Raw genomic sequence first — 144,179 nt, 5'->3', positions numbered from 1 at the left:
TTTATTTCAGGCAACTAAGGCCCATAAAAATTCAATACAAAAATATAAAAAATACTTATAAACTAATACATATGCTTACTTATAACAATAAATACAATACTATATTATAAATAATGCAATCATATAAATTATTGTATTGACATTATTACTAGATATCTTTTAGATTTTATCCGCATCCCGATGGAACGTCTCACACCAGGATAAACAGTAGTAGATTATCTAGCTCCTGGATACCAGCGGATTCAACGGTACGACCATGCCTTGTTGTCAATTGGTTCAGCCGTTTAAGAGAGTGAGTGATTCACTCTCGCATTTTCAATATTAGAAAGGATGGAATAAATTTTTGTTTAGGTAAAAACTTGCCCAGGATTGCTAGTTTATACGGAAAATCGTTCAAAATGGTAACTTTAGCTCACACATCAATACATTAATAAAGAAAAAACATAATCTAATTTATATCCATAAGCCACTTCTCATGCTACAAGAAACTTTGTTCTCGCAATAAAAACAAAAAAGCTCTGATCATTATTTAACTTACCAATATCGATAATAATCAATCATTTTGACGAATAACATCTCAAGACGAGGCTGTTTTTATAAACATTTAACAAGAATAAACTTTACTTTTTATATTGATAAGGAAATAATGTGATCAGGTATTTTTTCTTGTTTTTGCAAGGAGAGTAAAATATTCTTTTAAATATTATAAATTACACATTTCCTGTGTTTTATTAAGTTTCTGTTTTCTGCAGTTTCTAACGTTCCGAGCGAAATATTCCTGACACAGATAAATCTTGTCACTTATCAACATTTCAACCACTTCAGTAGTTTTTTGTTTGATGATTGAAAGCGCTTCTTGAAATTAAAATATTTTTCAGTGTCATAAAGCCCATTCATTAACAAAGCCTTCTGGATTCTTTTAACTGGTGATACGCGAAAATTTTCCATAAAACCCTGACAAACACGCCCTTTATAATATTAGTTAAGTTATCTAGCTATAAATGGACTGTCCACCAAAGAAAATATTATGTTCAATAACTAAGTTTTTCTTTCATTTCTAGTATAACCCTTAGCTGCCCTTATAAACACTACGGGGGTTATGTGGGTCAAGAAAAAGGTACCGTTAACACGCAAGTGTGTAGTCCTTGAAAATACTTAGGTTTTACTCAAGAGACCCTTGACACGATACACTGAAAAATATAACTGAGAAAAAAACAATTTGTTCGATAAGCTTACAGGAATTTTACATCTACATATTAATTTTTCCTTGACTTACAAATACATTCAGGAATATAAACAATATACCTACTTTTTTTTTATGTACAAATATGTCAAACTGGGACCGTATTTATTTACAAATAACTTTTTACAATAACTTAATAATAAATATATATACAACATACAACTAACTTATTACCTAATATATACACTTACTATAAATAAAAATATTTAAAAAATTGCATCAAAAAACTCCTCATCGCTGCCCACCGGGAGTGTACCCAAGAGGCTGGCAGCATTGCCACGTTGTATGGCAATGCTTACTTTTTGGCCAAAATAAAAACCAGCCCTTGGGTCACCTGAAGTGTCAGCAAGTCGCTTAGCGATATCCTTATATAGGAGATGAGCACTTGGACCCCACGGCCCGAGGGTTTCAACCCCAAACGGCTCAAAGGTATAGTTACCCACCAGGGTACTATATTTGCGCCGTTTGAGGTCCTCTGCAGCCGCAGCAGCGGAACCAGCACATCGCACCGAGCTAGGAAGGTGAGATGGTGCAAGAGTATCGACACAGGTCGCGTCCCATACTAAAGACCTACCCATCTTCCACGGGAACAACGACATACCGTCTGGTCTCTTGCCATCGTCGCGTACCAGACCACTGGGTTCTAATATGGCTGGAACGCCGACGGCAACAAGAGCGCGACGGATTATGTCATTGATATTCGCATGCCGTGCAAAACGGCCGGCGCTGCGGCTACATGACAAGCCGTGGTGTCCAAGGCTGCTGACAGCTTCACCACATGGGCAGCGGTGAGGAGAGCAGCACGGAGCACCCAAACGCAAGCAAATAGCTAGCCGGAAAGTGGTGTCATCAAACAAGGTGCCTATGTTTGACGACGGAAGTGCCAGAAGCCATAAACCCGACTCCCATTCGCCCACAGCCAGAAGGCGCGCTCGCTCTGCAGAAGAAATTGACGTATTAATCAGATTATTCCGTGTAGCTCTGCAGAGCGGCTCATCCCACTGTCTCTGAGAGGATGGGTTGACGGGTAGATCAATATATATATCAATAGGGAAAAGGTGCACGTCCCTGGTGCGCAGGGTGCGAGGCAGCCGCAATAGTATTCTGAGAGCTTTTTCTGACCGATTTGACTGTCAGTACGTGAACCATTGCTGTATGGTTCATCTGCTGAATAATGTAGAAATATTATTTTAATAAATGTGTGAAATTTAATTATTGTAATGCAACCTATTGAGATGAATTATTAGTGATTTTTATTATGATAAGTTTAATTTATTTGTATTGTTTGTAATTTATATGGGTGTAAAGGCCTGAAATAAATGATTTATTATTATTATTTTTTTATCATTTATTTATTTTCTAACATATGATTTACATTTTTAAATATTAAATATAAAAATAAAAAACATTTAAAAATATAAAAAATAGGTTGCCACCGATATCGGGCACAGGGTCCAAGGTACCGGTGGTTAGGGTCCCAGAGACAGAAACCTCCTCACAATACGTGCCGTATCAAGGAGTACTGCCTTCTGAATCAGTCCCTTGATCCAGCCGCCCAACGAGAGCCTCCTGAGGTGTTCGTCGAGGCTCTTGGCTATTAAACCATTGGCCGTAACGACAATCGGCACAACAACAGCCGTGTCGACACTCCACATGGCGACAACCTCGTGCGCTAAGTCGAGATACTTTATTTGTTTCTCTTTCTCAGCTTTCACAAGGTTCTCGTCATGCGGAACGGCGACATCGACTATCATCGCGCGGCGCGCTAATCGATCTATCACCACAATATCAGGCTTATTGGCTACAATAGTCCTGTCAGTGATGATAGATCGATCCCAGTACAACGTGATATGGTCCTTTTCGAGAACTGGGTCGGGCGCATACCTGTAGTACGGTACCTCAAGGTCTACAAGGTTGTATTGCAGAGCAAGCTGCTGGTGGATAATCTTGGCCACTTGGTTATGTCTGTGCAAATATTCACCATTAGCCAAACGAGAACAACCAGATATAATATGTCTGATAGACTCACCCGGATGGTGACATGCCCGACATATGTCAACCGTCCCGTCTTTCACGATATATCTCCGGTAGTTATTCGTAAGGATAACTTCGTCCATAATTGCACATACAAACCCTTCGGTTTCTCCAAACAAGTCACCGAAGCGTAGCCAAGATACGGACGCATTGAAGTCTACATCGGGGCCATGAAGAGCCCCGAAGAAGCGTCCGTGTAGCTGTTTGCTCTGCCATACTTCCTTGCGATCATGGGTAGTTAGTACCACAGGTCTGCGCCAGTTCTCATTTGCCAACGATAGCGGGTGAGTCCTTTGTCCACTGCTACCATATCACGATGCATACCCACGTCGCTTTTGAGAAGATATTCTCTGAGACTGCACACCTCGCGGTTGTGGAGCGTCTTTGCATTTAAAAGCCTCGGCCTCCACATTTCCGTGGATGTACAGTCTCATCACCGACGATCGTGGGTGATGCATTCGTTCTGCGGTCAGCAGTGTGCGGACTCTCCTATCCAAGGTATCCAATTCAGTTTGAGTCCATTTGAGTATGCCGAAGGAGTACATCAGGACTGGCATGACCCAACCATTATAGGCGCGAACCTTGTTGCCGCCTGATAAGGAACTTTTTAGGACCTTATTCAGGCGGCCAAAGAAACGCTCCCGCAATGACTGTTTCATGACAGCCACATTGATGCCTAACCCTCCGCCATACCCAAGTATTTATATGTATCGTTTGCGGAGAGTGATTCAGATTTATGGAATCTGAGAGTTGTACTCCCTCAGATTCCACAATTCCCCCTCGCTTTACATGCATGACTGCACATTTGTCCACACCGAACTCCATCCTGATGCAACTACTGAAATTTTCAGTGATCTTCAGTAGCTTCATCAGCTGCAGTTCTGTAGTGGCAAACAGTTTCAGATCATCCATATAAAGCAAATGGGATATAACCTGACCCTCTCCGCAAAGGATAGCCCAGCCCCGAACCCTCTAGCAATGTGCTCAAAGGGTTCAAGGCCAGGCAAAACCAAAGTGGACTCAAACTGTCACCCTGGAATATTCCCCGCTCGATCTTAATAGGATCGCCGGTCCCTTCAATTTGTCTACATCCTGGATAGTGAAGAACCGTTCTCCATTGCTCCATACATGACGCAAGAAAGGCGCGTAGAGTTGTATTTATTTTATACAACTCCAGTACCCTCCTAAGCCATGTATGGGGGACCGAGTCGTAGGCCTTCTTATAGTCTATCCAACATGTCGACAAATTCTTTCGGGATCGTCGAACCTGTTGGCTGATGACCATATCAGTGAGGAGTAGCTCCTTAGTAGCATCGGGACCTTCTTACATCCATTTTGAGAAACTGACATAATTGAATATTTTTCAATATGTTGGTTTATTTTTAATCTCAAAATAGATGTAAGAAGTTTATAGACCGTCGGTAAACAAGTGATCGGTCTATAATTTTTAGGTTCCGCGGTACTGCCTGATTTATGGAGCAGATGGGTAACTCCTGTTGTTAGAAACTGTGGGAGCGACCCGGCTTCTAAGGATGACTGAAACTGTGATGCTAAACAGGGTGTGAACTTTGCAGCCACTTTAACCAGAAATTGTGCAGTCCATCCGGTCCTGGTGATTTCCAGTTTTGCATCGGACGAACTGCACAGGCTATGTCGGAGGAGGTAATATTGACCTCCTCCATTTCTGGTATTTGTTCACACTCCCGTTCAACATCACGTGTCCAGTCACCCTCCTCGTGAAATACGGGCGTCGACCAGAGGTTGCGCCAAAACATGTTTGTGGCACCATCATCCGGCCGGTTCCCGTCCATCACGTATTGCTCAGGTCGCTCCCAAGTTCTATATACCCATCTTTGATCACTCTGGAACATACGATTCTGGGTGTAACGTTCTACCCGTCGTTTATACCTTCGAATACGGCTAGCCCATGCACAGACTTTTTGCTTCAGGAAGTCGATGCGCTCCGCGATACGCGGCATATATTCATGAGGACTGAGTCCAGTCCCCATGAATGCACGTCTCACAAAGCGCATCACCCGTGGTCGGGTATTACCCTCCCCGAAGCAATATTATATTATTATTATAATATTCGGGCAGGTGATTTTCCAAGCCTCTACAGCCTCAGCCAGGCATGGTACCTCGCAATTGACCAGTGTGGAAGGGAGAATTTTCCTGGTCAATTTCTCAGTACCACGGACGGAGGATATAAAGGCCGGTAAACTTATACTAGAAATTTTGCGGACGCCAAGCCCTCCCATGCGAATGGGAAGAGTAGCCTGAACCCAGGCTCGGTCGTCTAGGGCCACATTTAAAATTGATGATAATGTGTGTCTGATAATTTTGTCAAGTTGTTCCAAAAGGTTTGTGTGCTTCCATAGAGTGGAAGCGCGCAAATAGTATGTTAATTTTGGGCCAAAACAACAATATCTAATGATTGTAATGGCTGAGTGCATGTTAATTTGGAGCAGCCTTTCCGAAATATGATTGAAATTTTGTATTTTGTCCTGTATAAAATTCGAAAATGAATTTTCATATATTGGGGAACCAAGGAGACAAAGAGAGTCCTTATCAATTAATTTAATATCCGGGGCTATTGCATTGAATTTTGAAAGTGTGTCTTGTCTGTCAGTATTGTCCGGTACAAAAGTTCGCATTTGGAGTAATTTAGATTTAGACCTATTTCTTGAAATTTGTTTTGGAGAAAAGAAAAATCACCAAGTACTGTATCTACTTTGCCCCCCAAGGTTCCGTCATCAAGGTACCAAACGTTGAATTCCGAATTTAACTGCCGAATTATTGGGTTTATGGCTAAACTGAAAATCACGGGCCCGAGTGGGTCACCCTGCTGACAGCCAACAGAAGATTCCAGAAGGTTGTCCTGATATAGTAATTTAGATGGATGTCTGTAGCATTGCCAAATAAAACTGTAAATTTGGGGTAACTCTTTTTTCGTTTCTGCCAGCAAGGTGTCCCTATTGACTGAATTAAAGGCATTCTTTATGTCAACCTTCATTATGACCTCTCCTTTGCCACAATTTAAATAGGTCGATAACGCGTGCACGGCAGCCTCGCAGCCCCCTCTTGAGCCGTAACCCAGCTGAAGGGGCTGAAATTTTTCCGAAACACCCTCACTACAAAATTTACAGCAAATCTTGGCTACCGTGCGACGGTAAGTAGTCCCTACGGCAATTGGACGAATGCCGCCATCCCTCTTGCGTAGGGCGCAGAGGTTCGCTCCATACAAGACGTCGATGACGGCCTCGTCCACCTTGCCGGCGAGCATAAGGTTGACCAGGGCTGTAAGCTCCTTCAAGAGCGACTCACCAGCTTCCCCGGCGCTTGGGCAGGTAAGGTCCTTAAGGTGTTGCGGACTCAAGCCGTCGAGGCCGCCTGCGGAACCGCTCCTGAAGGAGCCTATTGCCGTGCTCAATTGTCGACCTGTAATAATGAGGGTATGGGTATCCGGATCAGGGGGGTCGGGAAAAGAAAGGTCATCGGATGGGGCAGGGTGTTTGCTCTCCAAAGCGGAAAGTGTTTCTGGAGAACAAGGTGCCACCACATCACTGCTGAAAAGAATCCTCGCTGCACCACTTATGTCACCTTCACTTAACTTGGATTCTACCAGGTGGGGGATGCTCCTCGAATAGGTAGATCCTGTTGTCGGTGATTTAGTGTCGAAATCTCTGGCCGAAACATTACAGTTATCTTTAATTTGGGTCGTTAAGGACTTTTTGGATGCCAAATTTTTTTGAATATGTAAGATTCTATAAGGGAAGGTGAGTAAGTTCTCCCAAGCACGTTGCGAGTTCTCCCGTGCAGCCAGGCGGACACAACCTGCCAAATGTTGAGCTACTAAAGCCCTGGCGCCTCGGGGAACCCGCTTTAGGATTGGAATTGTGTTTTTGAATTTTGAAAGTCTTTTCCAAAACATTTTTCCTTTAAAACTGTTTAAATAGGAAATGTTAACGAAAATATTTTTTATGTATAGGACGGTGTCATCGCCATAAAACTTTTATTTACCTTTTAATTATTTTTACAATTAAAATTAAAAACTATTCTAGTAAAAAACCTACATAATACGAAAAATATAATTTCTTTGGAACAATTTTATTACGTTAACTATAGTCAGTAAGGTCAAGTGATAAAAGTTACTATTCGAAAAAGTAATTCTGTCTTATCTTCACCAGTAGTCATTGGTTTCAAAGATACCATTAGAAAAAAAATGCATAAAGTAACATTGAAAAGTTACACTGGTACTTGCTTGGCCGGAAATCGTACTTGTGAAATAAATACTTTAACTTGAATAATTTACAATAATATCAATTAATCTTCTACATACAATATACCATCAGATATAGGTACTATCTTAAGACACCTCTGCCCAAGACAGCTAAAGCTTCTCTCCAAATGAACAGACTCGAACTGAATCAGGCACTCTGTCTTAATACCACAAGGATTTGCACTAAACCTATAAATTCGACTGATACCTGGGATTGTATGCATCCGTGTCATTCAATGCATTGGCGATTTAGCGTAGGATACTGGAACTGAGAGATATTGAGTAGTAAGACTTAGAGTAGTAGCATACTGAAAAATTTTAGTCGCCCGATGGTTGGTTTGGGCTCATAAGTCAGTATGAAGATGAATGTAAGTACGCACATTCTAAGATCGGGCACTTAGCCGGTATCACAACGACTGAAAACTATGATTGGAATCAAGACTTTCGTTAAAAAAAATACTAAAAATTGATTGAATTCAATATTTTTATCTAACCACCAGTACAATTTGTGTAAATGGGAAGAATTTCCGAAAATAATTATTTCACTTTTAACTTGATTTAAAAGGGGACGCTACTTTTCTCTGAACCTTAGAGCCTTGCCAATGAATTTAGTAGGTTTATATGTTAAACGTAAAGAAATAAACAAGCCTTTTACCACCTTCAATTAAAAAAACTACCAGCGGCTAAAAAATCGGTTTATTCCCCAAAACCGAGCACTATGTCTCACAAAACAAAAAAACCTCTATCTTTGTTTTCCTTGCTCTGTTTTATACAATCAAAAGCCGAGCGAACCAATGGGACAATGTTCTTTACGTGGGTCCCTTAGTCGTTTGTCAACCGACCGATCCATCTTCAGCCTTCATTCGTCAATGACTGACTTCGAAGTCACGTACGGTTTTGTTTCATATATCCTGCTCTCTAGTAATGTTGTAAATCTGAATGTTTGTGTGTTTGTATGATTGTTTCTTAGAGACGCTTTAACTATTTTCGATGTAATTTGACCAACAAATCCATATATTGTGATTTCACTTAACTTATATTTTCAAACGATTTGAGTGATTTTCTCGGGACGTGGCTGGGTGAAACCGCGGGTGAAAGCATGTCCGAATAATATACAGGCAGTAAAATACTTTGTGTCCGGTTTGGGGATGTAGTTTCCTCGGAATTCGGGTGAAACCAAAGGAAATATGTACCTACCTAGTTTCATATATTTTTTAAAAGGATTCTGGTTCCTGAAGTCAAATGTCTGACCTGTATCAGATATAGTCCGATTGCTTTGGCATTTGGTTGCGAGTGATGTTATTGATTTACGCAAATTGACTTTGATTTTCGTGGTTAGGTTAGCGTTGAATAGTAAACTGTTTCCTTACTTGGATTTAATATACTTATGCAAAATATCCGTTTCTATGTAACGTTTTTAGGTAAACACAGCTGAACAAATTTCGGTGACATTTTGATATTTTATTAAGAAACATCAACAATGATAATACCATAATACAGTACAGTATGATTTTCCGCGGTTTCACGTACGTCCCGAGGAAACTACTGGCTATACCCGACTAAAATATAGCCTGTGTTACACGAGAAAAGTGTAGCTTTTAACAGTCGAAAAAATCAATAGCGGTTCAGTTGTTTCGGAGCTCGGAGCTTTAGGTTACAAACAAATAAACTAAACAATTACTCTTCTTTATTATACTGGTACAGATATTTTTAGGAGACGCGAATGGTTAGCATACGCTTTTGTACCTATACCTACCTTATACGCCACATATATACGTGTTTATCTATGAATTATGCACAAGACGCAGAATGGCAAAGACTATGACGTCACACGCGATGAAAACCCTTTTTGTAATGCAGATGCTATTACCTGGCAAATTATGAGATTGTGCTAGCTTATGAGGCAACTCGTTATAACCTGCTTTCTCCTGTCTTCGCCTAGACGGGTTTTGAACTTGTTCGGATGTCTTTTAAGAGTTCTCTTTACTTATTGACATTGAATAGAAAAACTGAAAATATTTAGACGTGCCAAATGGGTTCAAGTGGTGAATCATTTTCCCTTGAGAGACTATCAATAAAATACAAAGTGTGTAAATCATTATAATGTCTGGACACATTTTCACACAAGGTCGGTTAGCCCCATGGTAAGTAATTAATTAACTTGTGTTATGGGTGCTAACACAACTGTAACATTAAAAGTAAATCTATCCTATATAGTCCTTAGGTCTTTGCTTATTTTGTAACTTACTTCAGGTGTTCTAAGATATGATGACCTGTATTTTCAGGTCGTAGGTACTTACTGTTCTCCGCGGTTCCAATCGCATCTCGAGGGAACTACTTCCCACATGTACACCCACGCATCTATCTTTTTTAAGGTTCCAGAACCATTTAAATCACCTCAGTTATTTTGGTGAGAAAGCAACAGAGACAAAGTTAATTTCTCATTTACAATATTAGTAAGGATTATAATCTACCTAGCCTCCAATTTCGTTAGACGCGATCCAACATTAACACAATGATACACGAACGGGCTAGTATCCAATCTGCATCTAATTCAGCACATAATGTGATGTCTCACCAGATTACACTATCATCATGTATTGTCAACACAATTGGAATTGCAATTTTGTCAATGCAAATCATAGTTGGGGATGTCGTAACTCGTACTATGAGGGTTACATGGACACACATTTTCAAGTATGAAAGAAATGAATAAAATACTTCTTTCTTTCTGTTGGCTTTACAACTCTTTGCGGGTCTTGGCTTCCTCTACAATCATCCTCCAGCTGTCACGAAGCTTGGTTGTTCTTCTTCAATCGGTAAACTTTCCCATCTTTCTTCAATGAATAAAATACATCGTTGGCAAAAATAATGACCGATTGTCGGCCATGGCGGTTGTTCTGTCTAAAAGTTATCAACCTCTGCTCAGTCATCTATCCTTAACGTCTGATGGGACGGCAAGCCGACAAGACCGACAGTAAAATTACGTTTTGTCATATGCACTGCCGTTTTGATCACCATCTTCCACAAGCTTTTAACCTTAAAAACGATGGTAATAGGATATCGTTATAGCATACATAGTTGGTCACGCATCCAAGCACCAACCGCGCTAAGCGTCGCTTAACCTTATGATCAATCGACACGTGTATCTGTTACTTAGCCACAAGCCCCCTCCACGTTTTATTTGTGCAACTAAATGTTTGAGCGAGTCCCACCCTTAACCTAGTGACTTAATTCCCCTCAGTAGGGGAAGCATATGAGATGTAATGGAATTTGCAATCACGCGCACAAACCGACACGTTACTGCGTTCCGTTATAATATTATAGGTGTGTTTGCGTTTAGTTACGGTTGATATTATGGTTTAACTTCCAAGAATAATGTTTTAATGTTCTACGCTGTATTTGTGATTGTTTGGAACAGATTTCATCACATCGTGAATATTTGGATGATTGTGCAAAAACTACTGGTCCTATTTTGATAAAACTTAATATATCGGGTGTGTCGTTCACAATCACATTAAATTGTATCGCATATACTTTATGATATTCTATGGCGAATTGTAAAAAAAATAACCTAATGCATTCAGTGGTTTAGCCACAGGAGTCATTTTTCGTTTTTATTATTTACAACATCATGACATGGTGTAAAGCAGAGATAAAGTTAGGAGTATCGAATGTTTTGATCAGTTGACAGCTGTCAGTTTTCAAGGGAGAATTACAGTTGTTTGTAATTACTGACTTTTATATGGTGTTCTAATTTTCGCACATTTTTATTCTATTTACTTTGAAAAATTCATTTTTTACCAAACATAGACAGTACATTAGCGTACATACACTCTTTATATATTAGTCAAAGATAGTTGAACACCAACATCGTCGGGTTATTTACTGACCCACTCAATGCCAAAGGTCTCTTAACACAAAAGGGACCAGAATAATGTATACTGACACTAAGTCAAGAGGTATGGTTTGGCTCAGACCAATTTTTCATGATTAAGATAACATATCTACTTCACTCATTTTGTTTTTGTCAAATCAGAACCTTTTTAAAGTAGACAGTATTTTGATTTTAAAATCACATATACAATTCCCTAACGTGCACTTACGCTTCCTCCTTGCAACCTTCAGGCGAAATGCTGTATTTCTATACTAACCTCCGCCAGCAATTTTATCCGCAGCTGATTACCCTCTTCGCGCACCTGGATAAATAAAGAATCTATCTAACACTAAAACAAAATCAGACTTGCAATTTCTAAGATTGGCGGGTCCAAGCAAACAAACAAACTTTACACTATAAGTATAGATTCCTTCAGTTCAGGATTACCATACAGTGTCTTACGAATACGAGATCCGTATCAACACAATTACTGACCTCCTCTCGAAGGGAACAAAGAAACATCTCGACGTCTTGATTGAGCGAGCGCTAGTTGTTGTAGTCGCTGCTGTTTGTCGCTCGTGTGTACTTCACTTTAAATTGCCTTTACTGGGCAGACGAGCAAGTGATAAGCGATTTAATGATATTAAATTTTCATTATTATTTAAGAGCTCAGTATACATAGGTCGATCGATCATAAAGCAACGCTTTTCTCGGTCGGTCCCTGGATAGGTGATCATCTTGTTGTGACAAGGTACCTTCGTGTTTGGGAAGGCACGTTAAATTGGTGGATTGCGGATGTTATTTGAAGATCTATGGCAGTCCATGCAGGGAGTCTGACAAACAGTCTTTATTAAGGAATATTGGATTGCCGGGAAACTGGATTTGGGCGGTAAGATAAGCGGTAGTTTTATGTAAGACACTGGTACTCAGCTGCATCTGGTAAGACTGGAATAAGACCCCAACATAGTTGAGAAAAGGCAGATAATATAAACAAATAACTAAGTATGTAGTATTTTTGTTTTTCTTGATTTTTATGTAGTGTAATTTGGGATGGCTTCGAAGTTATTCGTATCAGAAAAGTGTTTCGAAATCTTATGAAAACTGAAACGACAAGGGATAGAAGTACCAACCTCATTTTACTTGAACATCAAAAATCATTGTTACCTACTTTATATTATGATATCTATCCAATTCCAAGGAAAGAATAAACCTAGATCTCAGATAGGCACAATAATTTTAGATTGCCAAAAAAACATTGCAAAAAAGACGTTTTCGACTTAATTTTTTCGACTACAATTTTTTTGGGCCACTTAAAATTGCCCGTCTACAACAACCAACCAAACAGTGTTTGCAGCTCACTCTAAAGATAAATAGCGTACAAGATCGATGTTTATTTGGGACACTCGTGAACCCGGTCCATTGTTACTACACGTATGCCTTATTGACATACCCTTACGAAGTTAAGCTGGGCAAATATTAAATTGGCTTCGTTTTGTTTGTAAGCAGTGTATTCATGGGCCCTACACGGGTTGTGACATAGATGTAGATAATACTAGATAGCGCAATAATTGCTCGAAAGCCTTGACACAAGTAAGATCAAACTACGCTCTAAGGTAGGGCTACGCTCAAGACATGACTCAGATCTCCTTCCTTGTACTTGTTCCTTGTACTCCTTCCCTGCACTTTATATTACTATTTCATTAAGGTTTACATACAATCAAGCACCAAATGTTCATGCAACTCCAGTGAAATCTAACAATGACATCAAAATACCTACGTTTTTCAGAAAATTAAACATTTCTTAAACTTGTTGTCGCCTGCCCTATCTAGACGCATCTACATCTACGGGAAGGCCACTTTCGCTCGCAAATATTCGCAACAAGGTGGTAATGCTTTTGAGCTCCTTGCTCCTAAGATAATGCCAGAATTTTGTTTGTATTTATTGTAGGTGTTTAATTAAGGCTGTTTTGTTTCTACGTTTCCCTCCAACGTTAAGCTTGTCTAGTTATTGGGGCAAGAAGGGTTCTCAGGCGTAATGGTAATTTTGCAAAGGGAATTTGGAAGATGGTATCAGCCTGTATAATACCAGGTATACCGAATGGAATAATGGTATTTCCTCGTAACTGAGGTCTTTGCTTTAATATTGTTTGTGGCGGTAAATGTGACGTTTCTTTTTGTTCTGTATTTTTCAAAAAATACTTCTTGAGTTCTGTGATAGCTAATTGTAACTGGATTCATTTTAAGAAATACCTACCTATACCTACTCACTTTTATTCATCACTTGTCTACGCACTAAATCTTTCTCTTTTAATCAAACTTCAAACGCCACCTCCCAAATTAAAGCACTTACCTTCCCACAGAAATACATAAGCAAATACCGACTTTATCTAATAACAGAGAATTTAATATCAACGGAATGCCAACTGCCAGTCCAAGTATAGAGGTATATTTCACCAGTCTAGTTCATACTTGTTTAAACAGTTCTAGCTCGATATTAATAGCTATGCGTGGCTGTGATTTGAATAGTTCCGTATTGAAGACGTCCTCTCGTTGTGTGAAAGGTGATTGGGGATGAGACGGGGTAATAAGTAGGTAGTTGATTGGCCGGATACAAAGAATGAGATCACGAAGACAGTTACTACTCTAAAAGTGATATACCTATTAATGTTTGTAAGGATTAATAAAGATAACAAAAGTGAAGGTATTTGTGTACAAAAGAGCAAATATGAATCTAGACACACGGCAGTGTGTCCGCCAAGTTCGAGCAAAAAAAGCGACACACCGGCCGTGGGTTATATTACACGAACCATTTCGGGCCAAATTCGACCCCCCTATAACTCAAAATCTATTTTATTTACACATTTCAAATTTCTAGTATCTGTTGAGACCCCCTCACTTATCTAAAATACAAAATTTCATTAATATACCTATTGTAGGTCTTGAGATATTGACGTCAGAAAATCGCTATTTTTACTATACACTCACTGACTGACTGATTCACTGACTCACTCATCAAAAACCTAGACCACTTCCAATGGTAGTATTGACTTGAAATTTGGCATGGAGGTAGGTCTTTATGTCAAGGTAAAGGGAAAATTCTGAAAATGGCCAAGTGTGAGTCGGTTTCAAAATAATGAAGGTGTAAAATACTCAGTGTAAATTTATACCCCTAAGGAACTAAAACGAACTAAATTTATCTATATTTATATAATATATCTTCGAATGGTCGTACCGATCTGAAATTCGTTACAAAGGTTTGTATTTAGTCAAAGTAAAAATTGAAAACGGCCAAGTGTGAGTCACTTTCGAAAATAACGAATGTGTAACTTTGATCCACGAACATAATATATGATAACATGTCATGTCAGTCAGTTTGTAAATCTAGTCCATTTAGTTAATCTAGTTCATTTCTTTGTAAGAAGCATAGTGCATATTCAAAATTCTGAAAGATAGTATAAATGAGACATTTCCTTAACTAACTTAATCATAAGAAAAAAATAAAATAAACAACCTTACAAAAATAAATGAAATCCCACCCAAAACAAAAATGTGAAAGGTTGCCAAGTTCGATAATATGGAAATCCTTCGCCTATAAAAGAAGTGAGATCTGAATAAGTATCAAGTTCCATACACATACCTCAGTTAAAAATAGTTACTTTTTAATAATGTTACTTGGCAAGTTTTAATAGAAAATTAAATACTTGATTCATTGCGTTTAGTAGGTCTATAACAAGGTGTGTGAAAACTTGCCAAGTAACATCATTAAAAAGTAACTATTTTTAACTGAGGTATGTGTATGGAACTTGATACTTATTCAGATCTCACTTCTTTTATAGGCGAAGGATTTCCATATTATCGAACTTGGCAACCTTTCACATTTTTGTTTTGGGTGGGTTTTAATATACCTAAACTGACGATTTGAAGAAGGTGGCGGGCAATAGATGGATGCGGACTGCATGGCCGAAACGACGCGAAACGTTGGCGTTCGTTGGGGGGCATAATTGTAGTCCACTGTTGAACGTTGTCAGCTACAACAATTGGCTGATATGATGACGATGAAACCTACATAGGAGATTCTCATGTGATATTTTATTACATTATTAGAAAATAACAAAGAGTAATTGAGTGAATCCTAACTCTATTTTAAGGATATTTGAAATAAACGACTCGTTTTGGTTACAGCTAATATTTTTTTGGCATGTAATAAATGTCAATAAAAGTCAAAATGTACTTATCGTAACACGAATCATATTTTAACTTATTAAACTGTAAATTTACATTAGGTAGGTCCACAAGTTGCTATCGTAACGGTGTCTTCTAATATATTGGCTGAGTCCGTTGTCTGTTATCTGTGTTTATGTTCAATGCACGCGCGGCGAGTTGGAATATTTTGAGATATTGCCCCTAACACACGTAATGTTAGCAACATTATGTTACTATGTAGTTTAGGGGGCTGTATTACCCATTAATTGAGACGTAAATCGTATTTAATTACAGACAAATATTTACTAGGTCATTATTGAGAATGATTATTATTGAAGGCCTCATCTCTTGGAAAGAAGGATTGATCATCATTCAACACTTACGGCTGTTCCCAATATTCTATCTATCTGTTGATTTCATAATTAGAGATAAAATGTTGACATAAGCCCCATAGAACTAAAGTCAAATTCCTATCTATAGTAATCAAAACAACAGATATATAGGATATCAGGATTGGTCATTAGACAATAGACGCTCAAGTCGGTTTGTCATTTATTAACGGCGAATTACCTACACATCTGTCAATTGTTATGCGATGAAAGACATAATTTGTACGGGGCTAATGTCAAAATTCAATCCCTAATCGCAAATCAATGAGTAGGTACACAGGTTACAGAAATTGACCGTTAGTCGACATAATCACAATTAACTCAAAGAATAAGGAGCACACCAAGTACGGATTTCAAGGAACCTTAGGGTCTTATTACACCTATTTTTATCACAATTTAAATATACGAAAAGCTTAAGTGCAATTTAAGGCTTAATAAGCTACTCAGGGGTTAATTGAATGACTATAGAATTCCTTTTAATAACGGGAAAAGGAAGTTATATCGTTAAACAAACTCTTTCATCTCTTAATTCGTTTTATGTGTAAAGTAATATAAGCGTTTAATGTACTTGTGTCATAGAGCTTGGTAATCTTGTAGAAGTGGCAAGCGTTGGCTCTGCCTTTGTCAGAGAAGATATGTAGGTATTTTTTGGTTTGTAACTTTTACGTTGTGTCTACATTGACAACAAAACAACCTAGCTTCTGATATAAGAAATGAGGTGATCAATTTGGCAGAGACGTGATTTTTTAAAGCGCTTTGAAATTGCAAAGATTAATAATTGAAAATAAAATCCTTATGTACTTACTCTTAATGGTGCTCACATTTATATGGGCAGAAATCGTCGAACGAAATGAATTTTAGAATTCTTTACAATATTAAATCTCTTGAAACTCAGCTAGTCTTTTCGCACGCCATTAAGTACCCCCTCTCTTTATTAACTCTCTGCCACATCTACAACACACCTAACTCTGCACAGCTTATTGAGCACTCAAGAAAAGGTTGGAGCTAAAGTGAAAACACGACACGCAATGTTGGACACGCCATCACGCGAGCCTGATCACTTGATCATGCTGCTGACACTCCTACGAATTATGTGCAGATGGGGAAAATTAAGAGAGGAAAACTTTGTTTTGTTTGGATTTTGGGTGAGGTCATTATTATCCAGGAAACAATTGAGAATTGAAGACATATAAATGATCGATGAGCATTGAATCAACACTTATTTTCTTCAGGCACATTTGACGTGTTACTTTTTCTTGCAAAACAGACTTGGTACATAGCAGTATATTTCCTCCTGTATACCTAGTACCTAACTAATAATGTTAGCGTTGTTGAGCTCTATAATTTGATAAATACTACCATGGCAGTTAATTCATGAAGCTTTGCTTACCACGGAGCGAAATCTGGTGTGCAACTAAGCAACTACGAATATTCCAGTAACAAATTGTTCATAAAGCATAAGGGTCACAGAATAAAAGTTAAGCACGTAACATTTAAACTACAGCAACAATATTAAACAATAACTTACCTTTAAACCCAACACTGAAAATACACAATTAAAAAACAAAATACACCAGCTTTAAAAACAATTTAACACACACTATCCGTACTTAGTAAATCAGGTACAATAGCTACAGCTATAATCTTTCTCCTTTGCGCGTCGACAAAGCAAAGGACCGCTTATTTATAGGGTAATAACTGTAACAGTAATGTTGCTTAAGCCTTTAAAGCTATTCTGTTTTATATTAGCGCTTCATATAAATTACCTGGGAACGTGAGTTTTTTAGCTGGCAACATCGGGGATATGGTAATGTACTGTTCAGATGGAGATACACAAACGGCGTGGCGTATTTTTCAGCAATGCGACAGTGTTTTGTCTTGTTTAGCAGAATTTAGAGGTAGTTTAAGAGTTATTGCTTCGAGTTTTTTTTTGGTTTTGGAGGTTGTATAAAGAAATATGATGTTACAGAGTGACCCAGTAACAGCTTTTTTAATGCCACTTAAAATACAATTACTGAAGTTACTGAAGTTTCAGTTTGTTTTTATCTGACAAAAACTTTCATAATTATCGCCCAAACGAGTGTTGATTGCAAGTACTGCGTTCTGCGTTTTCTTGTGTTAACTATGTGAATCAAGTGGCCATTTCATTGACTTCAAAAGCCCCTAAAAATATTGAATAAAAACCCGCACGCAGGCACCACAAAACTACTATCTACTAAGAAAGGTAAAAAATCATTCGCGATCATATTTACTTCACAAATATAGAGGCTCAGTAACCCCCCACCAGCCGACGTTGCATAGTGTACCGGACAGGACAGTCCCTAAATACAGTTAATCCCGCTTTATGAATTTGAAATCCACGATATTGCGACTGACCATCGACGATGAACCGTTGAAAGCAAACAGTTTACGAATAGCAATATCATTTTAGGGTTAACATCAATAGTAGTTCTATTTGTGCATTTGATTAATGCTTTGCTGTGGTTTGGAAGGTTGGAATAGTGTAAATAGTTGTGGGTTACGTTTAGATCACTTCATATTTCAATGGAAAATTACCTACTTATGTAACGTTTCTATGTTAGTAGTAAAGTAAGTACCTGGTAAATAGGTCGAAAGTCGTAATTATTTTGATGTTTTAACATTGCACTATTTCAGAAATTGCAACATAACAATTGTTGGTACCTAAACATTTTGTAAGTCAATAATATTGTTACACTGTGGCCTCACTACCGCATTGGAGTATGCCATATGATGGACTTCAGATTTAATTTAATCTAAGAACCTTTATTTTACCGAAACCGTCCTCACGCCCTCACGTCAACGCCTCAGAAGTGGAATAAGTGGACCAAACACTTTCTGACAGAAACCCATCCATGTTCATTCTAAACCTCGAGTTTTAAGGTTTAAAGGTTAAATAGCTCAATCCTGGAAAAAAGACAAAGGTTTAGTTTTGTTTCTCCTAATAAGAATCTTCTTTCTAGTAAAGTTATAGACAGAAAAATACATGGTACAACCAAAAACATAATTCATATATAGCTGTAGAAACACACCATCGTTGGTAGTAGTCAGCTCGTTGCGCGTCAAAGCCTCTCTCCGGATATTGGCTGGTTCACGGTTGTGACTACTTCCGAACGATGTCGCTGTTCATGTTACCATGTGATACGTGTTAGTTTGTCTGTGTGTGTGTGTGTGTGTGTTTTGGCTGGGATTTGTTTGGAAGGGTATGGTCTGGATTTTAGACTGGATCAGAACATCATATACAGCGGTTGAGTAATAAAAAAATCCTTGCTATTGATGATGATGATGTCCTCTTAGCCGATTATCGGCTAAGGTGGCTGTTCTCATGTAAGAAGATTAGCAAACTGCGCGAGACATGTTATAGTGCACAAGCATTTGTGTAAATACAGGTGCACTCGCTATTCCTACACTCTCATAACTAACTTTAACTAACATGATATATTATGTGTGATAAAATAACGCTTTCACTCCATAACTGGTTCGATATTCTAGGTAATAAACATAGGCTTTATTTTTCAGGTGCAATAAGAAGTTCTATCGGGACCCGAGTAGAACCATGCGGAAAGCATTAACTTCAAAATATAGCTGATTCATCATAATGTTTCAAATAAATACATTCTAAAATCAAAGTTATAAAAACTGCCCGATGACGCCGATCACTTGCTAATAAAAATGCTCCCACTTTAATGATGAACGCAAATTTCTAATGCAGTAGATGAGCCATGTAAAAACACAAATCAGTTAAATCGAGCGTGCCAACTTATTGCGCTGGAGTTGATCACTGGGAGTTATTAGCTTCTCGATTTTTCATATTAACGATTGAATGCACTTTGTGAGGTACGGGAGTTTTGGTAGGCCAACATGTTGGCGAACATTTTCGTCATCACGCCTTTTACAACGTTTTTCTTTGTTTTCTGCTTCCATAACTTTTTCCAGTCCTTTTGATTGCAAATTGTTCTTTAAAAATATTGCCTTTTGGAAATGTCAATTCCAAAAAGCCAGTTCCGGGGCATGTAGCACCTCAGTCAAAAATAATAGATTTCTCACCCTCGTTCGCCACTGATTAATCTTTTTGAAAAATCTACGTTTTCATGACAGCCTGACTAAAGTTCTTTCAGAAGCTCCAAGGAGTATGACAAAGATGGTCATTGGTTAATAATATACCCCAAGCGATAATCTCAGATTAACCTCAGCCAATTTGCTTGTTTCTGAGCCGCAAGCTCACTATTTTACCCAACCGTGTGTATTTTAATATGTAAATGCGTCAATTGATTGCTCGGACTTTTGTATGCTTTATGAATGGTACACCGTGGGGTTTCAATTGAAATCGTCGCATTTAAGTAATTACAAGGTATTTAGTTCATATGAACTGTAACAGGGGAATACATTATTTATTATAATTAATTACAGCATGTTTTAATAATGTTCTCTAATATTAAATGTTTTGTAGAACACTGTTTGCGGTTTGCATTTGACTACCAGATGATTGGAAATCATTTTTTAATTGGTGCTAGCGTGTTTTGTGAATGATTGAAATAAATTAATTAACAGTTTTGTAGCTGTTTGCCTATGAATGTTTGTGATGTCGCTTTGATATTATTTTTGTATTTGCTTTATGTTTTGTTGTATTTACATGCTTTATCAACCCGGTAAATTAACGATTTGTCATGTAACATGATATTAGGTATGTGAAAATTATAACCCTAATCCGGTAAAAAAAATATGATGTAGCCAATATTTCAGTATGAAGCGAAGAAAATAAAAATAGCTTGAAGTACTTACATCAAGCAAGGCAGGGTGGATAAAAAATCATAATCCTTTACAACTTCCCCCGGCGGATACATAAAAAGCTTTAGCTTTCACAATAATTTGATTCCGCATAATCGAAATACAGTCAAACACGAAACAAACTTGAAGGAACATGGTTCTGCAGCTATTTTAAATTTTGTTCTCCAAAAGAGATTAAGGGGACATTGGGGAAAGTTTTCCCGTTGTATAAAAAGGTGTATAATAGTTTAAAAAAATGTTAAATAGGTAACTATAAATTGTAAAACACTGGTAATCAGCTGCATCCGGTTAGACTGGACGCCAATGCCAACGTAGTTGGGAAAAGGCTAGGCAGATGATAAAGTATGGGTTATTTGTATGAATTCAAGTAAAAACAATGAATATTGCAGAATCATAAAATAATATGTACCTACACATATTATGATTATGACTTTATTTTTCTTTACCAATTTATATCACCTTTTTATTCACACATATTTTGCACTTGCGTATCACCAAAAATAATAAATACGTAATAAAACCTCCTGATGGTCAACTTTTCTTACAATTTACGATTCGACTCAAAAATTACGAGTTTTACGATTACGCATCGCAATAATCGTAATACAAATTATGACTTGAGTGTCAATTTTGTGAATTGGCAACACTTTGCAAATTTTATGTAACTCTTAATAAACTGTAAGGAATATTCTTTATTAATAAAAGGTTTTTGATAACTTAGTTATCATAGAGATATCTAACAATCTACTGGACCCTTTTGAAAAATTTTTCAGTGTTAGCACCCCTTTGTTGAGGTAGCCTATTTCTATCTAGGTGAGCAAAGTAGTGTGAGTACACGGGCGAATCAAGGCGATAACTAATAAAGTGATGTTTATATAGGCTTCGAGTAAGTACCTCAACCTGTTAGAATTTGTATCAATTTTACTTTTATATATCAATTATGTTATTTGCTTCGAGGAAGCAGTTGGATAAGACTTTACCATCCTACTAATATTATAAACGCGAAAGTTTGTATGTATGGATGTATGGATGTTTGTTACTCTTTCACGCAATTGGAACTTCTACTGGAATTTCTACTGAATGGATTTTAATGAAACTTTACAATAATATAGCTTATACATCAGAATAACACATAGGCTACAATTTGTAAACATATTGTTCGAAATACTAAACCTGCGCAGACGAAGTCGCGGGCACCAGCTAGTTTATGATAATCGTAGAAAAAGATTTGCATGTCGCTAATGAGCCTTAAGTTACAGATGAATAATCCTTTGTATATCGATGTACTTAACAATGAGTCATGAAGTTATCATTCAAAACCCAAGTAATTGACCCAAAAAGCATACTTATCATACAACAAGCCTTCACGAAAAGCCTCCAAAACAGCGATCCAAGACGTTTTGAAGCGAGCGAGGAACGGAACTAGACAACAAATTGTAATTTGTATGATAATGAAGAAGAAACATGGCTGCCGTGACGCGAACGCTTAGCGATCGCTTTATCATGATTCAATGACTTTATTTTTTTGGAGAAACATACGACGCCGCGACGCTCGAATATTCTGGAAATAATCTGCTTAGGACCTTTACAGGTAGGTACTCGAAAACGATTTATAAAGGTGTTGTTATGAGTAAGTGTATGTTATGGATAAAACTGCTGTTTTCAGTTCAATTTGATAATTTTTCAGATAATTACACAAGGCTGAAAAATTACGCTCGGGAAACACGCTAGTTGGGAAACCAACCTTTTACGAGGGTGTGGGTCCGATTCTTAGTTACAATTAGTACCTACTTAACAATGTACATTGTAAGTATTATCTTTGGCACCATAATTTGGCATTTAGAATATTTCAATTTCACAAAAAACCTGAAGAAGTATTCAGTATACAGAGTTAAAAGCCTGGGTCCTTAAGTACGAAGTAAATGAATATTAACTTGTTAAGAAGTTTAACGTTATTTGCTGGACGCTTTTTAAAAAGGTATTTTTCTCAGCGGCTCCTAATTTGATTCTAATTAAAGTTGTTACTTAGTGGTCCCATGACAGTTTAACTTTTCTTAAGACGTCGGTTGCTTGGTCCTTTAGACTTTAGATAGTTATAAGTAAGAGGTCTTTTTTATTAGAAGTCTAGAACAAGCTTGTAACGTCAATTCATTATGGGCTTCAGTGTGACCAGATGTTGTTTATTTATAGGTGAATTATTATATTTCGAACATTGGAAACGCCTCGGCGGCTTGTACCTACCTAGGTATTTGTAAAAATAAAAAGTTAAAACAGTTTTAAGTAAAATTAAAATTGAGTCAAATGCATACAAAATATGTACCGGTTACTGGTAGTACATGTTATGTTTTATAAGTATATACGATGTATCACAACACGCTGCCTTAAGTATGTACTATTTTGTCAGATACTTTTGTTACTCAGAAAAATAACCCAGTAATATTTCATCTTACATCGCATTTTCAACGAAAAACGAACAAATATCATACAGCCTTCATAAATTCGAATTCATAACGAGAAAAATAAAATAAAGGCTCAACGAAGTATCTCCCTATTACCTTATTCCCGATAAATTCAATAAAACCTTAAAGAAATAAGAGGAAAAAAATGTCACAATGGGTTCTGCACGTGTGAATTCTATAATCGGGTTCTCATGTCACTTTGTAATGAGTTTATTTTCAGGCCCCGAAAGATAAAAGGCTTCGAGTTTCCATATTGAAAGCTCTGAATTAAGGGTTCATGGGAAACTCACTCACGTTTTTTCGATATAAAAATGCCTAATATATTCGAGCCTAAAACGATTTTGATCGTTATTTTTGGTGCGAAAAAGGACCAAACTGAGCTAAAGTTTCGTTCCGTAGTTGCCAAACTTGTTATTATACACCTTTTTATACATATGTATGTATGTTCTTGTTTTACTTTGAAACAGAGGTGTTTATAAGTAACACCTTACTGAGATAACATAATTCATGCCATTCGGCACCAGTGACAGAACAATGAAAGGTCAGCCTTTGGCGTGGTATGGGCATGTAATGAGACGAAATATGTGCCTCTCCAAGGCAGATGTAGACCGAGAAAAAGATGGATTGACTGCTTGAAAGAGGACACAAAATATGCAGACGAAACCGCGGGGTAGACTGTAACTAACAAAAATGGAAATAACACATTGATCAAAAAAATCAAAAGCTCAACATTCGGCTCTTAACCGCTCACTCAGAAAAAAGACCCAGAAGTTATGAAAGAGAATTATTAATTAAAGCTAGCCTACAAAGCCTGGAACACTATGCGTTTATAACACAGCTGGTAGACATAAATATTCGGAATGCCGTCCACATTCATATTCCGCTCGCCACATAGTAATTCGTTTCGAGATGAGCGCTCTGTCCTCTCCTGTCAGTCCCGTGTTCGGCCAGGGGACTGAGAGACAGATATTGCGCCAGGGTGATTATGACCCGTTATGAAATGGCCAGGGGATTTTATTAGAAGCTCTGCTTAATTTAGTGTTTAGGTTTTGTTTTGGTAGTTTTCATTGTTTGTTAAGAATGACTGAGTGAGAACGAGAAAGTAATTAACCACCTTACATGGCAAATTATTATAGTGCAACTGTCAAAAACTCAATATTTGATACCATTTTTTTTCAGGACACTAAATATTAATTTTCAGCATAAAATTATTTTTGTAAAAAAATTATTGGTAGATCATCGAATGCTCTACCTTTATAAGTAAACGCAACATGTACAATACCCCAGATTTCAAGACCCCAATAACAATAATTCCTCACCGCGATCTCAACCGTTTCGCAAGCAATAAAAACAAATAATAATCTATTAATCAAGCAAGAAGCACTGCCGTGCAATAAAATGGGGGCGTGGGGCGTGAAATTAATAAATCCATTATAACACAATGTTCTGCGGTAGCTTTTTCTGTCCGCGACAACGTCGGATTTATTGCGAGTAAGTGGGTGTGGCTGTTCTTTGTGGTATGTGTTTGGCTAATGTTTAGTTAGTGTGGACTGTTCGTTTATTTTTGCCTTTCGGAATAATAGCTGACCCAATTTTTGTGGCCTAATGTGTAAGGTGTAAAGATGATTTTTATTATGATGACGTTGTGGATTTGGTCAATGCGTCCAGCAGAGTAGGTTGTACGGCTTGCATTTAATGTAACCTCAATCCAGAAATTGTTTTTTTTTATCTTAACATAATAAAAGTGCAACATACAACTGTCACAATAATTTGAATAAACAACAAAGTGCCATGCAAATGCCATAACAGTTAATTTGGCAAATATGAAAAAAATACTTAAACCTAATTTAGAAAACAGAATTTAAAATTTTAATAAAATTACATCCAAATTAAAAACAGCACACAGTTTGAACAAAAACGTCTAATTAATCTAAACATCTAATGAACTGACCCTCGTCAGTAAAAACAAACAGTGAATGAATCTAGAAGCTTCCACGCAATGACGGCTACATACAACATGGCCGCCGCGGAAAGGGATAATGTTTCTGAATCGTCGCATATGGGAGAGGCTCGTGTAAGTAATAGCTGAGCAGACATCGGCAGCTTTGTTTGAATTAATGTTATATGACCTTGAAGATACGAAAATTCTGAATGTAGAAAAGTAATTCTAAGTGTCATTTCCTCTTTGGAGCAAACGAGGCTTGACGGACGTAATTTAAGACGCCTGTGACATGAGAAAGTGATTAGCTATGAACGTTTAGAGATGTTAAAACAAGTGATAGTTATCTAGCCATGGCGTCTGTCCTCGTTCGAAAGCGTCGAAACAGACATAGGTGCGCTGTCTATTCACTCACTCCTATAGTCCATTGAGACGGCAAGCCAATATAAAAGTCCGGTTAAGCAGTACACGGCGTCCTAGGCTGAACTGCAAAATGCCATACCAAAAAAAAACGACATGACCGTTGAGAGATTAAGTGCAGTAACGACATTTCAGTCTACTTTCTGAAGCACGGTATCATGGACTAAGCAACATGGAACACGACCACTAAACAAACTGAACTCATAGAAAAAAAAGATATCAGAAACAATGCTGAAATATCTGCCAGGCTTACAATATCCTTCAACCCGTAAACAATTGCGCTACAAGTTCTATTATTACACTTCTAATAAGCAGTGGAATTATCTCCTTATTATTATAATTGCTTGTACAAACAAATCGACGAAACCCAACGATTAAGAACAAAATATCGTTTCTTTGTCCTCTCCCTCCGTATATAGGCTACTTACTTAGATAACTTAACCAATTGGAGAAGCCATTGTCACGTCTTCGTTTATGCCAAAGATACAAGGGCACTGCTCACGCTTGTACTAGGTATATGCATGCGTCCATCTTATGCTTGTGTCTGTCAATTTCATTGTGGGTTTGCATAACGATATGATCGAAAATGCATGAGTGAGCCATCACTATTTCTGTGGCACTGTTTCTCCTTAATACAGACTATCTAATAGCCTAGCAAGGAGAACAGCACGTCACCCACTTGACTGTTATAATACATAGGTATTTGGATTTACGCATTTTGTTAATGTGTTACATTATGTTATAATTTGTTCTACTTTATATCAATAAAGATTTATTTATTTGTGGCGTTGCCGTTTTGAGCGTTAGTATCAAAATTGGCGGACTTTTTTGCGGTGACATTTGTGCGCATGGCGATTCCAGATGATTAAATTCTCTTAGGCTACTTATTAGTGTTTATCACCTACAAAAGCAATTAAGTGGAGCAGGTGCAAACAACTTGTCACTTAGGGATTGTTGCGATTATTAAACCCAACGTGTTACTGTTATAATAGATTTAGGGACCGAGGACTTTGGGTATTGCTCACAATTACCCTCTTGGAAGAACTTATTGGGTATAATTGAGAAAATAAGACATTATTAGTAGCATGTTATTAAATAAATTAAAAAATATTCCGTGATTTGAAAGGCACGTTCAATTGGTAGCTACCGACTGTCATATGAACATTTTAGACATCCGTTACTGGAGCTTCCAGTATTGGAAAAATGGTAGGCCGTTGAGCTGTACCTCTGAGAATCAGAATGTGTTACCATATTCACCTTAATGAGTGAAAAATTCGAAAGTTGCAGGACCGCACCGGCTCAACACGAAACGTCATATTTGCAAGATCCCTCATATTTAGTACTAAAATATCAGAACCTAAGACTTCATCCCCTACTAAAAGAACACTTCCTAAACCAATCAACAACGCCGCCAAACTTCAAAACCAATACATAAACAACTTGGCAATTGCATCGAAATAATACACAAATGTTCTTTAAGGTCTGCCTGCATGCAATTCCAGTAACAAATTTGATATCCCGAGAGCCAATTTCAGCCGTATCTACGTAAGATGGTACCAATTAATTGGTATTCGATTAAATCTCCAATCTGTTTCTATGCTATGGTATTTCGAGCCCGAATGAGATACAAAATTGGATTTGTACTGCAATATCTTATCGACGGCTGTGCTATTATGGAACAGTAACTTAATAAGACCTTATTCTAGAGGTACAAGGTGTCCCTAAAGTATTTTCCGATAGGTAAGATGTTTATACCTTCAGATTGTAGAAACAATGATGGTTGTTGTGAGCGTTCTTTGTTTTTAAAAACTTATTCCTCAAATTCTGTTAGAAATGTTTCAGGGGAGCTGTATGTGTGTTTTCAAAAATAATTTACCCGGACATAATATAGCCTATATTACTCGGGCTGTATGTAGCTTAGTAAAGTAAAATATTTTTTCAAATCGGTTCAGTGTTTTCGGATCTTGAAAAAACAAAGATTAAAATATTCCTTTTTACTATATTAATATAGGTTTCTATCAACAAAATATTCGTTACCAAGTAGGTTAACAAAACAAAAACAAATGAAAGAAAAACAAAACATATTTACATTAATGTTAACTTAAACATTAATAAGGGTACTCTAAACCGATTGAATAATTGAACATCGCAAAAAACAAAATGCGAATGATTTGAAAAAATTGAGGAAATTGAATGAACGCAACGAACGAGTGAAAAAAGTACGATTGAATAAGGAATATGGGATTATCGGAGTTCCTGGGTCAACGGCTTATTCTATTTTAGAAACCAGCTGTGGGTATTATTTTGTGAGCTTTTCTGTTCGCGTTTAATTTTCATCGAATATTCCAGATCAAATCTCTGTGATCAGTAACTTTATGACTTAGTAACCTGTACGAACTAACAGGCATTGAAAACCTGAAGAGTTTGTTTGATTGAACGTGAAAATACTTATATTTTCTTGTCTTTCTATAACTTGTGGTTTTATTTTAAAATAATGTAGCATTGTTAGGTAACCTTTTTACCCAGGAAGGCTGTATGCGCAACGTACCTAGTTCTTCTACGACGTACGTCGACTCTCCAACACTAAAAAAAACGTCAAACATCATAATTAATTTCTTAAATTATTTAAATTATATTCTGGATGGCAAATTGTACGGTGACTCTGAGAACGCGCAAAAAATATGCGATTCCACCAAATCTGATAAATTACCAAGACTTTCAAAATGACCAAACTGACAAATTACCACTACTCAAAAATACAAAGTCAAAGTTATATAATAGAGTTTATAAGGGAGTACTAAAGGAGAGTACATAAGGGGAGCACATAGTTGGAGAACATAAGAAGAATACATAAGGATAGTAGGTACATAAAGGGAGTACAAAAGGAGAGTACATAAAGGGAGTACATAAGGGGAGTACATAAGGAGAATACATAAGGGGAGTACATAAGGGGAGCACATAATTTGAATACATAAGGGTTGTATATAATTGGAATACATAAAGAAGTACATAAGGGGAATATATAAGGAAGTACATAATGGGAGTACCTAAGTGGAGGACATAAGGGGAGTACATAAGGGAAGTATAATAATATAAGGTGAGTACGTAACGTAAGTGGAGTACATAAGGGGAGTGTGACAAAGTGACCATCTGACAAGTGAAGTGACAGAGGTGACATGCATGATCAAAGGCTTGCATATGCTCATGGCCCGCATGAGAACGGTGCTCGCTGACGAAGCCAGGCGCTCCATTTAGCATCTGACGTTGAGGTTCACGGAAATGACACTCCAACACAAAAAATTGATAATATCGACTGTTTATTTGACATTCACGGAGACTTTGGAAGATACGAGTTTTTATATTCCCTATGTGAAATGATATTTGGTAGATACACTGGGTTGTCTAAAGCCTGAGCTACTTTTCACCCGGTTGCGGGAAGAGATTCTCGTGGGATGTGAGGAAAACTACTGACGTATTCTGTAAAGAGCATTATTCGCATGCTTCATTTAATATAGGTAGGTACATATTACTGGGAACGAATACAATTCACTCTACAGCCAATCATTATTACTCGTACCTACATACTTTTTGGTTAATTTAAGCGAGCATAATTACGCAATTCAATAATTTCAGAGTTCCTTCCCGAACATAATCGTCGCTTGTCGTTATACGGGACCATTAGGGGCCACTTGACAAGCGGAAATTTTTGTATGCTTTCAGAATTTTATTTTATTTCGGCAAGGTCTAACGATCGTCATAAAAAACGAATTAGGCCTCATCGCTTTTGATTTTTGCTCTATATTAGTCGTACATGAGTGTTACTTTTATTATTAAATTGTAAAAAAATGGGTGAGATGGCTAAATTGTTTTTTATTTGGGAATATGAGAATGGGATGAATTTAATTATTTATTATTCAAATCACATTTGCACAAGGTCGAGGTATTTTATACTATTTTTTGTGGTGTTATGGAATAGCTGTCTTAAATAAATTAATGGAAAAAAATGCCAGACCTTTTTTGTGCCGCTTTTCTTCGCAATTTATTAGTGTCATCATATCTCGTGTATTATGATCAACACATTGTTTAAATATTACCTGTAAATGCATGATCCCCAATTTCCACATTTGCAAACACATTGACATTCCTCGAAGTCTACAACAGGATGATTGGACCCCACTAAGCTTCCTGAACCCAGCATTTTCCCTGTAAGGCCCCTGTCCATCCTAGTTATTCACTTACAGCTCAGCTATCAACCTTCACAAAGTTTTGAGAAAGTTGTTTCTTATGTTTAGTATCTATATCTATATGTTAGTGTGGGAAAATATTGTTCGGATTTTAAAATCGATTAAAAGGACATATTTTTGTCGCTATTCGGCTTCAGGAAACAGTTATCTCGGAACGCAGGTGAAACCTAGCAGACAATAAAGAAATAATAGCGAAATGTTTCTTTATGCAGCTTTTGCCACAATATATAGGTACCTCATAATATTATGAGTGACACAATGCATGATCCTCAATTCACATTCCCCGAAAATTTCCATTCCCCGAAGTCCACAACAGGATGATTGGACCCACTAAGCTTCCCCTGAACCCAGCATTTTTCATGTAGAGGTAAGCCCCCTGTCCATCCTAGTTATTCACTTACAGCTCACCTATCAACGGTGACAAAGTTTTGAGCGATGTAAACGCTAATTATATCATGTCACGTGTCGTGTCCTGTTTTGTGTTCTATGATGTAGGATGCATATCGGATGCAAAGTTGGTATTTTTGATATGTCTGTAAGGTAGAAATATGATTTGGAATTTAAAATTTTATTATCGTTATCAGTTCATTGCCTTATACCAATTTATTCACACACACAGAGAATGTCTTCTTCTATCCATAGTTTCCTTGGCCGTTCTCTTCTATATCCTTCCACATTCATATTCAACACCTTCCTCACACCATGCTGCTCATTCCACCGTACATATAAAAACATGCAGACTAATTGAGAAACCGGTCGTTCTGGGAAGTCAGGTTAAAATTACTTCTATGAAGGCTATTGAAAAATAAAATGTCTTGTAAATAGTAACAACTGTTGAAAATCACATAATTTTCCTACATCATATTCTCCATCTAATGTTCTGTAACTATTCAATAAGCTTACTTCCATTGAATAAAATGTTCATATCAAAAATTCACCAAATTGCGTTTCCCCAAGGTTTCACAGAACATTTCCACAGAACGAAAACCGTGTCAGAAAACTCGATGTATCCACTACAGAAAACATGTACAAGTTAATTTAAACATTGCAGTATATTGAATCGGCAACATACGTTAGTGCGCTTTATACAGGGTGATATAAATATGTGTACCAAGTGATATTTATTAGGGTCATATTACATACGTACGCGTGACTCGGTCGGCTCTCGGCAGGCCCGGATTCAAGGAGATAACATTTTGTAATTCGAAGTTAAAAGTGTAGTGCAGATTTGTAGATGCAGGACGCACTGTTAGATAAAAATTAAGACCTTTCTCTCTTATGACTCTTTGTCTAAAGAGTAAGCTAGCCCTCTGGTCACGACAAGATTCCCACCTTTGCGCCTATAGACGGTCTGCATGCGGATGTGAGTTTTTTTGTAACGCGTTTACGTATAAACAGATGCACAGATTTGGAATAGTAATGTTGTGACACACATGACAGCAGGGAGAAGTGGAGAGAAATCGCAAGGGCAGCCACCAGAGACAACCGACGATCACGACCACTCTGTCAAGAGTGTCCGATTAAGAAGAAGAAGACACACATTTTTGAGCTTCAAGACAACTTAATTTTTTTTTTTCGGCTGTCATAGAAGCCTGAACACATAAACACAAAAAGTAAAACCGCGACTACAATACCCCTTAATAATATAAGCCGTTACATCACCTTAGATCGAATTTAGTCCTAAAAATAAATTGTAGCTTCCCAAATCCGTTCCTCTCCGTCCTATTTGTATTCCCGGCTCGCTAGGGCTGGCCCAAATACACGGGACGCTTACACCCTTACCTTAACTTGTGGCCTGTGTCTTCATAACGTTCAGTCGAAATATTATAAGCCTACTATATGACCGTATGCTCTATTGACAGTATTGAGGTTTTGTGGAAATGGTACTTTTTTGTTTTAAGCCATTTTTATTGCTTACTAGCTTTCGCCCGCGATTTCATCCGCGTCCCGTAGCCGGATGGTGACAAAAATATATAGTATCCTAAAACCTTCTCCCGGATCTAAGTTACCTTCCCTCTAATTTTCAGCCAAATCGGTCAAGCCGTTTTTATGTTATGTCGTGACAACGGAAAGCGGGTTTAATTTTTATATAAAAAGATATTTCTTCTTGTAGTTCGATGAAGTGTGTTCATTTACGACTAAACTCCCACGTATTTTAGAATAGACGACGGAAATAAAGTGGTCCTCTCTAATGTTGATCAATAATGTTTGATGCCGTAATTTGCTGATAATTTGTAGGTTTCCTACTTATAAAATTAGTATCGTTAATATAATTATATATGAAGAATAAATAAAAACCGTCAATCAATAGAACTTCGACAAATATCAAAATCGTCAAACTGAAGTAATTGATTCTGTTTCTCCGATCTCCTCTGGGAACGAAATTCAATTTAATTGAATACAACTAGTATTTGGAATTCGTATTAAAACGCCTCATATTAGCACGGGCGCAGAAATTCTCATTAATAACAGTTCTACTTAGTCCTTAATCTAGTTTTCGGTTATTGCTTTGATCTTTGTTCTAATACGATTTCGAGATTTACAATCATCTGTCGTTAAGCCATGGCATTTGCTAAACCATGCCGGAGCACTCGACCAAAACCATTTGCAGTACAAAACGGTCTCAGCAATATAATCCGTTGCCCAGAATAATGCTTTGATTAATATCTACGTATTAATCATCTGTGTATCCGAACTATTCAACGGTCGCCCGGGAATAGCCGATGTTAGTCGAATTTGAAATTTTGAAATTAGAACCGTATTAACAATATGGCGGGCGTGCGTTCGAATTTAGAATTTCGTTACTGTTTCGCTCCCTGTTGGTTTGAGAGGGAATTTAGGTTATCGGATTAAATGGTACCGTATTTCGGCTAAATATGTTGTTATTAATGTTTGTGTACAAATACTAGTTAGTTATTAATCTAATTCATTAGTTGTTTGTAAATGAATTGATATTTATAGTATCAGATATCCAAAGTTATTCCATTTGATCAAATCTGTTATGTCTAGCAGACATGTTTCATTTTTGGTTCTATACATGACCATAAATGTAAACACACTTCGTCTTACCACAAAAAGTTTTAAACGTCAGTTTAAGGCTTGTCTAAAAAAATGACAAATTATGACGTTGACATACCTATGGTTCATTTTGCAGCCACAATTTTTTTTGAACAAGTGTAAAACAGGCGTTAAAGTTTTTGTAGTAAGGCCAACTTAGTTTAGGCGTCATGATCATTACGTATCTATCTGTCTAGCCTTTTCCCAACTATTTTAGCCTTACCTTCCAGTCTAACGTATTCAGTATCAGTAGGTACAAAAGTACAATTTACTCACCTATATTTTAAAACTGGCCATACAGCAGGGGTGCTAAAAACAAGAAGTTTGTTTATCACAACATGGGACCCACAAATGGAGATTACACGAGCAAAGTTGGTAGTCAGTCGCCGCACTCTGATGGGCAAGTTTTTAATTGTTGCCACTTAACTGAGTGGGTGAATGTTGTTGTGAGGCTGTGTTGCCAGTTTATTTTGAAATATATACCAGTATACCTACGTGGTGATGTTTTGTGAAATTGGTAGCAATTTTACTTAATGGACGGGTGGTGGTGTAGTGGGAATCAGAATGTTACAAAAATTCGGATAAAAATTGCTTGCTTTAGCTAGCTAGACTCAAGGCTATGTGCGATTCTTTAAATAGACTCAGTTGGTTCGACCTAAAAGTTAAACAGACAGACCCGAAATACTTTCACATTTACATTATTAATAAGAATTCGTGAATGTAGGTCTACATTTACAGCGGTTCCCAATAGAGGTATTCTATCTATTACTTTGTACCAAAGATAGAACTTTCATATTAGCTCCATACGAGTAATGTCAGATCGTCATTCCTGTATATAGTAAGCAAACAACATATAGATAGACATAGGGGGCCGTTTAACAATCAGACAGGCAATTGACAGCACCAAGCCCCACAATAGCACAATAGCTTCAAAATGCAAGACGCTAACACAGAATAAAGATGTACAGTTGTGAAGCCGCGTACTAACGTTCGTAAAAATGTTACTCACACACGCATGTACATCGACGAGCTTTCATTGGTGTTATCGGTGCTGTCAGTACTGTAGAGCAGTTAGAAACTCTTTAGTCTTAAGGTTTTATTCATTTATTTTGTTCCTGGCTGGACAACCATTAAGTAGCCATTGTTGGTACTCGTGGATTTTTCAAATGCGTTCAATACCGTCAGTCATGATATCCTTTTATCTATTCTATCAAATCTTATGGTCTCTTCTAAGGCGTTAGACTGGTTTTCTTCTTATCTTCATGATCGCCAGCAGTCGGTTCGGGTGGATGAGGATTCATCTACCTGGTGTACTTTGAATGCTGGCGTTCCTCAAGGCGGCATACTCTCACCTCTGTTATTCTCTATATTTATAAATTTCCTTACTCCTGAACTTCAGTGTTCGTATCATCTCTATGCCGATGAATTGCAGTTGTATCGTCACACAAAAGTGAATGAGCTGGCAGCTACGCTTGTTAAAATGAACAAGGACTTGGAGATAGTCAAGAGTTGGTTTGACAGGTTCGGAGTGGCAGTTAATCCTGTCAAATGCCAAGCCATTATCATTGGTAGCTCAAGAAATTTAGGAAAAGTAGACGCCCTTGGGTTGCCAACTTTGGTATTTGACGGGATAGATATACCGTACAGCTGCTCTGTGAAGAATTTGGGCCTACAACTTGACTCCTCACTCAATTGGCAAGCACAAGTTGCAGCTGTCAGTCAAAAAATCACGAATACGCTGCGGTTTCTCTATCGCTTTAAAAACTTGCTACCTGTCCATGTAAAAGCAATGCTTATGCAAACCTTAATCTTTCCTATAATCGACTATGGTGATGTTTGCTACTATGACCTGAATGCAGATCTGCTCAATAAACTAGACCGGCTTCTCAATAATTGCATTCGATTCGTCTTTAACCTTCGCAAGTACGATCATGTGTCAGCGTATCGAGCGCAACTTAAATGGCTACCGATAAGACAACGACGTGTGATGAGGGCATTAACTACTCTTTTTTCTATACTATATACCCCGTCTTCACCTGCATACTTAACCTCCCACTTTCAGTATGTGTGTTCACAGCACAATAAAAATCTCCGCTCCTCTAATAATCGTCTTCTTCACTGCCCTGCTCACCGTTCAGATATTATTCACTCTTCCTTCTTTGTTAAATCTATCCTTCTCTGGAATGAGCTACCCTTGGAGGTCAGGATGGTAAATAGTCGACACACGTTTAAAATTAAACTGCGTAATCACATCCATGGCAAGTTGGCGGAATCATTACACTAGTTCATTTTCTTCACTTTCTTCTCTTGGATTCAGTAATATATATATATATATTTATTATATTTATATATACATAAATATATTTATTTTTATTTTCTTGCACTTATGCTCAAACTGTGTTGCACCTACCACTTCTGTTTCACCACCACCCTAAGGTAGACTGGCAGAGAACGCCTAAGGCGTTAAGTCCGCCGTTGTACAATGTGCATAAAGTATTTAAAAAAAAAAAAATATGTTCTAATAGATTAGGTTTTTTTTATATTGAAGTTGTCACTTCTCGTCCAGTCACATAAAATAAACCAAAGTTAAAGTTCTATTAAATGTTTTAATTATAAAATATTCCGAAGATCTCGGTCCCTAACATGCCACGCGCTACAGTACTGAGTGTCGTGCATCGACGAGTGGCATTGTTACGAACGTTAGTACGTAGCTTCACAACTGAATATATTTTAACTGTGACGCTGATTAAGGCACGTCTCGCTATAATTATTAGGTGCTATGACAGTGTCAAGAATATTCACGGTATTAATATTCCAGTCATCGGGCCCTTTGGGGTTCCAGTCGAATGTCGCCAATTAGACAGAGGGAGCGACAGCAAATGATAAGACAGGGAAGTGATAATTAGGATATTAAATAAAGTTTTATTTGCTTGAGAAGGGAGTTTGAAAGGTGCTTCTGAAAGTCAAAAGTATATTTTTTATAAGATAATTATGTAATCTGCGTGTCGGCGAGAATGTGACACGACGTTGGTTTAGGTGGAAAAGTGTTTCAAAAATAGAAGATCCAGAAAATCGAAATAAAGTATTCATTTTTAAAGTAGGGGTTTTTTTTGTCAAGGGTTTAAAGGTATTTATATAATGTAACTTTTACATATTCCTCAACATTATAAAAATAAGTAGTTTAGTGAAGTCATCTTAAATTACCAAATTATGACTTTATATATTTATTTACAGCAAAAATATCTTAGCAATTAACAAAAAACGCAACTCATAAAACTGAATACTCATAAAAAAAATATTTTTTATTCATAACTAGCCACCCACTATGTGGACGCTACACTTACAATAATGGCACGTCTAGTCTGCGCCTAACGAGTGCTGTCACCGCTGACGTGGCGCATGCTTAATGTGTTTATTTTGTATTCGAGTGTGTTATGTGAAGTACAGGTATTCTGTTAGTCTTCCATGTTGGTGGTTTAAATTTTATAGGCTGTATCATCCGTGTCCATGGGGACCTACTTGCTGCAATAGGATAAAAAACTTAACACCCGAGTCCAGAAGGATGCCACACTAGCAGGAAAGCTTTTGTCATTCTGACGTAAGCTTTTGGACTGTCAAGTTTCATCAAAATCAGTTTAACCTTCAAATCGCCATTGAGATTGACAAAATTAATAACACACAGACTTTTATAACTAGCCATCAACTATGCGAACGCTACACTTGCAATAATGCCACGTCTAGTCTGTGCTAACGAGTGCTGTCACCTCTGACGTGGCGCATGCTTAATGTGTTTATTTTGTGTACGACTGTGTAATGTGTATTACAGGTATTCAGTCTTCCTTGATGGTGGTTTTAATTTTACAGGCTATATCATCGGTGTCCAGAGTGACCTACTTGCTGCACCAGGATAAACAACTTAACCCCAAGTCCCGAAGGATGACGAATACCACACTAGGAGGAAAACTTTATATTATTGTGACATAGTTACTTTGCTGCCAAGTTTCATCAGACTCTGTTCAGCCGTTAAATTATAATTGAGAAACCAAATGTTAAACACACAGGCTTTTATAACTAGCCACCCACTATGCGGACGCTACACTTACAATAATGCCACGTCTAGTCTGTGCTAACGAGTGCTGTCACCGCTGACGTGGCGCATGCTTAATGTGTTTATTTTGTGTACCAGTGTGTAATGTGTGTTACAGGTATTCAGTTATTCTTGTTTGTTGGTAGCTGTTAATTTTATAAGCTGGTTGCCGTACCAGAATTATAAGCCTGACACCCGCGTGCCGAGGGACGACTCATGCCATACCAGGAGGAAAGCTTATATTTTATTTTGACGTAATAGCTAAATGCACACTTGGGTAACTAAAGTCCAAAAATCCATCAACCAACTAACTTTCACGTAGGGTTTTAAATAACGATGGGAAAACTGGGGATTGACAGCTATCTTCTAGATAGAAAATCATTCCTTTTGAGAAGTAATCCTTTAAAATCAAACAGACAAGCTCCGTTTCTATATAGTGCCAACTACCTAATCTAATCCTTACCCATTAGAAAAAAATAAACTAAAACCGTTTAATAGCCAGCTGTTATAATCGCGTGAGGTTCTGCAAGTTTTCTCATTTGCCAGCGCTGGCCGGTGTCCGGTTGCAAAAACTTGTGCAATCATGTTTTGACCGAGTTACGGAAGGAGGTATGCACACATTATACACTTCTTTATGCAGTGAGAAATGTTGCAAATGTTTTATGATGTACAAGCTTTTTATATCCTGGGAAGTAGTTACCTAGTTAGTAGTATTTGACTACTTGGACTATCATTTTTGATCAAGTTTTAATATTATCCCATAATACTAAAACTCTCATGTCATATGTAACAAAAGGGTGTGGAAAAACACAACTTTAACACTCTACTTGCTTCTACCTATAATTTCAGCTGCGTCCTGAGAAAATTACTGCCCGCACATTGATAAAAAATATCTAGCCTTTAGTTTTCCTTCATAAATGGGCTACTCTAGCACTGTAATATTTTTTAAATCGATTTAATAGCGCCTAACATAAGCGCGTTTAAAAAAGCTCTTTAGCTTTACAGTATTAGTGTAGCTTAGCAAAACGATGAGTCGCCCATTTTTATTTGGAAATGTTGTACAATTTCGAGTAGTAATTTTAACAGCTTACAAAAGTATGTTGACCTCATTTAGAAATAAATCTGTTCTGTATCACCGCGACCCGCTTCAAGTTATCTCATCTTGCAGCCGTTTCAAATGAGAAAACTTATGTTCCACAGTTTTGATGACTATCCTTAACTATTGTGTTATGTTACTATTTATATAGTAAAGTAAAATAATATTTTATTATCGCTATATTATAGCGATAAGAGTATGAATCTGAAAAATAATCACTTTCGTTCGCAGAATTAGTTGAAAACTATTTTGGTGTTGTTACAAAATATGAAGACATACGTTTAAAGAATTAAAATGTCTGTTAAACTTTTTCATGATATTTCAACATAATAGGAAAAATGTACATTACACTATTATAGTAGTTAATGAGCTTATAGTGAATCAACTATGAAGAGAAGAGTAGAATGTATTATACTAGAATAATTATATCAAAGCTTTCAATACTACCGCAGACTTACAAATATCATTAATCATATTATATTCCTGTGGTTTCCATTTCTTTAACGGTAACCGTAGATTGTCTCATTTTTTTTTATTGATTCCTCTATTTCCAGCATCTGGGGCCGACAGAAATTACACTGCATTAATGGTTTATTAGTTTTGATTTGTTAATTAAAACTTTTTGTCATCAATGAAAGCCAAAAGCCAGTGAAAACACTTCACCACCATAAAAATGAAACAAAAGCTAGTGCCGAACGGTCAATAGCCAGCCATCGATTATCGATTACTCACGATCTTTTAACTAATCACCATCAAAGGTAAAAACATGTTGAATTTAATGATACCGCGAACAGTTAACGTGTAAACCGATTATTTCCATGGTTCATTCGTGGAATACATTAGTGTGATTAAAGTAACGAGGTACTAATGTTGAGGTTTTTCTGGACTCGACATGAAAGAAAGTCGGGGTATATTTTTTAGTGTTTTTTGGAGGCCTGTCTTTTAAAGTAAACTAGATAATAACTTATCTGTGTATATTTTATTAATATGCATTGTATTGTGGATAGTATACTGTAAAATTGTAACATTATTCAAACTGCGCAAGGTTCTCATTACCTGTTTCAATAATTTATACAAGTGGTCGTATTAGCATTGATTCGGGGTTACAAATCTCTTCATTGAAGTAATTTGTAAGACACGTTATAATGTTACTTATGAGATGACGGCAGACAGAAGACTACGAAGGAAAAAATAACATGATGCACTTACAGAAAATAAAAATTGGAATAAGGATAATGATTGAATCAACGGAGTTGTTACTTAACCACGAGCCCGATATGAAACAACTAGACAGACACACACAGTATGAACAAACTAGGCTCAAAAATAAATCTTTCTCAAGAAACCACATCCACTAAAGTTTGTAGTTTTTTAAGAGACTAGACTGCAAGAAATAAGAAACACTTGAGTGCAATTTAAAAGGGTGTAGTTCCAATCACGAGAGGTGCAGTACGGTTACAAATCGGATTTCTTAGCTGCTACTTTTGTGGTGGATTAGTGCAGGTAAAGTTGGGTTGGAAGTATAAGCGAGGATTTTGATGGAAAAAGAACCTTGAATATGGCTAAAAATGGCCAATAAGAAAGCCTCAAAATAGAGGACGCGTAACATGGTGTACTTTTAGAAATAAATATGATTTTCAATAAAACTGCACAGAGTGGGAATTTTATTTTAACAAATGAATTCATTTATTTCAATTCTATTTATTAAAAAAAAACATGTTTTTATTTTGTCCTAGTTGATTTATGTCTATATTTAAACATGTTTATATTTCTCGTGTTTATTCACGAGTGTATTATTATATTCCACTTGCAACCATTTTATCTGCTATCAGTGAAAGACCTACCTGCTAGCAAATTGCTCGATTACTAATTTATATTTTTACACAATAATAATTATTTCACTTTTCAGAATAACATCTCTCACTTTGACAAAGACACTTTGTTGATATAATATTTGTAAAACATACCATACTCGTTCCTCAAGCAAAACAAGCGAACGTTGTTATAAATAAAAAATCAAAGATAACTAGATATCTATTCAAAACAACAAGCTCGCCAGTCTTTATAAAAACAATGAACGAGAAACTGGGAACGAAAGTCATCGGTAGTATTTACCTTTTCCTTAGCAAAACGTCTCTGTCAGGAATTGAAGAATTGTGACAAAGAAGTAGCTTTGTTGCAAGCAAAAAATAGTTCAGTCTCTGAATAATGGCGTATTACTAGAGAGCTAATTATTTTTGGTGCTCCTGCAGAAGGAGATTGAATTCACTATTCCTGTCTATGCCAATATTATGAAGCTAAAGAGTTTGCTAACCTTAGGAACAATTAGCTCGATTCGCAAAAAATATTTCAGTTCTAGGTATACCATACCCAAAATCATTTAGTCAAAATAGGCTGAAAATTAAACACTTTTTGAACGTCGAAAAAAGAAACGAAGCAGGACCTAAGAAATACTTACATAGAAGGTCTAAAGGGTTTTTATCCGGGTACGCGGATTAGTTCTCAAGGGACGCGGATGGAACTACTTAAGGAAGCTAGTGAAATTATAAACTTCAGTTTCTATCACGCATGGGATTTTAATACTACCTTTTGAAAACGAACGTGGGTAAGAATCCAACACGCACGAGCCCTTCGGGACTAACTCTAATGAAATGTAATGGTATCACATAACTGGCCATTATCCCTGTATACCCAAGAAATGCACCCAGGGACCGTCCCCAATCAGTACTTATTACTAACGGTAGCCAACCTCACGTTTTCATAGAAACTAGCTAAGATATAGAAGGATATGATGTAAAGATAGTTTAAAACCTTAATCTGGATTGAAGTACCACAAAAATGGTTCAAATTAGGTAAAATACTTTGGTAGCAAAAAAAAATTGCAACAATTTTAGAAATTTAAAATAGAGACACTTTTCAGTACAAGGAAGGTGAAAAATGTATTCAAAATTCGAAGTTCACTTAGGATATTATATCAAAATTACACCATTAACAAAGTAACAAATAAAATCAGGGCCATGACCCACATTTTATGGTCCCTCGTCATAAATTTTAATCTGTACACAGAATAGGGACAGCGTAATAATTTTATTGTAAGCTGATTATAAAAAGGTTCTTGGCCTTTATTAAGGACGTTACATGTAATGCGGGTTTATTGTATCAGCACTGTTAAATATTGACCAGTGGACCTTATTATCCTCTTTCTAAAATGAATCCTTCTCTATGTGAGAGGAGTCCTGTGCCCAGCAGTGGGACGATAAAAAGGCCCATGTTGATGACGATGATATGGGTGATATTGAGTCATACTTATTTCCTCACAATTATGTTAAACTTACAACACAAATTGGTGTCCTATTACAAGGATAAAATATTTATATCTATCAAAAATCAACTCCAAACAGATTTCATCAAAAAGTTTGAAACGCAAAAAGAATTGCCTTGCTCGCGCATTCGAAAAGTCATATTCAAAAATCTGCGTGAACTTTTTTTGCAGTGGCAACCCTACTGTGTCACGTGCGGCTACGGACAACAGAGGAACTAGAAACGATTGCACTGGCATTTTTGCCATTCACACTGGCCGAATGGCTGACTGCAACGCACATTTAAAAAACATTCAACCGGCACTGGATGTACGAAACTTGTTGTGGGCTAGTTTATTTTAAAAGAGGAATGAGGTTTATTGGTTTGAATACGTCTGGTGTTTAGGAAATTGAAAAATCTACAGCTAGTCAAGTTGATAAATAATCTGATTTGGGCGCATGAGATCGCAGTACTTTAAACAGTTTGAAAAAGTTTTTAAAATCTTATAGGATAGGATAGGATAGGATGGCCTTAGATTAGCACTTTAGGGTTCGCATATTGTTTCACCTTATGATGATAGAAAATCTTATTGCACACTTTTCCTAAAAGAACTCTTTGTAGAATCTTTATAGAAACTTCAGTAGCCAGATATACCGAAAGCTAAAAGGCAGATGATAGTGATATTTAACAATTGTAAATAATGATTATAAAATAAATGTGATCTCTATTTATTTGTTTGCTACTATAAAACATAAACTATGTATCAAAACTCTCAGCATAATTTTATTACGCTGCAGCGCAATGTGGTCATGTATGAATATTAATTAACTAACTCTGAATAATTTACTAATAACATTTGGCGGTAAAGTATTAATAAGTTTATGAGCGAATAGTATTCATTATATAGCACCCCGGTAATTGGATTGTATTAATATAAACACTAATTCCATGCATAATGATGCAGTCGTTTTAATTAGATACCCTTTGATATTTGTATTAATGGTTAACGTGGATGGCACTTGAAGTAATTTTAACGAACTGCCTTTTTGAAGGGCTTAAAAATTAATTGTTGTATAGCGTAGTTGATTTTGTTGTTGAAGTTTTAATTAAAGGTTGTTTGTTTTTAACCGTTACTGTTGGTAAGCGAGCTATGAAAACCAAGTTTGAGACAATACTTTTGCAAAACTGTGGTTTTAAATCGAATGTCTTGTCACACTGTTTTCTGCCTTTACACTATGACTTCATAGGTAGGCAAGTCTTGCGTTTTCTAATCACTTTTCTTCTGGAAAAATGGCTTGTTGCCTTAGAAATTAAGATTAATATAAGAGACTGAACTAGGCTACTGACTACACAGTTTATCATTCTTATTATTCCCAACACCCTATAAAGATACACTAAAAAACAAAAAGCAAGCACCCACCTGTATTCATACTTCAAGTTTAATAGAACGGCGCGCGAACAAAATGAATGACTGTGGCCGTGTCGGGGTAAAAATGTAACAAAAAAATATCAAGCTCACTACAAAAAAATAGCACTACAGTATCGGCAAATTGCGAAACAAAAGTAGTGGCGGTAAAGAGTACCGTAGTAAAAAACAATGGAAGAGCAAATGAGTTTCGACGTAAAAAGATGTTAAATAGGTACTAAAATGTACGAGTAAAATTCTTTTGGCTTTGATGCTTGAGGCTGGTTAGATGAATCAAAAGTATGGGTAAGTGGGATGATTTATGAGCCAGAATAGTGCTGTAATGATTACCGCTCATACTGTTCGCGAAATTGGTAATTTTGCCCTTTTTGAAAATGTTGCTGGATTTTATGAGGGAGTTGAATAATTTTATGGATATTGCTATGGTCATCGTTTGTAGTAATATGTTAAAGATGAGATCTTTTTTGCGTTTCATTCTCCTTCTTTTTCTTGTCGAGTAAGCTAACTGATAAGTACTTAATACTTACTTAATATGGATTTAATCATTTAACATGATCTAGTGTCGAGAGTTTCCCATAGGGATTTCTTGCATCAGCAGAGATCATCAGATCTGCTAGACGTTTTTCTTTCAGTTGGGGTCTTTCCAGTCTAACGGAGGACAGAATGCAGCTGAGTATCACCATATTAAATGGACTGACTGTCTACTAACCTATGCAACCCAGGGCAAACCTTACCAGATTTAAAGTTCCTTATAACATAGATCGCCACTCAGCCACGGACTGACCGCGGTGCGCGTTGCTGAACCATATATTCACCCCATTCAGCTGTTGCTTAGTGACGAGACAAAAAAACCCATGCCTAAACCATATTCCACGTCCATGTGGGTGCACAAAGCGTGTCCATTACACATCACTGTCCAGCCGTGGACAGCGTTGAATTAGATTGCTCGTGACGTTTCCTCTCTAATGAGATAACACTAACGAGTGCCGCTGACAGACAACGGGAATTACTCGCTACCTCGCAACAGTTGTGCGTCTGAATTTAGAACGCGGTTCTTTTTTAAAATTTGATAATTTTTTTTTTTTTTTTTTTCTAAATTAATAACAACTTTTTGTTGACGCCAAAAAGTTTAAAACCGTTTTCGTTTGTTCTTTATATATTACTAGCTTTTGCCCGCAACTTCGTTCGCGTGGAATAGTGACTACCAGCAGATTTTTGATTTGACCAATAGATAGCGCTATATGTCCGGAATATTTTTTTTTTTTTTTTGTAATAAAAACTATCCTATGTCCTTTCTCAAGTTTCAAACTATGTCTGTACCAAATTTCACACAAATCGGTTCAGTAGTTTAGGCGTGAAGAAAAGACAGACAGACAGACAGACAGACAGAGTTACTTTCGCATTTATAATATTAGTTTGGATATCATGATATTTTCATTCATGAGAAGATTTAGTTCAGTTCAATTCAGTTAAAAGTATCCGAGAGCACATTTACACTTGAGTTAAACCAAGATTTTTGTTACGTTTTAACACAACTTGTAATCTACAGCAATTGAGCATTGAGCAGCAAGCTGAGAAGTTTCCTAGAAAAGACATAATATACTTATCAGGAAAATATATTGCTTTGAATTCGTAGAAAATAAGGCTGACTGTTGATCAAGTCAAACTGAATTGCCGGTTCCAGTTACAGGATAATATATTTTGGTATAAAATACTTAATATTATTTTTAATAAGTACATATACTCAATATGTATATCTATGTATTTTTGTATTTTATAAATTATAATCTATAAAGGCTTGTTTTATTATAACGAAGGATCTAGAAACATTGTTCTTTTGTCAGGATCTTTTAAAAGCAATATGCACTTTATATTATTTACGGGATACCAAAATAAGGTATGTATTTTTTTCAAAATACCTTATTTTGGTACCCCTTGTTCGACATAAATACGAGGCGTAACTCGTCACGAAGCCAGTCGTAGTGAATTATATCGAATTATTCGGTGTTCTCGTAAAATGCGCGTTACATGCTTTTACGATCGTATTTGTTTCTTTTCTTACTATTTGTTTTCGCATGATCTGGGAAAAATATTACAGGTGGTACAATTTTACTATATATTTATGTGAAGTTATCTAAATAATAAATCACAGATTGGATTTAAACAAAAAGTCTAATAAACTCCTTTAGCAAAAAATAATTAATGTAGATCATATAGCCTATACGTACTTTATATCATTACAAAAAAATGCGTAATTGAATTAACAATTCATATAACATTAAGTAAATATTTTCAATTAAAAATGTTAAAACTAATGCATTATTATAGCAACCTTTTATACTTTAAATTCTCAAAATCATCATCGAGACTATAAAATACCAATATACTTTACACTCTTGTTACGGAATCCACGTGCTGTTTCTTATTTGTTAAAACATATCCAGTGTTTTATAGAATAGGCTGTATTTTATCCAGGTGCGGTCAGCAGTTCCCTCAAAACACGCATGAAACCAAGGGAAAACTAATGGTATTTTCTAAATCTCTAAACACTGAGACTGTTAAAAGTATCCAGTGGGTAATTTTACTACCTAATTATAATAGACATACACTGTTGCAATCACTAATCAGGCAGACAGTGCATAATAACACCTAATATCTAACATACACTTCCTAAAAACTCCAAAAATGATACGCCTTAATTTAAAATAACGTAATCCTTTTTGTACCGTCGGCAGCGTGCCGTACCGTTAGTAAAACAAGACGCCTTCAAACTGTTTATTAAAAATTTAATTAAAAATGTAATACTGCTATAAGTAATCTTCGGATTTAGTTCTTTTGATAATATTTTTATGTTTTGTAATAAACAAGATTGTTGCTAAAGCACTTTTCAGCTGGTTCTACCTATTTTATTAAAGTTACTGATATTTTACGTGTAACTTTGGAAAGTTTTTTATCGGGATATTGGTGCGACATTCTAAAGATTTTTTAGCTTTATGTAACACACGTCATGAATATTAGTCATAGCACAGGTTGTTCGACTAAGTGGTTAGCAAAAAGTGCTTAGCCATTAAACTATCTACCTACTAGATTAGATAAAATGAAATGGAACCGTCTTCCATTCATTTAGATCCAAAGGAGCATATTATCTATCTAGCCAATGCTTGCAACTGTATGTTCTTAACCGACTTCCTAAAAAGAGGAGTATGTTTTTGTACTTTGGTTGAACATAGACCTCTGTTTCGCCATCACAACGAGCCAAATACAAACTGGCCTATAATCTATAAAGTCGAGAGCACAAAACTAACACTATAATGCCGAGATTTTAGTATCCTCACTTCGTATAACCCATTTTCATACATCAGTGTTAACACGCCCGTGTCTGCGCATGTCAGGCTTTGACGAAAAAGACGATATCTATTACCATATTCCCGGTATATACTATATTTTATTACAAACAGATCTACACTTTTATAACCTGTAAAAATTAAACCGACTTCCCAAAACACTAAAAAAAAACTATTTTTAGGTGCATCGGCCTAGAATTCGGTGTCTAATGGATGTTACTAAGTTAATTTTGCCACCGACTTCTAGGCCGATGCACCTAAAAATAGTTTTTTTTTAGTGTTTTGGGAAGTCGGTTTAATTTTTTTGTAAAAAAGTTTTTTATTTAAAGCTTTTCAGTGATACGTATAGTTGTCACTATCCATACAAGTGGGAAGTTCTCATCAATACAAAGAATATAAGTCCAAATACGAGGTATTTTACATATTCAGTTGTCGAGTTCCCTCGACTTTCTCTGGTCTCCATCATCAGGTCAGCTTCAAACCTTCACTGTTGCAAAGGTCTTGTCAATACAAATAATTTAAGCCCAAACACGAGGTAGTTTACATGTTCAGTTGTCGAGTTCCCTCGACCCACTCTGGTTTCCATCATCAGATCAGCTCCAAATCTTCACTGTTGAATAGTGCTTTTAGGCGTACACCTGAGTATCAAGTTTTTACCCTAAGTATGCCTACAACTTTCGAAGGTTGCCCTCGATTTCTCAGGGTTTCCATCATCAGATCCTGACCTGATGACTATGGGACCAACTGGCAGCTATTCCGAGTCGAACAAAAAAAGAATCACGTAAATCGGTCCATAAACCTCGGAGTAATCGATGTACATACATAGAAAAAAAAAAAAAAATACCGGCCGAATTGATAACCTCCTCCTTTTTGGGAAGTCGGTTAAAAAGAACTAGATCACTGAGTTTCTATATATATTTTTAAATCGTAACTAGTTTTTTCCCGCGGTTTCATTCGCGCCTTTTGTTCACGGAATTGGAACATTTGGGCGCCAAGACATGCTAGCTGTGGACTCGAGCAGTCGCTTCCAATTTTTATTCGCTAATAAATGTGCGCGAACAATTTTGGTCTAATCTCATCACAATGTATTTACTACGATGCTGACCAGTTTCATTACAGTCATTTCTGTTTGTGCCTAAAATATAATTAGGATATAATGTTATATTACCTACAACCTACTGAACAACCGATATTTTTTTTTCAAATTTATTTTTCAGCCATGTGGCTCATCACTGGTTTGATACAACATATAAGATTTCCCATACATCGAACGACGGATGGCAGTGTTATAAAATAGTTCGATCCGTTTAGTCATGTCTTGTATATAACGCTATAAACTTAAGTTGTAAAACTAGTTATCTTCGTGTTTCTCAAGAGAACATGCTCGTATTATTATATGCCTTTTGGGGCCAGTTGGAAACTCGTGTCGGGTACTGGTTGCTCGTATAATACTGCAGTCGGTTTATCTTTGGTAAGACTGGCTGCAGCCTTCGGTTTTACACGGAACTATTTCATACATCCGGATAAGAAGAAGAATTACTTTCACATTTATTATACTAGTTTCTGCAAGCAGTTTCACCCGTATTCCGTGGGAACTTCTGCACGCACCTGGATAAAAAGGAGCAAGTCGGACTCGCGCACGAAGGGTTCTGTACCAGAGTAAAAATTTGCAAAAAAACGCGTTTGTTGGGGAGCATCCCAAAATATTTATTTTACTCTATAATTTTCAGTTGTTGTTATAGCGGCAACAGGAATACATCATTTGTGAAAATTTCAACTCTCTAACTATCACGGTTCATGAGATACAGCCTGGTGACAGACGGACGGACGGAAGGACGGACGTACGGAAAGAGAGAAAAAAATAGGATCCCGTTTTACCCTTTTGGTACGGAACCCTAAAAATGAACAAGGACTAGTAAATCAACCTATTGAAATAGCTTCAGAAATGCAAAGTTATTTGGTGGGAACTGTAGCTGAAAGTTTCAATACAAAGTCACCTGAGCGATCATGCTTGCCTCAACTAGTTACATAACAACTTAATTACGTGTAATTTTGTTCTGACACAAATTGCACTCGTTCACGTCACTGTCAGTTTTTCACAGTAATTTTATATATGGTTAAAATAATGTTCTGGGTGTTTATTTGTAATATATCTTATAAAAAATTGTCCGTGCAGTATTACGGTCTCTCTATAAAAAGTAGTTTGGTAATTCGACAAATATATAAGTCGACGGTTGGCAATCGTTTTTTTTTTTTTGTGTTCACATAAAAAAGGAAAATTTTGATCACAATTTTATAATTAATTGTTTATTCATATAGGATCATTAAACACTTAGCTGACATACACTTGGAATACAAAACAATAAAAAAGTTGAATAGCTTTTAGAAACGGAAAAAAATGAAACACCTCTCATATTTAAAAATTAAATATTTATACTAATAACAGGAAAACTCCTGAATAAATGTTTGGTATCTAAATTCGTGCCAAAACAGTATGTTTTTTGAAACGATTTTCCTGAACCGTTTTAGAGATCCTTGGTCTCTAGAACTGCCCACTATCGTATCAAAAACGATTACAGGTAAACGTCTTCTTTTCCAAAAACCCACAGAATTATTGGAAAGAAAGTGACGTATTATATGCTTACAATGCAGCACTTCCTGCTAATATTAAAGTAGGTCCGTTATACGTTATCTGAATTCATCTGTTTTTTTCTGGATTTCTTCCAAATTCGGAAAATTCGACACATGTCGATGTGCATGGAAAAGAAACAAATTATGTAGAAATAAAATTTCCAAAAATATTTTTGTGCTATTTTTATTAAATTCAGTGACAAAAAGAAATGCAAACAAAAAAGCTAATTTCCAATGAAAAGTTTTGTAAATACGGATGTTCGAAAAAGAATTGTTTTTCGAAAACTATTGAAAACAATAGGCATTGTTTACGCTACAGTATTGAAAATCTTTATCCATTTATAGAAATAGAGCTGAAACTTTTATATTTGAAACTTGCTATTTTGTATCTAAAAGGTTACAACAGTTTTCATTGAAATACGTAAAATATCTCGGTTTGTTTTTCATTGCAATTTAAATATTAATATCAGTAAAACAATAAAATAAAATTACAGTAAAATGAAGTTAATGGTTTTCTGAATGGAAATTATGAAACTCTAGATAAAATTGTTATTTTAAATCGTATTATTGCAGAATATCTCGTTAATTTTGATAAGAACGCAAAATATCAAATATAAAATACGAACCATTTTGAAATAGAGAACAAAATACAATATAATTTAATTATAACTCACATAGACTATAACTTAACTGCCAACGGTTTCACCATCGTCCCTTGGAAACTATTGCACACATTCAGATAAAAAGTAGCCTATAGCCTTCCTTGATGAATGGGTTATCGAATACTCAAATCTCTTAAATCGTTCAAATAGTCCAGATAGAACTCTTCAGCTTTATTATAATAGTAGAGATTGTTGTATGTTTTTATTACAAAATTAGCAGTTTATCCTCAAAAAACCTCAAGTAAACCCGCAACGGATCACAGTATTTAATAAAGCAAGCTATTGAGCTGTAAAAGAGTTTACGGCGACTCTGCAAAGCCAATTAGAAGCTTAAATTTATGGCAGCCTTCTACCATAAATTGTTACATTTTAATTTAAGTCCACTGGCCTCCTACTTGCAAACTTCCAACTTTGTAGTTCAATTCTAAAAGTCTTGGTGTGAATTTATAACTCGGTTTCAGCTTAAAAATACGTATTTTTGTGTTATGTTTAATTAATTTTAGTAATCCAAATTTTTGTGTCGTCATTTTGATAATGATGAGATATTAAAATTGTGGATGATGTTGGTTACTAAACGTTTTATTAGTCGTCAAAATAAGTTGGAATAAGCTCATAAATATTTCTTCCATATGCAAATTAAATAATAAATACTGTTTTGTATAGTGTCACATAAAATTATGGTACACCAGGGCTAAGTGTGGTCATTGATGAGAGTGAAAGAGATTGTAGAAAACAATTGAAGATGACTCTCAGTAACATGTTCGATACATCATTTTTTTTGGTATTGGTTGCAAAAACCCTTTCATATTTTATTTTATACATGGAAATGTCGCAAGCTTTGTCCATTTTTATTTCACTCTAAAACCTCTATCACCATTATTTTCGCAACTTCCAACTCACTTGATCAAAAATATGCTAAACCATTCAGTTGTAAAAACCTTTTTACACCGATTTGAATATGAACCGTCGATAAAATATGCACACGAAAAAAAGAAATATTTTTACTTTTATATGTACAAAAGTTATTCTCACAAGTATTTGACTTTTAACTTATGATTTTGTGTCGCGTCTCATATTTAAGGTACATTTCCGAGAGATGCTTTATACGTCTGCGGTCGTCGGGCGACTGCGATAAGTCGCATACAGTTGAAACATGTTTTTATCGGCTGCATACCACTAAAGAAACGTAGTAATATATAATTAATACCTCCCTTATTTCTACTTGATAATATAGTTGCAATTCATACATCGAGAAAAATAGATCCCCCTACTGATGCGTCTGAAATACGATACTGCGACGGCATGCGGTACGGTTCCAAAGTGTACCTTTAATAAAAACGTGTATAGAAAAGTCTTAAGTGAATTTATGAGCGATTTTCATGAGTTGCACGTATGTTATCGCGGTTTTTATGGCCCAATATGGTTTTTACTAATGTTGAACATGTGTAGTTAAGTCGCTTTAGATTCAGAGATAATGATAATTTGAAAAGGTTCTATATGTTTGAGAATAGCGTTTTTATGTTCGTTATTTGATTTAATGCCTTTTTGTGGGCATTGAACGAACGTGTTTCATACATTAGTACCTTATTTTTACACGTCAGAAAAGTGGGAATTTTCTTTGTCTGCTGATAAATTATATTTATCTGTCACCACTTTACGAACTGTTCTCCTTCTTGAAAAATCTTAATAAAATTACATTAAAATAATGTATGTGCTATTAATACCTAGTGGCTTAAATACTAACATAATTAAATATAATTAAATTGCTCCCAAGAATTTAGTATCTTATTAACCTAAAATAAAGTTGATCCAACCATTAAAATCTTAATCATAAGCGTATAAATGAAACTAATGAAACAATGAGAAAACGCATAAAATCGATTTTCGATAAAATTTAAGACTGACACACTCCATAACGTTATAAACTGATAAAACTTAATGACTATAAGAGTTAGGCTTAGACAATGAAACCAACTAGAACCGCCGTGAGTACAAAGACAAGTCATACGCGCGGGGGTCAAGGCAACGGAAAAAATAATGGCACTCACCCATGTGTTATCGATTGCATATGACAAAATTGACAAACACAGACATAACTTGACACACACATGACGTATGTAGAACCATGTACAGTCCACAGTCATTGATGCACTGGCAGCTTACCATTGTTCCTATTTTAGCCATATAATACAGACAGGCTGTCTGAGACAGCCCAACTGGTACATCCACTGGTTCAGCCAATATTGTACTACAAAATTGCGAAGTTTTGAAAGTAGTCACTCCACTATGACCGCGAATGAACATAGAGTACGAACGGAGCTTTCAAACTACGGCAAAGGCGTCTCCAGTTAGTTACATGGTCTAAGGAGTTAGGGGGTAGGTAGGGCTGTAGGGCTTAATTTCACGGGTTATGGGCCGTCCTCGCAGATATTTGATGTTTATAGACCAGCGTTAGGGAAGACGGTCAACAAATTAAGTAGATACCTTCGGATATATCTTCAGGAGGAAATATTAGTGTGGATAAGATAAGGTAATTATATATGTACTATGACAAACCGCTGTTATATTATTGTAATACAGTCACACTTGCAGGCAAAAAATAATAGTTAAATATTGTGGATATTGTTAATTAGCAGCAGCTATTTAAAGTTTTTTTTAACTTCGTTTCATATGTGTACCTTTTGCTGTAATGATTTTGTAAATAATTCAAACTCGAGAGAAATTCAAAGGCAAATAATATTGTTGGTACCTGGAACCAAGCATAGACTGTATAATGATTATATTCTGTACAATAAACTACATGTTAAAATTAATCAAAAACAATTCGAAAATGATGTCAATTTCTCGGAAAATCCATCCACATCATCCAAATATAAACTCGAAAACAGTAAACATTTAATAGATAGCTTTACATCAAATTTTACAGCTACCAAACTAATTAGAGCCTTAATATACACGTAACTCCATCCAACAACATACAAATAAACAAACCAACCATGGAGGATACAATGAATAGCGGAGGTGCCATAACGGAAAACCTCTTAAGAAAGTAGCGCGCTGAAAGTGTAACGTTACTCCTTCTCCGAAAACTACGAGTTTGACTACTGAAACTACGAGAAACGTTGCTATCTCAATCTTTATACGCTTTCTTTGCAGCAACCCATTTTCTCTAATATCGAAAATCTTTGAAGAAGCCTCAAAGAACGCCTCGTTAGTTCACTTGTAACTGATCATGTTGGTATTTGACTAAGGAGAATGTGCTTGACCTACCTGTATTATGGTATCTCCGCTTCAGTTTCCTTACTCTGTGATATCATTGTATTTATATAGACAGAAGTATGTTTAGACGCTCAATACGGGAACTGAATTGAATCGTGCTGAAATTGACATAATGACCTTGATTTATTAGCTGACTAGCTTTTAGAAGCTCGGTCCGTTTCACTCTTATCTCGTTAGAAAGAGATGTGAAAGGTATATTCTATAAAATATTGCTATTTAGATACTCAACGTGTCCTGATGATATGTTTATTGCTTAACTAACTTTGTGTAATTGCATCATCGTCATCTGCCTAGTCTTTTTACAACTTGTTGGGGTCGACCTCTGTCTAAGTGGATGCAGCTGAGTAATAGTGTTTTACAAGATTCAATTTATATTATGCAATTGCATATAAAACTATATTTTTGTATATTTCGATACGCAGCAGATACATTTGAAGAGCATTTTTAAAATAAATTGGCGTATACATGAACCTGACTTAATGTCTAAAAGTCACGGTTCTCCATTCAAACAGATTCAGCAACACAAATCGATGATATTAATTTCTTACAATACAGTACCTATAACAACGTTTATCTTCTCAGGCACACCACTTAATACTATGATAAACTACTCACCTTATGGTGAGATTCCACCAACATTGTTCACGAACAAATGTGCTCGTCAATGCTCGTCCACTGCTAACATGTGCTCGCGCACGAAGGTTGCAATTTCGCAAACAGTTTAAACATCATCAACTGCCTAACATGTTTTCCAAATATGTTGGGGTCGGCTTCCAGTCTAACCAGATGCAGCTGGGTACCAACCAGTCTTTTATAAGGAGCCACTGCCCATCTGACCTCCTCAACCCAGTTGGCCGGACCACCCAATACCCCAAGTTAATTAGGTAAGACTGGTTGGCTTCTGACTACGGGTATCAATTGTCAAAGATGTTCAAATGACAGTTGAGAAACGTTTGCACGGAATTGGTTGCTGTTCTATAGAAGAGAACACCAGCAGAAATATTTGTGTGCGTCCCAGTGCTACACACCGGTAGAATCTCGCCTTTATACTTCCTACACCCTATTGTTGGACAATATCCACCGACTCCCGACACTAAGGATTAATTTATACGGACACCAGACAGGTTATATTAATACCTAATGCCCTCTCTATCAGTATTTCACTCTGTGGGATTAATAGACCAATGGGTATCGTTTACACTTAATTGTTTTTGCGATTGGGTATTAACTGGATACCAAGAATTGGGCCGATGTGTTTGGCTTTGAGTAGCCAATAATTTGGGACTGATTGTGGCCGTGTTTTATTTTTCCTTTTTTTGAGAAAATTATTGAAGAAATTAGTATTAGAAAGAGATGTATTTTGTAAGAGCTATCGCAAGATATCACAGGTATTATTTAGAGTTACTTTTTGAAATCGGATCAGCGCTTCCTAAGATTATCGCCTTACAGCAATCGAACGAATAAAAAATTCAGCTTTATAAAGATGGTTTCAAATGTTATTAGATATGTATTACATACAATATTATTTCAAACAAAATATTGTACTGAGTAGACCGAAATTCTTTGTTTTTCAGTGGAAAAATAACTTGATATCTACAGAATAAAATAATAATAAAATGCTTCACACCTGTCACTGTGACGTGGAATAATAAAATTGTGTTATTCGAAAGTTTATTGGTAGTGCGCCTGAATGTAGGCGTGTAACTCGATACGGCTAGCTCATAAAATTAGCGATGATAAGGTGTGGACTTATTGTGAGCGTTTTTTAAAAAAACGAAAAAAAAACTGATTTGGGAGTCAAATAATAAGTTTCATTTGCTTCCCGAGGGCTTTCTGTACTTTTGCGTAAAATAAATAGATTATATTGTTTCGATAAACCGCCAAGTTGTATCAGATTTTTTTTTTATTTAGTTGTTAGTTTCGTGGAAGAGTAACCAACACACATACACACCTCCTTAGATTTTTAGGAACACTCGCTGTCACGCCATTACGCAAGTGGATAAGCATTTTTTTAACTTTTAAAGTTCTCAAGAAAAAGCTTGTCATATTGTAATATTTTATCTCATGAAGGATCGGTAAACAAATCATCTTAAAAGCGAATTCCAAATTCAACATAACAAGTCTGTTTATTTGTTTGTTTTTCACTCCCTCATCTCATAATTAGGGTACCGTTCTGATGAATTATATTAGTCGGCACCCTTCTAAAATAACCTCTTCATATTACACCCAAAAGTACTGGCACACGGCAGACTAATCGGTCGGCCGACAGTTGCAAAAAATATTTGTTTATGAAAATCGTGAGTTTAATCTAAGTTTTTAATAGCGGCATAAATAACTCATCGTTGTACCAAGACTGGAAGCCGACCCCAACATAGATGGAAAATAGGCTCGGAGGATGACAAATACCTCATCGTTGTTATGTGCTTACTAACATTCATTTCCATATTGATTTATAAGTCCAAAAGACTGATGTAAATGAAATAAATAATGCAGTATTATTTGGTTCTATTTCAAACAGAAACCAAACAGACGAATCTCAGTCAACATTAAGTAAGAAAAAATATAAAAGACTGTCGGCCGACTAAAAGTTTCTAGTGTGTTAGTACTCTAAACAGAATTAACTTCTGAATTTCATATACCGCTGTCAATGCTACTTTTCCTTTACAGATGATCCATCGAACGAAAGCCATTTTGGAAACGGATCCATTTGGTGAAACCCCGTTCCATTATCGTGATTTATTCAATTATTCAACGACAAATGAATTATCATGTTTTTTTTGCTATGTAAAAGCTTTGGCAGAGGAAAAAAGATTGTATGTTTCCGCTGTATGAAAGGTTTTTGTTTTTAGTGTAGATGGACGTTTAAATATGTGTTTAAAATAAGATATACGTATTTGAAGATTGGTTTCAGATGAATACTAAAACTGCAAATGCAAAAATAAGTGGGTCTGTCTACCACGCTTTTAGACCAAAATTACTGATTTATGTTTATTACATAAATAGTCCGGCTAGAGCTTGAAATAGAAAATAGGCTGCTTTTTATCCGGTCGTGAAAAAAAGTTGTTTTGAGACGCGGACGTATCAACGGGGACTAGCTACTTAGTTGGTTATAAATTTTGCTATGAAAACAAAATTGCATGTTGGTTATTTAAAAGAGTAAAAAATATAATAGGTTTTTTTTTTTTATCTTTTTGTACAAGCTTGTGAAGCAAAGCCGGAATATGATTAAAAAAATATCTACAAATAAAAAATATTTTCAGTTTTGACTATTAATGTCAAAAAAAAAATGCTTTACCCAAATATTTCCACTGGTCTTCCAAACCAAAGTAATTCTCAATATGGATTCATAATCCTATTTTCATAGTAAAAGTGAGTGGACAGTGAAACTATTCGTATGTCCATTTAAGTTTCCATTTACGTAACAGCCAATCCGAACTGAAACCGCCAACGAATTCCATTTGAAAAATACGTGCCAACCCTAGAAAAATATTATTTCGTATCCCGAAAAAATACTCCCAAAATTCGGGGAAGTTTACCTCGATTGTTGTAAATCTGATGACATTTAGGAAGTCTTTTTTAAGTAATTTATTGATTAAGTAACTATAAAAGCGGGAAAAAGTAGGATAGGGCCTCAAAAAGCCTGTGTACTAAAGATTAATTGGGTGTAAAATTGTGCGTTAGGGCTGACACTTGGAAATTATTTATTATGATTAAAGTAATTGGGGAGAAATTGATTCTCCCCAAACTGATGAAATAGTTGAGGTAAAAATTGTGCCCAATGCAGTGCGTATGCCTTGGATAGGTATATAATTATTTACATTGTGAATATAGCGTAGATTTTCTGTTAACCTAAACCGAACTTAGCTGAGTTCATGAACTGATTGGACATATCATTATGTGACCAATTCATAGCATGGCTTCGAAATACAAACCGAAGATTAAATAAATAAATAATTTTGTTATAAAATAAAACTGTTTCTTAATACCGTAGTAAATAAGGAATGCTGCATTTCATTATACTATAACTAGTTGACCTGCATAAATGCTTCGTAAGTGATGACTTAATTTTATTAGTGCAGATATAAAACCGATATAAATACCATACTGTACGTGAAGTTTTATAACTCATAATAATAAAAACTAGATCGACTGAAACTTCGTCACTAACTGAAAACTTAACGACTTCTCGTTTGCGCTAAGCGAAGTCAAAATATTTTCTTTATGAGCGATTAAATGGAGTATGCACCATGGAGAACCAAATCAATAGCGGAGGTGTCAACGCAAAATCTCCTAAGAAAGTAGCGCGCCAAAATGTGTATGTTCGGAGGACGAAGCAATTGTAATATGTAAGCAATTGTAGTGTAATTAGCTCCGCTCTTACATGGAACCGCCAATTATTTTCAAAATAAAGTCAACAATCAATCAATACAAACTAGTTCTAGTAAAGTAACTGATATACACCTACCGTAAGTTGCTGGAACTAGAAGAAGGCGCCTGACCTACCTTCCTTATGGCATCTCCACTGTCTTTTCTTCCTTCGTGGTAAGAACCCTATGAAAACTATAATAGAGTTACTGTTGATCATAAATTAAAATTCCAACTGCTTTTCAGCCAATCATTGAACATGACAGGTTTTGACATTTTAATTAAGACGTGAAAGAAAACTGACTTGTCACTTGCAAGCCTCGAAATTGGGCCCACAAAATTGTAAACAATAATCCTTTTCGCAAGAACGGGCGAATATTTTTTTTAATGTACCTTGGGAATTTATAAAAAGAACAGCGTTGCTATGGCAACCATAACACCATTTCCTCATCCACTCGCGAGATCACACAAGCCGGCAAAAACCAACGTTTTTTTTATCCGTCCGTTTTTAATTGACTATGCGACGGTTGAGTCACAAAGATAAATGAACATGAAATGAAACTAAGCCTTTTTGCTGTATCTCACACAAAAATAAACTTTAGGCTACAAAAAATAGGGTCCACTTTCGTTGTGGAGTTAATTACGTGGCTACAAACCTCAGTTTTCGGGTGGTTATGACATAAACATGTATTTTGTGGAGCCTGCCTATTGTACGCCCCTACGGATCGTACGTAACTCATTCGTGACGTCACACTTATGATTATAATAGATAATGTACAATTAAGCCGTTCTTTGGAATATATTATTTGGGTTAGTTTATTTTTGGGTGAAAGGAACTTCCTTCTTTGTGATTTTTCGAGTCATTCTTTGAAGGAAATATGGAAATGTGTCACTAGTGACGTCGTCAGGAAAAATCCTGGTTTTCTATAGAAATACAAATGTTATAAAATCGTTGTGTTGTCAAAATAACTGCTTTGTTAAATACTCTGTAAGATGTAATCGTTGGAATAAATACAGAACCGATTTTTATTTAACCAAATCATATGTCTATATATAGCCACTAGCCACGTTATCTTTTGTATACCTAGGTATCCTGGGACGCGGATAATCATCCTCCGAGCCTTTTCCCAATTATGTTGGGGTCGGCTTCCAGTCTAACCGGATTCAGCTGAGTACCAGTGCTTTACAAGAAGCGACTGCCTATCTGACCTCCTCAACCCAGTTACCCGGGCAACCCGATACCCCTTGGTTAGACTGGTGTCAGACTTACTGGCTTCTGACTACCCGTAACGACTGCCAAGGATATTCAATGACAGCCGGGACCTACAGTTTAACGTGCCATCCGAAACACAGTCAATGGTGTCTAAGATATACTTAGAAAGTACATACAAACTTAGAAAAGTTGCATTGGTACTTGCCTGACCTGGGATCGAACCCGCGCCCTCGTACTTGAGAGGTTGGTCCTTTACCCACTAGGCCACCACGACTTTTACCTGACCTGGACTTTGACCTGGGACGCGGATAATATGCGAAAAAAATAGTAATATAACCTCTTGAAAACTACTCATCAGAAATACAGAACTAAAATGACATTGCCAAAAAGTGTCAGTAAAAATGTCGCTACAATGAAAGGAAACTTAATTTAAAAGGATTTCGGCAAAGAGTTCACATCAAACGGTAACTGAAGCATTCTTCAGTTAAGTACTTTAACGTCAAGTTAATTTCTAAAACACGTAGACTGCTAAGTATAAAATCTTTTGATCATAAGATGAATAAAATTATTATCAATTACCTAATACGTGAATTAGAAAGTGACTTAAAGAGAATGGTCAGCAAGATTTTTCGTATACACAAAGAGATCTATGTATAGTTGATGCGTTTAAAATACCTTATAAGAAGTAACTACTGTGAGATGTACGTTCAAAATATTTTTTCCTTACTTACATAAATATCAGTAGGTATTAAGCGGGTATTATGTAGGCAAATCTCGCGCTCGAATAAAAAGTAGCCTAAAATCTGCAAGCTATATTCTCATACTAACTTAAGTTTAATCAAAATCCGTTCCAATAATACCCAAAAATACATAAAACATTTTTCATCCTTCAATGCTCACCAAAAAGCGGAAAAGGACCAAATTATCAAGTCTAGCTTTCGTCCCCTATTCTGTATAGTGTCAATTATAACTCCAAGCCCCGATATATTTACTCATGCCATAATCGCGTGACTACCTCGTTCGTTATTTAACTTTAATAAGGCCTTACTGGGTACGAAGGAAAACATTATTGTTTGCAATAAGGGCTTGGATGTAGTAAAAATAATATTAACACCTTTTCTAGACGATCGATACTCGTAATTATTTTAATTAGTGGTTTATTGCGGGTTTTAAAGTGAAGTGTTCTAGTTTAATATTTTTTTTAATGTTTAAGTTTAGCGGCACATGATTCATGTTTTTCTTACAAGGAAATATTTATTTGTAAAAAATCTGTAAGTAGGTATGTACTAATCAAAAAATACAAACATGCGAATTGAGAACCTCCTCTTTTTCAAGAAGTCGGGTAAAAACAGATTTTAATGTAAAGTTCCAATAAGCATACGGAAATATCATATAAAAGATTTTTTCCATCTAGATGTGTGAGTGAATATTATCTTTTCGTTATTGGATGGCATCAGTAATTGCCACCTATACAGTTGGAGTCATTAAAACTCCACTAACAAATCAAAATTCGTCGGCCCTTACTATTTTCTAGAACAAAATAACATATCAAAATAATCTTAAAAGTATAATTTTTACATACTGTTAATATTTAAAACCCCAATATATTGAGTCAAACTACATATAGTCCTTCAAAAAGAAATAGCTTGATGATGCGGTCACACGGCTCGCGAAGCACTAACAACCTGTCACCTGCCAGTTGTGTCGCTTGAACTGCACTGACTGACCTTTTCGTGTGTACAGAAATATAAAACTTTGTGTCTGATAATAATGAGAAAATTATCATAAGAGTTATTGGAGATAAGGCTGTAATTAAATTATGAAAGTGAGCTAAGTAATTTGAATCAATGTAGTGGGGCGCTTATTGGAGAAGGCCTACGTTCAGCAGTGGACAATATGGTCATCAATAGACTGATATAATAATGATGAAATAAGTCTATCCGCAAGGCTTAAAATAACACAATTTTTGAGAGGAGAAAAAAAAACATTTAACTTTAATATAATTCAACAACAACAATCCCGAAATAATAACCAGAAACCACAAAGCGATCATGGCAAACTCCAACAGAATTTTGGCAAATTAAATTTTCAAAAAGTCGTACCTATCTCGTAATCAACTCAGGCTCAGATGTGGGGGTTGAATGCCAAGGGTGTGCCACCCCTCAGACACACAACTGAATTATGTAAAACTTTTAATTGTCCTCTCGTCTCACCTTCATTAAAATTCGAGGTGTTTTGTTTGGACACAAAAACTTAGCTCCCATTATTGCTCGTTGTTTTTTGAGATGTTAAAAAGTCATTTTGACAGTAGCATGATTAATTATTTCGTATCAGGCGTAATGGAAATTTTGTGTATTCACATGTTCGTCGAAGGGAGTAAAAGGTGTCGTTTTTGGGTTAATGTCGCGGTAGAAAGGGCTCCGTGGGACGAAAAATTCGGAACGTATTTTTGTGATTCCTCCAATTGCCTACGTGTCAGTTGAACTTTACTTGTCAATGCGGTGATTTTATTTCCTTCTTCGTTTTCCCCCAATTCATTTTTTTAACAACTTCAGGAAAGAGTTTTTTCTGGTATAAGTACCTTAATATTTTGATTATGGAGTCAAACGCACGGTGTGCAGCCAATGTATTGGGCATTAGTTATTGAGACTAATTGTAGTTTTTTAGTTCCAAAGTTTAACTTATGTATAAGCTTTACGTATGTATAGTTATTTCTTTCTATTATATATATTTTTTTAATATTATGTATACCATTATCTCTTTTACACAAGAAACCCCTAAAAACAACCAATCCCCAAAATGTCATAAAAGCAACATTTTCCCACTCCGATGTTATTTCCATTAAATTCGACTTTGCATGGAGATAACCAGTTGATGGTTTTACGAAGGTTGCGATAAGGCCAACTTATGATTATTATTTGTTACCTTACGTCACTCAAGCATTCTTGAACATTTTTCTTTTGGTTAACACGCAAGCTTTGTGTTGGGTCTTTGGGACTTCATTTATATTGAGTAGACTAGCTTTGCCCTTCAGTTTTGTCCAGAATGACCGACCTATCACGTGTCTTTGGAGTGGGTGTTCATTCTTATGTTATATTTTCATTTGTGATTAGAAGTTTGATTATGATTTTCCTTAAAATGACTGTCCCAAAGAAATTATTTTTCAAGAACAATACAGCTATATTGTTATTCATTATTATAAAATCATAGTCTATATCTACACTGATATTTTTTTCGGACTTTTCTCATTATGGACTTTATTGAATTTCGTATAATTCCATTACATTTTGTGGCAGCGTTGAAGCATTTCAGTATCTAGGAAGCATACCACCCACTACAACTAAAGTTTATTCAACCAAGATAACGTTATACACGCAATTCCAATGAAACGCTCATCAGCGACTAAGATAATTAGCATCAGAATATACATGTTAATTAGACATGCTTAACTTTCCCGGAGTTAATGGAAATATTTAAACTCTGCTTTAATAATTTTGAAGCATACGTTAACACGCGCAACCTACGCTTGAAACTCTGCGATTTATTTCACAAAACTATGTAGACCCGGATAATAAAGTTATTTAATTAGATGCGTGAGATCTACCCGGTACATGTGTATTATCATATTTTGTATATACATCAAGGAGGGACGCTATTGATCTCGGAAACTACTGGTGTAATGGAAAAATAATCTATCATGTTAAACTACATTGGTTGCTAGTCTGACCAAGGGCTATCTTGTTGCCCGGGTAACTGAGTTGAGGAAGTCAAGCAGGCAGTCGCCCCATGACAAACGCTAAAAACCAGTTGCATTCGGTCAGAACGCAAAACCAGCACGAGTAAATACACACCCACAAATAAATTATATAACTATAATAAATAATTTGGTCATCAAATTCATGGATAATGAAACTAGTGATTTCAAATAGTGATTGTAAATTTTATTATTCTGTGGCCGGCATGAAGCTAATAATATTCCGAACATTTTTACTCTTTATTTATTTTACGTAGTGATGAACACAAAATATAAATTAAATAAAATTTGTCACAAAGTATAAATACGTGGAATTTATAAATTGAGTACAGTAACAATGTATAATATTTGTTTCATGATGAGGATGAATAAAATCGGACTAATAACGTTTGTAGCTAAATCTGGTATTTTGATGAGTATTTTTTTTATTTCTATTTTGATATGTTATATGTGTTTTATTTATTTTTTATTTATTTATTTATTTATTAGGTACACCAACAGCAATACATACACAGAAGTTATAAAAATACGTTAAAAATTACATTACTGGTATGTATGCCCATTACAGGTATACACATCATTTATAACAACAACACTATTAATATTTAACAAACGTTATTAGTATTTCTGAGCAAGTGTGACTTAAGAACTAGAATAAACTATTTTAATATTTATTGCTATCAATTGCATTCCCATATCTCTGAGATAGTTTTTCTAAATTTTTTCATGGAACGAACATGAATGTCGGTATTCGTTAATTTACAAAGACTGTTAAACTCATTGCAAATCCTGAGTAGGGGAGCGTTAAGGCCTAGGTTACTTTTGACTTTAGGGATGAAAAACATTCTGGTATTAGGATGTCTGGGAGGCTTCGAAGGGACTGAGTAGAGGATGCGTTCTGTTAAGTCGCTGCATTTTGTGTGTCCATTCACAATCTTATAAAGAAATATGAGATCACGCAAACGACGTCGGTCACGCAGTGTCTTCATTTTGAAGGACTGCAAGCGCTGTATGTACGGACATCGATGGCTTATTTTATTTGAATTAAACGCTAGATGTTTGCTGAAAGCTCTTTGTACTCCCTCGACTCTTTGCGAATGTACTGCGTAGAAAGGGTTCCAAACTACACTTGCATACTCTATCCGACTACGTACCAAGGTGTTAAATAAGACTATTCGTTATACTTATTATTATATAAGACTATGTGTTAACTTAGTGATAATATCAACATAGGTAGAATGATATTTATTTTATAGGTACTCTGTGCTTTCAACTGTATTTGGACAAATTGTCAAATAATGGTCCAATTTACTATAGCTAGACATTAAATTCAACATATTTCTTCCTAGCAGCTTTTAAGCCGGCAAAATCTACTATGTACGCAAATGGTAGTCGACAATCTGAAAGTAGGTAACAATATTTTTCACACCACATATTTGTCAACACAATATAAAGCTGCATACACACGCGTGATTGACACAATACATACATGCAATGTTAACGAGCCGCGTCTATAACTGACTATTGTAGTTAGCTAGCTTATTCTGAGAGATCTACTTCCCACACCCGGTTAAAGAGCTTCAGGCTACCTTTTATATCGGTGGTCTGTCTTTTGGAGAATCTCGTGAAACTAGTTAGATATTACATTGAATATATTCCTTCCTAGTCTAGGCTTTGTACCCATATAGCTACACTCTACAATCTGATATTAACAGCATTTTTCACACCACATATTATTTGTCAACACAATATAAAGCTGCGTACATACGTGATTGACACAATACATGCAATGTTAACGAGCCTCGCTTGTGACTGACAGACTATTGTAGTTAATATTAATAGCGACGCCATTGAACGGGTTGATGGCTTGTCATTACACTCAGTGAGTACTAGGCCTTTTTTACTTATTGTTTGGAAAATTTGGTGATAAAGTCTGTTGGAAGTAGGACCTAGAAAATTATTTTTTGTGTTAACAATAAGTTTGTTTGAGAATCAGCTTACAAGTACATAGGTACGTATGAATAAAGACTTATGGTTAGTTTATAATTCTTGCTTCTTTATAGTTAAATAAGTACTAATCTCAATTTTGTTATATTTTGAAGGACTATGCAGTTACTAAGGAATCTGACTTCTTAACATTTTGAATATATATACTAAACCTCTAGAAAAAAGTAAAACTAATCTAAAGTATGAACGCCTTATACCTAGACTTATCATTCGTTTTCCAGACAGTGTACTTTCCTACTAAAATTCTCATCAACAAAGAAACTTTTTAATTACGAAATTAAACAAAGATCTACATAATTGTAAAAATAAGATTTAAATTGAGACAAAATAAGTGTTTCCTTGGGCCTTAATTTTAAAACCACTGATTAAGTTAGTTGGTAGTTTCAAGACTGCTTAACAGTAATTGTAGGTACGAAAACACGAAACACTTTTAGTGGTAAAAGGTATCCTGATTCCTAATTTAACTGATTACCGAACACAGACCACGGAATTATTAAAATGTGGCAAGGTGGTAGGTCGTTAGTTATATAAAGAAAATATAAAAAGGCAAACTGGTACCTAGGTAGTAATATCAAAATTCGATTATAAAATGTAGCTCTGTGTTGCTGGATTTATTTTTGTATTTTATGTTCATAATTGAACATGAACAAGTGCCAATACCTCTTTTAATTTATTTTTAAACAAATAAGTAGCGTCAATGTCTCAAAAAAAAATAATGATAATAAACATAAACACAAAAATATATCGAAATAGCTTCACCTGTTTTACAAAAATGAAACAGTAGCCTGTACAATATAGATTCAATTATTACGATTGAAAACTCAATAAAATCGAACGTTAGTGTAAATATCGCTGAAACAATTCGTAAAAGATCAATTTAGTATAAAACCCAGTCAGTCAGAAATAAGAGTCAGTCAATCATAATAATCTAAAATGTCTGACAGATCGATACACGTGTTGCTTCTAGATTTTTCCATAAAGTCTGAATATTTTCACGTTTTTCGTTCACGTTGTTATTTGAATAAACAAAAGTTCTTTCCAATTGTTATGCAATTACTGGGAAAGGTTAATTGATGTTATGTCAAAGGTCAATTTTGGGACAAGTTCTAACGACCATTTCTTAGTATTTAAGGTTTGTCATAACTTAACATCTGAAGAAACAGAGGTCAAACGCTTCATAATATTGGGAAAGCAAGAGAATAAAAATATTGGTTTTATACAAGTGCATAACTATTTTATAGATTAGGTACTTACCATTTATTTTAATCCTGATAATATTGTAAATGCGAATGAAAAGCGTAATCGTGCTTTTAAGTCAAAACTTCTGGAATTTAGTTTCCGGGTAGTCTGGAGTCTGAAATAGAAAACAAGCTATTTTTTATTCGATTTTATCAAGTGTTTATTCCAAGACGTAACAGCTACTAAGTACTATATCCGATCACAGATGTTCGGAAGGAACACGATTAAAATATGAATTACAAGTATTGAAAGGCTCCTGCATGATCTAGGCAGACAATTACATAAGCTACATTCGAATATGCCATCTCTAACAAGTAAAGAATAGCGAAGCGGATCTTTCAAACCAACTTCGCAATAAGACATGAAGAAATATTCAACATCTGCTCTAAGGCTGTGTTCAAACGAAACTGACTGTCAGCCGCCGAAAGTGAGCAAAAGTTACGCTGTTTATTGTATTTACATACATATTCACTTTTTCGTTTACATCTACCCGATGATAAGTTATTATGCTATGTGAAGACGCTGAAATTCGGTGGCCTATTAATATAACGTGTCACTACGATCAGTGGACGCTGATTGGCTACGTAGCTAAACGTCAGCGTATCGGATCCAGCTCAACCGGCAAACTCTATTCAGTCAAGAATTTTGCTCTTTTATGTGAAAAATATTCGGCCGCTCATCGCATACAAGACGAGTTTTGTTCACACCATTGGCGTATAGTCAGCATACTATGAACGAAGAATGTTGTTTATTTTCACGTTTACACTATGGCTCACAGTGAGCCTGCTCACACTCTGCAGCTAACAGTCAGTTTAGTTTGAACACGGCTTAAGAAATGCGAATTCAGCTGTTTCTCCTTAGAATCCAAATTGGCGGAGTTACCTACAAACTCGGGATAACATTCTCGGATGTCAACTTCTAAAGCATTAATAAATAATATCAAATGCGATGGAGAGCGCCTTTTGTTCATTCTCCAGTCTTTGTAGTCTACGAAGTTTGTGCTAAGTCGAGACCTTTGTGGCGCTCATATTTCACTCTCATATTATTACGAAATGATCTGAAAAGTTAAATTTTCAATTTGTTTAATGGGTAATGCTTGTGACTAATCAAGTGTACTTTGTTTAAAAGATAATGTAAGATTAAGATAAAAGCAAGCAAGTGGGAGTGTAATTAATGAATAATTTGTTTGCTTGGAGTTTGGTTAATGAGAATTTGAGAATGTATGGAGGTGTGTGAGCCGAAGGTTGGTAAGTCGATGCTTTTAAATTTAACAGTGTATTTATTTATATGTAGAATAAATAGAGTAGGTGCCTCTTAGAATTTGTCATATAGAAGACGCACTTTTACGTACATGTCTATAGCTCACATATTAGTAAAGATTTTTTTTTCAGCTTAATAATATAAGTTTTAACAACGTATCGAAAGTAATTGTATGTATTTTATATTAACAATTGAATAACATCATGAAAACTCGTATCGTAAAAATACCCTTTTATAGAAAACGCCTACAAAATATAGGTATAATTGGTTGCTCGTGATATTTCGAAACCAGTGGGCAGTTAGGTGAAAAATAACTTCAAAGGTCACGTTTTATTTTTTAACAAATAAAAAAACTATTTTGGGAGTATTATATAAAAAAATATTTAGGTTTTTATGCACATAGGTATTTGCGTTTATTTTTGGCACTCATTTATTACCTACCTACATTTTGTAGCTTCTGAGACTAATTAAACATCATCATCATCATCATCATCATCATGTCGTCCAAGCCGTATCCGGCGACGGCGACTCCTAAATGTCTAACCCGGGTCGTTGTTATGATAGGCTCTAATGTGGCTAGCAAAACCGAACTTCGATCTAAAGGTCCGGCTACATGGCACACAAAATAACTGACCATCAGAATTAATTGTGTAGTTGTAGGAGGGCTTTGGTCGGGTCTTCCGTATTTGGCGTTTGGCGTAATTAAACAAACACGTAATGAATATGAACTATTCTATATTCTAAAATCAATTGCCCAATAATTTGAAAACGGATTTATAGCACACCACAGTAACATAAAAAACAAATGAACATCAAAACAAAACAAAAAAAAAACAAAAGAACAGTTTGAGACTTGTCTTCGATTCAGACATTAAAACATCCCCGTCAAAGCAGACGATCCACAGATTCAGTTTCATCTATTGACGTGTTTCATAGTGTTACAATAGGGAGCACGCTGTATATCAATGCGATATGACGTCTGTGAGCCGAGGGAATAAAGAAAAAAGCGAGCGCCGCCGCGGGATCCCGTTACAACGTAGATTTACAACTTTCTAACAAAAAGCTTTTTGACGTAATGTTTTTTGGACCTCAGGACCTCAAGTTTTTTTGTGGATTGAGTTTTTTTGCAAAAGGTGACTCTTTCAGGGGATTTAATTTATCATCTGCTGAATATAACGAAGACTGCGTAAGTTAATAATTTCGTTTAATATTCACGATGAAAACTAGAGAAGAATGAAGAGAAATTAATTTGTCAACAAAACAAATAATAATATGTCAGTTGGCCTAACGCTTTTTGGTCTAAGCCCAGTTACCTTACTTCCCAGGATTTCGAATTCTATAGTTAGTACATATTTTGTAAGACTTGATAGTTCAACTTAATTTTCAATACTTGATTAAAATATTACAATAAAAGGAATGTCCATATACGTAGTTTTTGTCCAGTTTCGAAAAATCGATGGCTATTTTTCAGAGGAAAAATAAAAATGTTAGTATTCAAATTCATATCCACGATAACAATTAATAGGACTGTCCCATTTTATGATGTTCTAATGGTTGCATAGGCCGTACATCATTGGAACGTGACATATGCGAGCCAAGCAATAAAGAAAAAAGCCACGGACGGTCCATTCGAACATAGATTTACAACGTATTGGACAGTAGTTTTTATGATCACTGAAATACTTTTCACCCATAAATCTTGCGCAATTATTTGAAACACGTCAATGTTAACGAAAAAGCTTTTAAAAGCCTGAAAATCAATAGGTTCACCACGTTAAAAAAAAGAACTAGGGAAAGTCCGCCACTCAAGGCTCACAAAAACACAATCAGTATAAAATCGACATGATAATTGCTAGCAACGAGGAAAGCCCTTGCGTGAGAGGTCGCGTGTCTAAGTTGATTAAATTCTACTTGAACAGGTCTGTTTGGTTATTCACAGCCGTGGTAGCAACGTGCCGATAGAAAATACAAGCTATTTTCATTGCCCACCCCAGTTAGCGTGACCTAACCTATGCATTTGATAAAGTGTACCTTGCTGTATTTTGGGGAAAATTTTTAGATAGTAACCACGATAAAGCTCGTTCTTTATGACAATTTTGAGATTTTATCAGTTAACTTATTGAGTCATTGAATTATGAATGAATGGGGTTCTCATGCGATTGTTCGATATTGGTGTGCCACAGGGAAATAATGTGGGCCTTATTCAAATGTAATGAATTCATGAGGAGTTAACATCAGTCGTTGAATTAAGGCTGTATTTTTGGCCCTTTCTAACATTTATGGATGAATAAGTGTAGAGTTTAACACGATTAAACAGGTGAAAAAGCAAAGATAAACTTAAGCACGTAACTTTTAGCGTAAACAGTTCTTGGATTTACAAAATCTAAGTTCCGAGAAACGTAACATTAAAAAAATCCAACAAGAATTTTACTAAGCGAGTGGAAAAAGTAATCTTACTTTTCCAAGGGAATATTCAATTTCTTACCTTTTATGCATAAATCTACTAAACCAAAATCCACTGATATTGTTAAGAATATTGTGCCTACTTTATATTTTCGCTTATTTTTCTTAATCTTCCAGTAAATCCGCTTACATATTGAAACCTTTGTGAACACGAACGTACAAAATCCCTTTTTCCGTACGTAGCTTGGTTTGGCGTGGATAGCAATTTTATTTGAGAGTCGTGTCAAAACAAAATTGGAGAACAAACTGCGTACTTTTTTATGATGGCAATTAAAATAGTGTACGTACAGTGTAACGTGCTAGTTTTAACTGCAAACCCGTTCCTGTTCAATTTAGGTTTAATAGCTACGCAATTTAGTTAGGTATATCACGGATTAAATGGGTTTTTTGATGACTGTATTTTTTCTGTCTTTTGTCGACAGCCAGCGTTGGATTAAAACGATATACATGTTAAAATTCACTGATATTTCTTACTTTTATAACTCAATTTCGGAACAGATTTTAAAATAGCTTAACACAGAACGAAACAACAAGTTTAAAATAAAATACGATGTTTAGAAACTCTCAAAGATGTTATCCATTATATTTGGTTTGAGATGGAAACTCTTCCACGCTTTATAATGCTCTCAGTTAATAATAAATCATCTAAATCGTTACTAGGCGAACATTTCCTATCATTCCCCAATAAAATTTATACGAGCAACATTGACCAAACCCACGATTCGTGAAAAGGTAAACATCCCAATCGAGCAAGGTGTTACCAGGCCACTCAGGGCCTGCATTAAATATGAACTCCATAAATTGAGAACGTGAAACATTCATAAAAAATAAATCCATTTCGATTTTTATATTCCACGCATCACAGACGCGAACTATAAAAGAGGTGGTACGAAATGTACAAAAAACGAGAAATATTCATGCTCAATGACTAGGAAAAATTCAATTACACAACTGTCCCTGGCTTGCATTCTAATGGACGGCTGAAAGTGTACAACAAATCTAATCAAAGTTTAGTATTTACGGATCAAGTTTGACCTTTTGGCACCTCGGGTGAGACCTTGAAAGTTGTGATGTCAAGGTGTCTTAGTGAGGGTTAATCAACGGTTTCGTGTAGGCATCTGCTTTGGTGTAAGCTATTTCTTAGATTGAAAGTCATTTTGGTGTAATCAATACTGAAAGACTGAGAGTCACTTCATCGTATACCTACTGTTTTTTTTATATTAAAAGTTGCATGTACTTACATAAATAACCCTGTATGTGATCACATGCAGAATTTGGTTTTACCTGCAAGTTACACACACACACATGCAAGTAACAGAATCATAGACTTCCTCCCTTTGGACGGTACAGTCTCTCTCAAAGGAGCTTCTATCTACTTACAGTCACTTAATTCTATAGTATTAGGTATAGTTGCGACGAGCAGCATATAATTTTACCTTGTATTGTTTTTATATAATAAAGTGGAAACTTTATTTTTGTTTGTTTCCCAAAAGAATTTGATACTACTGAACCGATTAAGAAAATTCACTGTTGGAAAGCTACACTCTTTCTGAGTAACACAGGCAATTTTTTATCCGGATACGGGCAGAAGTTTCCAAGGGAAACGGATGAAACCACGGGAAAACAGCTATTATAGTAAAGTACCAGACTTTCAGGTCAATGACACGTCAAAAGTCAATAGCAATATTGTATAGTCTACAGCAACTACAAACAAACAGATAAAGTTACAACTTTCATAGAAAATAGATATTAATACTGGACTAGTTTTGGCAAAAAGTAATAATTTAGGTTTAATAATTTTCATGGCTATTGCTTATCCAAGATTACTAATCCTAGTAGATTTTAGTATTATTTATTACCCTACTTAAATAGGTATTTCTTGACCAACCCCTATAATTCTCTTGCTCATTAGCATTTTAGTTCAATGGACCTAAAACTATGAATTATAAAATTTTATTGAAGAAACCTTGTTAGCTTTGCGGCTTACTATAGAACAACCACTTCGTAAGTTATTCGTCTACAGACTTGTATAATAAAACTATACAGTTACATATTTATAATTATGTATGAAAAACTCGTGTCTAGTCAAAGCCGCGCGGATCGATTAATTACAGTAGAATTCATATATAACGACTTCGCTTATAACAACTAATCGGTTTTAGCGACGATAATCTTTACTCAAGTTAGGTTTCGTATATAGGTACTAAGACAAAATAACCGTTTAGTGCGACTCCGGTTTAAGCGACCAACTGCTTATAGCGACCAATATTTATTATAATACGTCCGGTTAAAACGACACACGCGCAATGTTTTGTTTACCTACGCACCCCCGCCCCGCGTTCGTATCGTTTAAACCTTCCCTGGACCTCTACAAACATTCTAAAACCAAAATAAGCCAAATCGGTCCAGCCATTCCAGAGTTTTAGTCAGACTAACGAACACCAATAAATTTTTATATATAAGAAGACTAGCTGACCCAACAAACTTCGTATCGTTTAAACCTTCCCTGGACCTCTACGAACATTTTAAAACCAAAATAAGCCAAATCGGTCCAGCCATTCTCGAGTTTTAGTGAGACTAACGAACATCAATTCATTTTTATATATAAGAAGAAGAAGATAATAGTATGTATTCGTAAGTTATGTGTGTATGTACAAGTTAAGTTATGTACTTAAGAAAAATCATATGAGATGATGAGAAATAATCCGTCCGTTTTGTGCGTCGTCCGGTTAGTACGACATAGTATCGTCGGTCCCTTGAAGGTCGTTATATCCGGATTCCACTGTATAAGGTTAAGCAACGCTTGGCGCGGTTGGTCCGTAGATAGGTGACCATCTTGTCATAATGATTTTTTTCTTGTTTCGGAGAGTCCGAATAACTTCGTGACGGGGTAGAAAGTGACCTATGTTTCTTGACAGTCTCTAATATGAGGATACCTAATAAAGTAGTAAAGCTTTTCATTTAAATAGTTTTACACTTGATTGCAATGTATCTGGGTCAACATAGTATTTTTTTTTATTAAGGCCTTATGTTATTTCTAACATAGGTATATTTTTGCACTTAAGTGTAAGATGGCTCAATGAACAACAAGACGGGTAAGGATTAAGAAAGGAGTTAAAACTTAAACATAAGTTCTTAGATTATAACTTAAGGAGTTAGGAGATTTCTTTCATAAGAAGTGCAGTTTCTTATGAAGTTTTTTGCCGACAGGATTTTAATTTTAGTAGCTTTTTATTAAGCTCGTGATAAAGTACATAAAAAGGAAGGAGAAGGTGATAAACGCTCAATCCTTCTCCGTGTGAGAGGAGGCCTGTGCTTAGCAGTGGGATGATAAAAAGGCTGTAACAGTAACAGAGTAAATAAGATGAAACAATAGACAAAGTAATTATATTCTTCAAGAAATATCCAACAACTAAAAAAACCGGTCAGCCATACTTGTTTATGAAAATGTACGGACGTCAGCAGTTATAGTGTCAATTTGCTCGAATCTGTAAAATTTTACCAATCAAACATTAACCTTCCACTATTATGTGTGTGTCGTTCTCCGTGTGAGAAGCCTGTGTCCAGCAGTGAGACGATAAAAACCCTGTAACTATTGTGATAAAGTTGAAAATGTAATGAAATTTTGACAGATTGAGGTAGGTTGATGTCTGCGGGTTGTTTGAAAGAGATACCGCGGCCTTGGTATATAAAATGCCTACGACGGAACACGACGGTTTTTAGTAAGAGTCTGACACTCCCTCACCGCTGCTAACCCACAGCGGGAGGGGTCATTTGATGATTTTCGACGTCGTTAAAAAAAAAAAGGAGGTTGATGTGCCGTTGTCTGTATCGTCTAGTAGTGGCCGCGTTGCCAAATCACACAAAGATAATGTGCAGTTCCATTTACACACGCACAACTATAGCTCACCTGCTAAAACATCTATAGGTACCTACCTACATAAAACACTACCATCTCAAAGTTTCCCAGTTCACTTGACTGGCAGAACTGAAAATAGACATCAAAGGTCTAAGCATCGATCTGCGGTGCCTCAGCCTTTGGTAACCTGGTGTTCAGTCAAGCGGGTAGTTTGAAATACTACTTTAACTGTTGTAGTTACGGATGGTTTGTTTAGTTGTAGAAATCGTAATTTTCTTTGTTTATTCTTGAAAACTTAAAATGCTCATTCAACTGGTAAGTTTTCTTCTTATGGATACTTCTATATAGTAATATTATTAAGAGGTAAGATTTGTGTGTTTCACGTTACACAGTGTAATTTATTTTTAACAGAAAACTACTTTAGTTGGAAGTGACCTAAGCTTGAGTGTGCTGTTGATCCAGGTATAGAACAGGATGCAGGTGAAATAGCAAAACGGAAATTAGATAAAAATTATCCTAGAATACTTTAAAGACAGGACAACGTCTTTCACTATATACCTATACCTATCCATGAAGGCATAGAAATAAAATACAATACAACATTCTTACTTAAGTACACATAAACAAAAAACGAATGTTCATCCCACAGTCGTAGCTACTCGTATCCTAGTATTTTTTGTATAAACAAAATGACAAATACACAACGACCGTCTCATTTGCATTTCATACGAATCGGCAGTGTAGGAAATGTGCTGAAAAAACAACGGAGCCCAAAAAAGTAACTATTCCTGCTAGTTTTTTGTAGCCGTGTATAAGTATCCGAAAAAACTAGATAATATGTGGAAACCGGCTATCTTGGTATATGATGCGAAGGAATGAGGACCATGCTGAAAGACAAATAAATAGTATCTCGATAATATGTATTTTCTGCATATTTCAACTATTAATGTGCATATTACAATACATAAATAATAGCGCGTAGAATAATAATCAGATGTCTAACTCTTTACACTTTGGTATAAGTCAATTTGCAAAGCAAAAGAAAATCAGTTTCCTAGATTTTTTACAAAACAAATCAACGCTGAGTGACCCTTAGTGACCACTTCAGAAAATTATAGAGTACTTTGGCTAAATAAAATTTCCAGAAAACATTGCATAAGGACCGGATAACAGTTTGGGGAACTTTTTGAGATTTTTACACTACTTATTAAGCAGTTTACTCTTAAATCGGTAGCCAGTAACTTTGTAGTGCCTTTTTGGTAATAAACTCGTTGGAAATAGAGCATAGTTTTATTTAGGTGCAGCTCTCCAGCCCAATTACATTTTGCTCTGACCTGAATCCAGAAGTGCTTTTTATATCGTAATATTTATCTACAAGCTATTTTACATGTTCGAAGGAGATAGTAAAAATGTCTTTGGTTTTTATTAGTGCATTTTAATAAACTGTATTTCTTTAAATGGACGAAGATTTTCTGTAAAATAGGTGGTTTTAATGTAAAGATAATCTTGGAAATATTTTTTGACGATGTGGATGAAAGAAGACTATGTTCAATGTGGATATACATAATACCCCTATGTTTTATATATCATCATCATCATCATCATCATCAGCTTGTCGCAGTCCACTGCTGGACATAGGCCTCTCCAAGTGCAAAAAATCGATCTCAGTGGCGTGCACTTGGAGAGGCCTATGTTTTATACGTCCAAATAAAATTCAGATACTTACCACCAAATTGCCTTCCTATTATTTCTACTTTCAAAATGAAACCTTAATCAAAATACAAATCTAACTCGGCAAGGTCACCGACTCTTACGCACGCATTCCGAATTATCGGACCTCACAAAATCCGGACCTCGGACCCGTGATTATCAAATTTGTGCCCACCGAAACGTGACGTCAGCGAATTGCTATATTTTATTAGTTTACGTGAAATTTCAACACTTTCCGTTCCAATGATCATCTGGATTATAATAAAACTTTAATCCCTTCTGGTAGAATAAACCTCAACTCTATCACAGGATTTTATCACCCTGTAAATTATTTTGATTATACGGAAATAAGGGTTTCTAACAATGTATAGTCCAATGTTTCTTTTCATAATTAATATTTTAAAATGCAAAGGCATGTTAAATTAAGCCAATGAATGGAATATCCAATGCAATTTTAACTATTCTTCCCTTAACTATTTGAAATCAGCGCGATAAGGAAAGCTTTCATGTCTAATGACTTTTTTAAATAAACGCCCAAAATCTTCCAAGCAGTTCTAGTATCAAAAACATTCTTGTCTCCACAATACCCGCTAACAAGTTTCCCTTCAAAATAGAATTGCAAAATTAACATAATCATAGTTAGATTATACTGTAGAACGATGCAAAACTTGAATTTGATTTTCCAAGGAGGAAGGAATTATAGCGGATATGCCTTAAGAAAGGTAGGTCAGGCGCCTTCTCGTAGGTCAAATAATGTATTGTAGGCGTGATCAGTTACTAGAACTAAAAGGCGTTCGGATTCCTTGTCAAGTCAAAAGTAATCAGTCAAAGATTGGTCTTGATTAATTTGTGGTTTTTTAATAGTTAGTGAGTTCTAAGAAAGGCGTGTAAAGGCGGAGCTAGTAACATTCCTGGTCTCGAACACCCGCATTTTGGTGCACTACCTTCTTAGGAAATTCTGTGTTATAACATCTCCGCTAGTCATTTTGTTCTCCAAGGATTTTCCAAAGACGCCAACTTCGGCGACTAATTAAATTTGGTTCACGCATTGCCTTATTTACATACTTTGTTCATGTTTAATTCCTTGAAAGTTCTGAGTTCTAAGTGGACTTATACAAGTTGAATTGTTGTTCAAAGCACCTGTAACAATGGACTTAGTGTCCGGTAGAACATTGCTTGTAAGCGCTAGATTCTCCAAACTTTGTTATAGTTAGTTAAAATTTACTGGAGTTTCAGAGGTATTCAAATCTTGCGAGGTGGTTGTAAAAATTTACGACGCTGTAGTTTGTGTATCGTATTTTGAAGACGGGTTAAAGGACATCTATTAGGTAAATGGTTGTAAAACCTCATTTAGTAATGTTAATTTAAAAAACCGGCCAAGTGCGAGTCGCACTTGCGCACGAAGGGTTCCGTACCATTATTTATAAAATGGACAAAACAATCACGTTTGTTGTATGGGAGCCCCCCAAAATATTTATTTAATTCTAGTTTTCAGTATTTGTTGTTATAGCGGCAATAAAAATACATCAACTGTGAAAATTTCAGCTCTGTAGCTGACACGGTTGATGAGATACAGCCTGGTGACAGACGGACGGACGGACGGACAGACAGAGGAGCGAAAACAATAGGGTCGCGTTTTACCCTTTGGGTACGGAACCTTAAAAACACAAAACTTTCTTGTGTTTCAGATTACATTTTTGAAAAGCCCTTAATAAAAACGTTTTGATAAAATATCTTCACACACGCATGATTTACAGTTTCTTAGCTTTCTATGAATTCTTCGGAGTTATTAAAAAGTGACATGGCGCGATGCAAATTAAATTCCTGAAACATTATATGAAATACATTTTTCTCGGAATTTTAATATCTTTCAGTTTCATCTTTTTACACTCACTTTTTTTCTACTTTAATCTTTATTACAGCACTTTATTGTTAAATGAACACTTTAATAGGCTTTTTGTAATTCTGCCCAACATTTTTGATAATCAACAAATAAATGTTTTTTCAAAAATTAATACACACATGTCTGTCAAATCGTGTTTTTTAGGAACAGTATTGAAGCTTTCGCAACCTACAGTATTAGTAGCTATTAATAATTGAAAGCAAAACCTGCTAATGGGCTTTGTAAATGATTTCCAAGAAACCAGTGAACCGGGTTACATTTACTTCAGCACAAATACACCGTAATGGGTGCGTACTTACGTCATTTTGTTCAATATGCTTTGTTCAGATTATTAGACGGAGATAGCTTATTTAATAGGTATTATTAAACTGCAATTTAAATTGATATTGAAAATATATGTATTTGTTGGAAGGTTCGTGGAAAAGTAAGAAGTAACATTTCCCTGTGTAATAAAGTTGTAGTTGCATCATTTAACTATAACGATAACCGAACTATTTCCAGTTGTCGAATCTCCGATTTGGTCAATGGGTGGCATGTATACGGCTGGTTATGGTTTGGTTATCGTTATAGTTAAATGGTGCAACTGTGTCAGTGTGGTAGCTACAGAAAACCAAGAAGTGTTGATTTTAGTAATGGATTTTTCATATATCAAAATGCACCTACTTTCTTTTGTTTCTCAATACGAGCCCATACATACTCACAGAAAAATCTCAAAACAACAAACCTACCCACTAAATCAATAAAACGTCCCATATAAATACAATAAAGAAATATTCAGGCCTAAACTAAAGATTCGTGTCACGCGCAGAAGCCTTTATAAATAAATATACGTCGCACCCACACCAGTGGCCACGCAGTAAGGAAAGAAGAGCGGATATGCCATACCGCAGATAGGTCGGTCAGTCGCCTTCTTCTGGGTCAAATACGTACAGTGGACATGACCAACACGATTAGTTTCCCGAGGCGTTCAGGTTCTTTAAGATATCTGTCAACGAATTTTGGTATAACAAAAAATGACCGGGTCCAAAGAAGACGTGTCAAGGCGAAGACAGTAACGTTCCTCGCCCCCCGCACACCCGCATTTTGGCGCGCTAGTTTCTTAGTAGATTTTCCGTTATGGCACCTCCGCTAGTTATTTTGTTCTCCATGCCAGTGACCAACAATTTGTTTCACCTGTAATTTTGATGTATGATTCGAAGGAATGCAAGAAAATCGTGAGAACGCCTCGTTCAGATTTATGGGGGAATATATGTTTTTCGGGGTATTTATGAAGGTTCCTGTGGTATGGGATGGGAAGGTTAATCATGAGCTGTCTTCGGGAGAATGTCTTTTTCTATGTGTTTGGGGTGATTGCTGGGTAAAAGGAAATCGATAATTTGACATCATTGAAATGATTGACGAACATAATTATTTATAGTGGTCATTTTTATTTTCTTGACGATTTTTTTTTTCGAAAAATCTATTATTTATTTTAAAGATGGATAAGCATTTTTCTTGCCGACTATAATTATTGCGAGGGAAATTATTTAAAGGAATCTATTATAAGTTTACCTAATTTTGTTATTTTGGAACTTACTATTACATAGAATGCTTTTTTGTAATATTACACGCAGTTTTGTTAAAATCCGTTCAAAAACACAGGTGTCTGAGATTTTATCCTATACTTGAAACTAATCTACAATCTTAACTATTCAATTCCAAGGTATTATGCAAAAAACTTTAAAAGAACTTAGATCTGTTCTGAGATAATCTTTGAAAAAAAAAGTATTTTCTTGCAGTAGGTAGGTACAGAAAGCGTCTAAATTTAAATAAAAATCTCCACCTCTCGTACATAATCCCTTCGAAAAAAATCCTTCTAAATGATACCTAAGTACGAAATGCAAAAAAAAGTCGTGACTTTGAAACCCACGATATAAGGCAAAGTTCACATTGGATGACAAAATATGACCGACTTGTCACAATGGCATTTTACAAGAAGTAAAAGCTTGCACTAACACAAGACACGATGAATAGACATTGAAGTGAGGTAATAAGGTGTAAACTGTGTGGATAAAAGAGCTGGTATGTTAATTTTCATAGGTATATTTCAAATCGTTGGGGATATTGATGTCAAAAACGTCTGTAGAAACGAATACATAAATACAAATACATAATAAATAATGATAAATATAGAGACTGTTTTAAGCACGCATTAAAATCTTGCCATATGACTATCAAGGCAGTTCAAATTCAAAATTGAAGTGAAATATCTGAATACCTTTGTCTCGACATCTATCTGACCGTAGCTTTACTCCTCAAGTTTAGGGTAACCAAGATACAGGAGATCAGGCGCGATGACGCGAAAAATCCAATTACTCGGCGCCAATTCACGCATTCTAATGTACGGCGGAGCCGCGTGTTACAAAATCTAATCAAAGTTTATGGTCGCCCTAGCGGTTTTTGCCTGTCTACCTTGGATTAAGGTGACGATAGGGTGACGAGACTAGCGGGATTTTATTTTGGTTAAATAAAGAAATTTTTTTTTTGTTGTTACTTGTCCAAAATTTTGATAAAATCTCTAATTTTAAAAATAAATACAACTATGGCTTTTAGGAACAAAAAAGACAAAAAAATATACGACATTCTGAAGTGTAGGTAAAAATAATTCAAATAAAAAAAACTATTGTATGTAGCACGGATAAAGTGTTTCACTGAAAATTTTCAAAGCAATTTTCCTTGCACACTTATTTACTTTCAAGTCGATTTCATATCGGCATTCTATGAAAAGGCTCAGACAATTTTCAAGTAAGACGAACTAACTTAAATAAAATAAAACTCCTAGTATTTTGCTCACTGTCAGTCATCGAGTGGTGATTGAAGTGTTTAATACCACTTCGACTCTTACTTTTTTATACCATTTGGTTCTACATTGATTTTTCAATTCTTATTCTTTTGTATCATAGTGCAGAATAAAAACAACAATATTGTCATGATTTTTTACAGCAACAGGTATTTTATTATTCAAGATATTGTTAACGAATATATTTGCTAGAAATAGGGCGATTGAGTCGCACTGTGTCAAAGTAATATTTTCGGATAAAAAACTATTGAATTCGAATTTTTGTATATTTTTTAGCCCATATTGCACCGAAAAGAACCATTTATTTCTTACAATTTCATTATATTTACACAACTCCGCTTTTCCTACCCACTAAAGTCCCTACCTTATACTTTATGCTAAATCATTGAGCCCAATATACCACAGAATTACATTCTATTGTCCAACTTAAAATGTACATGGTGTTTCATTGGGCTTTTAAATGGTTTAATGGGGTTAACATAACATCCCCTTTTTTATGTTTTGCCAACAAATTGGGGTTTAATTTTGTTTGTTTAGAATTTTCATTTTTTATGATATCACTTTTGGAAAATAGAAATGAATGAAAATTAGTGAATGTTTTGTATATAGGTGAAGAAATAATGTCTTGTAGTAGTCTTGTGTAGAACCTGAATATAAATGTGGTGAAATTCTGAGTGTTCATGACTATTTTGTTAGGAACACGAAATATGAATGAATACTCTGAATTATATTGTGCTGTAAAAGCAATTAATTACACCCTTTTATTAATACTTATACTAGATAAAATTTTTGTAGTTCCTATTTGGCAAATGTATGTATGTTGGACCAAGCTAAGTTTAATACAACTGTAAGATACGACTGCTTACATGTCTTCTAAGAAACAGACCGGTGAACTCCGGGAACTTTAACAGGCAATTATTATAGTATTTGTTGGGAGTTTCATTTGTGAAGAAAGGAAGGATTTAGTGTCGCGTATAATACTTACCTTTAGATGAGTCTAAGTTGTATCCCGTGACTTCTTGGAACTGAAACTTTTGAAAACAACTATATTTTCCGGATAGGAGCGGAGTTGTTTGAGTCACCGTACGATCGTAGTCAACAAAAATGTCCTAAACTGACTATAGTTCCTATACAAAAATAAAAAAAATCTTCCACCAGCGGTTTCACCTATGTCCCATGGAACTTGGTTCGTGCACCTGGGTAAATAGTACCTAGTATAAACGGAGTATCTAACACAGATTGGGTTGAGGAGGTCAGATAGGCAGTCGCTTCTTGTAAAGCACTGATACTCAGCTGAATCCGGTAAGCCAACCCCAACATAGTTGGGAAAGGGCTCGGGAAATGATGGTCAGTAGATCCAGAAATTAGAGCGTTAAAGTAAACAAATCAACTAATTAGCTTTATAACATTACCCATATTCTCATTCTAATAAAATTGTGGCTAAAAAAAGGTAAAATGTTGAGCAATTAGAGCACATACCTGAGCAAGTAATCGGATGTAGGCGGTAGGAAGTGCTGAATGTACGTACGTTAATAGGGGCGGCGCCCGTTTCCTTCAGCTGGATTAGTGACGTGAAAGTCTTTTATATTATTTAGTACTGATTTTTTTACGGATTTCCAAAAAAAGGAGGAGGTTTAAGTATGATGGTTGTAATTACAATCATCAGTTAGTTTCTATCTGAGCATTAAATATAACAGTTTGATAAATGCTTTACACAAAACGTCAAACATATTCTTCGGATAAGTTGACTGGCGATTGAAAAATCGGCGTTCAATGATACCTACTTCTGAAAGTTTTTTTTCAAGAAAACCATAATTTTTGCTTTTTGGCTATCTGTAGCATATTCTAAGCAACGTATGATTGGAGGGCTTTGTTCATTCAAATGGCTAGCTATTTGAATTAAACGGCATTTTCAAACAGTTGGGTACGAGACATAAATTCGATATTTACGGGTTTATTTTCATATTCCTTTAATTTGTAATTAATTTTATCTTTGAAGATGACAGTTATTTTCGCGTTATTTTCTCGTTTCTGAAAATTGATACCTATTACTGAACTCAAAAACTTATTGAAAATGCTAATACGGTATCGATAAAAGAAAACCATTTCATGACTTTATTCAAACACAATCATATCATTACTTTAACTTCACATGATATACCCGACACGCAACGCTTATTTCGTTCCCATAATATATGTAAATCGTCGTACAAACTCAATTGGTTAGTCGAGTATACACACTCGCTTGAGCGCATTATGCCAACACTATTCCATTCAGTACTGGGAGGCCTACTAGCGAAGTTATCAAAAACGAAAATCTAATTTCGATAGTCCTCTGTTCTTCTCTAAAATTAAGTAATTCTCGGACTCGCATAAGAAGCTCAGCGGCTTTCGTTCTTGTTTTTAGTTATAACTCCTTTGCCAACTTTCAGTAGTTTTGGAACAGATGTGTTTATCAACTTTATGAGGCTGACCGTCCAAACCTTGTATACATACATGTTTATCTCACGCAAGCGGGTGAACCATGCCTACTCTCGTCGCCCAGCAGTGAAAACCTCAGATGTCTCATTTCCTCGAAAAAAAAATTATTTGTTCTTTAGATTGATAAACTCGGTAAGCACAGAATCTAGCAAACTTTCGAATCAGCTACTCCTAGTGCCATTTATGAAGTGCTATGAGAACCTGTATCAAAATAGGATTTTTGTAACTTGCCAGTGAGGTTGATAATAGCGTTATTCCAGATTAAAAAATAATTTATGTATTTAATTAAAAATCTATAAAAAGCAAAAGGTAATATCTTCCCCACTCATACACTTTTTTTGCCACTAGACAGTTTTGTCTTCCTCCTGTAAAATTTTGTTATAAACACTTACGAGGTTTTCACTAATATGCGTCAATCTTCGTTCAATCTCGTTCGTCAGGCGGACTGAGCTGGCCACACAGTCAATTCAACATCATAGACAATGTCGTGATATAACACCTACACAGAATCTCAGAGGTAATTTATCGTTGACCAGAGTTTTGTAGAGTAGACCCCCAGGACTACAGAATAGAGGCCTCGCTTGAAAATGACGTCATATGTGTCCTGACCTTTTTAGTACGTGCTTCTTTATTGTAGCGTAGTTTTATTTAGCGTGTGGTCGCTAAATAATGGAACAAAATGGACTTCGAATTCTAAGGAAACGTTGACATATAGGTAGATTGATTTTCAAGATTGTTAGTATTTTTTTTTTGTTGGTGTTTATTTGTTAATTTCTATGGAATTTTGTGTTCAATTATATTTCGTTTCTGATTTGAAGCTACTATGTATCTAGATATCTGTAGGTCTGTCTGTATTTCACGTCTTTTTATTTGAAGAATTGTTGGTGACTTAACAATAGTAAAAATAAATTCTGTAATTCCCAAACTTCACTTTAATGTGGCATTTTTTTCAGCATAATACAAAGAAACCTTTTGAATTTTCAATACACATTTAGGTACCTAATACAACCGCCTATCTACCATTTACGTACTAAAATAACTACAATAACAGATACATACATACACATTTGTATCATATATCATAGTTGCAAATTACATAACAATTCCTTGCCTACTAACAATATGAACGTAATCTAATAATACATTTCGACCAAGCTTCATTACACCAATATCCTCACGGGAAAGCTCATTGTATCTCCCAATGGGAATACTCTATATTTGGACGCGGATATTTATGTAGGGAAATTAATCAATGGGAACTTGTAAGCGTGGGTAAGTTATAGAAGGTTATTTCGATCATAAGGTACCCAACCTTAGGTCAGGAGTTCATCCGTGGTCGTCGTGTTTTGTCATTCATAAGCGCCTAAATAAAATGAAATGATTTGACGATGAAGTGTCCCGGAAGACATGTTACATTTTGTGGATGACCGCTGTCATTAGAACATCTTTAGAAGTCGTTATGGATAGCCGGAATCCAGAAAGTCTATCAACCAGCCTTAACTAAGGGTATCAGGTTGCCTGAGAGACTGGGTTGACGGGGTCAGATAGGCAGTCGCTCCATGTCAAACACTGATACTTAGCGATATCCAGTTAAAATGGCAACCTACCACAACATAGTTGGATAACCTAGACAGATGATTTTATTAATTAACGAAAACCAAAGATACAGACCAACTTTATTATCTAGAATCCCAGTTTTAATCAAAGACTGGTGCGAGGAATAATAATTCTATTACGAAAACTAGGCCAGAGTCATTAAAGTCGAGAATAGAAATCAAAACTTGTGGAAAACGTTTATGAAATTCATAATTTAGAACGTTAATTTATGTTAGGTTTCTCCTCCCATGAACGGGTCGGACATTGGTTGTGATAACTGGAAATGATAGCTTAATTATTAATGGGACGTTTTGGAGTACTGAATGATGTATTACTACCTGAGAATTATACTTTTCTACTTATGAGGTGTTAAATAGTGTTGAACAATTTTCGTTTAAGTGAAATAATAATGTGTAAGAAAACTTACGTTATTGAAATTAAAAAAAAAGTATACAACTGTGTTTATATGTGTGAAGTTACAGATATATTACAAGATGATTGAGGATTTTCCTTGAATTTCCGTAACTTTTAGTTTATTTAATTAACCAGCGCAGTATTCTTTAATCAATTTAAAATTGTTTTTTTTTTTGTAAAGAAATATAATTTGCTGTATTTAACATCTTCAGGATCTCTGGCTACTTGTTTTACATACAATTTTAACAGCTATGCATATACGAACAAGAAACCAATCTACTTTCCATTCAATAAGTAATTGAAAAAAGATGTGAATATTTACCGAGGCCAATCTTCTAGAGTAGGTAAAGGTATGCATTTCCAACATTTATGCAAAGGATTTAAATCAATCACATTACGATTGCATGTTGCGCGGTCGATACAACTTGGTTCTGTTTAACTTGTTACTATGGAGGGTAGAGGTAAGGAGAAACACTTATATGTAAGGAAAAAAAGTTTATGTTTGTAGGTAAATTATATGGTAGATAAATAATATCATTTTTTAATGCCATAGTTTCATTAACCAGGCATATTTATTTTTAAATACTATATTTATAATACTATCAACATAATTTGGCATTATACACTGCTCGTTAACGGATGCGGGCTACCCAAGATTATGATGGTTGGCGATCATTGGAAAAATCCTGCGTTAAACAGGTCAATATCAAGTGACTTATATAGAAAAATTAGGTTTCTTGATACATAAGCATTGCAAGAAAGATTTTTTTAACAATATAATCAGTTATATTTACCGTATACGGTAGTACTCATATCCTCTATCCTCCATATTTGTGGCCAAAACGTGTGGATAATAGATCAACTTCAAAAACGGCTCCCAATGGCTTAGGTGTCAGATTGACGAGAGAGGCGATCGTGACAATGAATTACGACCTTAGCTTTATACATATAAAGCTGATATACTAACAAAATATATACAGCTTATATTCAAAGAGAAATAGTTATATGTATATTCAGAGATTCTCTTGCAGAGGTGAACAGAAAATTTTAGAGGTTTTATAAAAAAGTGCTCCATTATTAATTTTACGTGAAAAGCATTTAGAACTGTACCCTAATAAAAAAGCTTATTTCTTGGCAAATATCTACCAGACTCAAAACCTCGTCAGAACTATCACAACTTAACCAGAAAGTAGTCCATAAAACATCGATATTCATTTGTTTTCTGTCACAGAGATGTCAAACCAACCTGCAAATGCATAACGTTCACCGCAAGAGTCGTCTTGAAAAATGACTCGTATAACCACAAACGAACAAGAGAGAAATCAAGTAAAAAGTCCGCCTAAAAAAAGGTTGAAACAGCTGCATTTCAGACTGAAAAACGTTTAAAATAAATCACATTAAACAGTTTCGTGCAAGATCGTTCGCGTAACGTACCGTTTATGTTGCCTGAATAAACTGGGTTGCAGAATTATTTATGGCTAGAGTGTTAGAAAGAATTTGCATGTAATGTGCATCGCTTTTGCGATCCTGAAAACCTATTGGTCGGACTTTTTGGTTGTTTTGCGAAGGTTGTTTTGTGAGTGACATGTAGATTTTAGGTTGGTTTAGTTATTTTACTAATTTTATTTTGAACGATATTCAAATTTTTGTGGAATAGTCTAGTGTCCGTCTTGTAAATAAAATTGCTTTTATAGTGACATTATATTATTTTTCTCCGGTCGTGTCGGATTGCCGTCCCATCGGGTTATGAGAGTGAAGGAATAGTGAGTGCACCTGTGTGTGCGCAAATGCTTGTGCACTATAATATGTCCTACGTAGTTGGCTAATCTCCTTACATGAGAACAGCCGCCATAGCCGATAAATCGGCTAGGAGGACATCATATTATTTTTCAAAACCTGAACCCCATTAAAAAAGGTGCTTGTAGATTCAATAATTTTATTTTGTTACTCAGTAATATATTATGTTAGCAGGGACATAGGAATACCTATATTGGTCGTAAACACGACGGTGGAAGAGGTCAAGAGTTTGATAACCGTTTTATCGGTCAATGTGTGAGTGAGGATACATTGCGGAATTTTTCAGTAGGTATTCTATTCTGTAGTGGAATCCCCGTTGAAAAGCAATTTGAACATTACCTTAGAAAATGCGAATACCTCAGAAACCAGTGTTTTAAATTGCATTTTTTATTAGGCGGCATTAATCTAGAAACCTTTTATTAATTCGGGGTTTTTATCAACATAGATATGTCAACCCCATCGTACCCTTTGATGCTTCACCATCATCTGTGTAGCCTTTTTACAACTATACTAGGGTTAGGTTTTAGTAAAGCGATCCATCGAGTGCAAAACTGTCCTTTCATGCTATTATTATTTAAATATCAAGAATAGGCAAGAATTACAAATCCAAAAGTGAAGATTCAGTCTTAAATTTCATCAGTAGCTACAAATCCACAAATATCAATTCTATTTTGGCCACCCTTGCTACTGCCTACTGCAATATAATACGAAATAGATATACGGAAACCACAAATGATTTGCTTGTTTCAAAACTGTCGGGTGACCACATTAAATAGGACAGTTACCACAAAATTATTCCAACGCTATCCAAAAACCAGATTTGAAATCATTTCTGTTTTATTGTAAACTAACTTTCACACATGGTTTTACCCGCGTACCGAAGGAACTACTTATTGTACATTGATAAAAAGTAGCCTATGTATTCTTCTGCTATATAAGCTACATTACGGCTAAGTTTCATCAAAATCCGTCGAGTAGTTTTGGCGTAAAAGATGAATAAACATCCATACAAAATATTACGTTTATAATATTAGTAAGTAGGACGAAATAAAAAGTGAAAACCTTCCAATTTGGCATAGCCAGTGAAATGTAAAAGGAATTTGCGGCCATATTTCAATATAAACACTATTGTATAATTTCCTCGAGGCCAAATGTCACGTTTTCAATTTTCTTCGTGTCCTTGCACACTTTTGTGTGGCACCAATTATTATTTTACGATCTCAGATTTTTGCTGAGTGTTTTTTGAGTTTCACTTTTGAATGGGGCAAAGAATCTATACTAATATTATAAAGCTGAAGAGTTTGTTTGTTTGAACCCGCTAATCTCAGGAACTACTGGTCCGATTTGAACAATTCTTTCGGTGTTAGATAGCCCATTTATCAAGGAAGGCTATAGGTTACTTTTTATCCGGGTTCGTGCAAAGGTTCCCACGGGATGCGGGGCGTGAAATCGCTGGCAGAAGCTAGTAAATAAATAAATGGCATGTAGCATAACTCATTTGTGTCTTTATGCAATTTTATATATTCGATTCTCCTTCCTCATTGATGTAATGTGGACCCTTTAATTTTATACATAAAAGTTTTTAATAAATTTTAATCCAAAGAGAAATATAAGCGATAACAAACTCCGATACGGCATTTCGTGCCACAATTTTCTACTCAAGCATAAAAATCAGAAACACAAAAACTGCTAAATATAAAGTATATTATTTCCATGTCAAGTCACAGTTTGACTAGTTACAGATTATACTAGGCCACATATCGAGTTTATAAGCCATCGCGTGACCAAATTGATTATCACACTATAACACGGGTTTGCCCACGGAAGAAGGAAAGGTAATGAACATGCCATAAGAAAGGTAGGTCAGGCGACTTCTTGTAGGTCAATGTAACTTACGGCAGGCGTGATCAGTTACTAGAACTAAAAAAGCGTTCGGGTTCCTTGTCAAATCAAAACCAATCTTTCAAAAATTGGTCTTGGTTGATTGGTGATGAAAATAATGGGTGAGTGCCATAGAAGGCTTGTAAAGGCGGAGCTAGTTGCGTTCCTCGTCCCCTAAACACCCGCATTTTCACGCGCTACTTTCTTAGATTTTGCGTTATGACATCTCCGCTAGTCATTTTGTTCTCCATGGCTTTGCCTACTTTTTACTTTTACACAACTTTTTAATTTTTTTCCAGTATCGAGCACCCTTGTTTTTGCTTGTTTGTTGTTTATTTTTTTATTCGAAATTGGGTCGTTGTGAACGTGACTTCTGTCTGTATGTTAAATGGTTAACATTCAGATCGTGATTCGATAGGTATTTACAATTATGATTGAATGGAGGGATATTCTGAAGATGAAATAATGTTATGGTGTTTTAATTCGAGGAGAAATATTTTTGATTATATTTTCTTACTTAAATTACAGTACGTTTTTAAATTAAACGTCAACATAAACGTGTATAAACTCATTGAAATAAATACAGCAGGTCAGTACCATACCATACACCGTAGCTGCTTAATATTCCACGCGAAAACTCAGAAAAGTGACCGCAAATTTTCCCCTAAAAAACCACAAAAATAAAAAAGGAAAACCATGTCGGGAACTATTCAAAACGTAAGATTTCGGAACTCGTCCGGTCGACATTAATAATAAAAAAGGTAGCCAAGCAAACTTTCCACCTAATCATACTTTTTCATCTCGGTGAGAAACTTTAAGGGTGGAGAAAATATGAACAAAAAATATTGTAAAACAATGTTATAGAGTTGCGGACCGCGGTACTATGGCAAACTATTCCTTTGTGCGTCGGCTTCACTCAGCGAAGGAATGGTTAAATAACCTATTTTAATATTCCTTAGTTGAGTTTTAATTATGTAATATTTTGCTTCTTTTAATTAGTAAGGAAGTAAGCCAACAAGGCTTAGAGGTTGCTACTGTTGAACATGAAGTCTTAACATGTTCCCTGAAGCAGTGAGTTTTCTCTTCTTATTCCTGTGATATCAGGCGTTTTAATCCTGGTCATAAAGCTGTCATTGTTACGGTACAGAGTATATTAGAACCTGTTATTTTTTCGTGCTGTGTCAAGTGTAAAATATCTTGCGCTAATTTATTTTAATAACCAATCTTAGATACCTATATCGTTATCTTTTTAAAATCCATTGTCTTAGCGACACTATAAGCAAGATATAGACCACGACTTTTGGATCTTGTTTCGCATTAAACATGTTAAGAATCTGTCTCTATTTTTATTTAGTTTTGACCACATTATATGTACCTAGTTAAATCATTTTCAACGACTTTCCAAACTACAAAAAAAAGTAATAAAAATAAATAATTCTCACCCTTTGACGGTAACACCCATATTATGTAAAGCGATGACACAACGCCGCGGTGGAAACCGAAAAAAAAAAACTTTAGGCAAAGACATTTATCTCTGGCAGATTGTTAGTGTGACATGTACCCTCTGAAGGTTTCTCTCACACGTTGACTTCTGTCTCGAAGTAATAAGTGTCACGGTTTCATGACGTTGACAAAAGATAAAAGATTCCTTAGCACTTCGCGTGTAGTCATGTCTTTATTTGTTTGTATGTAACGAAGTTGAGTTTAATTAAGGACCCTTATCAGACATATTGTAATTTGTATTTTTTTTTATATATTGTGATACTGTTGTTTTTTTTTCACATCTAGAACGCAGTAGTCAACATCAGTAAGGGTGCTTTTATAACCCGCTTTGATTTCCTAGTTGAAGTGACTCCTATAACCCCTGTTTGAAATATGAACTTGTTTACCTGTTTCCCGTAGTTTCAGAACTATGTACTTCCCGTACCGAGTACTACTTTTCACCTCAATGGTTCTGTCGTAAAAACCTAATAAACAAATAAACTGAATTTCACTGTCATATTATACCAGTAAGGATCATCACCATCTCATCAGGCTGTCAACCCGGTTACCCGGGCAACCCAAGACCCCTTGGTCAGACTTGCTGGCTTCTGTGTACTCGTGACGACTACTACACTACAGTTAAACGTTCGCTCCGAAACACGATCATTGATATCTAAGAAATACTTAAAAAGTATACACAAACAGAAAACAATTGCATTGGTCTTTGCCTGACCTGGAATCAAATCCACAACCGTACTTGAAAGACTGGTTCTTCATCCACTACGCCACCACGACTTAGTTATTAAGGATAACGAGTATAAATGGTTTATACACCCAATATTAAGCGCTAAGAATGGATTGAAAAGCCTTAGACCTTAACAGATTAACATCAAATCTTTATGGATTTATAACAAAGCGTAGTTTAGTACTCAATAAAACCGAGTTTTATGTTTAAAACCGAGTCTAACAGGCATTGTGGGTGATCAACAATCTATCTAGATACCGATCTACTGTTAATTCTGTGATTAATTGCTGCGTAAATTCCAAATGTTCGGTACTGACTTAGCTGCGATTGGGAGATTGATTGAGATAGAGAGTCGGAATATGTAATACAGGCTGTTTGAAATGAAATGAAAGAGATATCAGTGTGAAGGTACTATAGGCTGCGTTGTTTTTGTGGTTTTGTGTTAAGGGAAGATTAACCCCCTTACTTATAAAAATCTTTAATCAACTTCTTAGCAACATTTTAACTACACACTACTTAAAGTATTAAGTAGTGATTATAAATATTAGTTAAGACATGCTTAAGCAACGTTTATAAGTAAGAATTTTCATAAACAGCCTTCAGTATTACTTATTATTTAATTCACGATTATAAGTAAGGCTGTAAAAGTTTAAGTTGAGTAGTGTTTTTTTTTTCTACACATAAAAGTATTGCTGAATGCTGTACATTACATTTATGGATAAGTTTTATGTGCGCAATTTGTTGATAGTTAAACGTTAAACAAAGGTACGCCAGCACTTATCTATTTACATCATTGTTATTACGATTTTCGCAACCTACACTATGTTGTTCAGTAAAAACATGGATTCGACATCAAAATTAACATCATGACGTAAATCAAAATAAATAATATCACAAACAAAACGTGACAGAATTTTCTGAAATCCTACAATTACTTAAACGCATTAATTCAAACTTAATTTGAATAAATGGGCAGAAAAAAAACTGTTTTCTATTATAATAGTCTGAATGATCGAGAAACCCAATAAATATACTCAAGATTTCTAATTAACCTAGTTGATTGAAAAGATTAATTAACCCTAGAGTAGGGTGACAATCAGTTCGGAAAAAAGTGGTTCGTTACAAGCAGAACAACACTCACTCTTGAAGTTATATTCTTCTGATTACAAAAGAATGAGATGGTGGCAAATACAATTTATTTGTTTTACAACTTACCTATGTAAATTATTAGTATCTAAAAGAAAAATATTAAGATATTGAAATCATTAACTACATAACATAACTCTTTTGAATATAACTAAAACAGAAATATTTGGCTTGCCTATCAAACTTTCCTACTGAATGTGCATCACAAACTTTAAATTTGAATTTTTCGTTTCGAATTTCACATTTAAACTTGCCATAAAAACATGTTTGTGTAAATTACTGCTGAAAAGTTAAAACATTTACTTGTTATATTACGTATTTGGAAAGTCTATAAAATGTTCAAACTCATAGTCACTCTACACCCAAAATATTAAATATGGACTTTGTTAGTATTAAACATGCCTTTAAGATTTATTTTAGAAGGTTTAAAGGGGGAATAAAGGGGTTTATAGGATAAACAAGAGTAATTCATCTTCGTTATTAAAAAATATGCAAAACCGAGTAATTTAAAATAATTGATTAATAAAGATAAGTATGCTTAATCACACACTGGCAACTACTCTTATCAGGAGGTATTGGGTTGCCCGGGTAACTGGGTTGAGGAGGTCAGAATAGGCAGTCGCTCCTTGTAAAACACTGGTACTTAGCTGCATACGGTAAGACTGGATGCAGACCCCAACATAGTTGGGAAAAGGTTAGGTAGATGATGATATTTATCCTATAAAAGTTACACTTACGAACCAAAAAAATACAAAGGCTTATTTCTAAGTTATATTTGGAATAGTATATGTAGAATAATTTATCAACATAATAGAGCAATGTCTAGAATTTCCTTTGAAGCAAACAATAATGCAATGTTATCATTACTACCTGTAATATTAGGTATTCCTCATGCTAATTTGCATTACCAATTTATACCTCTAAGTGTAGCTTTCAAACAGCGAAAGAATTTTTCAATTCGATTCAGTAGTTGCGAAGACGTGAGGGTGCAAACTAACGAAACAAAATGCCTCTTTATTATGTTCACATATGTAGATTACTTTTTAAAAATAATCTTTATTTTATTTTTCCATCTTTATCCGCTAAGGCCTTTATCAGCATTTTATATAATTACTTTATGACTTCATAAGTATGTTTTGTACCTAATATGCACAATCATTCCAAACAAATAAATACGTAACTAAACGGCATATATTTTTTTTCGGATTACATAGCAAAAAAATATATAAGGCCACTCGCGCCCACGCATAAGCAAATCAGATTAAATTGTTTACGTACCCTCCGTGTTTGTATTGTACAAATAAAATAGGAGTACGCCAAATAGATTCACGTTATTCTAATATTACACAAAAGCTAGACTTCTCTTGAATCACAAAAAAACGTATTTGAGTTTATCTCAGACGGTACGAAAAAATATTAATGTCTACGAAATCGGGTTTACTCATAATCTTAGAAATGGAAAGTTTATTTAATACGAGCAATTGCAAACACTTATCACTAACTAATTGGTTTCGAGCGTTTAAATAAGTTTTAATAAGTGGCCTATTGCCTCCCCCGACACATGGTCTGTTAAACACTGCAAGAATATTTCAAATCGGACCAGTACTTCTTGAGATTAGTGCTTTCAAGAAAAGAGACAAAGCTTTACAATATTATTATTTAACTATAATATTGTAAAGCTTTGTCTTATAATATTGTAAATTATTATTTAATATTATTATTTAACTATGTTTAACAAACTTATAACCAGAGTCCAGGCAATAAAAAGTCACCCACTGCATCTACATATCTAAGAATAATCATACGAATACTTAGGTACAGCTAAGCTACAATTTTTAACTTACTCAACATTCCTGCCAAATATACCTAAACACTTAACCGCACATATTTCATGAAAAAGCACACTTACAGGCTTCTATATCCGAATATATCTTCAACGACAGTCCTATCTCTGGGTCGCTCCTCGCACCTGCACACTAGGCATTCGTCGTCCAACCGCCGCGCCGAAAGGACGTCCCGACCCCCGAATATACCCGAACATCCCCGAACGTCGCGAGTGAATCTCGAACGGTGTTTACGTTCCAATTTCGTGATTTGTGACTCTTTTTTGGTGCCCAGGAATTTTGCACTGCAGTTCACAGCCGATGGGAATTTTTAGCGTGAGTTTTTCTTTGGCGTTCAAATAGTTTTTTGATGACCCGATTTTTGTCTCAGCTTTGATTTAGTCTACATGTAGTAACTAGATTAACGAATTGAATTCGTAATTATACTTTCATTAAAATCAAGTCAACATTCATATATTCATCTACTTATAAACTTGTAAAAATAATTATAATCTTATTTCTAGCGTACCTTTGAATTCCGATAATAATATTTCCACGCACGTACGATACAAAATTTTGATTCCTATAATCACCACACGTAGCTTTCGTAGCGGCCTACGCCGTAGCAGCTACGGAGGCCAAAATTAGAATACTCTTTGATTTATTAATATCACTTTGGTAATGCAGTAAAGTAGCCTTATTTTAACCTTCTATATCTTGAATATTAGTACTCAAATATAAGGATAAAAGCTTCATATTTCATTCTAAATTCAGCTACCAAACTATCAGATTGCAGTGACATACAAAAGAAAAAAGAAATTGCGTGTGGACGTCATCCCTGTTCCTAGAATTCCAGGTTTGCGTCACCCCACCTGAAATTTCAGTTCAATTTCCGTATTCTATTTCCAACGAACGGCTTTCCATATTCAACGTATAACGACAACGTGATATGAATTAGCAATGCAATATTGAAAAGCATCTATATTGGATGACAGTATCTATTCTGAAAAAAATCATTAATGACCATATGGATGGAAAATCGGCTTATTTATATGTAAACAATAAAATCAAATAACCTCTCTTAATCACCATAAAAAATATGAAGAGAAACAAGACAATAATCCGGATATAACGTATATTCGCACGGATATAATTATATTTATCCGAATATACATTCAGCCACATGACAATGATGAATTGTGTAATTATCTCGGACATTTTTAGGGCATTTAAGCGGGTTAGGCATTTAAATGGTATGTGCTTGAATTTTTTGCTTCCAAGTAATTAAATATCCCAGGTTGATTAGGGTTCCGTACAATGAAAAAATGATTACTCCGTGTTTTTGCCCCTTTTGAGGTTTCTTGGGCTATCTGGAGAATTTTCCCATTAAAATTAGATTAAGGTTGCTTTGGCTAAAATTGCTTTGCTGCCTGTACGATTAGAGACGTATAAGTGGTATAATTTATTTTATTTATTGAACCTGTGTATTTGTAGCCATAGGTATAAACAGATTTAATGGTAGATACCTTTATCTTGTATTTTAACCAGGAATACCAACAATGATAATATCAAAGTTAAAATGCATTGTAACAGTGCAATGTATTGAAAACAATTGATGGCACATTTTATAAGTGTCAACATCTTCTGCAGTTGTGATTGTCAGATGTTTTTATAGAAAAGGGTGACCTGAATTAGTATCTGGAGAAAATATACTATAGTAAACTATCTACTTCAAAAGTTTTGTATGAGAACTATTATACAACATAACATATTAGAAGGATTGATGATATTATATCGTCTTTGTTTAACATTTTTGACAACGTCTCACGTCTTATCACTTTTAATTAACATGTGTATAATTTACTAGCTGATCCCTACGTTTTCACCCGCATCCCTGGTAAGAACTTCCAGTACCTAAATAAAAAGTAGCCTTTGTCCTTTCACAAACGACAGAATATCTGTTCACCAAATTTTATTTGAACCAGTTCAGTAGTTTTGGCGTGAAAGCACGACAGACAGACGGGAAAAGTTACTTTTTACACGCTTGCGGAAAATAATTCTCCCGGGACGTAGATGAAACTGCGGGTAACAGTTAGTACATACATATGTACATACAAATCGATAACTCTTTGTTATTTTATATGTATGACATAGTATACGAGAGAGATATTTCTCGGGTTGTTATGTGAAGAGAGAGGTATAATAAAAGGTTATTTTTTCTTATGAAGTCAAGTGAAGATCTCTACTCGACGCCTGTTGGTTATTGTGAAGTATTTGTCCTTTAGTTTGTTACAGTGATCTTATATATATTAGCAATCACATAATAATAATATTGACTCACTTTTGAACAGTAAAACATGCGATAGAGCCGTTATGAATATGACAGTCATCTGAGTATATTTTCAGTCTCTATTTTATTACGTTTTCAAAGTAATAGAATTACATAATTTGTATGGGATTGAAGGATTGGAGTCTTACCAACTATAAGGCTAACTAAGCTAAGGAGGTCGGTTAGGGCAGTCGCTCCTTGTAAAACACTGGTACTTGGTTGCATTCGGTTAGACTAGCAGCAGATCTCAACATAATTATGTAATTAGAAAAGGCTGGGCAAATTATACAGAATTGGTGATGAAACCGTTGTGGCAATATTCAGAAGTCTAGGAAAGGTCACAAAGATTAATTAGTTTTATTGAGAGACAGTTTTTAGCTTCCACCTACATTTTCATCTGCATCTCGTGGTACTATAATTATAGATAACATAAAATGTAGTCTTGAAGTATTAGTCAATATATGGCCCAGTTAAGGAAGGGTAAAATATACTCTTCAGCTTTATTATATTAGTGTAAAAGTAAAGCTTTCAGATATAACGAGTAGTCAGAAATAAATATACATATACATACAATATATATATATATATACAAAAACTAGCCACTAAAATATTTCAAACACCAATGATGATCATGGTTAGATAATAAATCACAAATAGTAATTGGCTTATCAATAATAGATATTTATTTCCAACATATTATTATTTATTTAGGTCACAAATCTGTATTTCAACATACTATAAAATTATTATCCGGATATTTTTGAAATGATCCGTTCAGCCTATAATCTGATTATGAATTGACGCATACATGAATTTCAATAAAACTGTCAATTGTACATGAAAATTCATATTTATTCCAACATAAACAAGAGTAAATAAATTTAGATTTATATCAAATATTCACGCGTGTCAGTAAAACAAAAATTTTTGCGAGTTCCCAGTCAAAGTTCGACATTATTCTTAGTATAATTTGATTTCTGTACCAAGTCTAATATTGAATTTCTGTTGAAGCTTGTTCGAGCTACGTTTTCTTATGTTGGTACAATCATTTTCGTTGTTTACTTTGTTGTGTTGGTAATGGTGTGTTATGATCGTACATAAAGTTCGCTAGGCGTTCCTCGTTCGTGTATTAAAGTTTTGCCAGTATAAATATGTTGTAAATTGTTTGTGTTCTGATATTAATATAGGAGTTTGGAAAATCGATACGTTAAGTTCGGTTTTTGTTTTAGTTATTGAACGATGAATAATAATTTCTGAACCATTTTATTGAAATATATTTTGAAGCATACAAAGTTACAATTACATTTCAGAACAGACATTGAAAAATTTCAGAATACAACATATATTTAGTTAATTAATAATTAGTTTTAAGTTGTATGTATGTATATGTCGGAGGCGAACATCAAAGATGGGACTATCGTCCGACATCAGTTAGGGTAATGAAGCAAAGAGATAACTCAGAGAAACTCAAAAGTCAAACGAACTCAAAAGTCAAACGTTTATTCAAATTAGTCAGAACAAAAGACAGCCCCCAAAACGCCCGCCCTTCGCCACTTCCTATGTGTTTTGGCTTGGGGAGAAGAAGTGGCGGAACAAACTCCCCAGCAACACATGTCTGTCTGTTAGGTTAGAAGAACCTTTACACTTTAATTTCAAAAGACACTTTACACACTTTACAATATGGATCTACAACAGTACTACAACACTAGGCAATAACACTAGGTACACTACACGTAACGAAAGGCAGTATCGAGATGTGCGCAGCACGACGACTCGACCAAGACTGAGCTCCGCGGACGCCACGCCGACCACCACTACTCTGCCAAGCGCGCCAAAATGTTGTTTCACCGGAAACGCCACCAGAGGGCGCGCTTGCGTGACGTTTAGTGTCCGTACTATTGACAGTCTCCGACATATATATAAGTTTTATTTTATTTATTTTTTTCAATTAATGTAAATATTTTGTGAATAAACACCTATTTAGTCAATATAGTTAGTTAAAAAAAATGGTTTCAAAAGCCCAAGAAAAAATGTCACCTAACCATCTTCACTAGCACACAGTAAAAGCAATTGCTTTTCAATTAAACATTAGAACCCAAAATAACCAAACTTCAGATCGAAGGTACACAACGGGTTTGCAAGAACGTAATTATATTTACATTAGGTAATTATTCTGAAGTAGGTTGTGTGGCAGTAAGAAACTATGTTAGATGGTACAAGTAAACCTACACTCTGGTGTGTATGAGAACATGAGTGGGATAATGAGTATGTTGTGTAGGTGATCATAATTTTATCTTAGACATAGTTTATTTCAAAACTAACAGATAATTATTGTTTTTATTATACTCGTAAGTAGTGTTTTTTTTTTATAGGTAATTGAAGGTGTCTTTTTCGCTATATTTGGACACTAGTTGTTTTCAAATCAGAAGTTTCGGAGCCGTTAGGGTACAAACAAACTAGAAAAACTACTAACTACTTTTTATATTAGTATGGATAATATTAGGTAGGTATATAAAAATGAACAACCGTATCTAGAGGAGTTCGTTCTATCGCCGTAGTTCTGCCAGGTTAAAAAGTAGTTTGTCGGGCTCTGAATTAACTGTGTACCAAAAAATCGGCTCACTAGTTTTGGCGTAAAAGCACAGCTGGTAGGCCGAGACTCCGGGTTTCTTAGAACTATATCTATTTTTATACACTAATTCATAATTTCTCAAAATAAGTTTCAAACTAAATTATCAGCAAATATCATAGACTTTAAATAGACGTAATTCATTTAACATTTCAATCATCATATCAATAGAAATGTCTTATTTCATTCAGCTTAAGAAACCATTGGGTTCCTTACATAAAACAATTTAATTTTCGATCCTATTTGTAATAGAAAACTAATTACGAGGGTACAAGAAATAATTTCCTCCTAATCCAGGGATGTTTTGTGAAATCGTTGATTTTGCCCAACTAGGGCAATGTAATTGAAAATGGCTTCTGTATTTCGAAATGAGGGTATAAACGTGTTGTTTTCTTGTTATGTCAGTGTTTTAAAACGTTTAATAGGTTTTATTAGAATTCCTTTTCTTTAGAGAAAAGGCTTTTCCCTAATATAGGTTCCAATACGCCTTTAAATAATGCTTTTATGTTTAAAATATTAGAATTTAGACCAAGCGTAATCTGATAAGTTTTGAACATAGGATGCAACAAGTATGGTAAACGACGTAGAGATGTGTGATTAAATCGGGTTGTTCAGTCAAAAAGCTATCCGCTTGATAAAATGGCTATTTTACACTAGATAATATATAGGCTCTTAACTAATTTTCCAGTTTATGAAAGGCCCCGGAAGAGATGGCATGACGAACTACCGCCGAGACTGGTAGACTCGGTCGAAAGATCGGGAAGTGTGGAAGCGACATGGGGAGGCCTCTGCCCATCAGTTTGACATCATCACCTTTCATCAATCTATACTAGTCGATACTAATATTATAAAGAGGAAAACTTTGTTTGTTTGGTTGTAATGGATAAACTCAAAAACTACTGGACCGATTTTAAATATTCTGTCACCATTAGAAAGCTATATTATCTGCGAGTAACATAGGCTATATTTTATCCCGGTGCAGGCAGTAGCTCCCACGGGACGCGGGTGAAACCACGGGAAAACGGCTAGTAAATAATAATGAAAGGTCGAACCACTCGCAATCTATGAGTTGCAAGGTTCTAAGTAAAGAAATTCAACAAAGAATCGCTAAGATTAAAATGCTATTTTACTTTTTAAGTATAAATAATTGCGAGAGTGAGTTATTATCTTGTCAGTCTTGCACGTGATAAGATCCATTTGAAGCCTGACTTGAACAAATGATGTAGTCTCAGAAACTAGGCGTTTTATTAAGCTTTTGTTAAATATTAAAGCAGTTACTTAGCACTATGACAAATGTTTTACGTAAATTCTTTGAGTTTCATCTCATTTATTTGAAAGTCTATTTTAATATATTTTACAATAGTTGATTACTTATTTCTTTGCACTTGATTGATCTTGCTTCTAATGAACTTTTGAAATAGAACTAGTATATTTGCTTTATCTTAAAGTATTTAGAATTGAATAAAGTTTAAAAACAAATTCTTCAAAGAATCCTTTAAATTGATAAATTTTATAAGCATAACGGTGTAGGAAACTGGACTTAAGTGAAATAAACGTGGCGATTATTTTTCATTCTTTTTTTTATGAAAAGAGTCCTGTGACCTGTGTAGGGGCACACAAAAAAATCTATTGGTTTTTTTATTAGCCTATGCTGTCCTACAGCTGATCAAGGCTTCTCCCATACGCTTCCTTATTCTTCTCTGAGGATGCTTGCTGTGGTAAATTGGCGAAGAAGGTGTCCAGGACTTCCAGCCAGCAGCGCTTGATCCTCAAATGTCTTTCAATCGCATTCCATCCTCGGGGATCTATTAAATGGTTATCTTCGTCCATTTATGGAGTTGCTAATCATTATTAAATAGATTATTCTTTATTATACACCATAATAAACAACCCTGTAAATTATAAACGCAAAGTACAAAAGTACAATTGGTGGTGGTCAATTGGCTGATTGGAGTGCAATATAAAGAAATATTAATGCTAAATACCTGTAGATTGGGTATTACAGTATAACCAACAATTTCCATGTACAATTAAGTCGAGCACGACACATCGTGAAATTAAAATTTTATGGAAGCGACGTAATCCGTGAGTGGTGCCTCAATTTGTGCACAATTTACATTATAGAGCCGTCAAGCTTTAGTTTCGATAAAATATTAATTAAAATTGCGGTTTCATCGGTATCACGGTAAATTGGCAAAATATAAAAAATAAAAAGTAGACAGATAGTATTTTTAATTATTTTTTTGAACACATCTATCTTTGTTACAGAAAAATAAAGCTAAAATTATTTTTAAACTTCGACAGTTTCGAAATAATTAATGGATTTCTTGTCTTAAAAACGAGAAAGTTCAGTGTGATAGATTACTCGTTTATTTTTGTAATTATCTTCAAGACTTCTAAATATAAGCTGACTTATGTACCTACTGAAAGTTATTCTAAGAATTTTCACTTAAGATACGAGTTTAGTATATTCTTAATTGAATTCTGAAAAAAGTATATATAATAAGATTCAACATTTTTAACAATTGATTCAGACTCAAACGTACCTGAAGTATTTCTAAAACCAGGTGCATACTCACAAATTGTTCTTGGATTTATTATTAGCCTTAAAACTCTTACTATAATAACATGAGCTTACAACTCTCAAAGACAAAAGACCTTCCATAACACATTATATTTCTCATCAATAATACTCTAACTTATTTTCACAAGACTACTATAAAAATAAAAGCTAACTTTCACAGAAAATATTAGCTGAAATAATATAAAATTCTCATAAGCTGAGCAAGCTGCAGCTGCCGTGCCGTTTCCTAAGTTCGCTGTCTTAATAAAGATCTTTGAGGTGGTTTGTACAGACAAACATACATGTATATTTTGTGTATATATGTTTGTTATATGTGTGAAGGTTTAAGCCAGAGATCTTGCATACGTGTGCTATCGTTAATGTATATTAGCGTGAGTTTGTTGAGTATCGTTGTGGATGGTTCGTGTGAATATTTTGTGTTCTTCATATTTTGTTAAGGAAGGACTATGTAAGATCGAATTTGTTTATGTGGTGTAGTAAAGGCAATAAAAAAGAATCAGCCGTTGGTTTAAACGAAACCTTTTATGAAGCACTGTTACCATTAATTTCATGAGTTTCATTTCCACGGTAAATATGAATTATTTTACCCAGATCTTATACGAGGCACTCAAACAGAATAAGCTCTGATGTCATGCCGATACACATATACAATTAAAAATAGAACACAAGAAATAAGTCCCCCAAGATAAATTGCAAACAACTGCTACAAAAACTTATCGAACTTCAAAGTCTAACTCTAACATCTAGACGTATATGCCAAAAGTTTTAAACTAACACAATAACGAACGAACGTTACCCTAACAACACAAAAACTTATATGTTATTCTACGATGATTAATGTATTCACACGTAAACCCTATGATGATAAATTAATTTGTAAACCGTGCTATACATTTGCCGCGAACATTGTGGTTACGCGAACGATATCAATGTGCGGATATGTGATGATGTGTGTGTGTGTGTATGTGTGTGTGTGTGCTGTAATTTGTTGAGTGATGATGTTGATATTTTAATGCAAGTTATATCCTGAGAGTGTAATTATTTCTCTTCGGCTTGCTATAAGATATCCCACTTCAGGGTAAAAACAGTTTTATGTTTTTATACATAATTTTATTCAGTGTTTTCTTTTCAGCATTTTGTGTGTGTCTGTGTAAAAGTCCCATATTTTTATGTGCAATAGAGTAAAATGATAAAAATGAGATTTTGAAAGTAATTAAGTAGTTTCTTCTTTCGCTTTTGCTGTAAAATTACTGTAAAGATACAGGTAAAATTTAAAAGTCTCTGGAAATGCTTGTACTTTATTCGGTAGAACTCAACGCAGGTAAAACTGCAGATTGAAGCTAGTGCTGTGCATAGAAGGATTTTATAATCACTATTGGTTTTTACATTATTCAATAAAACATAATCATTTCAATAGAAACGTATACATTTAATCTGGCTCATAAATGTATCACAATTTCAGATTTATGTAATTGAAAGCAATACTTTCCTATATTCCTTTGAAACGTGGATGGAATATTAATAGAACGATATACGGTAGAAATTCATCATATACATTGTGTACCTATTGGGAGAAATAATGCCATTATTTAACATTTATTATATTTCTAGTTCCTGCCAACGATTCAACGACCCTTTTCGTGCACTTGGATAAAATTTGCATATATGTTATTCTGATGCATAAGCTACATAATTACTGCCAAGTTTCAACCAAATACATTCAGTAATTTGCACTTGCATTGTTATTTATTAACAAAAAATATACACACACTAAGAGACTCGCGAAATTAGTAAATAGTTATGTAACGTATTTTATATTATCGTCCCAAACTGGTCTCGACCCATGATTTCAACCACATCCTATGATAACTATTCCGTTCACCTGGACAAAAACTACCCTCCCTAGATAAATACGCTATTTATCATTGAAAGATTTATCACACAAAAATAAAAACAACGACTCGTTCCACTTCAAATTAACTTACAAACTCTAAATTCGAGCAAGACCACAAGGGTGACCACACATTAGCTCGGAGCAATAAATCCGGGACAGTCAGAGGAAGCCAGTTTTCTTTGTACCCACACTGAATTTTAAAGCAAGACAAATAGAACCACGGATTTCGCAAACTTGTTTGCTAACAAGAAAACAACACATCGGCAGATTTTAGATTTGTAGGTTTTGTTTTTAGCTTGAAATAATTTCTTGATATTCTAAGGCAATACCATGATAATATGAGTCTGTTAATCGTAAACTATTTTTACAGTATTCCTTGATTAAACTGAGTTTGTAGCTTCTTTTGTTTGAGAATTTTCAGCTTCTGACTATCCATAGAGACTACCAAAAATGTTTAAAAGAATACTGTATACAAAAACTTTTTTTTTTTCCTCTTCTCTTTCACTTTAGTCTATGTATTTACTTCTCATACTTTACTCCAACTACAAAGGTACAATAATCCCATTACTTGATAAAAAGTTTACCACCATTAAATTCACTACTTCCTTCACAACACACAAAAAAATATCCTGCCTCCAATCCGACTATCTAATGAGGTAGGCAAATCTCGCAAATATTTCACCATTCTCCTCAATTTGCGTAAATATATCTGAAAGGAGAGGGCGTACTGCAAAGATCCTTTATTGCAAATTGGCTGTGAAATTGTGGCGTGTTCCCCTACGTTCTATATGTATTACTTTTATTCTTTCTCTCCAACGAGGTACAACTCTAAAACACACTGCAAACTTTTAGTCGGTCGACAATTTTTTCGGGGTTATAATCAGTATGGAAATTAATGATAGTACGCACACAATTACGATCAGGTCTATGGCCATTTTCAGATCAACCAAAAACTACACGATTTTCTTAAAATAAACCTTTTTTCAACCATTATAGGGCCAACTTTACTGTAGGCCGACTGTTTAGTCTGCAGTATACAGGTACTTTAAGCATTACATATACGAGGTGTATTCGAACTGTTTAGAAGCAACTTTGCATGTCATTATGTACTATTATGTGGTACGTGAACGGTGTAAACGGTATTCACAAATACAGCGTATGTCTTGCTTATGCTGGGTTGTTCGCTAAAAATCAAATGACAAAAGCCATGGCTTTTCGATTGTAATGGTGGAACAAAATGGCCGATAAATTACTGTGATGGACCTTTTGTGTTAAATGTATGGAGCCCGTGTTTCAGAGGGCATGATTAACTGTAGGTCCCGGCTGTCTTTTGAAAAAAAAAATATATACTTGCTTCTGGTGATCAGAAGCCAGTAAGCCTGATAACTAGTCTTACCTAGGGGTATTTGGTTGCCCGGGTAACTGGGTTGAGGAAGTCAGATAGCCAGTTGCTTCTTGTAAAAAAATTGTACTCAGCTGCAGCCGGTTAGACTGGAAGCCGACCCCAGCATAGTTGGGAAAAGGCTAGGCATATGATAATGTATGGGTTACGATATTAATACTTCAGAATACCTTAGTGTATGTAGTCGAGTTATGAAAACGATGGATAACTAGTATATCTATTACTTATAAAAGAGGAAAAACTTATTGTATCCCGAATTTGATCCGACAATTCTAGTTTCAATAACAAAGCGCACGTAACTGGTATTTCAATAGAACCTTTTTACCTATTGCTATAGTTATATCGCCCTACTATATATTACCTCCGTAATATTACTTTATTACCTCTTTTTATATGAAAAAAATCCTCTACAGAGCAATAGGAAATACCTTTGTACGCCTTGCGACTCGCATCACTCAGACGTTCTGAAAAGATGTAAAGGTGTGTGCTGACTGACAATATTTGGATGTAGTTTATTGTAATATCATTGAATAACATTTTGGTAAACTAAGAGTGTAAAGTGAAAGAGTACAACATGATATAAATGTATTTAATAAGTTATAGCAGTATTATTTGCACCTATTGAGTTGGAACATGTAAAGTGTCAGCGTGTTGAACGTTATAAATTGTAAATCACAATTTACTCGTTTTAATTTATACCACAATTTACTTCATTATTCATTTTATAGTATTTAGCTTTATTATAAATAATAATAATATGGCTGTCATAATTTTGTTACTATCAACGCACCTTCTCAGTTAAGTATCACTTTTTATTTATATTTCAAAGTTCAGGCAACCATAATCTATATGATATTCCTTTCGTAATGTTATCCAGATATTAAAAAAACACAAATCAGTGTGTCCATTGTGTACTAACCTTTATGGCATGTATAAGATGGGATAAAGAACTCGATTAAGGGATTAATAAGGGATCCTCCGATTTTTCTTTTTTGTTTGATTTCGAGAAAAGAAAGGTTATGTAACAATAATGGAATGATATTGATGAAGGTAAGATGATATTATAATGTTATTTATGTGTAATATACTAGCTACATCCCGCAGATTTTTAGAAGGAATTTGATGGGCTCAAAATAAAAAAACATTTAAACATTTTTTTTACATGCATAGATCTTTAAGTAAAATAGCTTCCGTAGCAAAAATTAAAAAAAAAGTCATGTTTTAAATTCCATAAGAAGTGTTTACCTTTGCATATTATTACATGTTTGCAAAGCAAAAATACGTTAATTTGCGTTTTTATTTTCAGAGCAAAATTAAAATTATAAACATTTACTTTTGTACTCACAAAATCAGCAGAAAACAATTTACTTGGTCCCATTTACATAATAAAGTGTTTGAATTCTGAAATTCTTTCAGCGTCGTTTTTGACACTTTGTGTACCCTCGGTATTTGACGTAAAAAATACATATTTTATTACAACAACCCTTTTGAGAGGGTCCGGAACAGAACCCATAATATTTGTCTTTATATTTCTCTTTTATATGTTTACCGCCTTTTAGTAAATATTGTATGAAAAACATGTATAAGAGAAATCATCTGCCTAGTCTTTTTTTCAACTATTTTGGTATCTTCCAGTCTAACTGGGTGCAGCTGAGTATCAGTGTTTTACAAGGAGCAACTGCCTATCTGACCTCCTCAACCCAGTTAACCGGGCAACGCAATACTCCTAGGTAAGACTGGTTGTCAGACTTACTGGCTTCTGACTACCAGTAACGACAGCCAAAGATGTTCTAATGACAGCCGCAAGCAAGCCTGTTAAAGAGAAATATGTATGCGTTTATATAAATTAGAACTTATGTTTTTGTGTTCGTGTGACGTGCTGAAAATAATAGTGTTTGTACAGGATTTTATATTTAATTCTTTAGGATTTTTACTGTGATATTTTTATTTGCAAGAGTTTTTTTAATGATACGTGTATATTTTTGTAATAAAACGTGTAAAAAATATACCTCTAAAATAGTTTATTAAAAGTACTAACTTTTTTTAATGACGTATATATAAAACAAACACCATAAAAATGTTGAAATATTTTCATTTTCAAACCAACGCATATAAAGTTTTTACCTTTAATACTTTGACACAATTTACCGTACAAATAAATTTATTAGAGAAATACATCCCCGAACGAGTTGCTTCACAAATAGCTGAACTAGTAAAACGGCACTGCGGACTCCTTTCCCAGTAAACTCCTTTACGAGCAATAATACTGTTTACAGTACTCTCAAAGAAAAAAAAATAACAAACAATCTACAATTTAATTTATAGTTTACCAGCGGTTTTTCATTCGAACCGGTTACAAGCTATTTGAGTTCCGGTGGTAAGCGCATTACAAAGTTACTAAGTACACTTCGTAGCATTGCTACGCCGTAGCACTGTAGCAGCGTAGCACTCTACGACTTTAATACGTAGCCGACCGTTTTCTGTTTTAATTTTAAAGTTTTAAAAACTAATTAAGTTTGTGTTCTTGTTAAATAAAATGTTTGTTATTTATTAAATAGGGTATCTTGTTTTGGATTAAGAACGAAACGGAGTTGGATTAAAACTCGAGTTTAACGTCCGGGCATTAAAACGCCCTAGTATATTTTCAATTTAATTTTGCTGTTTCCACCATCATTGTGCTTAATAAAACTAAATTGATATTATTATTACGCAAAGTGTGATTGCTAGCCATTAGATCTTAAGTTGTATTTGTAATTTTAATAAAAATATTTTCTTAAGAAATTCTTGGCCTCGACACCATTTATGACTCAAGTTATTTCGTTTTATATCTAAGTTATTTTTTTTAGTACAACACAAGATGTAGATGACTTTTTATATCGTATCTTCATATGTATGCTACTTTTCATATAAGGTCAAGCTTTGAGGCTTCAAAGTCACTCATAAGCAAATTAATAAAAATACATATTCAGGCACATTAAAACCTAACCTAACCTCATCCAATTAAACACAGCACAAATCCATTATATCCTAACAATAGGTCCCAAAGGTCTTTTAATAACAGTCTACTAAACCCAAGGTCAAGGTCATTTTATTGAGATATTTCAGCCCAAACAAGTTGGGGTCCATTATATTATATTGTCCTCGTTTGGACTACACTTCGGAAGATTACGTTAAACGCTTTGGCAGTCGTTTTGGGACCCCCAGCGGTGATTGTCATTATTTTTGCATACTTAATTAGAGTCTTGGAAGTATTTTTTCGGAAGAAAAATACCTTAGAGGTTTGTTAAAATTGTAGGTGATTTTTTTTCGCACAGTTTTGTTAATGTTTTTTTTTTTGGAATGGGTATTATAATGAGTGAAGAGAGATATTATTATAAAATACTTCAAAAGTGTCATGGCGAAAAAAGTGATATAAGAAGATTTGAAAAAAGAAGTTTCCGTACATACAATTTAAGAAAAACAAAAGCCATATTACCTCTTGATAAATTTGATACACTTATTAGCACTTTTTTACTGACAAATTAAACCAAACCTTACATTAAACTTACTTGAACTAATGAAGAGCATCAAAAAATTTAGCCCTCATCGCTACCCAACAATTTCAATCTCAATAAAATTTCATAACAGTTACCCGCACGTTTTATAAGCACTCTCAATATCCTCACACTTTCCCAGACAAGTTTCACAATGAACGCGCTAAACAATAATTTAGTTTATAGTGTTAATTCTGAAAGTAAGTTTCGGGTTAACAATTTTGAGGTATATTATTAATACACGTTTTACAGTACCCGCACACTGAAATCTTTTAGTCGGCCGATAGTTTTTTTGGGCTCATAAATCAGTATGAAGATGAATGGTGGTACACATATCAAAGATCAGGTATTTAGCCGGTAACAGAAAAACTGCGTGGAAACCCGCTATCACGGTACGGGCATGTGATGCGGAGGAATGAAAGTACATGTGCATGTTGTGAGGAAAGAGATGAGTATCAACGTGGACGGATATAGAGGAAGAGGAAGGCCATAGAAACGATGGATAGATTGTGTGAAAGTAGATATGGTAAGCAAGAATGTTGCTTGTGCGATGACGGCAGATAGAAGAGTATGGAAGGAGAAAACATGCTGCGCCGACCTCAAATAAAATTGGGAGAAGGGCAGGAGGAAGCATGTGGGTCAACTATTTAGTGGCCGACTGTTTAGTTTGTAGTGTGCGGCTACTCTTAAAGTTCTGTGTATAGTTACACCTACACCTACGAAACACCCACTTTGTTCCACGGGTGGAATTTTGTGGATTTTCGAGAGCAATGAACTCTTTTTGTTTCCATGTATTTTGTTGCTATTTGTAGAAAGTTCACACATTTTATTTTACTTCAATAATCTGTTCTGTTAATATTTTTATATGAATTCTATATGTATTCTATTCTGTTAATATGAATAAATATACAGAATGCGGTGAGAATGTATGATACAAAAGTGAATACCCAAAAGCATGTCATTGTTATAATTAGGTCTATGTCGTCCCGTAGCATACCAAGTTATTCTTAATTTCTTATCAGGTCAAAACAACGATTTATCTAACTAACTGGCTAATTACAAAAGCTCTCATCATCGGTATTGAAAAAAAGAGACTATCATAATAACGTAGTAGAATACTAAAACATAAATAACGCATGAAAAGCAACTTTGTAATTTACTTTTCATAAAACAAACCCATTAATTTAGAAGTCTAACCACTACTATCCCTAACTTACAAATCAAGCTCATAATAATTTATACAGTAAATTATTCAGAACAAGAATAAAGTACAATTTTCATTCATTAAATACGTTAAAAACTTTCAAATTGGATTTACGTATTAAAATTTAAACCAGATTGAAATCTTTTAACTGCAAAGTTTCCAAGAGTGGGTATGATACTTGACATTTTTTTAGGGTTCCCTGCCCAGAAGATAGCTAGATTGTATATACTTTATTCGATACACCAATTTTTCATTTTTAATCTAGTAATAAAAGCTTGTAAAAATTGGTGACATATTGGGTGACTTATCGCTAAGAGCACTTCCAGACAACTTTAAGCGGAAAAACGGGACCCTATTACTATAACTTTGCTGTTCGTCTGTCACCAGGCTATTTGTCATGAAACAAAATATAAACACTGAAAGTTTCAAAGATAATCTATTTTTGTTGCCGCTATAACATTAAAATATATAGAATATTTTAGGACCTTTCATACTTAATTTTTTTGCTATTTTTATGTACGGAACCCCTGATGCATTTGTTCGTTTTTTCTTTATTAATCTAGTATCAGCAATTGCAATGGCAACACTTGGAATAATGCCAACTGGCAACGGAATGCAACCACCTTTATGATTAATTGTTATTTGATTTCCTATGTGTGGGAATATGAGATTAATTCCATCATAATGGTGATGATACAAACTTGAGGTAACGGAAGAAATTGTATTAATTATCTTATTCTCTTTTTATTAGTGACTTCCAAAAACAGGATTTAAATCCGACTATCTTTTATTAGCTATATTTTAAACATACATAAATACAGACACAGGTGCTGCGGGATTGTTTGGGCTGCGGGATTGTTCGAAAGAGTTACCGCGGCCCGAGTACATAAAAGGCCTACGACGGAACACGACAGTTTTTAGTCAGTAAGAGTCTGACACTCCCTCACCGCTGCTAACCCACAGCGGGAGGGGTTATTTGATGATTTTTGACGTAGTTAAAAAATACAGACACAGTAATTAAACAATGGCTGTGTATCATAAAAGACTCGCAAGACAAGGAGTATTTCCAGGAAGCAAAGTCAGTAATTTCTAAAAATAAAAGAAATAAGACAAAATATAACACAAACAGCTACATATAAATCTTTCCAACAAAATCAAAAACGCTCCGAACAATTTCTATAACTTCATTATTCCGTTCGACTTGAGAATACAATCTCTTAATAAAGTCTAACGAAGTATTGTATCGATAGAGGTCACGGTGTAAGGTAAAGGAACACGTTTCTACCAAGTAGGCCAAGGTTCGACCCCAATAATAGCTAAGCTAACCAATCAAACCAAAAATTGGAACGAAAACCGAAATCGTAGGTAAATACTGTAAATAGAAATAACAAAACGAAGGTTGTTCATATCGTCCTTCGCAAAATTCTTAACTTAACTAAGATTAAGTATACATTTTATATCACAATAGCTCCTTTTTGATAAGCCGAGCCTTTTCATAACCAGTAATAAAATATGTGCAAATTAAACTCGAGCAAACGCATTACACTCATTATCTAATTAAAAAAAAAAACAGAATTAAAAGCCCCGCATGCCCGCACACCATCTAAAAAAATGCAGTACTAATTAAACGCTAACAAACCTAATAAAAATCAGGACAAAAGAAACAGCCGCATGTGCCTAACAATTTATTTTTAAAACGCTAATTAAGTAGGAAACACTATACACGCGTACAACACATTCGCCTGTAATTTGGCTTCTACTCAACGCTCTGTCATTACTTCAACCACTTTAATGCAACTATAAAACTTAACACAACGGCAAATAGTTGAAATTAGAACGACAAGGAAATTAGGTTAATTATTATTAGAGGTGACCCCTATTGTTAGGTTAAGGAGTAAGTACAAGTACTTTCTAAGTAACAATATTTTAAGTTTTAATTAAGAAACAAGAGACTGAAATATGGTGGTGAAAACGTAGTATGATGGACTGAGATAGATGGAGTGCTCCAAGTTTGTGTAGGAGCAGAGCTTGGAAATATTATACATTTTGTTTGTTTAGGCTTATGTTTGTATACACTTATAATTTTAACATGGTTTAGCTACATCGTGACGTAAGCCTCAGAGGTTCTGTTCTTGTCAAGTTAATGTTTGAAGAGGTAATGTAACATCATACTTGTTTAAAGGGCTCGGTAGAGGTTTAGCTGGAAGACCCTTTTGGTGAAACTGGCAAACATTGGACGTAATTGAAGCCTTCATTTTTTATTTAGTTTAAGTTTTTATTGATACTTGAGCGAAATCAAACTTGCTCACGTAAGCTTTAGATATAGGTGCTTTAACCCTAGACTATTACAAGTAACACACTTACTTAACTCAAGAGACAATGATCTTATATCACAGAAACAAGTCACAATTTCACCAAAACATGAAAGCTACAATACACAGCATCCGTCATCTCGCCTCATTCAATTTTCAACTGCACCGTTAGTAACGGAATACTTCGTATAGCTTCCTACAATTTTACCAGCAGCCCAGCCATGATGGCGTGCTTGCATCCAATGGATGCGGTAATTGAGTGAGCCTCTAACTTGTTCCTTCAATTCCGACTAATAAGGGAAACGTGTGCCGAAATATTGGTATGGTATTTGCTGAGAGTTCATAAATACCTGAGTTTTGAAATGACATTAAATATTTAGTTTTATGTTGTGTTCTATGTAGCTTTTCATCATGTTACCGAAACTTTGTGAACACCATTACTTATGAAAGAGTTTTTTTTTTTCATAGAATTATTATTTTACCTTTTTATTTTTGATAGAAAACCGTCAAATGAGCCCTCCCGCTGTGGGTGCAGCATGTGGTTGTGTTAGACTCTCACTAACTAAAACTCGCTCAGCTAGTGTGAAATGGTACGAGCGGTGTCACGCGACAGCAAACAATTGACAACTACCGGTTCAAACCTTGACACATGAAACGACACTGGCTAGTTTTTTGTCACTCGAAATGTATAGAACGAAATAGATCTGGTTGTGTGAATGCATTGTTATTATATGCCTAGCCTTTACCTAACTATGTGGTGGTCGGCTTCCAGTCTAACCGAAAGCAGCTTAAACAGTGTTTTGCGAAGAGCGACTGATTATCTGACTTCCTCAACCCAATACCCCTTAGTAAAACTGGCTGTCAGACTTACTAGCGCACTCTGTGAATGCACTGTTAATACCAAAAACTATTTGCGTAATTTTTTATCACGTTGGCGACTGATATCGTTGCTGTCGTAAGTCTGATCTAATCGGTTGGACATTTTTTACTCATCTGAGCGTTAGGGTGACTGCGGTGAAAATATCATTTAACGCCCGGCACGGGGGAGCGTGCACGTTTAGGGGTGATATCGTAATATCTGCTAACATGATAAAGCACTTTGTACTTTATTGAGTCTAATTTTAAGCAAGCGGTTTTTGAATCTGAGGTTTTCCGGATTAAGCAAGTAGGAAAGTAAATATTGCTGGGGTCAAAAGAAAGTTACTAGGTATAAATTCAGTGGCTTTGCTGGAATCGTACTTTTTAATATATAGATGGAAAAAATTTAAATAGCTGGCCTGCCTGAAGGTTTGAATAATAGACCCTGACCTTTGAAATACTACAAGTTCCTATGTAGGTAATTACCTTAAAATCGACTAGTAATGAGTAATCAATAATTTTATCAGTCACCTTAAAACTCCTTCAAACATGCGACTACTCACTAAGTCAAGTACTATCCATAAATATAAACAGCTACTCAGTAAGTTAACCTCTTAATAAAATAATTCATAAACTTCCCGGAATTCTTAAAACCAATAACCAATCTTGCGATTCAATTCCCGAAACCAATAGATTAGCGATTCAAAAAACGTAAAACATCAGAAATAAAATATTCACATCGGCGTCGTCGTCGTTCCAAAAAAATCATAATTTTTATAATTTAACTTTCCAAAGGCAAAATTTGACGCTGAAAAATTGTTGCTTTATATTTTTGTTCAGCCATTTTTCAGGAGGGGAAACTGAAAAATGACCAAATAACGGAATTAATTCAACGTTCCGGGCCGAGATTAAATTAAATCGTTTCCTTGTTCTGCCCTTGCGACTAGCCGTTTTAATACGCATTGTACCAATGAGAATTCATTTTGTTTTTGTCAGTTTTCATGTTCTTACAAAAGATGTAATAGTATTTCTCTGCGCGTCGCGTCTTTGTAAACATAAGGTTTTGTATTACGAGCGTGAGCGTCGCTGTAGGTTTTATGTTTTGTTTATTGTAACTATAACTAGGTTTTTTATTTTTGTTGTCATATTATTGTTTCTGAAGTTGATAACATAATTAGTTGAGGTCTTAATGCAAATAAATATACAAAGAAATACACATAAATGTTAACTCTATTAATAGTTATTAGATTATACATATTATTTATTGTTAAAAGTGGCCTATATCTATACTTGATAGCAGACTGGTAGAACGTTCATTTTAACAAATATTTTTTCTCCTAAAAATGCGGGCCGACTCTGTAAGCCCGCCCGTATGTTTACATAAAACATCATAGTGCCTGCCACAGCACTTTTAACAGCTTGAACCCATTATGTTGTCGTTACGTAAATACTTTTAGCTTATGTACATCCTTTACATAATGTTTGTTGAACACCCTTAAAGACACATTGTCTTTTTAAGAGTGCCCAGAGACTACAGACTAAACAGTCGGCCGACAGTTGACCGATTTTTTTAAAAGAAAATTTTTGATTCCTATCAAAGTTTTCACTCGGTCTGCTGCTGGCGAAATACCTGTTGTTCGTATGTCATCTTCATACTGATTTATGACTCCAAACAAGCTATCGGCCGACTAAAAGTTTGCAATCTGCGGGTAGGCTAAGATTCCACCCTGTCTAATGTTTCGTTTAAAATTCTTATCCGGATTTTTTCGGCAAAATGCCGGTTGCATTTTCATTGTCCAAGTTTTGTTTTGTTTGTTTAGGAAAGTCTTTCTGTGTTTGTATTTTTATACTGAGGTAGGTACTAATATTATAAATGGGAAAATAGCTGGGCCTGTCGGTCCGTTTGTCTGTTTTTCACGCCAAAAGTACTGGACCCATCTTAGTACAAAGATATTTTAAAGCCTGAGAAAAGACATTTTAGAAGTTACTTTTTATATGGTGGTGGGTTCCTTCGGGATGCGAGTGAAACCGCGAAATATAGTTGGTATTGTTTTAATATTATTTGAACGCTGTCAACTAGTACGAATATTTTTATTTGCTTTACACTAAAGCTTTGAGCGAGGGCACAAAGTCAATAGCGGTTACATTTGTTTAATCGGTATCCGGGCCTGAATCGATATCTATGACACCAATTCGGCTATGCAATACATAAATTTTAATCCTTTATCGATATTGTATGTAGTGACAGTTTTCAACGTATAAACTATTATACATTTCAATGCTTTAGGAAGCAATAAAGATACTTTTTTGCGCCCAAAAAAGTTTCACATTCCACTGGCGCGGAAAAAATAACGACATTTTTATGTTGATCGTAAAAGATTTAACCCGCAGTCGCCTTAAAAGCGTCATCAATGCAGCACTCGTGCGACATACCATTAGAGGCCTAATGCTTATGCTAATAAGGTTGAGAATCGATCATCTCGGTTTTATTCTTAATGTTGAGGCTTAGTGACTTCATGGCAAGCATTAGGGTCGCGTTTCGCACTCGATTGTCGGCTTAAGTCAAAATTTAAATTGTGGAAACTACATTTGCATACAGAGTTTGTACGGCCATATGAATTCCTTCACGGTGGTTTAGTTCTGACTTTAATAAGAATGGAATTTTATATCGCTTTGAAGGCAACTCTATACTTGACATTTTTATTTTGATCAGAGTTTTGTGGTTTCAAAGCAGATATTGATTTTGTTTTGGTTTTTGTCATGCTGCCGTTTAAGTTTATTTGGGAAAGTTTCAATAACGTGGGTGCAAATAAACTTGTCTGATTACTGAAAAATACATAGATAAAATAATGCTATCGATGAAATTAAGATTAATACCTAAAGGAGAATATTTTTCCCGAACCATGAAACTCCGACTTTTGAACACCCTAAGATCCCTTATTCAAAATCTTAATCCTACAACAAAATTCAAACGCGTCAAAAGTCCTAAATTCACACCGCCAAAAAGCCGAGTTTAACCAAAAGTGCAGTGTGAACAGTCCTTACGTCACCTCTTTTTGCATTCTCAACATTCATGACTCTATTCAGAAAGTCTAGCGTTACAAATGCTTTCATATTCTTAGACTTAACGCTCTTTCTGCTTAGTCTGTTTTTTTAACCGACTTCTAGAACAAGGTTAAGTAAATGTTGTTTCAAGATAGTGTTGGAATTTAAGATGTATAAGGATGAGGCCAGATATTAATACTGAATGTGAATTAAAGTTCTTGAATTTAGAGTACTTTTGACTGTAAATTAACATTATCACACCGATAAAGATACGTTACTATCTTACTCGTAAATACTATACTATAGACTACAGCACTTTTAAGTTACTTTAAAATAAGCTACACTGCCACCAAAGTTCCTTTAACGAGCTATTTATACTATTACTACAGACCCACGTTTCCTAGTCTCATTCACCTTTGTATACAGAGATTGTTGCTTCACACAGCAAGTTCGCCCCAAGCTTCGTTCCCAAGAAAACACAACTTCAAAATCACTTTCAAATCTTTTGATCAAAAACCCCGCAACTTTACATCGGGAAACTTTAAAAAGACTTGATTCTATCTCGAAGGGAATTTGTATTTCTTTGTGAAAACATCTAGAAAATTATGTAAACAACGCCAAAGTGAATGTAACACTTTTATCTATTAGGTAGCTGCCCTTCTTGGGACTTCACGTTTTTACGATTATTTTGAAAGTGCCCCGGGGAGAGCCTTTTGCGTTTGGTTAAAGTTTTAAGATGTGGGCGTTGGAGTGACTGTGCATTTGCTTGCGTCAGTTTGTTTATGGACTTTTATTATTATGTACGTGAGTGTGTTATGTAGTTTTGTAAAAGCCTTATTCTAGAAAGAGGAGGCTGTGTTCTAAAAAAATGAAAGCCTCCAAAAATAGTGTTTTCAGACTTTTAGCTTGAGAAATTATAAAAGATTTTTGTGTCTCGATTCATCGTAAAATAAACCGAATCCAAGTTCAATTTGACTTAATAATTTGTTTTCATTGAATAATTTATAGATACAATTCACTTTGAAGTCAAAATCCTCCCACATTTTCTATTCCAAAAAATAGCATCCAAAACGTTCCTAGTTTTCAAACGCCTAAAACGTCTAGAAACTTATCGTATCAAGCTGTCCGCATTCATTTCAGCATAGAGTAAGTCAAAAAAACATAGGTATTTTTACTATACATAAAATATAATTTGAATTAGTTACTTTACACCAAAATGGTCCCATGTAACAAAATAGTAATACTTAATATCTAAAAATAGCACCCTTATTGTTCCTAGGTTTCAAACGCCTAAAACGTCTAGAAACTTATCGTATCAAGCTGTCCGCTGGCTCCTATCCCGGACTGGCAACCGAGCTTAAATTATAAATGAGGCGGACACGAACGCACCTGGGACGAGACTGCTGGAGTGGACGCCATGTTTATTTTTACGAAGACGATAAGCGTCTGTGGATTACCGTGGATTAGTTCGCTGTTGATTGTTTTTAGAAGAAGACTAGAGTAGAGTGTTCTGTGTGAATATTAAGATTGGTCGTTAAAAGGTTCGAGGAAAAAATGCGTCACACATGTAGGTCACGTTTTTTTTAAGCCTGCGCTAGCGTGGCACCTGTGTCTGACATGCTAAGGTTTTTTAAACTAGAAACATGTTAAAAATTTAAATGCTATACTTACGAGTTAAAGATCAAGGATTTTTTCTTTTTTTGAGGAAATTAATTATAATTGAATCATTATAAAACATATTATTGAACTGTTATCGTGCATTATTCTATCAACACAGTAATTAAAGAAGAGTAAAAAAATACAGGCCATATACTTAATTAGACCTATAGATTTGAGAGCCAATTCACACACAGAATACTTCATAACTAATTAAAAAAATATCAATTTAACAATTTTAACTTAAGTAGAAAAAGGAAACAATAACATATTAAGAGTTCTAAAATTCTTTGTGCTTTGTGCAAAGCTGTCTAAAATTGCATATTTTACAAGTAAACAAACACCTGGATTTTGTACCTTCTGAGTAGCTGTCCATGTTTATTTTTGTGAAGACATTAAGTCCCCAAGGATTAGTGGTCAAGATTACTTTGCTGCGGATTGCTTTCGAGCTTCAAAGAAATAAGTGTTTTATACTTGTAAAGTTTTCTATTGTTTCCTGTTTATTGTGCAAAGTTTTTCTGATAGTTGTATTGTTTTACATTTTATACCAGGTGTTAAGTGTGGTTTTCTTTGAACATATATTATAGAAATGAAAGTTTCATGTGTCCAAACAGAAAGAAGTTAAGTTATTGTGTGGACATCTATTTACATAACTACCACACAAATGCCCCTTTTTTAACGACGTCAAAAATCAAATGACACCTCCCGCCGTGGGTTAGCAGCGGTGAGGGAGTGTCAGACTCTTACTGACTAGAAACCGTCGTGTTCCGTCGTAGGCCTTTTATGTACTAGGGCCGCGGTAACTCTTTCGAACAATCCCGCAGCCTCGGCAGACACAAATGCCCCTTGATCCTTGATTGGTTAGTATATAATATGGGTTATAATAGTTATACATTTCTAATCATAGTTCATTTATTTAATCGAGGGAGAACAATGAGACAGGATGGTTTCATCTAATGCATACCAAACATACTTGTACATAATAATACTGATATTGTTGATTTCAATTATTCCAATTAGGTAGCATTAATTAGAATGCCGTTATTATCGGCGGTCAGTTTCTAGTAATTTCGCAATTAATATGGTTTTTAATTGTTGCATCTTCGATTAATAATTTCCAAGTTTTATTTGTTCATTCTATGGTTGGCTATTTCAATGTGGGTATAATTTAGGCGGTCATCAAAAATATTTTTAAGACTCTAAGCTGAGGCACCAAATAAAATAAACAACTCCAAAAAAAATAAATTGACTTCATTAAAAGGGCACTAAAGTTTATAATATTATGATCCAAAAAAAAATAATAATATCAGAAATATCGCAAATCTCGCACAAATATTATTTTTGGTTCCCAAAATGGATCAATGGTCACCAAATTCTATCCAACTAAAAGATCAATATTACTACCAAAAAGTTAGTGACGAAATCGCTGCAAAACCGACTCCACGTAGTCTTGTCTGCCCTACTCCTAGAGTGCAATTCAAAACCGCGTAGGCGCGGAGGGGCGAGGCGGCCTGCGAGCTGAGGCGCAGGTAGTTTTAAGGCTCGCCGCCGCGGCTGAGGCTGCAGTGGTGAGCGTGAAAACCATCTGCGACGATAAGCTCGCATGGGACCGCCGGAGCCCTGCAGCGCCGGAGCCGTGACAGAAGCCATGCTTGCTGCATGTTGCGTGCTTACATTTTAAACGTACTGAGTTACACACAAATTGATATAACAATAAATAAGCGACGTAGGTTTTGGAACCCCAGTATATTAATTGGTATTTGGGAAATATTCTAGCGATCGTTAGCTTTTTTAGTCTAACAAAAAAGACCAAATTAGGAGTCATGGTATTACATAATTGGTAACATCTAAGTAGTGACAATATATTATATTTGGTCTAAAGTGTATTTTAAAGGCGTCCATATATTTTTTTAGTAGTCAAATATACGAAAAAATGGTTTTATTTAATAATATTTTTGGAAACGTTATTTGGTGACCATTTGTCCATTTTGGTAACCGTTTAGAATTTTTTTGGTAGTAAAATAGGTACTTTTTTGGGTGGTGTTTAAACACAAGCCTTTCAATATTTAAAGCACACACACATAAAGAAATCAATTTAGTCATTCAGTAATAAATTCACCAAAAATATGATGAAAAAATACTAAAAGCATCGAAACACAAAACACTAACAAACTATTGTTGTATTCAGTTTTTTCGGTTACAAAATTTTATACACAATAGACTAACAAATTGAAATGACCGTTTCTATATATTATTTATTGCTAGTTTTGTTCATGTGGGAATAAATAAGTAAGTATATATTTGGACACCTTTTCACACACGGTCGGTTAGCCCCGTGGTAAGTTTAACTTGTGTTATGGTGAACAACTGATTAACAACATATACATATTTATAAATACACATTTTGACACCCAGACAACCGCCAGCAAGTATCAAACCCGGGGCCTCAGGTTCGGCATGCGGGCATGGTGACCATAGCCCATCCGAGGTTCGGAAGACTCATAAAAACTGGACTGTAAATACCAGTAAGACTAGCGTTCTGTTTAAATACAAACTTGGTTTATTTAAACAAGTTAAGTGAGAATAAATAATGAAGAAAAGTACTAGTGACTTTTTATTCCATCTTAATGAGATAGCATGTAGAGCGAATAGCAACATTCCTTTTTGGCACTGGAAAATCACTTTTAATGAGAAAAGTAGTGTGCTTTACATAGTTTAATGTGTCTTTGGAACACGGAGTAACTCGTCATGTCAAATTGGTCATCCATCGGAACCACTGCATCAAGCGTTGATTAACGATGTCATCGATCGACTACTCCGCCAAAGCCTACCGGGGCTACGGGATTGTTCGAAAATGGTTCGCTATTGGCTCCAGAAGGAAGATAGTGTGTTTTAGTCAGTAAGAGTCCCTCCCGCTGCCCCACAGAAGTGTCTTTTTCATGATTTCCCACCAAAAAAAGGTTGTTACTTAACCACGAGCTCCTAAATAATCATTATATCATTCATTGCATTAAAATAATAACACCATCAGTGCCAATCAAGCAAACTAGCGTGTCATTAATCAGACAGCTAATGCACGACTGACGAAACACGCCGCCGACGCCTCGCGTGATAGGTCGACAACAAATGTGGGACTACCCTCATTTGGACGAAATCAATGCGGTATCGGGTACCCACTTACTAAAGGTTGAAGCGTGATTGGTATTAGAATAGCCTAATAGATCTTTTAAATTACTGTTTTGTGCTCGTACACCTACGTTGGCTTGTAGTTAACGATGTGAGCTTTAAAAATAACTGTGAAGACATAATTATAGGTATTAGATATTATAGGTGTTAGATATAATAGATTATGTGTGTATGTATGTAGGTATTACATAGAATTATGTTATGTGTTATTTAGTCATTTAGTCAGAACGCTTTAAAACTGCGAAATTCAATATCGACTGGTACTTAAAAAAAAGTTTCTTGGAAGAAATCCCATTAAAAAAAAAACAAATCAGATGTAATTTTTATCGAATTTTGTACAAGCAACAGTTGCTAGCTCTACCAGTAAAAGTTTTTTCAAAACAAATCGTGTAACATCAGCATGGTTGACAAACTTACACGCGAACCTGCCTGAGGTTCAAAAATATGTTTATTGCTTACTACACGTTACAAGTTTCGAGTTTGATTAATATCTCACATTATACAATACGACGGGACATGCTATTTCTACCAACTTCGTGAATAAGGGTAAAATTTTACGTTATCGGGAGGGGCTTTTGGCCAAGTAACCGGATCAATTATCTTTAATCTTATACAATAATGATACATATGTACAATGATGACGGATTTAAGATTAAGTATTGCTTAGAGCGGTCCGTCCGTGGTTGTATGACTATCTTGTCATGACCGCCGTGTTTCGGAAGGCAAGAGCAATTGGTACGTCCTGACTGTCATTTGAACATCTTTGGCAGTCGTTATAGGTAGTCAGGTGGTTTGGTTTGAAGCCAGTAAGTCTGACAGCCAGTCTTACCAAGGTATATCAATCTGCCCAAATAACTGATTTGTGGAGGTTATCATTCTATGTAAAACACTGGCAGAAACACCTAAAAATATAAAACAGATTAAAAATAATATATTCCACAACAATGACAGGAAATGAAGTTCGTGTGTTGTGGCCTTGTGACCTGCCACAGTATTTAAATACTATAATTACCAATCACAGAGTGACGTTGTATTTCCACCAGTTCAAGGTTTCGACATGACTAGCCGTTTTTTGATGTAATTGGAAGGGTAACTCAACACTTAGGTACACATAATTTAAAATTAAAGAAATGTGAAAATAATTGGCCCTAAAATGTTTAATAGCTGCAGACATTGTTTTTTTGCAAATTCTCGGGAATTACTGAAGCGATTTGTTATTTTTTTCGGTGTTAGCTATGGCCCATTAAAAGATGCAGCTGAATGAAGCTAGTCATTATCTAACGGGATAAAAGATTATTACTATACCATTTCAAAAATAAGCATAAAAATTCAAATAAATATTGTCTGAGTCGAGAAAGTTCCAATCAAAACTCATATAACTAAAACCTATGGTACTATTATTATAGGCTCTCATCTAATAAGGCCCACTATTTTTACATAAAGAACTTTCTAATTCAATTCTGCTGAAAAGGAATAATTCTCTTTGTCAATCCAATTAAAAGTTTCTCTACTATTGGAAGATTTTTTGCGACTATTCTTAGAGTATCTGCAGAGTGTAGACTAAACAGTTGGTCGACAGGCTACCCGATGATTGGCTATTCCAATCTCAGTTTTCAGTCAGTTTGATACAGCTAAATATTTTTTTTTTAAGGAAAATCATCAAATGACCCGGCGCAGCATGAGGGAGTGTCAGACTCTTACTGACTAAAACCCATCATGTTCCTTCTTAAGCCATAATGTACCAGGGCCGCGGTAATTCTTTCGAACAATCCCGCAGCCCCGGACAACTAAATACCTGATCTTTGTTATATGCGTACTAGCATTCATCTTTATACTGATCTATGAGCTACAAACTGTTGGCCGACTAAAAGTTGACAGTGTGCTGGTATTCTAAGAATATACGATTATTTTTTTATGGTCCTGGTTTTGAGTTTCTCTGAACATTTGTTTTATGAGTTCCGGGATGTTTACGGCTCAGTCCCTTGGCAATAGTTGTTGTTTCGTACCCTAGGATGTGTTTTCTTTTGTTTTATTTTTATTCTTGAAGCTGCCAAGTTTTGTTGTATATTGATTCTGCTGAGTTTGGGTGTTTCTTTGTTGGTGTTGAATTTATTTTGAATGGTATGGATTAAATAAATTATATTTAAATAGTCCGCTACACTTACGACAATCTAAAATACACTGCTCTGAGATATTTTGTCAATGTTGATTTTCTTTTGTTATTTTCAAGAAGATGTATCGCCGATCAAAATTATAGTTTTGTTTATTTCATTACATAATTAAGTATAGGTATTAATTGATTACAAATCATCGTTTGACCATGCCAATAATGTTTAATTAACAACTCTAATACACATAAAAAGCTATCTCAAATAATATTAACCTAAACCTAGAAATATAACAAGAAAAATAACACAAAACGAAAAAAGTACACCTAGCACTAAGCGAAAAGCGTCAAAGTCAAAGCAAAAATAGACGTAAACAAGAAAAAGAGAGACATTTCACAAACGGATCACCTTTACAAATAAAAACATGCAAATCGTTGAGAAGTGCGAACGTGTGAATCGACCTACATTTGCGTGCCACTAGGTACAGTTAACAAAAAAACTCATTTGCACTCAAACACACTACAACTGTACGTCGTCGCGTCAATCTCTCAGAACAACGATCGGTATGTTTAGTGAGGGGTAACGCATAAGCGGTAGCGATTTTACATTTAGTTTTTAAAATAACATAATGTTTTATAGTATTCCTTGTTGTCACATGAATTAAATTCAAAAAATGTCTGAAGTGAGAAAATGGAACCAGCATTATAGTTTACGACAGCCAATATTATGTGAAAAATAAAATGATCAAAAGTTTGCTTCAATAAAAGATTTTATGATTTTTATGCGTTTGTGTATAGGTATTTCAGTTTTATCCCTCTCAGATTAATATGTATATTAATAATAAATAATAAAGATTAACATATAACACGATACGTGTTTATACTAATTATATTGTTGCTAGCCCGCTTTGCTCTCACAACTTGACGCTCAACCTCATTGTAGTGGGTCGAGTAACTCGCTTCGAGTGCCCATTTGTCCGTCACTGACCGTTTCGAGAGCCTATAGAGTGTTGTCCCGTACATTTGTTTTGTTACCCCACTCCAACCCCGCGTAAAATTTCTACCCACCCATTATTGCTACTGTTACCCGTTAACCGTACTTGATACTGACCTAAAATAATTAGTTTTATTTTAATGAATTCCCAGTTAAATTGTACGTTGGAGAGACGTCAATTTCACTGAAATAATGAAGACATTTTCGAGAGACGTTTCAGGTGTTTTGTTAATGAAAATATCTCGTTTCGTTTCGCTGTTATTTGATTATGGTTTGAATGAAATTAAAATGTAATGTGTCAGTCTGTTTGAATAATTATGAGCCTTTGTAAATGAGGTAATGTCTAATTGATATGTTAAGTAGCTGCTGTTTAAAATATTGTGTATTTTTTGTATGTATTTTATTATAGAGCTTAAAAGCTTTCGACTTACAAAAATATTTTCTGATATAAAACTCTATTTGGACTCCGTAGAATATAAACGAATTAATAATTTCAGGTTAAAAATATTATCTGTTCAAAGCAAATAGTAATTGAAAACCTTTTTTCGGTCGACTGTAAAATATTTGCAGTGTATTTCTGTAGCTAATTATAAAACTGCAAATGTCCTATGCATTAATGATCACACGATTGAATCAACTGAGACGGCATTTGTAAAAAAATAAATGAACAACTGAATGACAGGTTTACTAACAGAACTAATGTCAACAAAAACACGTCTAAATAACCCCCTAACTTAATTTACAAAAACTCATAATCAGGAAAGCAAACTAAAGCAAAGACAAAAGCATCTCAAACCACTAATGGTGAAAGTTGCATTTCTACCTTCATCACCATTTCCCTACTCCATTCTCTGGGGTGTAAGCAGATGTCCAGGGTAAGCCACGAGGGACAAGTCACACGCTCTCTTGCAAAATTAATGCATCTCAACAAATTAATTAAAAGTGCTCATGTAGGTAAATGTAAAGAAGGTTGAAAGCGCTTTGTTTGTGAAGTTTCTTTGTAAACTTTTATGTACAGTTTGTGCTAGTTAACTTTGCGTTTCTGCTAAATTAAGCTATTTGTATTTTTTTTAGTTTTTCCTGTAGGTCTTGTTAAGCTTGTTTTTCATGTCCGAAGGTAGTTGCTATTGACTTCACAATAGTCAAATATTAACACTGCTTACTTAGTGGTATTTAAAGAGGTGTAAAATAACTGACTTCATAAAAGCAAAGATAATTGGCGCGACAGACGAAAATAAATCCATTTGATGTAGTAAGTTAAGAAAATATCGAGGCCAAAAAAAGGCGAAAAAAGGTCTGTGTACACATAGACCTATGTAATTTTCTCAAAAAAACTGGTCAAGAACAAATCACAAGTAAAAACCTTGGTTTCACCAGCTTTGCCCAGCTGTTCAAACAAAAGAACCTCGACCGGTCAATGTTGACTTTAACCGGGTAAAGTCAGTAAATACGTAGTTCGGTTTCTATTGAACATAAAAAGGTAAAAAAATAACGCGAAGAATTTTATTTTCTTAGCGTTAGGTATTCAGTTTATTATTTACTTTGAAAGAAGTTTTTTTTCAAACGATTAGGTACCTATATAGTTACTTTGTGGTACAAAGATAATAATGTTTGTTTATTCTGTTACAAAGTTGAATTTTCCTTAGTCAAAGGTTATTTTTATACTAGCTTTGATTCATGACTTTTTCTACGCGGACTTGAAACGACAGTTTTCTACGGTTTCAACCGTGTCTCGAGGGAACTACTTTCCGTAATACTAGAATAAAATATAGCCTTTATGACACTTACAAATAACGTGGATTTCTACTGCTAGCTATAAGTATTTTATAAATTGGTTAAGTAGATATTAAAACTTTGACTTGGAACGAACTATATTTTATTCATAGACAACTTAAAACTAGAACCAGAGATCCATAGACCAAAAACACCACAGAGTAAAGCTAGGTGTACCATTGACACTATTATTTTTATATAAATCAACAGTAGATACTTAGCCGGTTAGATATTGTTATGATATGAAACCACTTTTGCATTAAAAACATCGTCCATAATGTCTTCGTGTAAGCAAAATAAAATCCTGCCACACAAAGTTTCAGCATTTGGCTATGAAAATATTAGTAACAAATAAACTGACATACTTTTAAATTTGAATTGATACCTACTGAAGAATTCCTCAGATATGTTACATGAAAAACCTTTCATACAACAACTATGATTAGGTACAATATTATGATATCTTTATAATAGAGCCGATAAATGCTATCTAACCCGTAGTAGGTCAGTGAAATATTTCCATTACTGAAATCTATACTAGGAATGGGTGATGACAACCATTTATGAACAAACATGACTTAAAATAAATCTTACAAAATAACTTATATTACTGTATGCATGACTGTGTATGGATTTAGAGGAAATAGACGATGTCTGGATTGTATTAAAGACAAATGCTAGAAAAAACAATGGCCAAACAAGGGCAGGATGATTACTATTATCTGTACTTATTTACATTGTCTGAAATTACTTGTTTGAATAAATAATAGCACTTTACAAAAGTTTTAACTAATATAATATTTAATTTATAACGTCACAATATAAAACTGTTCTAATATCGAACTAAAAACGATACAAATAAACTAACGTTCACGTGTCTCTGTATATTTCTGTAATTTAATTCTTTGAACAATAATTCTAACCATTGTTTTTTCTTCTCCAGGCAATGTAATGGCCGAGATAAAGCTGGGTACACACATAGCGCAGGCGGGCGGCGTCATGTAACGTCTGTAATATGAATCTAAGTAACTTCGTCGTGTACATCACTAGCCTGCTGTGGCTGAACCTCACTGATGCTAAGATTGGTAAGCATTTTATTTAGTTAAATCTATACTAATATTATAAAGAGGAAAACTTAGTTTGTTTGTTTGGTTGTAATGAATAGGCTCAAAAACTACTGGACCGTTTTTAAAAATTCTTTCACCATTCGAAAGCTACATTATCCACGAGTAACATAGGCTATATTTTATCTCGGTACGGGCAGTAGTTACCACGGGACGCGGGTGAAACCGCGGGAAAACGGCTAGTGTTTAATAAAATTATTTTTATTTTTGTCCAAGTAAGTTGGTTCAACTGACACGCGTCATATGGGCTAAACTAAGTTTCTATTGGGTACATTTTCTTTACCAAGAGAATTAGTCTAGGTACACTTAAAATATTATATATGTAAAAGAGATACCATGAAATATAATAAAATATTTTTTACCGTTTTACCAACTATTACAAAGAGTCACAAAAAATATTTGTCACTTTAACTATAAAATAATTTAAATGTGGATCTAGTGCCAATTGAATTTCTGGGGAGATTGTTACGCCACTTCCTATTCTTAGCAATAAAATACAGGAAATGATAAAGAGTGGGCGTTTTAGGGTCTGCTTTTGTATTTTATTTTGACATTCAAAAAGTGCTCATTTCCAGCATAGTTTGATTAAATAATTTCAATTTTGATATTAAATCGTTTCACTACACCAATATCTTAAATAAGAACATGCTGACTTACCTCCAACTTGAAACATACAACCTTAAGTAAATACGTGTTACGAACTTTGTAGCTGCGTCGATTACCTGACGAGAAGCTACGGCGTAGCTGACGTCATCGCTACGTGAGCTACGCCGTAGCAACTCTCGCTACGAATCAAAATCGTTTGGGATAAGCTTGTTTGCAAAATATTAAATAACAAAATGTTGAAAGGGGTGTCTTGAAAAACATTTTCTTACAGAACAGATTTAAAAACTGGCATCAGTAATTTTTGAATCTATGTTAATATAGCAAAGAGGAAACATTCTTTTGTTTGTTTGTACCGAGGCTCCGAAACTACTGCAACGATTTTTAAAATTCTTTCGCTGTTGGGAAGCTTTATATCCTATTTATTGGCCTTGGGGATAATGTAGCTTCTCAACAGTGAAAGAATATTTCAAACAAAAAAATGTTTCTTCTTTATTATCTTCTGCTTCCTCCTGCCCTGTTCCCAATTTTATCTAGAGTCGGCGCAATATGTCGTCCTCTTCCATGTTCGCGTGTCACTCGTCATACTGACACTTACTTCCTTCCTGTTCTTGTCATTTTTCAGGCAATCCATCCATCTTTTCTTAGGTCTTCCTCTTCCTCTCCATCCATCTATATTCATACTTAGCACACATTTTCCTCTTCATTATATTAGCATACGAGTAGATAATACTTTTGTAATTAATCAAACATAAATACAAACTGTAATCACAAAGGATTTATCAATATTTCCTCACTCATCCTATCACAAAGAGTAAAACCGTCGACACACAGAAATAATTACAGGACATTCAAATAGAAATAAATTCAAGTCCTTCCAATCCTTTTTCAGCAAAAGAAGGGATTTATTAAGGCTGAATTTCTATTAAAGCCGAGTTTATTCGGATCATTTTGAAGTGAAGGGGTCATGACCTCTCTCGTCTACTTCAATTAACTTCATTCAGTGAAATTAATTGAAATTAATCTACTTCGTTATTTTTATCTCATTGAATGTAATTGATACCTTTTCTCAAGCAATTTAGAATTCATAAAAATTTTAACGAATATGGATAATTAATATTAATTTAGTGTTGTTAAGTTCGATGACTTTGACTTTATTTGGCGGTCGAATTGCTTGAGGTTAATTGTGGGCAAGCTGTAATTGTATTTTTAAATATTTATAAAAAAAACTTCAGTTTTAAACTACACATTTTAAATCTATATTCTCTCTGTATTCTTAATTTTTAAAGTACATGTTCATCTTTAGAATTACTATTTTATTTGAGTTTTCAATCAAAAACCTTATCATCATCACCATCATCCTCCGAGCCTTTTTTCCCAACTATGTTGGGGTCGGCTCCCAGTCTAACCGGATTCAGCTAAGTACCAGTGCTTTACAAGAAGCGACTGCCTATCTGACCTCCTCAACCCAGTTACCCAATCAAAAACCTTATACTGATGATAAAAATAAAGGAAAAACGCGAGAAGGCCTACTCGGTGAAATAGAAACAGATTTATTATACTAACAATAATTCAATTATCTTTACAAAGGCCATCCTCGTTCCAGTTATAACATTTTCAGGCCACTCAATCTATAAACCTTTCCGTTAGTTTCAGCTTTCAGATTTAATATAATTTTGTCATATCGAAACTGCCTCTTATATCAATCAATCAATCAATCATTTGTCTTCATCCAATCTGCTTGTCTTGTCAATTTTCTATTCTGTCGTGACAAGAGATATTTTTGGAATAAACTTTATCCAAAAAAATCTTGTCTTTGTGTATGTGTGTATAACCTATCTTTTGTTTTGACATTTCCCGTACTGTTTTGATTGATTGGCCATTTAGACTAACCCCTTATTTGATTTGTAAGGACCGTTTACTGAAATAAATAATTTCTATCTTGCACGGAAAAGACGTTATTTAAAATGGCAGACTAATCCATAAAATGAGAAAAAGAAAAAATATTATTTATGTGTATGTTTATACTAGCTTCCTAGTCAACTGCTTCTCGTAGCCGGATGATGACAAAAACTCCTATGTCCTTATCCCGGGTCTAAGCTACCTCCTCTAAAATTTTCAGCTTAAACGGTTCAACCATTCTTGAGTTACAAGTAGTGTCACTCTAGTAGTATCGACTTTCTTTTATAATCATAGACATAGTTTTATAATAAAAATTTTGAAAAAACCCCCGACGGTAAAAATCTTATTGAAAAATAATAAAATAACTCAAAACCCCCGACTTAACCCAATTATATAGGAATATCCGTCGGGGGCTGCCATTAACCCAGCTAAATGATTTCTAGTGTCGTGAATACAATTATTAAAGAATTGTAGATGTTTAACGATGACAAAAAATACACTCAATTAATTGTTGAAATTTCATATAGAAAAGGCAGCCCCCGACGGTTATTCCTATATAATTGGGTTAAGTCGGGGGTTTTGAGTTATTTTATTATTTTTCAATAAGATTTTTACCGTCGGGGGTTTTTTCAAAATTTTTAATTTTGCTTAATTTTATTTCAGACTTTTTAGAGAGCATATACGAATTATAGTCTATATAATAACGTTATTGCAATATTATTTTGCACCGATATTGTAGCGCCCTCTAGTAAGTTACAGGCGTAATTTTTATTATTTGGGAACATGCATTAAGCACGTACACATTGCTGATGAAAACAGAATTGTAATCGGACGTTTTGATTATATTGCAACATTGTTTGGCACTAATATTGTGGCGCCCTCTAGTGAGTAATAGCCATGACACCTATCTAAGAACATGAACTCATGGAACACAAAACTGTTATTGAAAACCGCATCAAAATCGGATCATTAGTTTAGAAGGTAGGTGGGAACATTACTTTGCTCTTTTGCACTAATATTGTGGCGCCCCCTAGTGAGTTACAGCCATGACACCTATCTAAGAACATGAACTCATTGAACACAAAAACGTTATTGAAAACCGCATCAAAATCGGATCATTAGTTTAGAAGGTACGTGGGAACATTACTTTGCTGTTTGGACTAATATTGTGGCGCCCCCTAGTGAGTTACAGCCATGACACCTGTCTAAGAACATGAACTGATCAAACACAAACCCTTTATTGAAAACCGCATCAAAATCAGATCATTAGTTTAGAAGATATGTGGGAACATTACTTTGCACAAACGCACACACAAACGCACACACAAACGCACATCTCTCACCCTAAACGCATATACCTGCTCCGTTCCGTCGTGGGTAAAAACAAAAAAGAACAACTTATACCCATAATTAACTAAACTTTTATAACGTAAGCAAGAAGTTTCGTAGCTAGCTGTTCGTAGAAAAACTAACCCATAATTTTGTTGCAGGATATTTCTGGCACATCACAGATCTTCATTATGACCCGTTTCACAACTCCCCGGAGCTCCATAGAGGTACTTTATGAAACATCGCTATGTTTTATGTTGATGACTTTATTATTTTTGTTTTGTTGACGTAAGAAAGTAAATATTCATGAAGTGTGATCACTATCACAATATACGAACAAAGTAAGCCTAGTAGTCTAGTCATCGCATGTCGTTAATGTGGTTCTTGGGTTCGATTCAAAGACAAGCACTTATGAATGTCAAAAATAGAATTAAGTTTGATTCTAGCTGCCCATTCCAAAAGTAGCTTCCTATGGAGAAGAACGGACAAGAAATTCCATGGTTACTCTTTTTAAAAAAATCTCGGGCAGAAATCTGAAGGATACTTTCACAAAGCTACCCAGACTCTAGAAGTTGGTAATCAAACACCCGTGCTTGGAAAACACCTAAATGTCGCTCGTGTGTCTGATCTCTCTCCAATCGTGTCGGATTGCCGTCCTATTGCACCCCTGCTTACGCAAATGCGTGCACTATAATAAGTCTTGCGCAGCTTTTTTAATTTAGAAGAACCGTCACCATTGTCAAAAATATTATTATTAAATACGTAACAAAATATAATTTTATTCATATTCTGAGTTTTACGTAAATAAAACAAAATAACACAAAATTATTTCGTGTCTCGTTGATGAATGTCACTGTAGTGAGCCTTATTTTCCGAATGTAATTTTTCTGAAATATTTATTGGTGTCATATTTGATGAATGAGATTAATCAGGAAGAATAATTAATTAATCATGAATGTGAATGACGTGAATATTATTTTATTCGTCACCGTATTGCGAAATAAGCTCTGACGATGTCAAATGCGAAAACATCAATTTATTATTGACGTAAAATTTTGTATAAGCTACATGAAAGGCTTTAAATCGATTTTCAGTAATCCTGCTAATTAACATCAAAGAACAAAGCATTGCTCGTTTCATTATCTGGAGCAGAACAAAAGTATTGAAAATCCACATTAATACCTACCACGTGAAATATTTTTTAAATCTTTCACTGCGAGGGTATTGCAACTACCAGACACTACAATTTGCAGTCTATTTCCAGTACCTTCCAGAGCGTCACATCTCTTACCAAAATGAAGTCACCCTAGAACCTCTCTATGCAAAAACAAAATCAAAGACATTCTTTGTACCTATAACTACCTAAAAGCTTTCTAATTAAACACCATATATCCCCTTCTTCAACCAATTTTCTCAATCAGCTGCCTAAAAGCTGGCCTTCCTTTATCACCCTTCTTTTGTTTATCCCACAGTCTTCATAAAATTCTTCTCCCCCAGGCTGTCGACACAACAGAGGCAACAGCGAGCACAGTCACCGCAACGGCAGACATCGGGACCACACGTGCGACAGCTCCTGGCCTCTGATACAGAGTGCCGCCGCACTCATGGCGGAGAGGCATCCTGATACCTTGGAGTTTGTGCTTTGGACTGGGTATGTGTTATCAGTTTGGTTAGAAAAGCTTAATTTACATTTACGAATTAAAAAACACAATTCATATTTTCCTAAAGGCCTCTGCAGGCTTATAATGAAAAGTTAGTCCCATGGCAAAACATCGGGAAGAATGGAATATTCTATTCCAGCTGGTGCTAGAGAACATAACTCGATTTTTCAAATTCATCTTGGTTAACCTTGAAATTAATAAATAATTCTCAATACTTAAATATAATGCGGCGTGTTTCCAAAAATTAACATAAATATTTTCATGTTTGGTTCCGACTGTCAAAATCTTTGGAAATTATTCTTTAATAGTAGTAGTATTTAGTCATTTATGAGGTAGCAAAGAGCCAATGAGCGAAATGTTAAGAAATCAATAGAGCTATATATTAATTTTGTCACCAGGGACATCCTCTCGTCTTCAATGGAGCACCTCAGCGAGGATATAAAGCTGGAAGCCGTGAGGAACGTCACAGACATTCTGAGCAGGACATTCAGCAGTCAGTTCGTGTTCCCAGCACTGGGACACAACGATCCTGTACCTTCTAAGAGACTGGTCGACATGTGGATGCAGTGGTTGCCCACTGAGGCACTTCAGACTTTTGAAACTAGTAAGTTGGAATGAAATAAAACTATGGAAAACAAAATGACTTGCGGAGTTGCCATAATGCTAATTCTCTTAAGAAACTAATGCAGGTACGCGGGAAACGAGGAACGTTACTGTCTATGCCCTCATGCGCGTTCTTTGGACCCGACTATTCTTCTTAATTCCAAAAATCGTTGATAGATGTCGCAACCCAAACCCCTCGTTAGTTCACTTGTAACTGATCGTGTTGGTCATACCCACCGTAGTTGTTTGACCTAGAAGAAGGACCTATCTGCATTATGGCGTCTCCACTGATCCTTCGTTACTCCGTCTTTTTTTTCAAATCAGAAGCTAATCTGAAGTCTACTTCCAGGTGGATATTACACAATAGAGCAGTCCCACAGTAGGTTGAGGATCGTGGTACTGAACAGCGTGTTATGGTCTGGTGGAGCCGCCAGGACTGATGGCCCTCACAGGAGCAGACAGCAATGGGAGTGGTTGGAACAGGTCCTCAGTAAAGCTAGAAGAAGAAATGAAATGGTGAGGCTAGATATAAAACTAAGTATTTTAGGCCTGGTTTCACTGGTTACTGATAGTGTCCGTTAGTGTTCTGAAAGTTAATGCTATCTGCCAGATAATGGCTGTTTTTAATTTCTGCAAGATATTGCTATTTGAGACTTATGAAACCTATATAAGCTAATTCTAAAAATATTTCTATGTAACCCAAAGACCGTAATTATATTTTTGTAAAATGTCGGATCACTGTATTAGATTTCATGTTGACTTTTAATTAAGTATCCAGTATAACGTCTAACCGTCTAATTATAAAGAAAACGAAACCTTTGATGTAGTAAAACATTTTTAATAATTGACTTATGATCTTCAAAGTCAGATCATGATCCCTTAAAAATAAACCGTAGCACGCAGGTAATAAGACTCAAAATCTCTTGTCAAGGTCTACCTAGTAGCTCATGCTGGACCAGGAGTGGAAGAACGGCATAATGCCGGCAGTTCTTCGGCAGCTGGTGGTGGAGAACTGACTCCTACTGCCAACGCGAGGCTGGTGCATGTCATCAGAGCGTTCAGCGATGTGATCGCTGGGCAGTTCTATGGTCATCGACACGCTGATACTTTCAGACTTATTTATAGTGAGGGTGAGATTATTTAATCAATATACATAATTATTTATAAGGTCAATGTCACGAGAAGAACTGCTTTACTTAATACAGAGGTTGTAGTTTAAACAGAGTTATTAAATTGAGTGTTTCTTACCATGTTCACGAGTACCAAGGTTATGCTAAATTATTTTTAAAAAACTTGCTGATTTTGCAGTTCACAAATTGATCTCAAATACATAGAAACACCTTACCTTTCCATTAGAATTCTAACGTTGAAACAGCCACCTCACAATCCAACTAGAGCCTCACCCAGCAATGGGACTATAACCCAAGTATTATTTATTATTTTAAGACCGTGGCCCATCTTCCTGGCATAAGGTACGTGATGTGGTTAACGGTACAGAAATGGCTGCCCTCGCTTCCCTTAAGTATCGTAAAACGCGACTAAGGGTGTATGAGGATTGATAGCAGTATTTACCCCGTGTGTTAATAAAAACAAACTATTATTACAAGTTCGTAGGCTTAGTGTGATATTTGTGGCGCGTATTGTCCTCTAGAGAGTCGTCTTCTTTAGTCGGTTTTGTGTATGAGGATATTATTGTTGTTCGTGGTCATCGTTATTCTTAATATCTTGTAAGTTTGTTTTAATTTTACCCGATATACTTAAATGTTATAAAAGTTATGAGTTTGTTCAAAGGAATCACATCCCAGATTTGAAAATCTTGTTCGACTTATAAATAGGCTATATTCTAAATTAGGCCATAGTCTTTTTATACGGGTATGCGGAGTAGCTCCAACGGGCGCGAGCAAAACCGCTGGCGGCAGCTTCCATGATTCTAATCCTCGAACCATTTAGTAGAAGTCTTTTGTCATTGTAATATTCACCCCTATCTCAGCCTTCTATCCCAGTATTGTTGCGTACTTTTCTCGGCTTTATTTTGTATTTCCTTTTGACCTTTTTCGTAGCATTTCCTTCACTCCTACGCACCACATGCACAAACCGTGACAAATGATCTCTTCTCGGTCACTGGCGACGGAATCAGGGTTATTTTTGCCTTTTTCCATTGTGCTAAATATAATATATTATTTTACATAGAGAAAAAAACAATAAATTGGACGTCTTTCTTGTACTATAAAACAAAAGTGTCCATTATTTATTTGTAGCTTTCATGAAGTAATAATACTGGTATACAATAACCCTTTGACAAATAAAAAGTAGGTAAAATATCATTTCCTTGAGTAACCAGTCCGACGCGACGGTTTGTATTACAATAGATGTGAATAATAAAATCTGGGCATTCCTTTGTGTTGTAAAAAATATTATGATGTTATTTATCTGTTTCGTATCTGCTAGAAGCGTTTCATAACCTTTTCTTGCTGGTTGAAGAATTTAGGGCATCGACTCCATTTTTGAAGGTTCTTTGTTGTTTAGTGAACTGTGCATTGTAAGATTAGTTACGTCTCATGAACATTGTAAGGAGTACACGTGCATAAGTTGCCTGTTATTATACTGAGGAGATCCATATTTTAATTTGCAGTACATTCTAGTTGATTCTGTAGGTCATTATTGTCATCCGTAGTTTTAATTAAATATTTATTAACTGCATAGTAGGATTATAGTTTATTTACTGATAGATTTTTCAAACTCCAACTAAACCTTGACGATTGATGATATTCTTAGCTGAGTATAAAATTACTGTCCTCAGGGCGACCAGTATCTTGGGCGTTGTTAGCCCCATCAGTCACTCCCAGAGGCGCTGGAAGCACTTCAAATCCAGGACTAAGACTTTATAAATTCGACTCTAATACCGGAAAGGTAAGTTTCAATTTAATATATCATTTTTACTACATATACATACATACTAAATTCTTTTAATAATGCCTATAAAGACACATAATTACAAAATATTACACATACAAAATATTAATTTAGTAATTTTGTTTCAGGTTTTGGATTACACACAGTATTACTTAGATGTAAATAACATTAGAGGGGAGGCCCACTGGGCGATAGAGTACAACCTAACTCAATACTATGGACTGAGAGAAGTGAGCCCGGCTTCACTCGACGCTTTGGCGGAGAGGATACGCAATCATCACGATAGGAGCGTGTTTGCTAAGTACGTACTACATTTTCTCACTGTTAATTTCTAATTTTAATAAGGTTTGTATGTAAACCTACAAACTACTACCTAGAGTCTGGCACCCTATATCCGACTTACTATGTGTACCTCTATGTGCAAAGGATTTTTTGTGACTAAATAAAATAATTTCAATTCTAAAAAAGAACAGGATATACAATTCTTCTTTTCTCTTGTCCAGGTACCTAACAGCACTCCGCGTCCGTCACGCAGCAGATGTAGCAGAGTGCGACTCAGCGTGCGTACACGTCCACTTCTGTGCGATAACCCGCGCCGACTACCACGAGTTTCGCGCCTGCGTCCGCAACCCGGCGTCGGCGCTAGCGTCGCGGGCCGCGCACAACTCCGCCGCCATCTTACTATACGCCATCTTGATTTTACTAAAATCGTAATATTGTGATGCGTACAAGCTTCTGTGTTTCCCAAATGGCCTTTTGTCTGCAGTAGTGTCAATGTTTAATTTTAAATTCCTTAAACCTACAGTAACAGATATAAATTGTAAATAATATTTAATCATTGTCTCTTATTAATTTATCTCACAAACATTAGTTCGAGTAAAAATTAATGACAAACTTCTCATTAATCATAACATTTTCCTTAATCATTTTACTTTGAAAGTGACAAGATTAATTGGAAAACTTAGGTGGAGGTTATCATTATTTGTTTCACCTGAAAGCATTGTTTTCTGATCATTGTAAAATACATTAATGAACGCTTTAATTTTAAAAGTAAAACGGATTATAAATCGTAATTATTGAGTGTAATTAGAAATTGTTTATTGTGATCTTCGTCGCTAATTTGATTGTGATAATTGACATTTTTGTATATAATGATAAGTGAACTGAATCAGTGTAAGTAAATGAAATTAAAACATTTGAAGAAATCTTTGGATTTTATTTATCACCTTGCTCTTGCAAAAAAATATTACCTATAAGTGCAGAAGTAACTAGGATTGTCTGTCTGTTGCACATTCCTTCACCAAAAAACTACTGAACAATTTAAATGGAATTAATCTCTGTTACCAGTAACCACTATCAATGGTTTGCTTTCCATGTTCTTCCAATAGTTCTTGTATTTTTTTGGGCTCGGGAACAATAGTATCAATAGGCATATCAGATACTTTTAAATACCTAGGCACACGAAATTTCATAAGTGCGAGTTAAACGTTAATTTGCTAAAATAACCAAACAAAAGAGGCACAGTAAATAAATAATTAAACACGCTACAGTTCTTCTATAAAACAAAAAATAACGTAAGCACGTTTTCTATAAAGCATTCCGCGAACTCACTCTTTCAATTTCTTAACAAGACTCTCAAAGGGCTCTTAACATAAGTTCCCGCGATTTTCTCTCAAACTGCACTCAGAAACGATTAAATACCAGTTACTGAGAATCTCAGCATCATTAGCTATTTCATTTCACTTGAAATCCAGTAATATCAGGCTGGGTTATGTTTTAGCTAAATTGTGAGAATTAGTTTTAGAACCACCGGGATAAAAAGTAGCATAATATATGATATTGAGATAAAAGCAATGTTATTGCTAAGTTTCATTAGAATCCGGTCAAACGTTTGGGCTTGAAGGAGTAACAGATATATACATAAGTACACAAACACTCACTTTACCTAGTCAAAACGGCTAGACTTTCTTCTGGCTATCTGAAACTATAAAGATGTTTAAGTGTGAGAACCAGATGCCATTTAGCCTAAACTTACCTAAACTCAAATATATGGGCAAAACTGCCTAATCTTTCAGAAAAATACAACCAATTGTTACGTTATAACAAAAAAATAAAACCGAAAAGTCATCCAATAAATAGAAATGAAGGTAAAACAAGAGAACCCATTGTTACAAACGAGCCTTCAAAATTATTCGCAATCCTATAAATATCTACATTATTGAGCCAAATATCCCACCAATAACCGATCTTAACATTCACATATAGTATCATGAATATATAAAGGCCGTCCTAGTATTACTAATCTTTAGGGGTGGCCTTAAAACGACCCAGAAAAATGGGTCATCTCTACCTTTCCTTGAAAGCTCTAACATCCACTATTACTTGACCCCTCATTTCACGAACATTCTACTGTAATAGAGCTCAGTGTATTCTGGTTGGAAATACGTAGTTTATGCCGTATGAATACGTCCCGTTGTACAAAAGGGTGAAGTTCGGTAGAAAAAAATGGTAAAATGGTAGTAAGCGGTTATGTGTGGAGAGTGTGAAAGGGAGGCGTTAGTACGTTGCCCCATTGTCGTGGTGACTGACATTTGACGTGTATGGTATAACTATGGGTATGTGAAGGGAATATGAAGATACTTTCTTTTTAATGGACAAGCTGCTGTAGACAGTCAATGCTTTCTTAAAATATGAACATAAATGGTGCATAAAAACTTTCAGAATCAATTTTTTTTCCGTGTTTCCAAGGGATAGTTCTCATTGATTTGAACCCTGTATAAAAAATTAACCATGATTGCAATTTTAAAAAATCTTTTTTTTTTATGTTTGTATTCTCAGTTCATAAAAATCCTGCGTCCTTTACAAAAAAACAGACGGTATTAACTTTTACATCTACCAGAGGATTACGAAGCAGAATTTAATAAAATTTATTTACTTGCTTTATTAAACATTATTGTTCAAAGATAAAATACAATAGCTTCACAATAATTTAATATAATTATATGATACCGCTTGAGCTTGTTCTCAGTTTAATTAAGGCACATAAATAAGTTCAGGAATTCATTAAGAATTTTATTACTGTTCTTTATGTCTTAGAAAAGTAGCTTTATTAAGCAAATAATGAAAACAAATACGTGGTTTAATGTTAATAACCATTGATTAAAATTATACGCCGTAGTTATACACCTAGCTCTGTTTTCAAATGATCTAATTCACCTTGTGTCTGATAGAGCTTTCACACGGGTACATTTTCTGATGGATTCTTCCACATCTACGACTTTTCCAAGGGGCAAACATTTAGTTTTTCACGTCATTTTTTTTATCGACAGTTGTCAATTGTTTGCTGTTGCGGATATACACACGACACATATGAAGCGGGTGATTTTGCTCATGACTTCATGGGTTTTAACCGGTTGCTGAGAAATTTGCTTCGTTGTGGAGTATAAGCTTTAGCTATTACTGCAAAGTTTCATCATTTGTTCTGTCGTTTGCGCGTAATGAAATAACAAACATATTATAGGTACAGGTAGGTACACATACATCCAAACTTTCGCTTTTATTAGTGTGAATTTCCCAAAAAAGTGTCCTTAGCTTTGATAATTCAATTCCTTACTAAATTAATGAGATCCAGGCCCCAAGACGCGGTTGGACCTTGAATTGTACGTGCAATTAAATTAGGTGCCTAATGATCTAAGAAAAGGGGCCTTTGTTAAGGTCTAGCGATTTTCTGACCTTGTTAACGAAAAGGTCGTAAAGCGATGTATTTATCACAATCAGAATAACGCTGTTTACTTATGTAATGGTTCACACAAAAAGCTATAGGAAAACTCCTCATATTAGGAAAAAGAATGATTAAAACTAATGGTTTGACTTTGGCATAAACATCCTGCAGTCTTCACTAGGTGGGAAGGTATTAATTACCTTACATTGAAATCATAAAATTTTAGGTTAAAAGTAGCCTAAACTTGCTGCAGTAGGTGGGTATTACATTAATTTTCATTCAATGTAATCGTTATCTTTATTCGAGCACCTACTTGGCATTTTGTGGACACCAATTTCGTAGATAATATTAATCAAATAAGCACTAGTTTACTTTTACCTCAAGTATCTATTACTATTTGGCTGAAAATAGCAGGTATTTGAGTCTACGGCTAACTTATACCACTCAGCCCACGCTTAGGGCTCACCTTTTAAAACAAATTCTATTAATAAAAAACAATTCATGATTCCTAACAAAACGACATTTTCCCATCCAGTATTTTTAACCAAATCTTGCCAAAACTTAACAAAAGCAACCAACTTAAAAGTATACAAAATGTAATTCAGAAATTCTCCAACGATATTTTCCGAAGCTTTCTCCTTAAAACGTCCCCTTAAGAATTCCACTTGGGAATTATTTTTTTTACATTATTGTCGTACAAATGTAAACGGTAGGCGGGAAAAGGAAAAGATAATAAACGCTAAAGATGTGGGGATTAAGCGTTCGTTAAATTTTCTGATTATTTTTCGGACTGACTCGTGAAATTTTATATATTTTTATGTCGCAGATTATAGTAAGATTGCTGATTAAGAACGGCTGTCAAGTTTATTTCCTTATTGTCTTTTTTTCAGTTTCCTATTTGGCAGATTTTTTTGCGGCATCGGCATCTGGACTAAACATATTGTCTACTGTACTGTATACACAGAATATTGTATTTGGTTTATTAATGAAAGTCGAGCAGCGTATTTCAAAATTGACGTTGATTTGCATGCTTGAAAATGTCTAACTCGCATAATGTTCATGATAGGTATCAGTAAAGGGATACTGAACATTTCCAAAAACCTAAACAACTTTACAACAATGAACCGTAAACAGCGTTGCAAAAAAGATGACATAAAAGAAAAAGTAAGAGGATAATGTTACGATATTAACGCTCATATTTTAATCCACAGCAAACTGAACACTCCACATTCTTCAACCATAAAATTGAGTCTAAAACATCCACACGGCATTTATGCTGCTCAAAATTATTTTCGAAGACTGCATAAAGCTCAGATTTACACTATCATAACTTTGAGGATGTCTAAAATAACTTGCAGTAGAATGCAGCTCCCGCTAGATCTTCCATTGTGTAGCAATGACCTCTAAAGGTCTTTGACGATATTTCATGTTCCGAGGCATTTTCATCGGAGCTCAGCGAAGCTATTTGAGCTATCTTTTTATGTTTTATTTTAGTCGTTAAGTTCGACCTAGAATGTGTCTTGAATTTTTAGGTTGAAACGTCTTGGTTGTGTCAGTTTCAAAACGTTGTTGCATGTTGCCGTCAATTATGTAATGTACGTTCAACAAAATCAGCTTGGATTTTTTGTAGAGTGTATAAAAGTAACAATTAGCCTAGTTCTAAAACACATTTAACCAATTCATAATTCTCATGTGATTTCTTACGATACCAAAACATAAATGCTAATCTTCAATACGAGCGACGCCAACTATGTATGCGTGCCTTTCAAATTCCCACATTAGCATCTTTAAAAAACAATACATGTACGCCGATCGAAGTTAAAAAATTCAGGCAACACAGAAATCCTTCTCACCCGAAGTATTCGAGGCTACAGCTTAAAGTCGAAATTACCTTGGCAGGCCCAAAAGCGTGCTTCATTTGTTTACTTTTCCAGTCACGGGGCAAGACCGCAGTGGTCGGACATAAAATCAAATTAGCCCACTAATAAACCAAAAGCAATCCGCTTTTACCAGCCAATTTAACATGGCCGAATTGTGGTGCACGCTCGCACTAACTTTTTTAGCGCAGTAGAATGGATAACTGAACACGTGCCGGTATTTTTTACATTTAGATGGCAGTTTTGTAAGTTTTGCTGTGTCGTGCGAGATGCGAAGAGGTGTGCCTTCTTTTTGGGCGCATATATTTTTTGGCAATGGATACACCAAGCTACGTTTTTGCTGAAACGCTGCGGGTCAGTGGGGAGAGATGGGGAGTGTTGTATTGTCTCGCTTTGAAAAATTCTAGTGGGTGAGATAGTAATCTGACAAAGGTTAACCAAAAGGCCTTGTAATTAAAATACTTAGTTTGCCATGAAACAAGTGAACACGACATATAACACAAAGAATTGATAGTAGTGACAATAGACTAACAATATCTATCATGGAAACCTGGCTATGTCCAACAGTGGACATCTCTTATCTGTTCTTCGTTCCAAGAAGTTAATACTTACATTATATTTTTAAACCCTATTAAAAAAAATGCAATAAACCATATATCAAAGTAGTATTAAAATAAACAAGATATTGAAATGAATTAATATTATATTGAAAAAAAAACACCGCATAAAATAAAACATCGCATCTCACCGTAAAAGTTTCATCGAAATCGAATGATTTACTCGATTATCGCAAAATGTAATATGCAAATACGGATACCGCGTATTTTACACAAACTGTAGTCAAAAGGGAAGTAAAAATTTACAAAAAATATACGAGTATATAGAAAAAATATCGGGCGGTGTACCGGTCACGCTCGCATTTCCTGGCTGCGGTATTTTACCTTTTTTTGTAACAAACATTTTATTCGTAGGAATGAGGAGTTTTTTTGTGAAAACTATACGGGTAACAGTATAGGTATTTATTGCTTTACCTTGTTTTGCACAACATTTGTTATTGGCTACGTTATGCAGGAAAATGTTGGCAAGAAAACTAAGTTGTGAATTTTGTACTATATTTCTAGAACTTGTTAAGCAAAAGGATTTATTTTGTCAATTACCTAGGTAAAAGGAAGTAAATGGTTCAGTTTTTTTATTTTTTCATTCAGAGTTTGTTTTGTGGAAATATACGTCTAACCACAATAATCGGATAACGTCTATAATAAATGAAGTTTGAGACAATTATTATTTTGATACACATTGTAAACAAATGAAGCACACAGCTTTTATTTAATAGGATACATTTCAACCCAGTATCCGAACCCAAGGATTAAAGCAGAAACTACATGGTTTTCTTGTCAGGGTGTGTTGGTCTTGCAGATTAAGGAACCGTCTAAGCCCTCACGAAAGTGTATAAAGAAGACTTTATCAGGAGCAAATACTTGAAATCCAAGTAGCAGGAATTACTTGACAAAAAGCCGACGACATTTTACCTGTAAATAATCTACCAGCCTAACCTGCCAAAAGCAATAAAAACAAACTTTCAAAATATTCAAATTACATTCGGTAAAGTAAAACGATCCGTCCTCAGCTACGTCAGTTTCCCTTAATATTATATAAACCATGGATTGTGGCACTGAAGTATTCCCATAGCGACCGATACCGGCCTTCACTACCCATGTCACCCGACTTCACCCGGGAATTCGTATTGTAATAATAACTTGGATATTGAGATAACTTACAACTGAATAGGCGAATTTCCCCTGTCGACCATTTTTTGTTTTCTGATTATTAGTTGTGACGTAACTTAATGAATGTTTAGTTTGGGACTTGTTATTTTAATTAACGCTGTTGTCTTTGGCCCTTGCTTATTAATAATTCACGGAGTTTTGAGGAGGATATTTAAGTTGCTATAATTGTGTTTTCGTTTAAAAATTATGAAGTAAGGAGGGTCTGGTAATGACAAAATACTAGATTAACTAATTCTAGACGAGATAGTAAAGTAAAGCTAAAAAAAGTCTTGAAAAAGGATGCGATTTAAAAACGCAGAAAACAGCTACGTATACTTAAAAACATGAAAGCCAGACACCTATTCCAGTCGGATTCACTTAAACACTGGCAGACTGGGTAGATATTATGTTAAAACAGCTATGAGACTCAGATCGGGACACTACCCAACAGCAAAGTTTGCGTATCTGATGAAAAAAGTTGAATCACCAAATTGTATTACATGTAATAAACTTGAGGATGTTCAACATTTGTTAATGGAATGTTTTAAAAATAAGATTGAGAGAGAGAAACTGGAAAGAGATTACGGCTTAAATAGGTTAGACATTGGCATAATTCAGACGATATTGGCATACCCTAAATCTGATCTAGCAAAACAGCTGTGTAGGCTGGCAATAATCTCAGATCTGTAATGGTTTTTTTTTTGTTTTGTATTAGTTAAGTATTTTTAAGTGCATTTATATTGTCTAAGGTACAATGGGGTTGGCGTATCCTTGTGGATAAAAACCCCCAATTAAAAAATAAAGATTAAAAAAAAAAAAAAAACTACGTACACTTGCGTTCAAAAAAATGTAGCAAGTTCTGAATACGATGACTCTCAAAGCCAAACGGCCGTAATTGGGGTCAACGGTGTTCTGAGGAATGAAAAATAATCGGGTGCACCGCAGCACCGGATTGCGCTAATTTAACTTTTTGGACCTTCATAACGCTTATAACGCCATAAATCGTGAATATAGCGCAGTTTATACAGTATGTCAAGCGGAATTAAAATTATAAGGCATAGAAATGGAGTTGGTTTCGTTTGAATTGAATTGAAATTTAATTTTGTTAATATTCTGAACTGATTATAATAATTATTGTAATTGTTTATATTAAACAATATACAATTATTAAATTTTTAATATTTTTTTTAAGTTCTACTTTTTATTTAAGTTTTTGAAACAGAGTTTTTTATCTCTAACGTTAAGGCCACTATGCAGTGTCAAAAATAAAATCTGTTACAAACCGAGATTTAGTTCCGGCCCTTATCACGTGAGCCCTGAAACTGTCAGAAAACTATCCGATGTACCCTTTTAGCAGTCATCTGGATGTGCACAGATCGGAATCAGACAATCCAATCTAACATACATAATTATATACTATACGTATTATAAAACAAAGGAGTATATTCTTCTGTTTGAACACACCAATCTCTGAAACGACTGGACTCAATTTGAAAAAATCTTTCAGTGATGGAAAATCTATTTATTGAGGAAAACAAAATTATGTTTGAAGATGGGTGTTTTACACAATGAAGTCCACCAAACGCCGGTACGTCTGTTCATGATAAACTGAAATCACTACGATATGAGTTATTTACTTCTTTTTTGTATATTAAATAATTTCTTCAAGAGTTGTTTTGCTACTCCTTGTACATTTTTCTAAATCGATAAAATCCCAAAAAAATATCGGTTATGGCAAAAATAACTGCAATATGAATTACGATCAAATTACCCACGCCACATGAAGTACCTACCTACCCACGTATCAGTATAAGCTATCATACGATCCGATCTACCTACATAAGAGCTTTTGCAGTCTGCAGACTAAATTGTTGACCGATAGTTGGATCAGATGGTTGACTGATTGATGCATATTCAGTCAGTTTGTTCATCCTTCGGCAGTGAGCTGCTCGACATTTTTTTGCCGCATTTGTCGTAGTCATCCACAAGTGAAGGAGTGACAATCATTTAGTTAGCCATTGGCCTATTCAGCAACACAGATGTTCCGTGGACTGTCCAATGATGATGATTGGCACAGTATATTTTGTAGGTAATCGTGAATGTCTGAGCACATTACAACGAATAGGTACCATTCATTCCTATTTATCTACTAATTCATGAACCCGATCAAACTATCGGCCGACTAAAAGTTTGCAGTATGCGGAGGCTACAAGGGGTATCATTACACTTGCATGCTTTGCTTGGCGTTAGCACATAGATATTTGATCAGGCATCAATTATGCAAGCTAGCTGCTCTATGTGGAACATGTTACGTAAGTATTCTGTTCTGTTATTCTTGAGATGGGTATTGATGACAGTTTTGGTAAGACTTGGCAAGTTTTCAGTCTGGTCTTGCTTTACAAACTTCAACCTATGTCTAGCT

General features: G+C 35.1%; 1 protein-coding gene across 1 annotated transcript; it reads left to right on the top strand.

The window, feature by feature from the left end:
- Positions 1-92,912: 92,912 nt before the first annotated feature.
- Positions 92,913-135,569, top strand: LOC110374335 (acid sphingomyelinase-like phosphodiesterase 3a). Its single transcript, XM_021332006.3, has 10 exons — positions 92,913-93,088; positions 125,202-125,343; positions 129,378-129,443; positions 130,714-130,867; positions 131,276-131,481; positions 131,830-131,996; positions 132,412-132,610; positions 134,281-134,390; positions 134,522-134,694; positions 134,897-135,569. The coding sequence occupies exons 2-10, from the start codon at positions 125,274-125,276 to the stop codon at positions 135,105-135,107; spliced, it is 1,356 nt and encodes a 451-aa protein (XP_021187681.1). The 5' UTR covers positions 92,913-93,088; positions 125,202-125,273; the 3' UTR covers positions 135,108-135,569.
- The last annotated feature ends 8,610 nt before the right edge of the window (positions 135,570-144,179 follow it).

The sequence above is a fragment of the Helicoverpa armigera genome, chromosome 12 (genome assembly GCF_030705265.1).
Source record: "Helicoverpa armigera isolate CAAS_96S chromosome 12, ASM3070526v1, whole genome shotgun sequence".
Lineage (NCBI taxonomy): Eukaryota > Metazoa > Arthropoda > Insecta > Lepidoptera > Noctuidae > Helicoverpa > Helicoverpa armigera.
This window is presented reverse-complemented; position numbering and strand designations above follow the sequence as displayed.

What these genes read in the sequence shown, in the direction of transcription:
- LOC110374335 (XM_021332006.3), top strand. Translation starts at nt 125,274, where the DNA reads ATGAATCTAAGTAACTTCGTCGTGTACATCACTAGCCTGCTGTGGCTG. An exon ending in TCGACTCTAATACCGGAAAG is followed by an intron (nt 134,391 to 134,521) that starts GTAAGTTTCAAT and finishes ATTTTGTTTCAG; the next exon opens with GTTTTGGATTACACACAGTA. An exon ending in GATAGGAGCGTGTTTGCTAA is followed by an intron (nt 134,695 to 134,896) that starts GTACGTACTACA and finishes TCTCTTGTCCAG; the next exon opens with GTACCTAACAGCACTCCGCG.